The sequence below is a fragment of the Piliocolobus tephrosceles genome, chromosome 21, assembly GCF_002776525.5.
Source record: "Piliocolobus tephrosceles isolate RC106 chromosome 21, ASM277652v3, whole genome shotgun sequence".
NCBI lineage: Eukaryota > Metazoa > Chordata > Mammalia > Primates > Cercopithecidae > Piliocolobus > Piliocolobus tephrosceles.
This window is the reverse complement of record NC_045454.1, coordinates 13,398,129-13,519,605: the sequence shown is the minus strand read 5'-3', so window position 1 is coordinate 13,519,605 and position 121,477 is coordinate 13,398,129. Positions and strand designations below refer to the sequence as shown.

The 121,477-nt window shown below is 41.7% G+C and overlaps 6 protein-coding genes across 7 annotated transcripts; 3 read left to right on the top strand and 3 right to left on the bottom strand.

Annotated features, from left to right (window-relative positions):
• Positions 1–2,773: 2,773 nt before the first annotated feature.
• On the bottom strand, positions 2,774–33,902 carry ZNF112 (zinc finger protein 112). The gene is made up of 5 exons (XM_023190469.1): positions 33,830–33,902; positions 19,699–19,747; positions 16,423–16,549; positions 12,801–12,896; positions 2,774–6,161 (listed from the first exon to the last, which is right to left on the bottom strand). The coding sequence occupies exons 2-5, from the start codon at positions 19,711–19,713 to the stop codon at positions 3,658–3,660; spliced, it is 2,742 nt and encodes a 913-aa protein (XP_023046237.1). The 5' UTR covers positions 19,714–19,747; positions 33,830–33,902; the 3' UTR covers positions 2,774–3,657.
• A 9,263-nt stretch (positions 33,903–43,165) lies between these two features.
• ZNF285 (zinc finger protein 285) lies at positions 43,166–58,033 on the bottom strand. Its single transcript, XM_023190470.1, has 4 exons — positions 57,990–58,033; positions 53,717–53,774; positions 50,082–50,208; positions 43,166–45,617 (listed from the first exon to the last, which is right to left on the bottom strand). The coding sequence occupies exons 1-4, from the start codon at positions 57,995–57,997 to the stop codon at positions 43,960–43,962; spliced, it is 1,851 nt and encodes a 616-aa protein (XP_023046238.1). The 5' UTR covers positions 57,998–58,033; the 3' UTR covers positions 43,166–43,959.
• A 6,015-nt stretch (positions 58,034–64,048) lies between these two features.
• LOC113219929 (DNA-directed RNA polymerase II subunit RPB1-like) lies at positions 64,049–65,311 on the top strand. Its single transcript, XM_026448291.1, has 2 exons — positions 64,049–65,089; positions 65,182–65,311. Exons 1-2 carry the CDS (start codon positions 64,344–64,346, stop codon positions 65,309–65,311), a joined length of 876 nt encoding a protein of 291 aa, XP_026304076.1. The 5' UTR covers positions 64,049–64,343.
• Positions 65,312–65,853: 542 nt separating this feature from the next.
• LOC113219928 (DNA-directed RNA polymerase II subunit RPB1-like) lies at positions 65,854–67,074 on the top strand. The gene has a single exon (XM_026448284.1). The coding sequence runs from the start codon at positions 66,024–66,026 to the stop codon at positions 66,978–66,980; it is 957 nt and encodes a 318-aa protein (XP_026304069.1). The 5' UTR covers positions 65,854–66,023; the 3' UTR covers positions 66,981–67,074.
• Positions 67,075–84,213: 17,139 nt separating this feature from the next.
• Positions 84,214–84,614, top strand: LOC111525218 (60S ribosomal protein L36a-like). Its single transcript, XM_023190472.3, has one exon. It carries the CDS (start codon positions 84,239–84,241, stop codon positions 84,557–84,559), a length of 321 nt encoding a protein of 106 aa, XP_023046240.1. The 5' UTR covers positions 84,214–84,238; the 3' UTR covers positions 84,560–84,614.
• A 194-nt stretch (positions 84,615–84,808) lies between these two features.
• On the bottom strand, positions 84,809–108,799 carry ZNF229 (zinc finger protein 229). Of its 2 annotated transcripts, XM_023190473.1 has the most exons (6): positions 108,631–108,799; positions 107,847–107,934; positions 102,106–102,316; positions 101,855–101,913; positions 89,430–89,556; positions 84,809–87,737 (listed from the first exon to the last, which is right to left on the bottom strand). In XM_023190473.1, the coding sequence occupies exons 3-6, from the start codon at positions 102,137–102,139 to the stop codon at positions 85,522–85,524; spliced, it is 2,436 nt and encodes an 811-aa protein (XP_023046241.1). In that variant the 5' UTR covers positions 102,140–102,316; positions 107,847–107,934; positions 108,631–108,799; the 3' UTR covers positions 84,809–85,521. The 2 variants fall into 2 exon arrangements, with proteins under 2 accessions (XP_023046241.1, XP_023046242.1); XM_023190474.1 differs by lacking the exons at positions 89,430–89,556; positions 101,855–101,913; positions 102,106–102,316; positions 107,847–107,934; positions 108,631–108,799 and adding an exon at positions 88,950–89,379.
• Positions 108,800–121,477: the final 12,678 nt, after the last annotated feature.

The following is a 121,477-nucleotide window of genomic DNA, read 5'->3' as shown; positions in this document are numbered from 1 at the left end:
GAAAATGTCTTTATTTTGCATACCTTCTGAAAGATTTTTTCCACCAGGCTTAAATATTTGATTGATCATATTTTTTGTTGTTGTTTCTAAATGTTAAAGATATAACTCCATTGTCTTTTGCTTGCATGGCTTGTGATAAGTCTGATGTTTTTCTCACTCTGCTTCTTACATATAATATAATGTATCCCTTTCCTCTGTCTGCCATTAATATTTTCTTTGCACTATCCATCCATTTTTAGCTACTTGGCAATAATCTAGTTTTGTTCTTTTTTAAAAAAATACTGCTTTGGTATTCTGAGCTTCTTGAATCTGGGTGAAGTCTTATTATTTTTGAAAAATTATCAGCCATTATCTCTTTAAATATCTTTTCTTCCCATTCTCTCCCCCTGCCCCTGGGTTTCCAAGTATGCAAATATCAGATTTGTATTGTTTTCTTCACACTTTTTCTTTTTGTGTTTTAGTTTGTGTGATTTCTATTGACCTATATTCAAGTTCTGACACTTTTCTCAACTATGTTGAGCCTACTCATAAGTCCTTCAAAAGCGTTCTGATAAAAGTAAAAGCAGTAGCATAAAATTTCTTTTCCTAGCATTTCCCATTTGACTATTAAATTTTACTGAAATCCCTATCAGCTCATGCATATTATCTGCCCTTTTCACTGGAATCTTTAGTACATCAATCAGTTGTGTAAAATTCCCCAATATTTCCAAAATATCGTTATCTATAAGTGTGGTTTTATTGATTGGTCTGCTATCTATTGGCAGAAGATTGTTCTTAACTTTTGATCTTGTATTTTTAAAATAAAATGCCAGAAAACATATACAGAACAGTAGAGACTGAAGAAAACATTATTTTTTGCCTAAAACTGGGCACACATGTTCTGTTAGGATGTCAGAGTGGAGTGCTGAATTAATCTTGTCAGGAATTAAGCTGGAATTGGGTTTTGTTGTTGCAATATATATCTTAGTTGTACCACTGGCTTCAAATTTCTCTAGTGTTATCTTGTGCTTAGGGTGAGAACTGGAGGGCTAAAGTTTTCTCAGTGTTCCCGTTGCCCCGTCCTCAGCTTTTGGCCATCCCTTTGCACCAGGGCCACAGAAGGATTCTCCATGTTCTTCCCTTTTCTCATGGTAGCCTGCTGTTGCTTCTCCCTAGGAGTAGGCTAGGGGACCAGCAGTGTCCTTGGTTGTCTTGGTTAGTCTCAGTTGTTAGTGGGAATTGGAGTGTGAGATTCTACGCATTTTTCATTTTAGGGAGCCAGAACCACACAGGACTAAAATGGTACAGAATATCTCTTCCTTCGGCTGTGAAATAAGAAAGCAGGTGATGCGGCTGTGAAATAAGAAAGCAGGTGATGCTGCTATATTGTGAATAATGTGACGACAAGAATTCACAAGAAAAGAGAGGTCAGAGAATTAAAGGAAAGCAATATAAAATCCCCCTACCTTACCCAGACCCTAGCCTTACACTATCTGTATCTTTTCATTTATATGAACTAAGAAACAGTTTTGGTTTAGGCAACTCTAAATTTTCTGTTACTTAGAACTAAAAGCATTCCAATTGATAAAACCACCATGAGCTCTCCCTTGTAAGTGATGATATCAAAGACATGCTTTAGAAGCCCTGGATTTCTGATGACACCGTGCAACTTGAACCAACACCTTGCAAATCAAGTTATGCCAGTGCTTTGGTCACCATATTCATCCAGCAAGGGGAAATCTGATGGAAAAGCTGTGAGCATCAATTTATAAAACTGGATTGTACTAGGACATCCTAGGCAACATGGATTTTGAGACCTAAGGAAATTTCACAGAAATATAAAGTTACTGGATACCTAATTTATCTGTATTCTCAAAAATCCAGGAAATTTAAAAAATTAACTTCAGGGGGTTTATTCTTTACTGTTGGTCATAATGTCATACAACAAAATCGAGCAATCATATCGTGAGTTCTTAAGTATAAGAGATAATATCAATAGCTGTTCACTGCTTTGGTATAATTGGTAAATGTCCATTACAAATATTTTTAAATAAAGCACAAAAAAAAAACTAAGCCAAAAATTTTGCTTTCCAGAGAAAACTACTGTATATATAATAATAAGTAATCTTTCACACATTATCTATAAGCATATATTTGAACATACATGTAAATAGACTTAAATTAGCTGGTTATTATGAACGTACAATCCAGGTTTTTACCAAATAATATGCATGACCCATTCTTGTCATTTTAGAGCTAAATCATACTTTCTGTAGATCTACAGTATAGAACATACAGAAACTTACCCAAATTCATATTGATGGACAATTACTTTCAGCTTAAAACATTACTATCATTGTAAAATCCTCCCTTACTGCTAAAATTGCTTAATTACAAATTACTGTTCTATGATTTCCAGATCGGTATGCACATTTCACATTTTGATACATATGGGCGGCTTGATAAATATTTTGATATATATTAAATGACAAGCTTATATTTTTCACTTTCACCAACAAAATGCATCATTCTTTAAGACAGATACTAGCAAGTAAATGGCAACTGTATCCTACTAGTCAATACATTGATAAATATGCTCAGAAAAATTCAAGATTTTTCCCCTTTTTTGTGTGTCAGTGGGAGAAGTATGGGAATGGAAAACTTGACAAAATTAAAATCCTTCAAACTTGACCCTGCTTAAGGAGGTGTGGATTGGAAAAGGCAACAACATTTAGAAATCAGTCAGATTGAATGGACTTTGAGAGAAATATGGAGAATAAAAAAAAAACAAGTATTGTGATTTTGACATTTATTAAAAAGTATTTGTCATCAGTAACCATTTTGGATACTTGCAAATATTACAGTAAAACTCTGCCTTAACTCACAGGGCAGGAGTAGAAAATCAATTATGTAAAATACAGTGTCCCATTTTTGCAATATTAACCAGAAACATTGTTTATCAGTTTGTACTGATATTTAAAGTGCACACATGTGTACATATACACACACACAAAGCTAAACTTCAACAGATGGTATAATGTATAGAGACCCAACGTTAAGAAATGCAGTACATCTCTGCTCAAGATGGAACAAAGGACAGGAACTAACCCCAATAGGGTTACAACCAAATTAATGTTATTTCAGATCATAATAATGCACATTGTTCTACATTTCAAATATTTACTTGAAATGATTTTATTAAGATTACTTGCAAGATTTCTCTTTCAAATAAATTTTAAGTGAAGTTTTAAAAAATGAGCTTAAAAATTCTCAAACATTTTACCTTTATATACTTTTACTTATTTAGCAAAAAGTACTGAGCACCTACATTGAGTTATGAAATGTCATAGTTTTGTAGACTAGCAATGAACAAAGTCCCGTCTCTCACCAAGCTTACATTCTAGAGAACATGGATTTAGGTATGCTCATCACTGTACTTTTATTAAATTCCTGACCATACTCATATTTTATAAGCCTTAGCTCCTGTGCAATGACTGATGTTAAAGTTCTAACAAAATCCCTCGTGAAACCCCTCTTATTAAATGTCTCTGTTGTGTGGTCTCCCGGCCATTATGAATGTTGAAGTTGGGCAGAAATATTACATTTTAATTTTTAAAAATTCTTTTTCTACTGAAAGAACTCTAGTGACTGGAAAATTTCAGCTCCCATTTGAGGACTTCAAAATAAAACAGAATCTTCATTTCTGTGTAGATTCTCTGATGAAGGGTAGTCCTTACCAAAGTCTTCGCTTCTATAGAATTTATCACTACTATGGACTCTTTGATGAATCAGAAGACCTGAGCTCCAACGGAAACCCTTACCACATGCATCACATTTGTATGGTTTCTCTCCTGTGTGGACTCTCTGATGAGCCTGAAGATTTGATCTCTGACTGAAGCCCTTTCCACATACCTCACATTTGTATGGTTTCTCCCCAGTGTGGACTCTGTGGTGGGCTTGAAGACTTGAATACCCACTGAAACCCTTACCACACTGTTCACATTTATAGGGTCTCCCTTCTGCATGAACCCTTTGGTGTGCTTGAAGGCGTGAACTCTCACTGAAACCCTTTGTACACACCTCACATTTGTATGGTTTCCCTCCTGTGTGAACCCTCCGATGTGCTTCAAGGCGCGAACTCTGACTAAAGCCCTTCCCACACATCTCACACTTATACGGTTTCACTCTAGTGTGGACTCTCTGATGACCTTGAAGATATGCTCTCTGACTGAAGCCCTTTCCACATACCTCACATATATATGGTCTTTCTCCAGAATGGACACTCTGATGACTTTGAAGGTATGATCTCTGACTGAAACTCTTACCACACTCATCACATTGGTATGGCTTCTCTCCCGTGTGGACCCTCTGATGGGCCAAAAGTGTTGAGGCCTTACTGAAGCCTTTACCACATTCTTCACATTTATAGGGTTTTTCCCCTGTGTGAACCCTCTGATGAATTTGAAGATTAAAGCTCCAACTGAACCCCTTCCCACACTCCTCACATTTGAATGGTTTTTCTCCAGTGTGGACTCTCTGATGGCCTTGAAGGTGTGAACTCCGACTGAAGCCCTTCCCACACTCCTCACACTTGTATGGTTTTTCTCCAGTGTGAACTCTCTGATGGCCTTGAAGGTATGAATTTCGACTGAACCCCTTCCCACATTCCTCACATTTATAAGGTTTTTCTCCAGTGTGTACTCTCTGATGGGCTTGAAGATATGAACTCCGACTGAATCCCTTATCACATTCCTCACATTTATAAGGTTTCTCTCCTGTGTGGACTCTCTGATGAACGTTTAGAACTGATCTATGATTGAAACCTTTGCCGCATATATTGCATTTGTATGGCTTCTGTCCAGTGTGGACTCTCTGATGATCTTTAAGTTTTGAGCTCCAGTTGAAGCCATTCCCACACTCCTTGTGCGGTTTCTCTCCAATGTGAATTTTTGGATGACCTTGAAGATACAAATTATGGCTGAAGCTGTTACCACACACATAGCGTTTATATGGTTGTTCCTCGGTGTGGACTATCTGAAGGTCTTGAAAATGTGAGGCCAGACTGAAGCCATTACCACACTCCTCAGAATTGTAGGACTTCTCTTCCATATGAACCCTATGCTGAATGTCAAGATTTGAACTACAAATGAAACTCTTTCCATACTCTATATCTGTGTATAGTTTCTCTTCAGTGTGGATTTTTTGATGGACTTGAAGACATGAACTCTGATTAAAGACATTCTCATTTTCCTCATATTCATGGGGTTCATCCCTAGTATGGACCCTAAAAATACTTTTAAGGTCTAAGCTATGACTGAAGGCTTTCTCATAAATGTTGCGCCTATAGGACATCTCACCTGTGTGGATAAGTTCATAGGTGTTAAGAGGGGAATAGTGATTGAAATTCCCACCATACTCACTACATTTGCATGGTTTCTCCCCTGTATGCACTCTCTGATAGGATTTCAGATGTGAATTCTCAATATCATCTTCTCTCTGAATATTTTGATGAATGTGAAGAAGTGAACTATAACTACAGCCCTTTCCACATGAACTGTATGTATAGGGCTTCCCTTCCAAGTGGAACTGCTGATGAACTTCAGAGCTGGAGTCATTATTGAAGGCTTTTCTATACCCAGTACATGGATAGGGCTTCTCCTCTGTTTGAATTGAATCCTGATTAAATAATGATACCTTCACGATGTCTTCTCCACAGTCATGGCAGCTGTAGTTTTCTTTTCTGTGTACTTCCAGTTTATCATTGTGATGTGAGATCCAACTGACGCTGTCACACTTACAGAAATTATTTTTCATAGAAATGTGCTGACATCTACACTGATAATTACATGACTCTTTCAGATACATTTTTCTCCAAGAATGATGTGCCCTCCAAGATGGATACTCTTGACTTTTTATATAATTGGAGCCATTCCCTATATGAGTCAATATATAGTTCTCATCTTTAGAAATCTGAACTGGTATTCCCGCCCAAACCTGGCAGAGGGAATCACCTTGTTCTTGCAACTGAGAATTCTTCCCTTGAAAAACTTTCAGGAAATCTTGACACCTGATTAACCCACCTGCACTTTGTTGCCAGGTCTGACAGGAGGAAAGCTCTCTGGGGGAAAGGTAGCTTACTGTTACTTCCTGAATACTCTCCATCTTTTGTTGATTCTTCCTTCCTATATGGATAAAGAGAATTCAGACGTGCATGAGTGAATGCTTTATTCAAGAGATTTGAAGATTTTACACTTAGGTCATAACATGAAACTTGAATGAACCAGAGGAAAATTCATGCCACCATTTCTAAGAATACTTACAAAATGCCTCTTCTTTGGTTATACCAGTTACAGGTTGAGTATTCTCAATCCAAAGATCTGGAATCTGAAATGCTCCAAAATCCAAAACTTTTTGAATGTTCTACATGATGTTCAAAGGAAATGCTCATTGAAACATTTCGGATTTCTGATTAGGGATGCTCAGATTTCTGATTAGGGATACTTGAAATACAAAACACTTCTGGTCCCAAGCATTTTGGAGAAGGAATATTCAACCTACATACAAATAGCATCTACATAATTCAGAATATCTGTATACCTCAAAATCAGGATGTTGTAGCACAACCTGGACAGCGAATATGATGGCTATGTTCAAAAGGCCTAGTAAAATCATAAACATGGCTGGGTACAGTGGCTCAAGCCTGTAATACCAGCACTTTGGGAGGCTGAGTCAGGTGGCTCACCTGAACTCAGGAGTTTGAGACCAGCCTGGCCAACATGGTGAAACCCCATCTCTACTAAAAATACAAAAATTAGCCAGGCATGGTGGTGCACACCTGTAGTCCCAGCTACTGGGGAGGCTGAGGCAGGAGAATCACTTGAACCCATGAGGCAGAGGTTGCAGTGAGCTGAGATCATGCCACTGCACTCCAGCCTGGGCAACAGAATAAGACCCTGTTTCAAAAACACAAAATGAAACAACACAACCATAAACATGTTATCATGGATTTATCATGGGTTTCCAGGAAATCTGAAGGGGAAAAGATGATGTTCTTAAATTCGAAAAAATATAGTTGCAAATGGACAAACGCCTTTTGTCCTAATAACTTTTTCTTTTTTGTCTGGTACGTGAACATGATAATGTTGTTCATTTGTAAGGGTATTGTATGCGTTAAATGATACGCTGAAGAAGGTAAACACAGACCTTTACTTTATGCTTGAGGCATCACATATCCTGTCACAAATGAGCTATTAATCCTCATGAGAATAATAAGCTCTTCTAAGTCCCTGTAGGCCATTATAAATTTTACCTCTTTTCAAAATATATTTCACAATTATCAACGGCCATGGCGTAGGTCAAAATGTGAAAGACTGTGACAGAATTCAACTAAAAAAATCAGAAAAAAATTATGGCACCTGTAGGTGTCCTCTGAGGTGCTCATGAGCCATGAACAAAAAAAACTCAATGAATACTGACTTTTGCTTGTGCCATTTTATTGGAAAATTATGTTAATGTTTAGGAAATTTGAGGCACCAGAAGGGGCTGAAGATAGGATATTTGAGTAGAAATATTTTATTATCGAGTTATTAAAGTCCAGATTATAAGCAGACAGCAGATCTTCATATACTAGCGACAAATATCCTCCCTAAGGACAACGGGTTAAACAGGGTTGAATTAATAACATGCACTCTTCTAACACTTAGAAGTAGATTAAGTCTCTATAATATCCAGAAGAAAAGCAGTAAAAGGAATGTTTTTTCATGAATATTACCCTCAAACATAACCCTGCCTTATTTCTTTGTGTTTGTCTGCCTCTCCACACTGGAATGTATTGTCCATGAAAACAAACACTGTTTTGTGCACTGCATTCCTTTCACTGCCAAGTGAACAGTAGTTGCTCAATAAACATTGATGAATAAATCATAGTTTGAGTTGCTCTCACTCATAGAATTAAAAGGGCATGTAATGTAGCTTTTTAAATGGGAAAGGAACTGGTGATGGTGACAACTTTGCTGGAAAGCTGAAAGGCTATAGGAGAGGTAGGGTGACAATTCAGAGTGATACTGCTGATGAGAAAAGCAAAGGTCACAAGAGTCTACTGTGGATGAAATAAAAATGTAAGATCAAAAATACCAACAGGCAGGGCCTGTGGATTGAGTCTTTCTCATTTTTAAAGTAACTTTTTAAATGGTATAACTTCGAACGAACCAGGCATGGTGGTGCAATCCTGTAGACCCAGCTACTCAGAAAGCTGAGGCAGGAGAAATGCTTGAGCCCAGGCATCTGAGGATGCAGTGACCTATTAATATAATCACACCTGTGAACAGCCACTGCACTCCAGCCTGGGCAGCATGGCAAGACTCTGTCTCAAAAAACCCAAAATGGTGTAATTTTTCTTGAACAAAATATTCCCTGTGAGCCCTACCCTATCCCAATTTTTAAAAAAGGAAAAAAGAAAAGGCCATACTGATGACTCTGTGTCACTAGGCTTTGGGGCAGCACACTGATTGTGGGACAACACTTCAAGGTATGTCCATAGGTATGCATCTTGGTACTTTAAAAGCACATTTACTGATGTCTTTGCCTTCTCAAAGGTGAAGCTTTCAGTTATTATAATGATATTTTATCATATAATGATGAAATGAAGGGAAATATTATAGGAGGAATATCAGAAAAAGTATATAGCTTATATGTGAGAAGTTTGAGCTTCCAGCTTGGGTTAATCATAATCCTTGTAGTTTTGTTTTACTATTATAAAAAACACTCAATATACATCCATAAAGATACAGTTTAGTATGTCCTGTCTTTTGGGACTGATATAGTGGCTTGAGAACATGAAAGCAGCTTGTTAGTCTAAACCCAATTTCTTACAAAGCAACTGCTTCCATGCAAATTAGTACATAATTCATGATATAAAAATCTCTCAAATATATAAGAGATTAAAGTTTCTCTCTGACCAGTGGGTTTTGCAACGTTAAGGACACAGAGGAAGAAAAAAAACAAAAGGTCATTTCACTTTGCTTCAAATTCTTCTAAAAAGGACCACACACGTAACAACAACAGTTTCCTTTAGTCAATGGTACAGACTGAAACACCTTGTTACTTTATTTAAATATCTCAACATTTAAGTTATATTTCAATATCAATGGTAGAGTGGTAATAAGAAATTATGTTAAGTTTATAAATGAACTTTATTTGATGGAGAAAATAAGCATGACAAAAGATGACAAAGACCTCATTTGAGGTAAGAAGGTTGAGAATTTATTATGTCTTCATAGCAATCCTGCTTTAGCACTTAGAGGTTGAGAAAGTCAATCATTCAAGCATCCCAGATCGATCAATTCAATAAGAAAGGTGCTATATTTGTCATAAAAACAAATAATTCCTTTGAATTTAATACTTAGCTATAAGGAACTCAGAGAAAAAAAATCTTTATGTCTTCTTCTTTTTCTTCTCCTTTAACAAAAGCTAAGTGAGAACATCAGCTCAGGTAACCCAGCTGAGATCACCTTCCATTCTTACTTTGTTTTAGATAGAGAAACTAAGGCATTTTTGTGGGCACTACAAGGTATAGTGATGACAATGTTTAGATCACAAATATTTAAGCTGCAAAAATATTTTGACTCCTTTCTTAACCACTGATATGGTTTTGCTCTGCATCCCCACCCAAATCTCATGTTGAATTGTAATTCCCAATGTTGGAGTTGAGGCCTGTGGGAGGTGATTGGATCATGAGGGTGCTTTCTAATGGTTTAGCACCATCCCCTAAGTGCTGTCTCATGAGATCTGGTTGTTTGAAAGTGTGTAGCACTCCCCACCCTCTTTCTCTTCCTCTTTCTCTGCCATGTAAAACATGCCTCCTTCCCCTTCACCATCCACTATAATTGTAAGTTTCCTGAGGCCTCCCCAGCCATGCTTCTTGTATAGCCTATGGAACCGTGAGTCAAGTAAACTTCTTTTCTTTATAAATGACCCAGTCTCAGGTAGTTCTTTACAGCAATGGGAGAACGGATGAATACAGAAAATTGGTACTAGAAAAGTGGGGCATTGCTATAAAGATACCTGAAAATGTGGAAGTCAATTTGGAAATAGGTAATGGGTAGAGGTTGTAATAATTTGGAGGGTTCAGAAGAAGACAGGAAGATGAGGGAAAGTTTGGAACCTCCTAGAGAACTGTTACATGGTTTTAAACAAAATACTGATAATGATATGGACAGTGAAGTCCAGGCTGAGGTGGTCTCAGATGGAGATGAGAAAGTTATTGGGAACTGGTACTGGTGATATATTTAGATATATTTAGGTTTGTAAATGTATTTATACATTTTCCCAACACTGGTGCTATGCTTTAGCAAAGAGACTGGCAGCATTATGCTCCTGATCCAAAGATCTGTGGAACTTTCAACTTGATAGAGATGATTTAGGCTATCTGGTGGAAGAAATTTCTAAGCAGCAAAGCATTCAAGATGTGGTCTGGCTGCTTCTAACAGCATATGTTCATATTCATGGGCAAAAAGATTATCTGACACTGGAACTTATATTTTAAAAAGAAGCAGAGCATAAAAGTCTGGAAAATTTGCAGCCTGACCCTGTGATAGAAAAGAAAAATACATTTTCTGGGGAGAAATTCAAGGCTTCAGAAATTTGCCTAAGTAAAGAGGAGCTGAATGTTAACAGCCAAGACAATGGGGAAAATGCCTCCAGGGCATTTCAGAGCCGGTCACGGCAGTCCCTCCCATCACAGGCCTGAAGGCCCAGGAGGGAAAAATAGTTCTATGGGCTAGACCCAGGGCCCTGCTGTTTCCTACAGCTTAAGGACATGGCACCCTGCATTGTAGCTGCTCTAGTTCCAGCCATGGCTAAAAGGGGCCAAGGTATTGCTCAGGCTATTGCTTCAGAAGTTGCAAACCCCAAGCCTTGGCAGCTTCCACGTGCTGTTGGGCCTATGGGTATGCAGAGAGCAAGAGCTGAGGCTTGGGAACCTCTGCCTAGATTTCAGAGAATTTATAGAAACACCTGGATGTCCAGGCAGAAGTCTGCTGCAGGGGTGGAGCCCTCATGGAGACCCTCTACTAGGTCAATGGAGAGGGAAAATGTGGGGTTGGAGCCCCCAGAATCCCCACTGAGGCACTGCTTAGTAGAGCTGTGAGAAGAGGGCCACTGTCCTCCAGACCCTAGACCCACCAATAGCTTGCACCATGTGCCTGGAAAAGATACAGGCACTTAACGCCAGCTCATGAAAATAGCCAAGTGGGCTATACGCTGCAGAGCCACAGGGGCAAGGCCTTGGGAGTTCATCCCTTGCATCAGCCTTGATGCAAGGCTTGATCCAAGCCTTGCATCAGCATGGCTTGGATGTGAGACATGGAGTCAAAGGAGATTATTTTGGAGCTTTGAGATTTAATGACTGCCCTGCTGGGTTTCAGACTGGCATGGGGCCTGTAGCCCCTTTGTTTTGGCTGATTTCTCCCTTTTGGAATGGGGGCATTTACCCAGAGGCTGTACCCCCATTGTATCTTGGAAGTAACTAGCTTTTTTATTAGAATATTATGCATCCATTACAAAAACAAGTTATAACCTTAGACTGGGAGGGATTTCCCCGAGGTAATGGCAAAGAAAAAAAATTAGTATATTAAAAATAAGAATATACATATCAAATTTTTACATTACTATGAGGTATATGATCATATTAGTATAGGTAAAAAAAAATTGAGGTATTTTAAAAGGTGACGTTATGTTCCAGCTGACAGTATCAGGAAGGTAGATTGGCGCGGCGTGGCCTCAGCCTGTTTTTGTACAACCCAGGAGCCAAGAGTGCTTTCCACATTTTCAAAGTGGTGTAAGAAAAACAAAGACTATGTGACAAAGAGCACATGTAGCCAGGAAAACCTAAAGTATTTAATACTGGGACCTTTAGAGAAAAAGTTTAACTCCTACTCTCAAGGGTCATGTAGGACCCTGAATCTTGACCAAGATGGAAACAAACAATTATAGAAGTAAGTTAATTTCTTTTGCATTTTTTGTTGACTCTTAACCAGCAGCATTCTTAGCTACACAGTTGTGACAGTGGCTGTTGATGTCAGTCTTGAGGACTCAAGAAACTATCAAAATGTTTCAATTCACAAAAATGTCCAACTTGAAAATTCTACTTTAAGACTGTGGCTATGTCAAGAGACTGTTTGGGGCAAGAGTATGGGACAGAATGGGAGGATAGGAAGCTGGACATATGAATACAAGGGTGTCTCACTTGAAAATGCTGCATGAGGAAGACCAGTTATAATGTTGGCACTGGTCATTTTTGTTACTTACTTTAGCTGATTGGCTCTTCTTATCTTTTAGGTTTAATGGCTACCCATCTATGAATACCCAAGGACAGCTAAGCAGTTAGAACAGGCATCCATCAGATGAGAAACAGTATTCTAGAATATCCTTCAGTTACACAGATTTATTCTACACCTATTAGCTGCCTCAAGGTGAATAGAAGAGAGCAAAGATCATGCATCTATTACCCAGTTCATTCAGAGAGAAAAGTAAGTCAAGGAAACTGACACAGAAGCATAATTGAGAGGTCTGAGGGGCAATCATGGGGCAGTGCCTCTGAAACAGACTGAATGAGCAAAAACAAACAATAGTAGGTGAATATGGAAAGTGAGAGGAGGTTGAGGGGACAAAGACCTTAGGACCTAATAGGCCACTTTAAGTACTTTAAACTTACTCTGTGTGAAATGGGGAACCACAGGAAAGTTTAAACAGAGAAGTGATGTGTTCTGACTCGTTCTAGAAGGTGCTCCATGGCTGCTGTGTTCCTGCAGCACAGTTCTTACCTGAACACCCATCTTTTGGGGTTTCCATCTCCACCATCAAAAGCTTTTCTTCTCTCTCCAACTGGGATATTAGGTCTGGCTTGAAGGGCTGATGTGCTGTAAAGAAGGCAAGGAGAGCAAAAGTTTTTAAGTTTGATGACATTCAGTTGGTCAAAACTAGACAAAAAGGTATACACAGACAAGTGTGACTCTCCCACATCCCTTCCACCCTGTTACCTTCCACTCACTCTAAGAAACTAACTTCATGATTTTCTATTTTTGAAACAGGCTCTTACTCTTCTGCCCATGCCAGCATGCAGTGGCATGATCATGGCTCACTACAACTGCAGCCTCAACCTCCTGAGCTCAAGCTATCATCCCACCTAAGCCTCCAGAGGAGCTGGGACCATGGGTGTGCATCATTATGCCCAGCTAAATTTTTTGTACAGACAGAGTCTCCCTAAGTTGCCCAGGCTGGTTTTGAACTCCTGGGTTCAAGCAATCCTCTTGCCTCAGCCTCCCAAAGTGCTGAGATTACAGGTGTGAGCCACTGTGCCCAGCCATTATTTTGGTTAAACCTTCCTTCTTGTGTTTCTTCTTATAAAAATAAGTATATATATATATATATATATATATATATATATATATATATATGTCTGTACCCACACACTGTCTATTTACTTATTTTACCTTCTTTTTTAAATGAATTGTAGTATACTATTAATATTCTTTTGGACATGGCTATTTTTAGGGAAAATTGCTAGAAATGAGTTGCTGGGGAAGGGGAAATACCTAGCTTTGTTAGATACTGTCAACTTGCCCTCCCTAAGGGTTGTATCATTTTGCATTCTTCCTTTCAATGCATAAGAGTTCCTCATTCCCCACAGCTTTGCCAAAAAATGTCTATTGTTACGTTTTTGAATTTTTGCCAATTTCATGGGTGAGAAATGGCATTTCAGTATAACTGTAATGAACATTTCTTCTGCAATAAACTGAACATCTATTCATATGTATACATATTTATATGTGTGTATATTTGTATGTGTGTATATATATACACACACACACACACATACACACACCCTAGCTCTATGTTCTGAGACAAAGAAACATAGATACTACAATGACCATATCTAGCATCCAGACTTTGGCATTAAATACCATTCCCCAGCAAAAAAACAAAAACAAAATATGCATAATTACAGAGCCAAGGCAAAGTATAGATGAGCACAAAATATTGTGCTCTGCCAATAAAGTAAGAAAGTGCTCAAAAAAAAAATTGTGGACATGTTACAAGGTCACAGGAGCCAGCTTAAAGAGGCCAAACTTGGGACAATTTTAACATCTAAAAAATTACAGTAATAAACTATAAATCTTTTAAAAAATTCACAAATCCCTACAAATAACAAATGAATTGATGCTTGAGAATTGGGGGGCTCTTGTTGACTGCAAGTTTATGCCAGGTGCTGGCTGCTAAATGTGAAGGAGGTGAAGTTAGAAAAATCGTCATTTTGTAACTGTCATGGTAAGGACCAGATAAGGCAAGATCATCACCGGGTGCTAAATCTACAGGAAAATACTTGTGTTACCCTATAGTTACAAATGGGGGAAAAAAGCAGTAATTATATAGTGGGGAAACTGCATAACATCGTGACTGGGTAATCAAAGTTAACACCACCTTTGAGGGACAGATGACTTCATGTGCCTCCAGATGTGATTCCCTCAAAAGTGCACACTCTACCTATGTAGAGTTCCTGCTGCATGGATCAACTGAATCTAATTTTGTGGAATCATTAGGAATGTTCTATTAAAAATAAGGGAAGAGGTGATAATGTTCTTCAAAAATGTTACTGTCATGAAAGACAAAGAAATGCTGTAGAAATGTTCTAAATTAAAGAAGGCTAAAGAGACAGAACAACTATACTGGACTCTAGACTAGATCCTGTTCTGGAGGGAGAAAAACAAGCTTTAAAGAATAAAATTAGGCTGGGTGTGGTGGCTCATGCCTGTAATCCCAGCACTTTGGGAGGCCGAGGTGGGCGGATCACCTGAGGCCAGGAGTTTGAGAGCAGTGTGGCCAACATGGTGAAACCTCATTTCTACTAAAAATATAAAAATTAGCTGGGCGTGGTAGTAGATGCCTGTAATCTCAGCTATAGTGGCTGAGGCACAAGAATCACTTGAACCTGGGAGGCAGAGGTTTCAGTGAGCTGAGATTGCACTACTGCACTTCAGCCTGGGCAACAGAGTGAGACTCTGTCTCAAAAGAAAAAAAAATTGATATATATATATATAATATATATATATATATATATAATTGGCTTTATGGATAACATTACAGCATAAATGATAAGATAAAAGCATTATATCTGTCCTGAGAATAGGTAAGAGAATATTCCTCTTTTTCTAAAACAGACTGTGCAGTAAAGGAAAGAATTAATCTTGTCGAAAGAGAGATTTGGATTTAGCCTTTGGCTTCTGGAAGGTAATCTCTAAGTCCCTGGAATATTCTGCCCAATTAGAGTGTCTTTTGTTTACCCAGAAGCCTTGGGCCACACACCAGATAATTAAACAACTGATTTATAGTAGGGGCTTTGAGCCACGTGGTATTAGCTTAATCTCTGGAGAAACTGGAATCTAAGAGCAGCCACCCAAGTGGTCAATCATATCTAGGCAACTAAGCTCCAACAAAAACTGTGGACACCAAGGCTCGAATGAGCCTCTCTGGCTGCCAATGCTCCTTGTGTTATTGTCACACATTGCTGCTGGGAAGAGTCAGTGCTGTCCACAACTCCACTGAAGATGACAAGTGGAAGCCGACACCTGGAACACTCATGGACTCTGCTCCCTGGGCCTCTTCCCTAGGCTGACTTTAATCTGATTCCTTTCCCTGTAATGAATCATTTACCGTGAGGACAACTGCTTTCAGTGAGTTCTGTGAGTCCTTCTAGCGAATTACTGAGCCTGAGTGTGGGGCTCAATACTCTTGGGTCTTGGGGACTCCTAATCTTGCAATTGGTATCAGAGGTAAGAGGGAACTTGGGGACTCCTGAACTCTGCATATACACTGAAGTATTTAGAGAAAAACAGCCATGGTATATTCACTACCCTCAAGTGGTTCAGAAAAAGATATTAATGACTATATATATTTTTTCATATACATACATAAGTATGTATGGAGAGAGAAAGAACATGAACATAAATGATAGAGCAAATAAGGTAAAATGTTATTAGAGGTGAATCTAGGTAGAATCTCGGTGAATCTATATGGGTATTCTTGTCCTTTTGTAAGTTTTTGGTGAGTTTAAAGTTATTTACAAATACATTGTTTTTTTAGAAAAACCCTCTAAAAAGTCAAGTTCATCAACAGTTACTGGTGCCCTGAAAAATAAACTTACTAACCTGAAACAACTTACTAAACTGTTAGATGGCAAATCAATGAAGCAGGACCATATTTACTATTCCAAGGATAGACTGGAGAGAACCGTCAGAAACATCTTGTCTGTGTTGCACAGGGATTATTAGGACTCCCAGGCACCCAATCTCAGAGAATAATTTCAGGGACTTCAGAGTTTCTAACAATTGAGCACACAAAGACATCCCAGGAGACTGCCGTTGAGTTACCAAGAGCACCTATCCTCACCTACTAAGAGCAGGTTCCTGAAGTTCTCCAGCATCACATCTCGGTACAGCTTCCTCTGGACAGAGTCCAGCAGCCCCAGCTCCTCCTCGGTGAAGACCACAGCAACGTCCTTGAATGTCACCATCTCCTACCATACCAAAGACACTAAGTTTACAGAAGAAGGGCAGTGCTGAGAAGGTATAAATGAGGGGAAGCTGTTCTGGAGTCTGGGCAACTTGAATCAAATTTGCAGCTCTCTTCTGTTTGCCTTCTTTAATGCTAATACCATTCACCAAAAGGGCTGCAAGAAAAGAAATCCTTACACTTTAAAATTACTTTCTTTTGTTAGCACTTATAAGTAAGCCTCTGGAACTCTGTTGCACCCTAGGTTACCAATATTTTAAATTGTATTAATAATGTCATTTGCTCCACAAAAGCTTTAGTTCTAACAGTGACTGATGCTGTTTCTCCTCATTTACACACACACATCACTTACTTAATTTGCCAAATTTACAGGGTATCAGTCATCCTTACTGCTCAAATACGTAGCTCATCCTCTGTGCTCATCTGGAGACTGTTGCAGTGATGGGCACAGCTCTGGAGCCTGACTGCCTGTGTCTGGATCTGGGCGCTCTGTCCAATGCTAGCTCTATGATCTTGGACAAGTTTCCTTCCTTCTCATTTGTATGGTGAAACTTATACCATAGAGTCCTAGTAATAAAATGAGTGACCACACGTAAAGCATTGAAAAGCAGTGCCTGGCACACAGTAAGTACCCAACAAATGTTAGCTACATTATTAATATTTCATCGTATCTTCTATCCCATTTCTGGGCTGCAAAGTAATTCAGAAAACGAATGGTCTAGAATATAATGATTTGATCCAACTAATGCACGCTTAGTTTGAGGTTACTTATATGAACAATGTTGCAAAAACAGTTCTTTGCATTGACGTTAGCCTTTGGAATTCTGTTGATTATCTCCTCAAAATAAATAGCAAAAAGTAAAAATGGCAATGCTGAAGAATAATGACCTTTAAAGTTCTGAAACCATAATGGCAGGTGTTTTCCCAAGACAGATTTTTGCCTTCCATCTTAGCCTTCTTCCAAGAAAGTATAAATCCTAGTCAACACTGGATATGAAAGCTTTTTAAAAAAATCTTTCATAATCTCACAAGTAAATTTGGGAAATAAAAACCAGTTATTAAAAAAATTCTCGGCCGGGCGCGGTGGCTCAAGCCTGTAATCCCAGCACTTTGGGAGGCCGAGACGGGCGGATCACGAGGTCAGGAGATCGAGACCATCCTGGCTAACACTGTGAAACCCCGTCTCTACTAAAAAATACAAAAAACTAGCTGGGCGAGGTGGCAGGCGCCTGTAGTCCCAGCTACTCGGGAGGCTGAGGCAGGAGAATGGCGTAAACCCGGGAGGCGGAGCTTGCAGTGAGCTGAGATCCGGCCACTGCACTCCAGCCCGGGCGACAGAGCAAGACTCCGTCTCAAAAAAAAAATAAAAATAAAAATAAAAAAAATAAAAAAATTCTCACAAACGTATTAGTAATAAAGTTCATTCTCTTTGCACATATTTGCTGTTCATCTCTATTTCTTGTTTTGTAATAATAATTCATTTGGGGGACAATGAGGTCTTTTCTTCCATGGACATTGTAAATATTTTTCATTCCACTTTCCTCTCTTGTAACTTTTTGCTGTAGGATAATTTTAAATTTTTAAATGAACAACTGTTCATTCCCATATTTCTTCTGGCTGCGGTTCTGAGCATAACAACTTCAGCTCTGAATGCAGAACTCTGCTTTGGTTTGCTTTGCTTTTCTGTCAGTCTTTCCACCCCAGTGATATGCCTGAAACTCTTGACCCAGAAGGCAAAGGCTTTAGAGTTGGCCAGATGCTTATCTTCCTGTATGAACATGAACCTCTTATCTTCAAGGTAGCAGTGCAAATTACTCTACAGTCCCCCTCTAACAGTCATCTGGGGCCATGAATAGTGTGACAGATGCAAAGTGCCTATACATCCTATAGTAAGACTAAAAACTTTAAGTACCTATATTACTCTAATAAAATTAATAATGGAACACACACAGACATACAAACATACATAGACAAACACATAGCTACAGGTACTAAAAAGAATCCAGCTCTTCTTGTACAAAAACATTTATTTTTTCCCCCAACTTTAGCTTCAACATAATTTTGTTAGACAAAACCATATTTTATGTATTCCACCTGAGACATCACTTCGAGAAAATATTTTTAGTTTTGAGTCCCTAGAACATTATGGACAAATAATATCAAAATTCTCTCAGACTACTTTTTGAGTCAAGATTATTTGTAGGAAAACTGATAACTGCAAAGTAAAACTGCAAGAATCCTCAGAAACTTAAAAGCTTGTGAGTTGGAAATAATTTAAAGAAAAGAGCCGGGCATGGTGGCTCATGCCTGTAATCCCAGCACTTTGGGAGGCCGAGGTGTGTGGATCACGAGGTCAGGAGTTCAAGACCAGCCTGGCCAAGAAGGTGAAACGGCGGGCGCCTGTAGTCCCAGCTACTCGGGAGGCTGAGGCAGGAGAATGGCGGGAACCCGGGAGGAGCTTGCAGTGAGCTGAGATCCGGCCACTGCACTCCAGCCTGGGCGATAGAGCGAAACTCTGTCTCAACAAAAAAGAAAAAAAAAATTACAAAAAATTAGCTGGGTGTGGTGGTGGGCACCTGTAATCCCAGCTACTTGGGAGGCTGAGGCAGGGAACTGCTTGAATCCAGGAGATGGAGGTTGTAGTGAGCCAAGATCACGCTACTGCATTCCAGCCTGGGCGACAGAGCGAGACTCCATCTCAACTAAAAAAAAAAAAGAAAAAGAAAAAGAAAAGGGGGGGAGAGGGATAACAACAGTTTACTTCAATAATATTAGATGATAAAAATTAACTGCTATTATTTTATGCTGATAAAAAGCCTAATTCAAAATTGTTATGTATTACTGCCAGAACAGTTACATTTTTAAAAAATGACCATGGACACAAACAGATTTGCAAGCAGGGTAATAAGGTGTAGGATTTTAAAATTTCTATTTTTTCTTTGTATTATTATTTACGAAATAAAAAATAAAACACATTTACAACTAAAAGGAAATTTTAGAAAAGGACAAAAGCAAAAGCAAGAGCCTGATACATAAATGATACTTGATGCCTGCTGTCATTCTTTACCCTTGGCAAAGAAGGGGGAAAAAGATGCGTCCACTCACTGCAAAATGAGGTCACATGTAAAATGGCAGAAATGAAAACCAGCTCACCTGGAATTTGGTCATTTTTCTCTTTCTTTTTCTAGAGAAAGGCAGAGACCTGAGAAGGGAGAACAGGGTAATACGAAAGAAGCCATGATTAAAAGGGAAACGTATCTTTGTGCAAATTAGAAAAAGGTGTCCCTTCCCCCAGCAGATGTGGCCACACACCTGCGTTAAGGAGCAGGTAGCATGGGCTGGATTCCAGCTACCACTTGGCCCTCCTGGCAGGGTGCCCTCATGCATGGAGCAACCTGCACAGCTGTACCCAGTAGCCTCCCACGCCTTACAGCTCCCAGCATGCTCATTCTGATCCTGGGAGAGGTGGGAAAGGAGAGGCAGTGGCATGTCATGTACTGGTTAAAAGTGGACTCTGGGGACAAAATGTCTATGTTGAAACCCGGTGCTACTCTATACTTTCTGAGTAATGGTTAAATTCATGAACCTTTCTAAGGTTTCAGTTCTGTCATCTGCAAAATCCAGACCATATGGTGCCAACAATATATGATTGTTATTAGGATTATCTGTGTGCATAGAGGAAACCTATTATAACTACACCAGGAATCTCTATTTCCTTGCAACTACAGAGATGCAGATAGTATTCTGTATCACAAAATCGCCCTGGCAAATGTATTTTGTAAGACATTTGGACAGCAGAGATTACTGCTCTGTTCCTGGAAAGTCACCCCTAATTTCTGGAATGTCTGTAGCTCTGGCTTCTTACTTGTATTTGTTGCCACGGTATATACTATATACATCGAGACCACCCTTATGAAAAATACAGTGGCTAGTAAATATTCCTCCTGAGCTCAGGGGAAGTTCGGTGGTACATCCCTCTTCCCACAGGGTACAACAAAAATGTGATCCTCTGTCTAGCTATGACAAAATCTCATTGGTGATGAGAACACCTAGCCTGCAGTGTTATTTGCGGGGCTGTGTGTGCTCCTCTGTGAAAAGCAGCTCAGTGCTTGACCCTGAGGAGGACTGGACACCAGGAGTTTAATTTCATGGTTCTTCCTCAAGGTTTGTTACTTTACTTACTGTTCTCGGGCAACTTTAAGGCTATCTGTAGAAGAGAAAGAACTGAAAAAAAATAAAAAAGGAACTGAACATGAACTGGCTCATGCTAGAACATGAGCCTTCTAGCACCACCTCAAAGAGAGGTCCACTACTCCAGTAGGCACCTGCTCCCTCCTCCTCCACCTGGCCTCTGCTATAGAATCCATAGGATGTAAGCACAACTACCAAGGATAAGTATGAACTTGGCTACGTAATCAGCAGTAAAAGAGCTGAGGTTTCTTTCACTTATCCAGTATTTATGGATCGCCTTCTAAAAGGGATACAATGCCCAGATAGATGCCAGGGTAGACGGTGCATGGAGTCCTTTAAGGGAGCATGGAAGGGCCCTCAAACCCATACATGATGAGGGAGGATGGATGAGGATGGAGAAAATGAGGGTTGCTTTTAGTGTTGGAAGGTGACTGACCTATACTTGCTGCTCAAAGAGAAAGGAGTCATCAGACTATTGAAACAGAATGAGAGTTAGTGGGTATCTAGGGCAGGAGAGGAGGCAGAAAATGTGGTGAGAAGACCAACTCATATGCTTTAGAGGAACTCCCTCAGTTAATCCCACAACCACCCAAGAAGTTGGGACAATTTGTAACTCCTTTGACAGTTGAGAATACTGAGGCATCAATATTTTAAGCGGCTTTGTCATTTTAGCTAGCAGAACAGCCAGGACTATTAGCCCAGGGTCTGTGTTCTCAATTACTAGGACAGTGGCTCTTAAGCTGCCAGCTAACCGGCATCAATGGGGAGCTTTAAAAAAGAATACCGACGCCCAGACCCAAGTCCAAGATCCATAAATGAGGATCTGTGGAAGAAGAGTTTTTATGAAATTCCCCAGATGACTACAGCGTGCAGAGAGGATTGCAAACCACAGACCAGGACACAAATAGAGGCAGTCTGCAGGATAAGCCCATGCAATTAACCACTAGGCCATTTGGCCTCTCAAGAAAATTGTCAGAGAACACTCAAGCCAGGAACAGAGAAGGGCCTGGGAGCCAGGCCTCTTGATTCCCAGATCCCCATTTCTCTCTTTTAAAAGATACTCTTGGAGCTGTCACTAAGAGGAAGGAGCAGTAACATGTGCTGTAGATGTCTGCAGGCACGCACTCCATGTGAAGATAGCCTTCCAGTTTAGACCTCTCTGATCACCTTTATCAAGCAAGAGGTCACTAATCAGTCAAGGGACTTTGAGAATTCAAAAGAAAAGGGAATTCTTGTTAAATATGAAGTCACACAGTGGCCATCCTATAGACTATTGTTGCTTCTTCATGTTTGATAGAATTAAAGCCTGATTATGTTCCTTTCTTGGTTAAAACATGTGCATAGCTGCCTTTGGGATAAAGTCTAGATTCTTAGCAAGCCACACAGGAATCTTTCATGTCTGTCTGCTCACGTTCTCTTCAAATCTTCTCTCCCCTTTGATCCCCAGTCACGTAAATCACTTGATCTCATAAAAACGTCTCCAGGCCCTTGCATGTGCCATCCCTCCTGTACTCCTTCTCTTTTCACTTAGAGCAGGGGTTGGAAAGCTTTCGTAAAATGGACAGATAGTGAATATTTCAGGCTTTGTGGGTCACATGCTGTCTCTATGCAATATTGTTCCTTCTTTTCACAACCCTTCGAATGTAAAAACCGTTCTTAGCTGAAGAGGAGACATACAAAAACAAGTCACAGGCAATTTGCCCACCTGTATCACAGATCCCCTTAGCTTTTAACACTGAGCTTGTATGTGCTCTGCTCTATGATACCTTTAAGAAGATTTTGCTGCAGGCTTATTAGCTCCTAAAGCCCATTTTGCCAGCCTAATGAAAGCAGAATGCTTTGGCCAAGAGCCCAGGCTACAGAATCAAGCTGCTAAGCTTCAATCCTGACTCTACCACTTACTGGCAGCATAAACTGACACACATTAATTAACCTCTCAATGCCTCTGTTCTTCATCTGTAAAATGGAGATAAAAGTTGGGTTGTTATGTGAGATAAATGAGTTTAATACATCATAATATTAGAAAGTCAGTGTGAGTGGTAATAAAATCTGATCAACGTTAGCCATTGTTACTACCATCCTCATTGTTATCACTATGAAATAAATCTACAAGTTGCTCATTAGCTCTGGGTTGTTTCAAAGCATGTTTATTTTAGGTCAGTAATTAACAATAGGTGTACATCACCCTTTGACATTCTGAAAAATCTATTGGCTTCAGCATCCCACCAAAACTGATCAGAGATAAGGGACAGGGAATATTCACATCTTTTATTTCTCCTACATCTATTTTCAGAAAATTTGAATACACGCTGAGTTGAAGGTCCCTATTTCCTGTTGCCTGCTGGAAAGCTGCACCAACCACAGACAGGTACCAAATAATTCCTCTCTGCCAATCCCTATGTTTGGTTATAAGCAAATGGAGAATTTGACACAGTTCCCACTACACAGAAATCTGTAGCCAAGCGGGAAAGACAGATCAGAAATAAGCAGCAGAAGCATCAGCGAGCTCAAAGACAGGTCAGCAGAAACAATCAAACCTGAAGCACATGAAAACAGTGTGCATTCTGTTGGTGATAGAGTGCTCTACAAATGTCAATGAGGTCAAGATGTTAATAGCATTATTCAGGTCTTTTGAATCCTTCCTGGTTTTCAGTCTTCTTGTTCCGATCATTGGTAAAAGAGTGTCGAGATTTCTACATAGAACTGTGGGTTTCTCTATTTTTTCTTTTAATTCTGTCAGTTTTTCTTCATGTAACTGTTGTTTTGGGGGTACATATTTAGGATTGTTATGTCTACTTGGGGAACTGACCCTTTGGCATAGTGTCCCTCGGCATCCCTGGCCTTGGCCTGAAGTCTACTTTGATATTAATATAGCCACTCCACAGTATAGCTCCTTTTCTCGTTTTGAGTTTCAAACTATTTATGCCCTTGTATTTAAATGGAGTTCTTCCGGACCGCATATACTTGGTTCTTGCTTTTTATCCAATCTTACAATCTCTTTTAATTGATGTATTCAGGCCATTAGCATTTCCTATAATTACTGATACAGCTGGATTTCTGTATACCATTTTATTATCTTTTTTCCTATTTGTCTTCCCTGATTTTGTCCCTCTATTACCCCTTTTTCTGCCTTGTTTTGGGTTTTTTGATTTTTTTTTCTTTTTTTTTTTTACTATTCCGTTCATTTTATCTATTAGCTTTTGGCTACATGTCCTTTTTTTTTTTTCCAGTGGTTGCTCTAGGGTTCTAATATACATATCTAATCTTTCACAGTGTATTTAGCATTACTGTTTTACTACTTTTTGTAAAATGCAGATGCCTTACCAACAAATAGTTCCCTTTACCTCCCCACTTTGTTTCATTTGTATATACTACTCTATATACACAAAAACCTCTAGCCAAGAAAGTTACAATTTTTATTTAAACAGTCATGCATATTTTAAAGAGTAGAAAAACAGTATTTTATATTTGCCAAAAAACTTACTATTTCTGGTGCTCTTTCATCATTTCTGAAGTTCCTACTTTCCATTTAGTATCATTTCTATTCAGCCTAAAGAACTTCCTTTAGTGCTCCTTTTAGCACAGGTGTGGCATTTTTTCCCTTCATTCCTGAAGGACATTTTCATTGGATATAGAATTTTGTACCGACAACTCCTTTAAGAATCTTAAAGATGTTGTTCCAATGTTTTCTGGCCTCCATGGCTTCCCATGAGAAATCTACATATATCTGAATCATCGTTCTACCAGATATATAATGTGTCATTTTCTCTAGCTGTATTCAATAATTTTTGTTTATTTTTAATTTTCAGAAGCTTGATTATGATGTATCCAGAAGTGATTTTCTCTGAGTTTATCGTATTTGGTATTCAATGAGTTTCTGGAATCTGTAAATTTATGTCTCTCACCAAATTTAGGCAATTTTCAGCTAGTACTTCCAAATAAACATTTCTCTCCTCTCCTCCTGAGACTCCAAAGACAGGAGTATTAGGCTTCTGATATCGTCCCACAGGTTCCAAAGGCTCTGCTCGTTTTTTTTTTTTTTTCAATGTTTTTTTCTCTCTGTTGCTTAAATCACATTTTTACACTAATCTATCTTCAAGTTCACTGATTCTTTCTTCTGTCATCTCCAGTCTGCTACTGAGCCCACTGAATAATTTTTTTACCTCAGATGTTATCTTTTTCATAAAACAAATCTTAATTTCCTAAGAATTCAAATCAAAGTGTTTTCTCTAACTATATTAGATTTAAAGTAGAAATGAACAAGAAAAAGATATCTGGACAATCTCCAAATGTTTGGAAATTAAGCAGCATACTTCTAAGCAACCAATGACATTAGTTACAAAAGAAATTAGATGCAGTGAAGTGGAAATACTTTTTAGAAAATAAATTAGAGCATATTTTAAATGGAATCAAGACTTAAATGCAACATATCAAAATGTAAGAGATGCAGCTAAAGCAGATATTATAAAGAAATATATAGCAATGATGCATATATTAGAAAAGAGGTCTTAAAGGCAAACAGAAAAAAGAACATAATAAACCTAAGACAGAAATCAATGAAATTGAAAACACAAAAACACTAGACAAAATTAAGCCTAGCAAAATATGGCTGGGCCAAATCCAGCCCATGGCTTGTTTTTGTACAGGATGTAAGCTAAGAATGATTTTTACTTTTTAACGGTTGAAAAAAATCCTAAAAAGATTATTTTGTGATGTGACAATTACATGAAACTCAAATTTCAGTGTCCATAAAGTTTTACTGTAACACAGCCATGCTCATTTGTTTACGTACGGCCTACCACTGTTTTTGCATTACAGCAGCAGGGCTATGTAGTTATAACAGAGACCATAGGTGGCACTCTCATTTCTTCATATTGTTGCTAAGCATAATTTAAACCACAGTGACTCAGCATTAGGTTAACTCAATTGGGTTAAATGCCGTTAATTGAACAGCATTTCAAGTACCATATGTATTGCTGTACCACTACATTTTAATTTTTGTATTACTAGGACACACTTATCAAGCCAAACACAAGAAGAAAAAAAAAAAAACAGAAAAACAGACTTTGTTACACTTTGAAGGCACAACAGAGGTGAAATATTTTGTTAATGAATTAGATGACAAAGCTTATCATGCTTGTTGTGCTTCCTATGCAGTGACAACATATCTATGCTAAAATAATCAAACATATGTCAACACTCACACTAAACACTCATCACAATGTCTCAATTCACAATAAATGGTCAGAAAAACTAGAAAATTTTAAATAAAATGTCTCATCAGAGCAGAATTTTTTCACAAAAAAATGAAATTGAGGTAGCAACTACAGTACACTTTGATATTCAGATATTCAGCTTCTTTTTTTTCTTTTTTCCTGTTTTAATTCACCACAATCCCAAACTATGTAAGATATTTTCCAATGAGCCAGTACAGAAAATGGTATCAAGAGTGCAACACATTTAAGGCAGATTTGAAAGTCTTTCCACTTCTAATGCAGATCTGCTCAATATGTTTCACATGTAAGTAAACCGAGTGGATTTTATTTTCATTTTAATTGCTAGCACTGGCCATTTTAAAAGACAAACTATTTTTGAATAAAACCAAGTTTTTAGACACTAAAATAAATTACACTGAAGCATGCAACCTTTTGAAATCTATTTTTTCATTGTCAATATAGCGCATCCCATTATTTCAGATCTTAACCATAATTAAATGTCAGAAAATGTCAGTGAGTTATCTTTTAGTAATGATTTGCTAATTATTCCACTTGGGTACTTTAAAAATCTTTAGATACTACAGTCTTTTGTTTCAAGATCTTCAAGTTTGGTAAGTTTAATCGATATTCAGCTTCTGTTTCTGCCTCAAGCAAGGAAAGTACTTTACCAGTGATGAGTTAATTAAATCATGTTCGATTGTAGAAGGAAAAGAAATGTGTCCAGATAAAATAAATTTGTTTACGATTATTAGACTTTGGGCAAGACCAACGGCTCTAAGAGTTGAGGACAATGGGAACAACATTATGGACCATTAAAATACAAGGGAAATGATTTTGATAAATTTTATTTGGCTCTTGATGATTTCACGGATGTTACTAATGTTGCTCAGATGTTGTGTATTTAAGGAATCAATGCCAAGTTTGAGGAGTTGAATAATTAGCCTCTAGGAACAGTCGATATGGAACAACCACAGGTGAAAATATTACCGAAGAAGGTGCAAACATTAATTCAGTAAACCTGAGGCAGTTTTAAATGCTGTGTTAAAATTGAAAGTGGTAAAAGATATGCTGGAGCAGAAAAAGGCAGAGGTTGGATTTATAAAAACGTGTATTTAAAGCCTATGGTTACTCATTGTATTATTCATCAGCAGGTACTCTGCAGAGAATATTTTAATCTATCATGTGCTATTGAACCAGTAATGGCAACAGTGAACTTCATTCAAACTCAAAGATTTAACCATCTTTCATGAATTTCATGAGAAGTAGTTTCATGAATTTCATGAGAAGTAGAAAAATCCTGACTTGCCCTACCACATGAGAGTTCAATGTCTGAGCAGCAATAAAGTTTTACTGTGATTTTTTTAAAATCTCAAGGCTGAGACTGAAATATTTCTGAGTAAGAACTTCCCTCAAGCGTGAATGACATTGGAAATTAGCTTTAGCTGCAGACTTGATAATGTTTCTTAATGAATTCAACCTAAAATTAGAAGGCAAAACAGTACTTATTTGTGAAGCTTATAGTGTAGGAGAATTATTTCAAAGACAATTAATGTCTGAATCACAGGTAATGCTAAGCTACTTTACAAATTTCCAGTGCTGTCAAAAGTTGTTATCTCAATTCTCACATAAATTTGTAGCATATATATTATCTGAGCCCAAACTTCAGAATTGTAACAGTGTTTTCAGACCTTGATGCAAGTGCAAAGGACTTTTCCACATTTCAAAGTCCATTTCATTGTACACTGCATAATTCTCCTAACCTTCCATTGGAAGTGATTATTCTGAAACGCAGTGACATACTAAAAGGTAAATATCAAGAGTCTACAAGAATTCTTTAAATGTCTTCCGTATTAGTTTCTATTGCTGCTATAATAAATTACAACAAACTTGGTGACTTAAAATAATGCAATTTATTCTTTATTAGTTATGGAGATCAGAAGTCTAAAATCAGTTTCCTTGTGTTAAAGTCAAGGTGTCAGCAGGACTGATTGCTTCTCACCGGAATCCATTTCCTTGCCTTTTCTAATTTCTAGAGGCTGCTGGAATTCCTTGGCTTATGGCTGCAGCACTCCAATTTCTGCTTCTGTTAATCATGTCACCTTCTTCTAACTGTGATCCTTCTGCTTTTCTCTTATACGAATCCTTGTAATTACACTGGGCCCAATCAGATAATCCAGGATAACCTACGCATCTTAAAATCCGTAAATTTAATCACACCAGTAAATCTCTCATACCATGTGAAGTAACATTCACAAGCTCTGGAAATTAGGATATGAATATATTTAGGGAGTCATTATTCAGTTTACCACATCTTTCAACTCATTAATATTCACAATTAAAATCATTTGCTTGTGGATTAGTATCAGTATCTGGTAGAACCTATTTGTTTAAAAAAGTTCTTTTCAAAGATAAAATACATAAAATCTCATTACAAATCAGCATTAACAGATGAACATTTACAGTCAATTTTGATGACAGGGAATAGCAACCTTGAACTTCAATTAAGTTGTACTCAATCATTATATCTTACATTTTATCAATTAAAGTTTCCTCTCATTATATAAATACCTAAATAATAGTACTGATATTTCTAGTTAACTGGAAAAACTGAAATATTTACAGTCTGGGCCTAAAAAAACAGGTTTGCCGGCTCCTGGACAAAATTAATTAAACCCACAGGGGGTTCTTTGCAAAGATTAGTAAAAATTAAATTCCAGATGAAGAACAAAAAAGACACAAATTACCAAAATCGAGAATGAAAGAAGAGGTATCACTACAGACTTAACAGGCATTAGAAATATAAATGAATTCACATTAATGAATTCAAAGTGATAGATGAAATGGTTTAATTCCTTGAAAGACACAAACACAAAATACTGATGGGAGAAATCAAAGAGAAAAATGAAAAAAAATCACTCAAAATTCTACATACTGCATTGATTCGTTCATGTGATGTTATGGAAAAGGCAATGGGGTTGGGGAATAAACCAGGGGTTTCCTGGGATTAAGAGCTGGGGAAGAGTTTGACTACAAAAAGCTACCACAAGGGCATGTTTCTGGGCAATGGAACTCTAGTGAATCTTGATTGTGGTGGTGAAGTCTACATGACAATGCAATTGTCAAAACTCAGAAATGTACACCAAAAAGAATAAATTCTACCATAAGTAGATAAGTTAAACAATAAATGTTAAAAAATTGAATAAGGCTGTTCTACAGGTACTTGTCAAACTTTTAAGTGCACAACAATCACCAGCTCCAGTAAAAGTGAAGCAGAAAAAGCATTTGACAAAATACAACATTTACTCATGACAGAACTTTCGCAGACTAAAAATATAATGGAACTTATAAAAATGCTATCCCCTATGATCAGGAACAAGGCAGAGATGTGTACTCTTGACATACCTATTCAACACTGTACTGAAAATCAGCCAGTGTAGTGAGGCAAGGAAAAGATTAGATTAGAAAGGAATACAGATTAGAAAGGAAGAAGTAAAACCGACCCTATTAATAATACACAACATGTGTCTCCATGGAAAATCCCAAGGAATCTACCAAAAAACAAAAATTTCTAGTGAGTATGGCAACACCAGAGAACACAAGGTCAATGCACAAAAATCAGGTGTATTTCTATACACTAACAATGTACAACTGGAAACCAAAATTTTTATTTTTTTATTGTTATTTTTTTTGAGACGGAGTCTTGCTCTGTTGCCCAGGCTGGAGTGCAGTGGCCCGATCTCAGCTCATTACAAGCTCCGCCTCCTGGGTTCACGCCATTCTCTTGCCTCAGCCTCCCGAGTAACTGGGACTACAGGCGACCGTCACCACTACCAGCTAATTTTTTTGTATTTTTTAGTGGAGACGGGGTTTCACCATGTTAGCCAGGATGGTCGCGATCTCCTGACCTCGTGATCCACCTGCCTCAGCCTCCCAAAGTGCTGGGATTACAGGCGTGAGCCACTGTGCCTGGCCGGAAACCAAAATTTTAAAACAATATGATTTAAAATAGCTCTAGAAGAATAAATTATATATTATATAATGTAACATATGTCTAAACAAAACATGTCTAGATCTGTATTCAGAAAATCATGAAACATTAATGCAAGAAATTAAAGAACACTTAAATGAAGGGACATGTTATATTCATGAACTGGAAAACTCAATGTGATACAGACAGACCTACTGATTTAACACAATGTCAATGAAAATCCCAGCTAAATATTTGGTAGATGTAAATAAGCGAATTCTAAAATGCATATGGAAAGGCAAAGGAACCAGAATAACTAAAAACAATTTTGGAAAAAAAGAATAAATTGGGAGGAATCAAACTATCCAGTCTTAAGATTTACTATCAAGCTACAGTAAATATGATTATCTTGGTACTGGTGAAGAGATATACACATAGATCAATTTAGCAGAACACGGTACAGAAATAAACCCAAACAAGTGGTGTTGGGATGGCTGGTCATTCATATGTAAAGAAATATACCCCAACTTAACCATCACATATTATTAAAACGTTAACTCAAAATGGATCACAGATTTAAGTGTAAAACCATAAAACTTCTAGAACAAGAGAAAATCTTCATGACCTGGGGCTAGGCAGACTTCTTAGAGATGACATCAAAAGCACAATCCAAAAAAGATAACATTGATAAATCAGATGTCATTAAAATTAGAAACTTTTGTAAAGCGCTATTAAGAGAATAAAAAGACAAGCTACAGGCTGAGAAGAAATATTTGCAAATCACACATCCAACAAAGTACTTATATCCAGAATATATAAATAGCTCTCAAAAATCAACAATAGGAAAAATATAACCCAATGTAAAACTGGGCAAAGCATGCATACAGACACTACAGCAAAGAAGATATAAGGATGGCAAAGAAACAACAACAACAAAAAGAAATATCTGCTGAACACCATTAGCCATTAGGGAAAAGTAAATTAAAGTCACAATGCTTAGAATGGCTAAAATAAAAAAAAAAAAATAAGAAAAATACTAAGTGCTGATGAAGATGTAAATAAACTGGAATTTCTACATCATTAGTGGGAATGCAAAATGGTACAGATACTACAGTTTGGCAGTTTCTTAAACATACATTTCCCATATGACTCAGTAACCCCACTCCTGGTTTCATACCCTACAGAAATAAGCACAAAAAACTGTACATGAATGTTTACATCAGCTCTCTTCATAAATGCCAAAAAGTGGGGGAAAAAGTCTATCAACCAGTGAATAGATAAACTGTGATATATGCATAAAGTGGATACTTCTGTTAAACAGAAGTAAACAGAAATGAAGTATTGATACATACAACAACTTGGATGAATGTCAAGCACAATTTGCTAAGTAAAAGAATCCGGTCTCAAATTTTACATACAGCATCAGTTCATTTACATGACATTCTCAAAAAGACAAAACTATAGAGTTTTAGTGGTGATGGTAGTTGCCAGTGGTTACAGGTATGGTGAGGGGTGATTATGAGGGAAGACATGAGGGGAGTTTTTGGGGTGATGGAACTGTTCTTTTTCTGACTATGGTAGTTGTTATACAAACTATACCTGTGTTGTAATAGAATTGTACACCAAAAATAACAAAATTGTCAATTTTACTGTAGAAACATTTTTTAAAAACCCTGTTTTAAAAACCTGGAAACACGACCTCAGTTATAAGGCATGGTCTATAAATGTTATCATTTCTAACAATTGGTTTCCTAGGAATTTTATTTTAGATTATCAAAACATAACCAACCATTGTTCTTCAACTCTTCATTACTCTGAAATAGTTGGTGGATTCTATAACCTACCAATATTCAGTGAGATTAAGGAATATCTCCAGGGATTATTCCTATTCTATTTTGATACCTAATTCCAATTCTACACTGCAAATCCTTGATGCCAGCTGTCTATTGAGTAGCTACTCTAACCATAAACCTTTAACAACCTTGTACGGTGTGCTGGGCACACAGAGAAAAATATGACATGGTCCTAGAAATAGAAGAACTTTCAGTGCATGGATATAGATACAGAGAAATAACAAACAAAGAGCTACAAGACTTAGGCAAGGCAAACTCTATACTTGAACACAAAATTCATCACCATCCTTCTCCAAGGTACAACTCCCTTGCATCCCCTAGCTTTCCCAAGTAAGGACCATTCTGTAAGCTGCAACGAATGAAAACCTTAGAGTAGCTGCTGGCATTTCCCTTTCACGGTCTTGGATATAAGCAATTTGTGATCATCAAGGTTTGACAATTATGACAATCAATCAAACAATATTATACTAAGTCGATATTAGAGATTTGCTTTAAAATACTTAAACAAAAAAATAGGGGCGGGGAGTTGATACAAGACTGGCAAATGTTAACAAAGGCTGAAGCTGGGTGATGCTTCCACAGAATTATTTTAGTCATATTACATTTGGCTATGCTTATAAATTTCCGTAGCAAAAACTTAAGGGAAAATTAAACCTATGAAGCCTATTTGGTTAAACATGGGTAAAAATTCAAAAAGAAGTCTACCGAAGAGGAAAATATTGAAATATTAATATTGTTATTGTTATAGCCTGTAGTTAGCATAATTAGTTTTTTCTTTTACACTTTCTATACTTTCTTAATCTTTTACAATATGCAATCATTTATAGAATTAGAATGTGAACCATAAATATTTCAAGTAAAATTAAATTACAGATAACTAAAACAACATGAAAAATTCAAAGCTTATTAACCTCGCTTTCAGGGTCCTCTAGAAAAATCCAAACATGTCTTCTGAAGCTGATAATAAACACATCAACAACTAAAGCAATGGATAGAAACTATTTGAATTAAAATCCCAGCTCAGGCTCTTACCACCTGGGTGACCTAAACCAGCCTATGCTCTGTGTCTGTTTGCTTATCTTTGAGATGAAAATGGTACCCAACCCAGCCTCAAAGGGCTCTTGTGAGGATTAAATACGTTAATTCATATCAAACTCTTAGAATAATCAGCACTAAATGTTTAAATACTATCTTTATTACTCATACCCAAGTACTCCCTCATCCGTTTCTGCATTTATTGAACAAATATCTGGGCATCTTCGAGCAGAATTTCCCAAGGAATGAAGGAAATATCGTCTCCCCTGGAAAGAAAGGATGATAAGTACTACTCAGGTGAGACTCCACTGCCAAGTGCCAAAGGGTCATTCCCTCCTTCTCCCTGCAGCCTTTTTCAAGAAGTCAAGGCTAAAGAAGGAAAGCAGGATGGGAGAAATCAGAACTCCTGCATGAATTACAGCGCACTACCCAGACAGCCGGGAGTGATCCTCTCCTAAAGAAAAATCTCTCAGTGATCAGAAAAGGGCCAGAGATACTCTGCAGCTGGAGCTCTGACCCCATCCTGGGTTCACAGACGCTTTCAGAGAACTGAGTGCTTCTCAGAAAATGAAAAAGTGCTAATAACAAGAGACCCATCTTTTATCATCTGTCAGGCTCTGTTCTAACTCTTTTTATTTAACTCTCAAAAGAACTCCATCAGATAGATACTAGTACCATTTTTAAGAAAAAGAAACAGAGGCAGAGAGATTAAGATACGCGCCTGTTATTACACTGCTATTAAGTGGCAGAGCTGGCTGATGGTCAGGGGAAAGGGCTGGGGGAGTACAGAACCCTGGAGATCCCCAGTCCCTGCGATGTAGGATCCTGGACTCCCAGCGCTAAGTGGGGATGCGCCAGCCGCCCCACACTGGAGAAGGCTCATTCAAAGAAAACACAAATCCCGCCCTTCGCCGCAAGTGGATTCTCCTCGCCTAGAGCGACTGCCCGGTTGCTACGGGCCCCCAGCAAAAGGAACATCAGTATGGACAGAAGGAGCAGGACGCAGGGCGGGGAGGGCTCACCTTTCTGGGAGGAACGAAGGCCGCGGCCTAGCGTACCTGGGGCGGAAGTGGCTCTGCCTGCAGAGACCGCCTGGACTACGCTTCCCAGAATTCCCGACGGGATCCGGGAGCCGGCCTCAGCCTCCTAGAGCGGAAGTTACCCGACTACACGGGGCTCCCAAACTACACTTCCCAGAATTCCTAGAATAACGCTCTGCCTCTCTGCTTGCCTAGGACGCAAGTGCAGGCTGCCAAGCTGACAGCCTGGATCGTATGTCACATGTGCGGGTCCCAAAGGAATTCCTTAACGCCCCCTTCCCGGAACCGAAATGCTGCCAAAGACAGAGAGCTCGTATATATGTTTCTCTATTTTCCCCAGCGGACCGTGCATGAAAGGCGCCTTTCCTGGCGCGTGTGTCTCTGACCCTGTGGATCTTATGGACAATTCCCGGAATTTCTTGCGGGGCAGCACTTCCCCTTAAGTCATCTCTTTCTCGTTTGGATAGTCAGTATTTCTATAGTCACTATTCTCTTTTGGTTAGCTGTTTAATTTTCTACTGCTAGTCCAGCTCTACTGCCTTCCCCCTAGAGTCTGAATTTATTTTTTCTTCAAACGCGACACAAACCCAAATAAACTCAACCAAATCGGACTTTATCTAGCTACCTATCTACCAACCAAGAAAATATCCCATAAAGGAGAGAACGGAGAAGCTTGCAATACAGGAAGAAAAAAAAAAAAAAAAGAATTACAGAATGGAAGCGATGTGTGCGCTAAAAATGCAGGTACTGAAAGGAAATTGGGCTGACTTGTACTGGACACCGAATTTAAGGAATACAGGATCTCAACCTTTCTTTGGATTACTTTTTTATTCCATTTTGGTGTGGACGCTTCTGAAACTGATAGTGCTGTTGCTACCTACCATAATGCGTTTGTTGATCCACAAGAACGTGGATGCCAAGAATCCACAAAAAACAGATGCAGCCGTTGATGAGGCCGTAAGCAGAAACAGCAAATGGTTCCCACGTTTCCTCTGCTTTAACTACTGATGATGAAATGCGAGTCATAAGGCAAATGGAAAGGCTGTAGTGATACAGATAAAATGTTATTATTATGGGAAGGGATAAGTCCCTTGCAAAATCTTGAAATTTTTTTCTTCTTTGAGAAAAATCTATCACCTATTTTCACCCTGCTCTTGATATAGCAAATACTGTAAGTTGTCTCATGGAGGACAGGATGATTTAGGGAGGACCGTAAAGGGGTTGACTCAATCAAGAAAAGGAAGGCGAAAATAAAAAGACGTAATGACCAATCTCTGAAAATGCTAAGTGGCTTAAAAGACACTATTAAGAGATGAGACTATTTGATTCTTAACAACTCCTTTCCAAGGAAATGTTTTTGAAAATACATATGGTTTACCTATTAAAGAGGATCAATCTGATAATAGGTGAGGTTTTTTTTTTTTTTTTGATAAAATGAAAGGAAAATTTAAAAATACAAGGGACAGAAAAATACTTTGTGTACTTCCACTTCCAGTGATAATAAAACTAGTGATTTGGAACAAACATCTGGCAGATGAAAAGTTAGCAAACTTTTTAAATGTCAAAAGGCATCAAAAGACAAGATAATGGAGAAATGGTGGGTCAAAATTCAGAAAGAGTTGGGACAATCATGCATTTGGGGCTACTTTTCTCCTGGGGATGATGGGCTAGTCTAGGATCTGAAACGCCTAGAAGCTCTGCAGCACTGTTGACACCTATATGAAGCTGGTGGAACAAAAGATTCTAGCAAAAACTAAAATGCACATCTTTTCTTTTTTGTTGTTGTTTTTTTTTTTTTTTTTTTTTTTTTGAGACGGAGTCTTGCTCTGTCGCCCAGGCTGGAGTGCAGTGGCCGGATCTCAGCTCACTGCAAGCTCTGCCTCCCGGGTTCCCGCCATTCTCCTGCCTCAGCCTCCCGAGTAGCTGGGACTACAGGCGCCTGCCACCTCGCCCAGCTAGTTTTTTGTATTTTTTAGTAGAGACGGGGCTTCACCGTGTTAGCCAGGATGGTCTTGATCTCCTGACCTCGTGATCCGCCCATCTCGGCCTCCCAAAGTGCTGGGATTACAGGCTTGAGCCACCGCGCCCGGCCTAAAATGCACATCTTTTCAAGCGCACATAAGATTTGTACAAATGAGTAAAATGATAAGGGATTTCAAAATACTGAAATACTAAATACGTTTTTGAATACAATGAAATTTGGCTAGAAATCAATAAAAATACAACTAAATGATTCATGTGTGCATTTAATATTGTCTCATCTCCAAACCCACCATTTTTCACTCTGCTTTATGGGGATGGAATGGCGGAATCTGCAGCCAATCTTTCCCGACCTCTACACCCCCAATCTGGTTCTGTGTTCCGCAACTATTAGCAGAAGAGTATAGGGGTGGTGGGGGCAGGGAGATACACTATATCCTGTGCCTGCCAGTCAACAGTACTTTTTCTTGTAGCAGCTGCCTAATTTGCAGTTTTTCTAACACTTGAATAACCAATTTCATCATGGCTCCTTGTAAACATTACTAAACAACTTCCCAAAGACTGATCCTTAGTTGTCTAAGTCCTGAAACCGCAGGGCCCTGCTTCTGAGCTCAGAGACAGCAGAACCGCCGAACACTGGCCTCTCTTCAGAGGTCTGAGTTTCAGAAGAGCATGACCTTCCTCGAGACGTCTAAGTTTTAGTAATTCCTGTCTCTTCACTTTGTTTCCGCAGACCTCAGGTGGTTGATGCTTGCTGCAGGCGCTACTTCCAGCAGTTGCTACTTCTATCATATATTAGAGTTCTTTTTCCGCTCTTTCAGAAATCTAGCTACCAACTCTGTAACATGTGAATTTTTCTTTTCAAATAATTGGTAAGGTTTCTATCTCCTCAGTGGACCCTAAATTATAAACTGTGTTTGGAAATTAATTAAAGCACTTTTAAGTAAGCCACAGATAAAAGAGTATGGCATTGAAATCTGGTGTCATCAGTGAATTCTACCAAATATTTAAAGAAGAAATCATGTTCATCTTAAAATTATTCCTGAGAATAACAAAATAGGAAACACTTTCCAACTAACTTTATGAGGCCACTATAGTAACACTGACACAATTTATGAGAGGCTTCATTAGAATAGAAAATGACAGGTCTGGCTGTGCGCGGTGACTCATGCCTATAACCCCAGCACTTTGGGAGACTGAGGCAGGCAGATCACGAGATCAGATCAAGACCATCCTGGCTAATACAGTGAAACTGCGTCTCTACTAAAAATGCAAAAAAGAAAAAAAAAAAAAAAAGCCGGGCGTGGTGGCACGCACCTGTAGTCCCAGCTACTCAGGAGGCTGAGGCAGGAGAATCACTTGAACCCGGGAGGCGGAGATTGCTGTGAGCTGAAATGGTGCCACTGCACTCTAGCACTCTAGCCTGGGTGACAGAGCGAGACTCCATCTCAAAAAAAAAAAAAAAAAAAAAAAAAGAAAGAGATAAAAAGAAAATGACAGGTCTATCTCATCATAAATACTAACTTGCAAAAATCCTGAACAAGATGTCGCCAACAATATATAAAGGGGTAACACATCATGACCTAAGTATCAAAAACTGAAAAAAAGAGTTTGATTAAATTCATCACCCATTCATCATGAGAAAATTTAGGCAACTAAGCAATAGTAAAGATCTACAAAAATGGCAACAAATATCAAAAGGAACGGTGAAATATTGAAAACATTTCCTCTACGACAGGGAACAAAATAATGATGCTCACCCCAACCATTTCTACTAAATACCACATTTGCTTCTTTATCCTTCAATCTTGTCAACTAATCTAATTAATTTTAATAATTTATGTGTAGATCTTTTGAATTTTACATGCACTGTCATGTTGACTTCAGAACTGCAACAAATGTGGCACTGCAGCGCCATGGGAACAGGGCAAATATTCAATACATGTTGCTGTTAAATTGAGTATTGTGAAATAAAACTGAAATTGACCTATACCTCCGACTATATGCAACAATCTAAGGCTGGTGGATTGTAGAGCCCGATTTGAAAAGCATTTCTTATGACACTTTAAATCTACTCAGTGTATAAACTCATAAGAAATGTGTACCAAAATACACATATAAGAATGTTCATACAGCATCATTCATCACAATGACTTGCTGAGAATACTCCAGATGTCTACCGATCATAGTATGGATAAATATTTTTGTTATTTACACAAGGTAAGAGCAAGGACACTGAACAAACTTTAGCTGTGCATGCAACACCATGATTACTCCCATAAATATGTTGAGCAACATAACTAGACAAACCCAGTAGATGCAGTGTGATTCCATTGGTACAAAGTTCATTAGACATGAAAAATTCATCTGTAGGATGATTTTGGACATTTAAATCGTAAAAATATAAAGAAAAGCAAGGGAATCTTAAAACTTAGTGTAGTGGTTTCTTTTCATGGGGAAGAAAGCATCATGATGCTGTGAGAGTGGGGTTTTTGCAATTCTACCATGCTTCATTTTTTGTTGTGGGTGGTGATTATACAGCTTTGTTCATTTTATGTTCATGCTTTCACATGTATATTTATGATTTTAGACACTTTTCTGAATGTGAGTGATATTTAAATCTGTTAAAAAAAATGATATATGACCAACAAACTGTGGTACATCAATACAATCAAGTATTATTCAGCCATAAAAAGAAATCAGATATGAAGTTATAAAAACACATGGAATAACCTTAAATGCATATTGTTAGTGGAAAGAAGCTAGTCTGTGAAAGCTACATACTATAATTCAATTATATGATAATCTGGAAAAGGCAAAACTAAAGGTCAGTAAAGTTATCAGTGGTTGTTAGAGGTTCAGGGGTGGGAGATTAATTGGTAGAGCACAAGGTATTTTTAAGCAGTGACACTATTCTGTATGATATGGTATGCTGGATAAAGGACATTATGCTTTGTCAAAACCCATGGAATGTACAACACAAAGAGTAAGCCCTAATGTAAACCACAGACTTTAGTTAGTAATAATGTATTGATATTGGTTCATTAGTTGTAACAAATATGTCACACACATGCAAGATGCAAATAATAGAAGAAACTGGGCAGGGGAAAGGAGAGTATATGGGAAATATTAATACTTTCTCTGCAATTTCTCTGTAAACCTAAAACTGTTCTTAAAGTCTATTTCAAAAAATCAATGATATGCTTCAAAGGAAACTGAATACATGGCATAGAACTTTTTTCAGAACTTAGAGGGAAGGGCTAAAAATAATGAGAAACTCTATAATGAATATGAACATATTGATCAAGGTGTATCTTATAAGCTAATGAGAAAAAATGAGGATTAGAGAAGGAAGCAGATGGTAACAAATAAATCATTAAGAAAGAATAAACAATTTATCCTCATGGGCAATATCACATATTGGAAGGAGGAGAAGAAGCTGGAGGAGAAGGGGGAGGAAGGCGAGGGTGTGTAAGAGGAGGAGAAGTAGGAGGAGGAAGAGTAAGAGTAAAAAGAGGAAGAGACTTGTAGAGATGCACTTGTAGACATTGACAAATTTTTTAATGGCAAGGCTGAAGAATAAAGAATTGAGTCAATTTCAAAGGAATGAAAAAATAAGCTTTGCATTTTAATTATTGTCTGCAACATTAAAAGTAGTAATAAAATATAAAAATAATCTATGGAATTTTGAGATGAAAAGATTGATCCACGGTCAGAGAATGTTTTGTTCATGTGCTGTATTCTTGGCATACAAGATTCAATTGTGAATCACTTCTAAATTATTTCTGGAAAATATTCTTCAAAAAATATTACAAGCCTTTGGCAACAACACAGATAAAGCTTCCACAGACTGTCTTCCTAGTTTGTTTACATAGAACTGCTGAATAAAATGTGAACATAAAAATATTTATTTGAATAGGAGAATGTTTGAGGGCATACATATTAAAAATAAAGGCCGGACACGGTGGCTCACGCCTGTAATCCCAGCACTGTGGGAGGCCGAGGTGGGCTGATCACGAGTTCAGGAGATCGAGACCATCCTGTCTAACATGGTGAAACCCGGTCTTTACTAAAAATACAAAAAAATTAGCCGGGCGTTGTGGCGGGCGCCTGTAGTCCCAGCTACTCAGGAGGCTGAGGCAGGAGAATGGCGTAAACCCGGGACTCAGAGTTTGCAGTGAGCTGAGATGGCACCACTGCACTCCAGCCTGGGCGATAGAGCAAGACTCCGTCTCAAAATAAATAAATAAATAATACATAAAAGAAAAAGAAAACAAAAACCATATCATTTATTTATTCCATTATATCCCCCACTACCCACTCTCATTTTCTCCCCTGCTGCATCCATCAGTAGCCAGGCGGATCTGTTTAACGTGTGTCTGTTGCTGGTATGTCCTTTTGGCAAAATGTGTGGAATTTTGGAGATATATATATAGTGTTATAAAACTCTTTTAAAATTTTTCACTCAAAATTATGTTTTTCTCAATAGTTTACTACAAAACAAATTTTTTTGAGACAGGGTCTCAGCTTGTCACCTGGGCTAGAGTGCAGTGGCATGATCACAGTTCACTGCAGCCTTGACCACCTGGGCTCAAGCCATCTTCCCATCTCAGCTTCCAAAGTAGCTGGGAGTATAGGTGTGCCCAACCACACCTGGCTAATTTTTTTTTTTTTGCAAAGATGGGGTCCCACTATGTTGCCCAGGCTGGTCTCAAGCTCCTGGCCTCAAGTGATCCTCCCACCTTAGCCTCCCAAAGTGCTGGCATTACAGGCAGAAGCCACTGTGCCTAGCCCTGAAATTGTATAATGTAAAAAAGAGTTGGAAGGATTATACAGTAGTCACCCATATATTCTCAGCTTAGATTCTAAAATTGGCAACATTTATGTCTTAACCATCCATCTAGCTATTTTACTTATCACTTATCCATCAGAGCATTAACATTACCGCACAAATTCCCTCATGACACTTCCCAGTCGGTCTCTAACCCCTTCCCCCAGTGGCAACCACCGTTCTACTTTTCCACCATAAATTTTACTAATTTTAGAATATGAAATATATGGAACCATATGGTAAGTACTCTTCTGCATTACAATTCTTTGAGCATAGTGTTTTTCAGATCCATCCATGTTGATGCACGTATCAGTCATCTGATCCTTTTTATTACTGAGTGATGTTCTATTGCATGAATATATGTCTTTGGAAACTTACTTACATTTTAATTGTTTAAATATTTTTATGAATAAAGATCCTGCAGCATACTTATAAAAGTCTTTTTGCGGGCATATGCTTTCTTTTCTCTGGAATAAATATCTATGATTAGAATTGCTTGATGTGTTTAACTGCTTAAGAAACCACCAGATCATCTCCCAAAAGATTACTTTTACACTCCCTCCCAAAATATATGCACTTTCTGATTGTTTTGAATCCTAACAAGCATTTGCTGTTATCTGTAAATTTTTTTTTTTTTTTTTTTTTTTTTTTTTTTGAGACGGAGTTTCACTCTTGTCATGCAGGCTGGAGTGCAGTGGCATGATCTTGGCTCACTGCAACCTCTGCCTCCTGGGTTCAAGTGATGCCTCAGCCTCCCGAGTAGCTGGGATTGCAGGCATCTGCCACCATGCCTAGCTAATTTTTGTATTTTTAGTAGAGACGGGGTTTCTCCATGTTGGCCAGGCTGGTCTTGAACTCCTGACCTTGGATGCTCTGCCCACCTCGGCCTCCCAACGTGCTGTGATTACAGGTGTGAGCCCCTGCACCTGGCCTGTTATCAGTATTTTTAATATCTGCCATTCTGGTGGTTATGTAGTTGTATCTCTCTGCAGTTTTCATTTGCTTTTTCCTGATGATCAATAATGTCACACTTCTTCACAGGCTATATTAACAATCTGTATGTCTTCCTTTGTAAAGTAATTGTTCAAGCCCATTATAATTGAGATGTTGGGCTCTTTAATATTGTATTGTACAAGTCTTTATATATTCTGGGTATCAGTCAGTCTGAAATTTGGGCCGAGTTTAATGTAGAATAAGGGGCAGTTCTTTGCTTGACATCTTTTTCCCTGGATTTCTTCCCTCACTTTCCAGGTCCTGTGGTCACCTCAATCTCTGTCATCAAGATCTTCAAGCCAGTGGAGACTACAGAATCATCCACAGATTCAATGAAACAGGGATCAAAAATATTAAGAAAAAAAACAATAAAAATTAGCAACACAACAATAAAAATAACACAAATAAAAAACCCAATATAGTATAACAACTATTTACACGGCATTTTTATTGTATAGGGATAGAAATAATTTGAAGTATGCAGGATGATATGAAAAGGTTACATGAGAATACTATGGCCATTTTACATAACAGACTTGAGAATCCATGGATTTTGATATCCATAACGGTCCCTGAACCAATTCCCCACAGATACAAAGGGACTACTGTATTCAGGATTTTTCACCTAGTTCATGAAGGATATTCATCTGCAGTTTTCTTTCCTTATAATTTCTTTGTCTGGTTTGGTATTGTCAGATTAATGCTGGCCTCATGAAACAAGCTGGGGGTGGGTGGGTGTTCCCTTCTCTTTTCATTTCTGGGTTTATTTAAAATTCACATCTTTACTGTTTACTAGAATCCACCAATGAATTAATCTCAATATTGGTTTTTCTTTTTTTTTTTTTTGAGACGGAGTCTCGCTCTGTTGCCCAGGCTGGAGTGCAGTGGTGCGATCTCCGCTCACTGCAAGCTCTGCCTCCCAGGTTCACACCATTCTCCTGCCTCAGCCTCCCAAGTAGCTGGGACTACAGGCGCCTGCCGCCACGCCCGGCTAATTTTTTGCATTTTTAGTAGAGACGGGGTTTTTCCGTGTTAGCCAGGATGGTCTCGATCTCCTGACCTCATGATCCACCCGCCTCAGCCTCCCAAAGTGCTGGGATTACAGGCGTGAGCCACCGCGCCCGGCCTTCTAGTTAATTTTTAATCGCATTTAAAGTGTGAGCTGACAAACTTATTCAGCATCCCACATTATAGAGTTTCTCTATTGTATGAGATTTCTTACGACTGTGGGTTGTACTTTTCTGTAAAGTTTTACCACAGCTATATCATCTGGAACATTTCTCTTTGGTGTACATACCAATGAATGAAGTTATCACTGAAGAAGTCGCATCCATACCATTTTAGATGGTTGCACTGCCACATCAAGCCTTAAAGATTTAAAAGTTTTGAACTCTGAATTATATTGTTACTTCTGTATACGGACTCCAATGACAATGAAACATATGGCTATAAAATCCCTCCATGCTAATCAAGATAGCCTAGGAAATGCTGCAGTAACAAAATACCACCAAAAATCTCAGTGGTGAGACACAATGAATTTTTATTTCTTACTCTAAAAAGAAATCCAACACAGATCAGATAACAACCTTCTATCACCCCAGTCTGGAATAAGCAGCCTCCAAGGTCACCTTGGCAGGGATAGAGAACCCTGAGAATGTGTATAAAGGCTAGACCAGAAAGTGGCTTCTATCACTTTTGCTCACACTCCATTGGCTAGAACTCAATCACATGGGCACATTCTTAACTGCAAGGGTTACTGGGAAACAGAGCCTTATTTGCAAGGAAATGATAAACACAGCACTGCCACTGCCATATCCTTCAAATACCACTTCTTTAGAGCTTCTCACCTGTGTACAGAATCTCATGGAAAACCTGAGTACTAATGTTCTTTCATAGTAAAAGCATAGGTTTCATTTCTGAGCACACTTTTGAATGTTCTTCATACAGAGAGTATTTTTCTAGTGGGGACTAAAAAAAATCTAAAGACTTTGGCTGAATTGAAGACCTTATCATAATCATCCAATTAGAATTTCCTTCCTGGATACACCCTTTAAAGGAAATTTGACCTTTAACTACAACCACTACCAAAAACCACCCATTTGTCGAGAGTCACCTACTTTGCCATTGCAGCATACAGCAGTCGATGGGAACTTCACAGAAGTTCTTGAAATCCACAGTCTTTGCCTGGCACACTCCAGTGCTCCAGGCTGACATCATCGATGGCAGTGCTGCTGTCTTTTGCTCCCCCAGCCCTCCCACAGGCTGAGGAAGCCTCTATCATCTGGAATACAGTGTGGCTTCTGTTTTCCTAATTTAACCCTGACTTACTACATTTATAATATGTTTCTCTCTGCTCACGTAGTCTTTGATGAGTCAGAAGGTCCTCGCCACGCTCACAATGTGTGTACTGTGTCTCATCTATATGCACTCTCTGATGGGCAAGGAGGTACGAATTACGACTGAAGCCCTTACCACATGCCTTACACTTATAGGGCCTCTCTCCTGTGTGGACTCTGAGATGAACGTGAAGATCTGAATTCCGACTGAAGCCTTTACCACACTCATCACATTTATATGGTTTCTCTCTGTTGTGATCTCTTTGATGTAAGTGAAAATATGAGCTGTAACTAAAGCACTTTCCACACACTTCGCATTTATATGGTTTTTCTCCAGTGTGAACTCTCTGATGAGTGTGAAGAACAGAGCTATATGCAAAATCCTTTCCACACACATTGCATTTGTATGGTTTCTCCCCTGTGTGGACTCTCTGGTGAATGTGAAGGTGTGTACTTTGGCTGAAGCCCTTTCCACACTCACCACACCTATATGGTTTCTCCCCCGTGTGAAACCTCCAGTGGACTTGAAGAACTGAGCTTGAACTAAAGCACTTGCCACACTCAGTGCATTTGTAGGGCTTCTCTCCAGTGTGGACTCGCTGATGGACAAGAAGGTTCGAGCTCTGATCAAAGCCCTTCCCACACTCATCACATTTATAGGGCTTTTTCCCTGTGTGTACTCCCTGATGAATACAAAGAAGTGACCTAAAGCCAAACCCTTTCCCACATACGTCGCATTTGTAGGGCATGTCTCCTGTGTGGACTCGATGATGGTTGTGAAGGGAGGAGTTGCGCCTGAAGCCCTTGCCACATTCTTTACATTTGTAGGGTTTGTCTCCCGGGGGGACTTTCTGATATCTGGGAAGGTCTGAGCTCTGTTTGCAGCCCGTAGGCCATTCGTGGAACTCATAGGGAGTCTCGCTTGAGTGGGTTTTACAATGAACGATAAGATCTTGGCTCTGAATAAAGTTCTTTCCATACTGGTCACATTTATAAGATTTTTCTTCTAGGTGAGCGCTGTGATGGACACGAGGATCTGTATCATCTGCAAAGGCCACCCCACAGTTATTACATGTGAAAGACTGTGGTAATACATGGGCCGCATTACGTTGCTCAGCTGTTGATTTTATACCCAAGTTTTTCCCACAGTCGGGGTGTCTACCAGGGTCCTCTCCTTTACATTCTTGGGACTCATGATGATCACGTGCGGTCCAGTTGAGGCTGCCATCATGCCGAGTACGTCTGTACAATTTCTCTTCTGTGTAAATTCCCTTATACCTTCCCTGAGAGTTCTGGGGCTCGGTCATTATGTCAGCTTTCCTCCACGATTCTGGGGTAAGAACCTGTGTCAGGCCTTGCCATGCTATGATATCTTGATTTTTGATAATGGCATTTACTACATAGTTTTCATTTTTAGAAATCTGAAGAGACACGCCTGCCCACTCTTCACAGAGGGAAACATCTTCTAAATGTGGGGAACACTCTTCTTGAAGGTTCATGACATAATCCTGACTCACAGTTAAATCCCGGATCCTTTGTTTCCAAATCTGCCAGCAATGAAGCACTTCTTGCAAAAGGAAACTTAACCCCTTTTCCTGAAGATTCAAAATGTTGTTTTTAATCCCATCTCCTATGAGAAGAAAGAGAATGTGGCTGAGAGAGCAAGTCAATCATCTGTCCAGAGGTTTTGAGAAAATGAAACATGATGGGGTGGGAACTTGTCCCTGGCTTCTATGACATGTGAAACAATTAGAGCCATGGTAATTCTAACCTGTGAGCTGCCAATTCGAAATCAAGTGTTGTAGGGAAATTAAGAGAAATCTTGGCCAGGTGCAGTGGCTCATGCCTGTAATAGCAACACTTTGAGAGGCTGAGGTGGGAGAATCACTCAAGCCCAGGAGATCAAGACCAGGCTGGGCAATATGGTGAGATCCCATCTCTACAAAAAAATTAAAAATTGGGTCAGTTTTGCCTATGATCCCAGCCACTTGGAAATCTGAGGTTGGAGGACTGTTTAATCCTGGGAGGCAGAGGCTGCAGTGAGCCAAGATTGTGCCGCTGCACTCCAGCCTGGGTGACAGAGCAAGACCTTTCCACCCCCATGCCGCAGAAAAAGAAAAAAAGGAAGTCTTAGCAAAAACTTATGAAAGAAGAAATTCACCTCCCTGCTACAAGAGTAGTCGATAAAAAGCTTTTAATAATCTTGCTACAAAAGGTATGGGAAAGGCTCCCATTTTATGTAGTGTATGTGTGTATATAAATAATACTTATTGATAGAGTGTTTTCTATATGTTGGGCAGAGTGAGGGACATAAAGGCTCACAAGAGGTTTCAGAAACAAGCAATAAGTCCTGTCTCCTGATAGCTTCCCTTCCTTCACATCACTGTCATATGGAGGACTATCATGTATGTTTGTGTACAACCTGCACAACTGTACACGGTGAGCCTAAAGGGGATGGGGATGAAAAGGCAATGGGGATTGAAATGGGGATAAACATTGTGAAATATGGTCCTGGCATTGTGCAGGGATGCATACATAAACCTCTGAGACGAGCTTTAAGAGACATCCCTTTTATTTTCCCCAAGGTTCTTTGTCTTCATGAAAAGATAAAGACCACTTAGATCCTACAATCCATTTCCTTAAGTTCTACCCTTTTAAGTTACTGCAGAATCTCAAACAGCCATGACTATGAGAATGGGGAACAGATACTGTGGCACTGTCAATGGCCTGGCACCCAGGGAAGCAAGACTGTGGTATATAACAAACAGGGGCCTGAGGCAGAAGACTATGATCATATTCTTGGGACCCTAAGATGGGTTTCAAAATGGCATGAATATCATAGTCAAGTCCCACTGGATACCGCTTCTGGTTCAAGCTCCTTTCTGGGTTAACTGAAAGTGACTTTAAGTTTATAAGATAGTATCAGGGAAAAGGAGACCATGAGCTGCCCCGAATGGGCTTAAGCAGTGGTTTCCCAATTGTTTTGATTGTAACCCACAGTAAAATTGGCATTGTGACTCAGTAGGAATAGGCACAAGCATCAACACAGATTGGTCACTAAAACAGAAGTTTTATCAGCTGATGCTTACATACTATGTGCAATGCACTTTGATAAATTCTTTTGTTTTCTGTTCTATTAATCTACTTTGCTTTTTAAAAATTGCTAGTTATGACACAGTAATTTGATTTGATTTCAGGACTCACCAAGAGGGTTTTATCCTGCAGTTTGAGAAACAACTGCAAGGATATGCAGATTTATGCGAAAAGCCCTGTGTCTACAGTTTACACTTTGGTTTCATGAGGTTATTTATTAAAAACATAGGACCTAGGGCCAGATTAGGAGGGCTCAAATCCTAGTTCTTCTTACAAGCAGTTGTGATCGTGGGCAAGTTATTAATTCTGTGACTCAGTTGTTTCATTCATTGATATGGTTTGGCTGTGTCCCCACCCAAATCTCTTCTTGAATTGTAACTCCCATAATTCTCACGTGTCGTGTCCCATAATTCCCACATGTCAGAGCCCCCACACAGAGTCCTTACCAGGGCACTGCCTAGTGCAGCTGTGAGAAGAGGGCCACTGTCCTTCAGACCCCAGAATGCTAGATGCACTGACAGCTTGCACCGTGTGCCTGGAAAAGCCACAAACACACAACACTAGCCCATGAAAGCAGCCAGAAGGGAGACTATACTCTGCAGAGCCACAGGAGCAGAGCTGCCCAAGACCATGGAAAACCACCTTTTACATCAGTGTGACCAGGATGCAAGACTGAGAGTCAAAGGAGATCACATTTGAGCTTTAAGATTTGACAGCCCTGTTGGATTTCAGACGTGCATGGGGCCTGTAGCCCCTTTGATTTGGCCCCAATTTCTCCCATTTGGAACAGCTGTATTTACACAATACCTGTACCTGCACTGTACCTAGGAAGTAAATAACTTGGTTTTTTTTTTTTTTTTTTTTTTTTGAGATGGAGTCTTGCTCTGTCGCCCGGGCTGGAGTGCAGTGGCCGGATCTCAGCTCACTGCAAGCTCCGCCTCCCGGGTTGACGCCATTCTCCTGCCTCAGCCTCCGGAGTAGCTGGGACTACAGGCGCCCGCCACCTCACCCGGCTAGTTTTTTGTATTTTTAGTAGAGACGGGGTTTCACCGTGTTAGCCAGGATGGTCTCGATCTCCTGACCTCGTGATCCGCCCATCTCGGCCTCCCAAAGTGCTGGGATTACAGGCTTGAGCCACCGCGCCCGGCCAATAACTTGTTTTTGATTTTACAGGCTCATAGATGGAATAGACTTGGCTTGTCTCAGATGAGACACTGGACTGTGGACTTTTGAGTTAATGCTGAAATGAGTTAAGACTTTGGGGGACTGTTGGGAGGCATGATTGGTTTTCAAATGTAAGGACATAAGATTTGGGAGAGGCCAGGGGTGGGATAATATGGTTCAGCTGTGTCCCCACCCAAATCTCATCTTGAATTGTAACTCCCACAATTCCCATGTGTCATGGGAGGAACCCAGTGGGAGGTGACTGAATTATGGGGGCGGGTTTTTCCTGTGTTGTTCTCATGATAGTGAATGAGTCTCATGAGATCTGATGACTTTAAAGAGGGGAGTTTCCAGCTGGATGCAGTGCCTCATGCCTGTAATCCCAGCACTTTGGGACGCCAAGGCAGGCGGATCTCGAGGTCAAGAGATTGAGACCATCCTGGCCAACATGGTGAAACTCCGTCTCTACTAAAAATACAAAAATTAGCTGGGCATGGTGGCACATGCCTGTAGTCCCAGCTACCCAGGAGACTGAGGCAGGAGAATTGCTTGAACCTGGGAGGTGGAGGTTGCAGTGAGCCAAGATAGCACCACTGCACTCCAGCCTGGCTACAGAGCCAGACTCTGTCAAAAAAAAAAAAAAAAAAAAAAAAAAAAAAAGGGCAGGGGGCAGTTCCCTGAAGAAGCTCTCTTCTCTTGTCTGCCACCATGTGAGATGTGCCTTTCACCTTCCACCATGATCGTGAGGCCTCCCTAGGCACGTGGAACTGTAAGTCCAATACACCTCTATATTTTGTAAATTGCCCAGTCTCGGGTATGTCTTTATCAGCAGTGTGAAAACAGAGTAATACATCATAAAAGGGGGATAATAATGTAACTATCTGTATTAGTCCATTCTCACGTTGTTAATAAAGACATACCCCAAACTGGGAAAGGAAAGAGGTTTAATGGACTCATAGTTCCATATGGCTGGGGTGGCCTCACAATCATGGCAGAAGTGAAGGAAGAGCAAACGGACGTCCTATATGGCGGCAGGCAAAGAGAAAGCCTGTGCAGGAGAACACCCATTTATAAAACCATCAGCTCTCATGAGACTTAGTCACTCTCATGAGAACAGCATGAGAAAGACCCCTGCCCCATGATTCGGTTACCTCCTACCAGGTCCCTCCCACAACATGTGGGAATTATGGGAGCTACAATTCAAGATGAGACTTGGGTAGGGACATAGCCAAACCATATCTCTATCTCATAAGCTAAACTTAGGTAACACATAACTGTATATGAACCTCTGAGAAATAAAAATGAGGTTAGATATTTATCAAAAAGTAATCAAATAAACCAACACTCAGATTACACTTACTACATACCAGTAAGTGTTGGCTATTGTAACTGCCAACCAAACCAAAGTTCTCCCTTGGTTCCTTTAACACTGGTTTATCCAAAACATTAGATAAACATTGATTTTTCTCTAGAAGCAACCAATAGATCAAGGCCCTTGGTGATGTGTGAATTTTATCAGTCCCATTCTGAGAAATATGAGGAAAGAATGAGAGCCTAAATGTGTGAGTAGGGAGGGAGGGGTTACTACCTGCACTGAATGCCCACAGGCCAGGGGTATGAGATTTGGGGAGAGCTCCCTCATATCACAAGGGGCCACATCCTCACATTGATCTGTAAAAGCTCATTAACTGCAGGGTTCTAACCTGCACATGCATCTCTTAGGATTTTTCTTTCCAGTGGCCAACGCTTCTCTTTGTGATCTAACTAGAATATTCTATCTGGTTTGAAATGATGATTTGAGGAAGCAGGTTCAGTGGTCTGATGCTCAGTTACTCACCCACTGAGATAAGGTTCCTGAAGTTTTCCAGCATCACATCTTGGTACAGGTTTATCTGGGCTTTATCCAATAGTGCCAGCTCTTCCTTGGTGAAGACAACAGCCACATCCTTGAATGTCACCCTTTCCTAAAATATCAACCACACGCCACATCAATCATCCACACAAATGACTGGTTTTAGTCTGTTTGGGCTGCTTTAATAAAATACCACAGTCTGATTAGATTAAACAAAATAAACTTATTTCTTCCTGTTCTGGAGGTTGGAAAGTCTAAGATCAAGTACCACCAAGATAGGTTTCATTCAGGTTTCTTCTCTTGGCTTGTAGACAGCTGTCCTCTCACTGTGTCCTTACGTGGCATAGGGAGAATGAGAGCAAGCTGTGTTGAGTCTCTCTCATAAGGACACTAATCCTGTTGGATCAGGGATTCCCAAAGGACAATATTAATCAAATTATAAAATATGGCCCAGGAAACAGGCGCAGATAAATCTACACTAAGGTGGTGTGCCAATACACAAGTCTAGTAGTGTTCCATGAGTTCATTTCTCATCACACACCAAGATTTGGTATTTTCACTTTTTCATGGCAGATTAATCTATTTTTATCATGTTAAAAGGAACTAAGAAGACAGGGTAACTAAAAGCATTGGCCCCTAGATTCAAAAAACACAAAAGAGAAAAGGGAGATTAGGATAAATAAGAACACTTCTATATCAACTAGGTATTAAAAAATAGTGGTATCAATGTTAAATTTCTTGACTATGTTAGCAGTAATGTGGAAATGTAGGAGAATGCTCTTATTCTTAGGAGCTATAAGCTGAAATATTTAGGGATGAATCATAATGATGCCTGCAATTGATCCCCAAGTGGGTCATCAAAATAAAATATAGATATGTGTGTGTAGTTTGTGGGTGATTCTGAACAATTGGTGAATCTAGGTGAAGATTACACGTTATGCTATTCTTTCATTTTCCTGATAAATTGAAATTTCTCAAAATAAAAGGATATGGGGAATAAGCTGATATTAATAACCATCTCCTAATCAAGAAACCAATTTTTACATAAAATATTCCTATCGCTGCATACATCACACTGCGCAGTTAAGTATTTACAGATATGTTCTCTCAATAGACTTTGCATCTCTAAATAAAGCAGAGCTTTCAAACAAAAGTTGTAAGCAGTTACAAAGGACTTCACAAGGAATATGTTACTAACAATTGTCCAATTACCAAAATCTGACGATTAAAACCAAAATCTAGGGGAGTCAGCACTGTTGTCCTAACAGCACCACTCTCTCAGTAGCACTACTGTTAGAGGCAACAAAATTGAATTGGAGTTAATCATTCAGGAAATACAGATACCCTGAAGCCTGCTTGGGGTGTTCCAACGTAGGGAGAAGGGGTTAGGAATAGAGGTTCACTCGGCATACTCCCCATTCTCCATTTTCTGCCTCAACTATAGAGCCTGGGAAAATAAAACACTCATTTCTCCACCACCCTTGTAGCTGGATGGATCCCTTGTAGGAATCCTAGGCAGCGATTGTCACAGGATACAGGTACAAGGACAACCCCAGAATATTAAGAAATCAAATTTATAGACTAATAAACACATGCAAAAATCCTTAAATCTTTTCCTCTATGAAGTATTCTTGTAAAACCATCTATGAAGTATTCTTGTAAAACCTTGAACCTGAGTCTATTCAAGCATCTGGTGCTTCCACTTACAAGAAATACTGTGGATAGAATAACACATTGAAAGACACCAAAAGGAAGCAAACAAATGCATTCCAAACGTAGGAAAGAACACAGGACAACTTGGTTTCTACAACAAGTCAATAGCAGGAGAGAATAAAGTAGAGGGGCAGATTTCTCTGGATTAAAAGAGATTATGAGATGTAACAACCAACTATATGATAGTATAGACCTTGTTAAGATCCCATTTGAACAAACCAACTGTTAAAAAAATTTTTTTTAGATAATCAGGGAAATTTGATTATTGTCTGGGTATTAGATAATACCAAATAATTATTGATTATCTCATTAGTCCATTTTTAAGGAAATACATACTGAAATACACAGGATGTGGTAAATTAGATTGCCGTTTAGAAATATCCTCTTCTATGCTCTCCAGTCCCACTAAAGGACCAGAGTGTGTTTCCTTACCCCTTTAGTTTGGACTTGGCAATGTAACTTGCTCTGGCTACCAAAATGAAGCAGAAGTGATAATGTGCCAGTTCTAAACCTGGGTCTTGAGAGATCTCACGTGTCCACTTGCTCTCTTACCCCTCTGTCTTCACTATGAGGACACACCCAAGGTAACCAAAACCAGCAGAGTGCTACCAAATATTCATGGCATTGGCTTTAGGTCCAGGAGATAACCATTGAGGACACTGTTATAGGAGGCTGGAAAAATGGTGACCTGGGTGATGTAGTGGTGAACATCTGGTAAACTGTAAGTTAGAAGATAGAAAATGGACATAATGAATCTTGGACTTGGGCAAGATGGTTTCTAGGCAGAAGGATAAAAGTGTGAGCTCATTCATTTTAGTTGCATATATAATAAGGTACTATACAAAAGTGAGGTACTCAGAGAAAAACCAATACAGTGTGAAATAACATGCCTCTTTAAAATACTTTGGGAAAGAAAAAACTGAAAAAGAGATTAAGCAAATCTCTTTGGCAAAAAGTTAATTGTTGAAACTGCATGATGGGTACTGCAAATGGAGGATCATAATACCATTTGCTCTTTTTGTGTATTTTCATAATTAAATTTTTTCATGATTAAAAGAAAATCCTTCCTCCACACTGTGATGGTCTTTTTCATGTGTCAACTTGGCTAAGCTACAGTCCTCAGTTATTGAATCAAACACTAATCCAGGTATTGCTGTGAAGATAATTTGTAGATGTGATTAAAGTCCATAATCAGTTGACTTTAAGGGAGATTATTCTAACTAATCTGAGTATGTCTGATTCAATAAACTGAAAGGTCTTATGAGCAGAACTGAGGCTTCCCTGTGAGGGGGAGAAATTCCCCTCACAGACAGTAGCTTCAGTCTGTCCAACAGTTCTGGCCTACCCTTCCTGATGGGCTGCCCTGTAGATTTTGGACTTGCCTAGTTAGCCCCCATAACCATATAAGTCAATTCCTTACAATAAATCTCTTAATATATATCTCTTACTGGTTCTGCCTTGCTGGTTGAACTCTGACCAATACATACCCATTCAAATCTTGCTACTTTTTGAACTAGACCAGTGACACTTAAGAGTATGGTCATGTATATGCTGCCCATGCACTCGGATGCTGTGGCAACACCAAATTGCTATAAAAGTTTCTGAACTTACTCTTGATTCTTTTTCCCTCATGGGGCAGTGACAAGCAGTTCATGGACTGGTACTGGTACCAGTACATGAACCACACTTAGAGTAGCACCAAAGTAGACATCTTGAAATCTGTGAGTTTGTTTCTTCACTTCTATAAAGGGAGTCAAACCACGTGCCTCACAAAGTCATTATGAGCAAGATACAGTACCTAATACATAGTAGTCACTCAAAAAATGCTGACCTCCTTTCAGAAAACAGAAGTGTCTGGTTCCTCAGAATGAACAGTATATTTAAAGAGAAAGAAACCCTTAACTTACCCGGAACTTAATCATATCGTCTTCCTTTTGGAAAGGGCAGGATTCTGGAAAAGCAGAACTGCAAAGAAGAAAGAATCCATGAGATCATGGATTCAACAAGTTGTTAATGAACATTGGTTCCTTTCTTATCTGTAAAAGTTTCTCACAATCTCTCCACTCCCTAGATATCATCTCTTCTCACTCTGAACAGACTGAACTCCCACCTCCTCAAGACTTCCCTCGATTTGGCCCCAGTCCCTCAATCTCAAACCACTGTGTAACTCCTATCTCTCTCCTCAAGGTTTTGGGTCAAAACCTGCACATTTTTTTCCTTTGCTCAGACTTGTGAACGAACTGACATAATCTACATCTGAATTTCGCAGGAAAAGAGGCCCCAGAATGGCTGATTAAGGGAGCAATCTCAGGGCTGGGCACAGTGGCTCACGCCTGAAATCCCAGCGCTTTAGGAACCCAAGATGGGTGGATCGTTTGAGGCCAGGAGTTCGAGACCAGCCTGGCTAACATGGTGAAACCCTGTCTCTACTAAAAACACAAAATTAGCTGCGCGTGGTGGCGGGCGCCTATAATCCCAGCTACTCAGGAGGCTGAGGCAGGACAATCACTTGAACCTGTGAGGTGGAGGCTTCAGTAAGCCGTGATTGCACCACTGTACTCCAGCCTGGGCAACAGAGACAGACTTGTCTCAAAAAAAGAAGAGAGAGAGGGAGCAATCTCAGGATGACAGGAACCTTCTGCTTTTTCCACTTTCACATGCAAGACTTGATCTTGTATGGCTAGGCCTGTGGTCTAAAAAACTTGAGGTTAGCCAAGATATACAAATTAAATCCCAATTTTTATTATTATATTAATCAATAACACAAATTTTTAAACATCTACACCTTGACTCTTGGCTTCCTAAACTATCTCTCCAGCATCCATTCTATCCCCTGCTTTTGCAAATATTGATGACACACATATGACATATAAGACACATCCTCTGCACTGGAAATGCTCACAGTATACTGAACTATAAATGTTCTTAGACTGCAGGTAGACCAAAGTAGGTAGACAGAGACCTTCTAAGCTTGCCACTTCATATACACTAAAGCCCCTTCCTGTTCTGCTTTTATCAGTGGATTCCCTTGCCAATTAGCTTCCAGTTGGGTTCAGCCAATGGGGAAAGCCAGCAAGAGATCCAGGGAAAGGACAAGAGTGAAATCGGGATATTTATCCCCCCAGGTAAGCTGTGGAATGGCTATGTTCCATATCAATTTACCAAAGGTCGTGGCCTCCATCAGGCAGCTGTCATCCCATAAATCTTTCTTCCGGTTTTAGGACTGCCTCCTCACTTAGCCCTTCAGTCCTGAAGGCAGTAAGTTATCCTGCCTCAGAGCTATCACTAGCTCTGAAACATTGCAATATCCTTTGTTGATTACCACAGCCTGCCTTCAACTTTATAGATTGTCCCTTTATTAAGCTCTTCTCAAATTACCCAATTTGAGTGTTCTGTTTATTTTTTATTGGGATTCCATCTGATAAACCCTGTAAACACAATTGTCTCTGGCCTTTGTGGAGAAACTTACTGTATAAAGTTGCCACTTTAGGCACTGTGGAAACTGCAAAGATTAAAAAATAAAAGCCCAAAACCATGTTTCTGCCTTCTCACATAGTGCTTTTCAGACTATCTGTGATAAAGAATGAGTTTTAAAATTATTATTACTGTTACTTTCAGTCTGTCACAGACTGATATTTTGGTAAGATGCAGTAAAAAGAAATTACTGGAAAAAGGAAATTAAGAAGGTATGCAATTTAAAGCCCAGTTGTTATGATTATGTTAATCGATAAGACAAAATTTTAAACACCTACACTCAAGTTCTCAAATTATCTGGTCACAGACCAACATCATTTATTGGCACTGGTCTGCTGGCTACCCTTTGAATTGCAGCTCACAGGGTTATAGAATCAGGTTAAAAGACTATGAAATGTCTTTTTGGTAAATTCTTGGACTCCTTTTCTCTCCTTTCCTACCTTTAAGAGACATCATTAATCACATCTTATTTTGGGTTCCAACAAAGGGCAAAATAAGGAGTATTCAACTCATTAGTATGGCATGAATTACATCGTTTTACAATAATTAAAACCTACCAAGAAAACACTCCTCCTTTCCCCTGTCAAAAAACTACAAATCCTAAAAACAAAAATAACCAAGCTGTAGTCTTTTATCCACTGTACTTGGTAAGGATCTTATCATTTAACAAGCACTCACTCAATGTTTCTCGATATTAACAAATGCAGAAATAGAATTGACTTGGATATTATACATTAGATGCATGTGCAAAGACATAAACTCACCCTCTACCTCCAGTACCCGTTCTCACTTAAGAGCCAAAAATGGGACAGGTTTATTTTCAAGCACACATCTACACACATGCACTCACACATATATGGTTGGGGGTTTGGTTTCCTGAATTTCTGGCTTCAGACACTACCTGCCTGTATCAAGTCAGGGCCATGGCAGGAACCAGAATGGCATATTCAAATTTGAAGGGAATTTAATAAACAGACGGCTTACAATGGTGTTGGCTGGGGGTAAGGAAATCACAGTGGATAAGACTCTATCCTGGGAAGTGACAGGGAGGTGCCATTATAATACCTGGGCCTTAAGAGGTAAGGGGAGGGAGCAGTCCCTGGAGCCAGGAACTGAGAGGACTGTGTGGCCAGGGCCACCCAAACCATGATCTGTTGTTAGAAGAGCAGCTAATCTGTGACAATCCTGCAGAGAGAGAACTGGGGGACAAGATATCCCAAATCACAATTCTTCCTCTCTCCAAACTTTTCTGTTGAGACTTCCCATTGGCCAAAGACAAGCAAGGCCAGAAGGCAATTGTGGCCTTTCAGGGCAGACAGCAGGGGAAAAGGTAGGGAAGCCAAAGACATGGGGCACATGTCACCTCAAGACTCTTGTTTTTTCCCTACCTGCCAAAGTCCACACAGCTCTCGCACACAAATGCCTTTCTCATCCTTCAACCTGACAACTACTCTGATCTGAGGAATGCATCAGGAATGAGACCAGAAGCCCATATCAACCTCTTCAGGGAATGAGGACCTAGAAGAAAAGTGCAGCTGAATCTGGAGCTACAATTGCCCAGAAACACAATCAGAAATGTAATAAATGCTGCTATTACACCTAAAATAATTAACACAAATTCTCTAACTTGTTATATCAAATATACAGAGAGCGTTCAAACTTCAAATTTGTTGAGTGCAGTTTAACAACTTACATTTGCTCACCTGCTTTATAATCCTCAAAGTCCCTACTCCCTGGCTCACAGCATGTGAGGTGAGAATGGAGTTAATAATTTGGGGCAGTTCTTTTCTTTTGGCGCGATCTCCGCTAACTGCGAGCTCCGCCTTCCGGGTTCACGCCATTCTCCTGCCTCAGCCTCCCGAGTAGCTGGGACTACAGGCGCCTGCCACCACGCCCAGCTAATTTTTTGTATCTTTTTTAGTAGAGACTGGGCTTCACCGTGTTAGCCAAGATGGTCTCGATCTCCTGACCTCGTGATCCGCCCACCTGGGCCTCCCAAAGTGCTGGGATTACAGGCGTGAGCCACCGCACCCGGCCTGGGGCAGTTCTTTTCAAAATAAATTCGGTGACATTAAACTTCAGAGTTATTACAGTCTGAGTTGTTTCTTTATTGCCAGAAGCCAGAACCTCTGCCCTGAAGTTAGAAATGCCCCGCTGGAGTCAGAGTTGCCAAAATCCAGAGTTCAGACCCAAGACAACTCCCCCCGCCAAGAACCTAGGGGTGCTGAGCCAGAATCGCCCCCACCAAACTGAGCGAGAACAGCCCAAGCCATCCTCTATACCCAGAGACACGCTGATTAGGCAAATCCCTCATCCCATTCAGGGACGCACAGCCCCAGCCATTACTCCTAAACCCTGAGCCAGCGCCCCGCTGCCCTCATTTAGAGATGCACATCCCAAGACTGACACTAAGCTTCGACCCGAGGACGCACAGCGCGAGTCGCTGTCACGAAACGTGAAGATGCACTGTTTTCTCAAACCCAGGGCTGCTCCCCAAACCGAGCCCAAGCTCTCCCCATTCCATCCCACGTAGGTCGCGCCGCTGAACTTCCCCAGCCTACCCCACCCACGAGGCCTTATCATTGGTCACCAGTCCCCTCTTCCACTTCTCCTACTTCAGTCCACAGGGACGGGTCGCAGCTGCGCATCCTACACCCCTACTCCTGGCTACGCCTCCAAGAGGGGCGCGGTCCAGGCGGGACTCACCCCAGCATTCCAAACAATGTCGCCTGCAGCGTGCGTCCGGTACCATGGCGCATGCGCCAGGAGGCCTATGGACTACAATCCCCAGAAAGCCCCGCGCGCCGCAGTGACCATTCGCAAGGCTACCCAGGTAAAGTCAGGGGTTGGCCGGAAGTCCTTTAACTTCCGTGCATTCGTCTAAAATAATGACAATCATAATAACGATAAAATAATGAAATGTTAAATAAATCACTAATGAAATGTTGAATAAATCACTATCAACGATGAAAAGAAAAAGTTTCAATATTTTACTACTTGGAAATGAGCACTTTACCATTTTAGTGAAGACTTTCATAGGTTCTTATTTTATAGGCATGTCCTTCAATATTATAACCATGAAACTTTTCAATTAAAATTCATTTCAATATTTTCCCTCCCCGCCCCTCACCATGTTTTGTTTCTGTTGATGAAGACTCTGGATAATCTACACTTGCGATATAACATAGCCCTGTAATTTGTTTCCTAGACTCAGGAGAAGCAGAAAGAATTAACAACCACTGTCTGAATCCTTAACAGCGGAATTGCAGGAATACTGAGATCCTCCTAGAAGAGACACAACACAGCATAACAAGAAAACAGGAAGTTTTTAGATTCTTTTTTGAAAATTTCCCCTTGTTTGGCCTTAGGCTTTATTTTGCTATATGTTATTGCATTTAAGATTTAAGATTTCTATTAAAGAAAAATTTGGGTACCCTAATGGGGTAAGAAAATTGAATAAGAATTCCATTAGAGGCCCACAGTTTTAGCCTGGAGGAAAGCCCTAATAATGGGTGAGAACAATCTCTCCTAGGAATGGTTGCCTGGTCCTGCTGGCAGAGGCTCTGTTTGGAATATCTGGCTGGCATTCTCTTTTCCATGCACCCTCAAGCTGTAGGGGTTGTGAGGCAGTTCCAGTCCGGGACTAGACAGGTAAGTGAAGACCCCCACCTCTAGGCAATGGGAGGAAATGGTTGAATAATATCCAGCTATAGCTTGACATTGCAACTTAGGGCACATAAAGGGACAGTGAAATTCTTTTGGCTTATCTCTGTCTTTTGATGTTTACATGTTTGATGTTCTTATACATTGCTCTAAGTTGAAGGATTACTTGATTTAATTTGACATACTTGAATTTTAACGAGTTCAGGAATATTTTTATTTTTGGCCTAATACAAGGTTAATTTTTGTGACATCTGTGTCTATTGGAAGACCATGTGTGTCCTCTATCAGATGGATATGCATACATTTATGTTTTCACCAAACTTGCTAACTGTGCTATTTAAATTTCCTACGTGCTTATTTGTGTGCTTACTTAGATTTTTTCATTCGCATCTGTCAATTATTGAAAAGTGCATGTCAAAAAGGCTCCCAGGCTGGGGGTGGTGGTTCACGCCTGTAATCCCAGCACTTTGGGAGTCTTCTTAACTTACTACATTAGTAGCACAAATCCTAGTATAATCTTGATAACCAAATTATTCCATAAGAGAACAACAACAACAAAAGCCAGAAAACTAAAGGAAAATGTCTCAATGAATAGAACTGCAAAATTTTATGAAAAGCAGCAAACAAAATTCATCAATATATTAAAATTATTACAGTACAACAGTAATACATGGAAATCCATCATTATAACTTTTAGCAATATAATTCATTTTATTAAGAAATATTACTTTCTAAAACATATCACCATGAAAATAAATGTCAATCAACAGGTTGAAAGTAATTTTCTTGTTAATACATATAACAGAAGATAAAACATCAAAACCTATAAAAATACACAAAAAGAGTTCATAAATAAGAGGAATACCTAAACAGAAAGAAACAAGGAGTAATAGCAAGGGAAATACAAAAGAATAAGCTTATAAGAGGATGAAGAGGCAGGGAGAGGTGGCTCATACCTGTAATCCCAGCACTTTGGAAGGCCAAGGCAGGAGGATCACTTGAGACTAGGAGTTTGAGACAAGCCTGGGCAACATAGTGAGACCTCGACTGTACAAAAAAATTTAAAAGGAAATTAACCAGGTGCAGTGGTGCACACCTATAGTTCCAGCTACTCAAGAGGCTGAGGATCACTTGAGGCTCTGGTTCCACCATTGCACTAAAGCCTGGGTGACAGGGTGAGATCCTGTCTCAAAAAAAAGCCAGGATGGCCAATATCTTCTACCTGGAAAAATTCACAGTAATATAATGCCATAATTGTTCACCTGATGGAAAAAAATTAAAAATTAAAAGGGTTAATAAGAGCCAGTTTTTGTTGTTTTTTGTTTTTTTTTTCGAGCTGGAGTCTTGCTCTGTCACAAAGTCTGGAGTACAGTGGCATGTGATCTTGGCTCACTGCAACCTCCGCCTCCCAGGTTCAGGTGATTATCCTGCCTCAGTCTCCCAAGTAGCTGGGATTACAGGCATTTGCCACCATGCCCCACTAATTGTTGTATTTTTAGTAGAGACAGGGTTTCACCATGTTGGCCAGGCTGGTCTTGAACTCCTGACCTCAAGTGATCTTCCTGCCTTGGCCTCCCAAAGTAACAGCCAGTTTTATTGTGTGCTTGAGGAGATGAACATCTCATCTATTCTGGTTAAAGTTGGTTCAGCCTTTTACAAGAAAATTCCTAGACCAGGGACAGTGGCTCATGCCTGTAATCCCAGCTTTTGGGAGGCCGAGGCAGGTGAATCACCCAAGGTCAGGAGTTCGAGACCACCCTAACCAACATGGAGAAACCCCATCTCTACTAAAAATACAAAATTAGCCAGGTGTGGTGGCGCATGCCTGTAATCCCAGCTACTCAGGAGGCTGAGGCAGGAGAATTGCTTGAACCTGGGAGGCGGAGGTTGCAGTGAGCCAAGATCGTGCCACTGCACACCAGCTGGGGCAACAAGAGTAAAACTCTGTCTCAAATAATAATAATAATAATAATAATAATAATAATAATAATAATAATAAATAATAAATAATAATAAATAAATTGTAAAAAGTAAAAATAAAAAATAAAATTCCTTTTTAATTATTAAATTTGCGATTTCTAGGGAACAATCCTACATAAATACACATTTATAGGAATATGTAAAAAAGCAGTTCACTGCAGAATTATTAAGAGAAAAAAGTAGATGTTCACCAATAGCAGTTTATTAACCTAAGATATCCATTGTATGAAATGTTATGCACAGTGAAAAATATTAAGGTAATTTACATATATGAACATGGAAAGATCTCCGAGGCAATGTAAAAAACCAAACCAAAACAAGATGCAGAATAGATAGTCAATGTGACAGCACTTAAGTAAAAACAAACACACAAACCCCAAACTCTGTTCCTAACTATACACAAATATGGGTATAAATATTTAGAAACCGATCTGAAAAAACTAAGGTGAAATCGTTAATAATGGTAATCTGGGGAGACAAACGAAAGTAACGAGAGAGGAGGTTGATATAGCAATGGGACTTTCATTTTAACTTAAAAAAATTAAAACATAAGGAAACATCTTAAACATACATGTAATTTGCAATAGCAAAAAGAGAAATGAAGTCCTAGAAATATGCAGACATTTAAAAAAACACTAGTGATGTGAAGTCATTATCCTCAGCAGACTAACCCAAGAACAGAAAACCAAACACCACACATTCTCACTCATAGTGGGAGCTGAAAAATGAGAACACATGGACACAGGAAGGGGAACAACAAACACTGGGGCCTGTCATGAGGTGGGGTTGGGGGAGGGATAGCATTAAGAAAAATAGCTAATGCATCCTGGGCTTAATACCTAGGTGATGGGTTGATAGGTGCAGCAAACCTCCATGGCACACGTTTACCTATGTAACAAATCTGCACATATACCCTAGAACTTAAAAACAAAACAAACAACAAAAAAACCCAAAAACGAAACACTAGTGGCAAAATAAACAAAGTCTCAAACTGAAAAAGTGACAGACCAATTTCTGGTTCAAATTCTGGTTCTCAACCCAGGTGCCATAAAGTAAAGACAAAGAATTTGATTACATATTGCAATTAAGACATACAGCAAATAACTAGAAAAATTATTCTCAACACAAATGACGGTTAGTAGCTAATTTCGTGAAGAGGAAGTGGTCACAATACAATGAAGGGGGGGAAATGAACACTTGAAAAATGGGTGAACAGCTAAGCCTGGTGCTGTGTGCCTGTGGTCCCAGCTACTCAAGAGGCTGATGTGGGGGAATTGTTTGAGCCCAGGGATTGGAGATTGCAGTGAGCTATGATTGGGCCACTACAGTTCAGCCTGGGTGACACTGCAAGACCTTGTCTCTACACTTTTTTTTTTTTTTTTTGAGATGGAGTATAGCTCTGCTATCAGGCTGGAGTGCAATGGCGCCATCACGGCTCACTGCAACCTCTGCCTTCCGGCTTCAAGCAATTCTTCTGCCTCAGTCTCCTGAGTTGCTAGGATTATGAGGCACGTGCCACCACGCCTGGCTAACTTTTATATTTTTAGTAGAAACAGGGTTTCACCATGTTGGCCAGGATGGTCTCAATCTCCTGACCTCATGATCTGCCTGCTTCGGCCTCCCAAAGTGCTGTGATTACAGGCGTGAGCCACTGCGCTCGGCCTAAAATTTTTTTTTAATTCAAAATTAAATAATTAAAAAGGGGTGAAAGGCTTGACAAGTCAGTGAAATGAAAAATGACAAAAAGACATCAACTATGACCACCTTGATTGTTAGCAATGAAATGAAAACCAACATCCTTTTTATATATCAAGTTGACAAAGATTAAACATGTTTATTATAAATCACGTGAACCTCAATAGTGTGAGAAAATAGACACTTTTACATTTTAGGTTCAGTGAAAAAAGAAAAACGGTTTTTCCACCGCTCTCACATCACAAGAATTAACACAGAAGATTTCTGTGATGACGTGTATGGGGATTTCTCCCTGTCAGTCATGCACACAATCCATTCTGCTGTGGACCCCAGCTGGGTGTCTTCTAATTCAGTTATGATACTATCTACCTGGACATAGCATTAGATTACACAGGGCTCAGTTCCGCAAGACCGGCCTCCCACTCTAATAACAATGGCAAACCCTATGTTGTTTACCTGTGCTTCTGACCGACTGGCTACCAATCAGGTTTCCACCACTCCCTGTTTTAGTTGCATTAATTTGCTAGAACAGCTAACAGCACGCAGGGAAACACTTACATTTACCATTTTACTATAAAGGATATTGCAAAAAATTCAGAAAAATGATTCATGGGGCCCCGCATAGGTGGAGGGGCACAGTACGTTCCAGGAAGTTTTATCCAGAAGGTCTCTAAACCCAGTCCGTCTGGGTTTTTATGGAGGCTTCATTACATAGGCACGATGGCTTAAACCATAGGCTATTGGTGATCAGCTCAACCTCAGGCTCTCAACCCTCCCTGGAAACTCTCAGCCCTCCCTGGAAATGGCAATGGATGGGGCATTGCCATTCTCAGTCTGAGTGATAGGATTTACACAAACGTAATTTTAAAACGGATTAGCGTAACTGAAAACTTAATTAGATGATTGAATTATCTGGAACCACACCTTGATATTCCTAACTCAATCACCTTCATCCAATGAATGCTCCACCCAACTGGCCCCGAAGTCTCTAGATGGTTCCAGAGCAGAAGAATGTTTATACAACGCATATCTCCACTTTTTCTTAAAAGTCTTTTCGCTTACACGGGTAATTCTTAAATTGCCATGCATCACGGTCGGGGAGAGGGCTTGTTACAACACAGATCTGCGGATCTCCGGGGTTTGAGGGTTGCAAGGATGCTGCTGGTCTCAAAACCACAGTGTCAGAACCACAGCACTAGATGGTTTTCAGTGTTTAAGTGCATTTAATTCATAGTATATTTGGCCAATAAAACTTGAAGTTCTTAGATGGTCTCAAATACGTGACATGACATCAAATCAGGAGAAGAATTTCCTACGAGGTGGAGCCTGGGAAAGTTGGAGGAGACTCATGGAAAGGAGGAGTGAAGCTCCGCCCTTTCCGCTGACAGGCTGCGCCCAAGGCTATTTAAACCCGCCCTGGAGGCCTCTGCTCAGATCTTCCTTCGCAGAGGAGAGCAGCGGCCGGAGTGTTTTGCGGTCTCTGCGTGGACCTGGTGCTTACAGCGTCTTGCGACTTGGAAGCGGATTCAGACGACAGGACAGAACACTTGGGTAAGTGAATCTCTGTCTGTCTGTCTCATTGGTTTGTTTATTTCCATTTTCTTAAGGAGCACATACCTCATACCACACACACACACACACACACACACACACACACACACTCCTTTATTCTGGGGGTCAGAACATTGGTAGGGGGCCCTGGGAGCTGCAGGTTTCCTAATCATGTCTGCGTCTAAGAACAGTGGCGTCTTTTCTGGCTCTTCCTATGAGCGGTCCCCCAGCCCGGACTCCCCAAGATCCATGCTAGCCTCACCCAGCTTGTCCCTCTCCCCTCCCAGAAACTCAGACCTAAGAGAAAGCTCCTCACCAGGGATCAGGAGCTACCATTCACCATCCTCTAGGGCTTCACCACACTCACCTACGTCATCACCAGAAACCCACAAGCTCCCATTTCCCTTTCCTAACGGTGATGGGCAATCAGTGAAGGAATTGGGCTCGCCCGTGTCCTCCTCTGGGGATTCTTTAGCTTCACCACGTTCATCAGTAATATACCACATGTTCTTACTGCCATCACCCAGCAGCTCACCCCCAGCTCTAGGGGAGGCTCCTGTGTCTCCCAGCTACTCTCCAAACAACCCCAGATTTCAGCTGGAGTCAGCCCCCCACACCCAGGAATCACCTACAAACTCACAAGCCTCACAGCGCTCCTCCCCTATGTCTTTCATCTCTCCATCCCCAGCCCTCAGGGACTCTCCTGTGTCTCCCAGTTACTCTCCAACCATCCCCAGGTTTCTGCGGGAGTCAGCCCCATGCAGCCAGGAGTCCCCCAGAAACTCACAGGTCTCAGGAGATTATGAGCGGTCCCCCAGCCCTGACTCCTCAAGATTCATGCCTGCCTCTCCCAGCTTCTCCCTCTCCCCTCCCAGAAACTCAGAGCCAAGGGGCAGCTCCTCACCAGGGATGTGGAAGTACCCTTCATCATCCCTCAGGACTTCACCACGCGCACATCCATCATCAGCGGAATTTCACAACTTTCCATTTCCCCTGGCTAACCAAGCAGGACAATCACCGATGTCATTGTGCTCTCCCGTGTCCTCTTCTGGAGATTCTTCACAGTCACCCCGTTCCTCAATAATATACCATATGTTCTTACTGCCATCATCCAGCAGCTCACCCCCAGCCCTCAGTGACTCTCCTGTCTGTTCCAGCTCCTCTCCAACTACGCCCAGATTTCAGGGGGAGTCAGCCTCCCACACCCCAGAATCACCTACAAACTCACACAGCTCAGTGAGATCCTCTCAAGTCTCTCTCATGTCTTCACCCACATCGCTCAGGCACTCTCCTGTCTCTGTCAGCTACTCTCCAACCCTCTCTAGATTTCAGCTGGAGGCAGTTCCAGGCGCTCAGGCCTCACCACCAAATTCACCAGTTTCACTGAGTTACTCCACAGTCTCTCTCATGTCTTTATCCCCAGACCACAGGGACTCTCCTGTCTCTCTCACCTGCTCTCCAGCCACACCCAGATTTCAGCGGGAGTCAGTTCCAGGCAGCCAGGAATCACCTACAAACTCACCAGTTTCACTCAGTTATTCCACAATCTCTCTCACGTCTTTATCTCCAGGCCACAGGGACTCTCCTGTCTCTCTCAGGTACTCTCCAAGCACGCCCAGATTTCTGCTGGATTCAGTTCCAGGCAGCCAGGGATCACCTACAAACTCACACACCTCACTGAGATATTCCCCAGTCTCTCTCGTGTCTTCACCCCCAGGCCACAGGGACTCTCCCGTCTGTCCCAGCAGCTCTCCAACCACACCCAGATTTCAGCGGGAGTCAGTTCCAGGCACTCAGGAATCACCACCAAACTCACCAATTTCACTGAGTTACTACTCCCCAGTCTCTCTCATGTCTTCACCCCCAGGCCACAGGGACTCTCCCGTCTGTCCCAGCTACTCTCCAACCATACCCAGATTTCAGCAGGAGTCAGCCTCCTACCCCCAGGAAACACCTACAGACTCACAGACCTCACTGAGATCCTCCCCGGCCTCTCTCAGGTCCCACCGGGACTCTTCTATCAGTTTCAGCTACTCTCAAACCATCCCTAGATTCCAGCTGGAGTCCGTTCCAGGCACCCAGGACACACCACCAAACTCACCAATTTCACTGAGTTCCTCCCCAGTCTCTCTCATGTTTTCAGCCCCAGGCCTCAGGGACTCTCCTGTGTCTCTCAGCTACTCCCCAACTGTCTCCAGATTTCAGCTGGGGTCAGCTTCCCACACCCAGGAATCACCTACAAACTCACAGTCCTTACTGCAACCCTCCCCCATTTCTTTCACCTCTTCACCCCCAGGCTTCAGGGACTCTCCTGTGTCTCCCAGCTTCTCTCCCGCCTTCCCCAGATTTCTGCAGCAGTCAGCCCCAGGCACCCAGGAGAACCCGAGAAACTCACAGGCCTCACGAGATTATTTCCCTATGACCTGTGTCTATACAGGGATGGCTCCCACGTATCCCTCAGTGACCCCCAACCCATCTCCATTTACACTCAGACACTCCCAGGGCCTGACAGCTACTCCCCGTTATTGTCCTTCAGTTCGAAGCCCTGGCCAATCTGCTAGCCAACATGACGCAGTTTCCTGGCCATTTCTCCACATTTCTGGTGAGGGCCCCACACCCAGCCGCAGAAGAGCCCCTCCTGCATTCCGTCCTCACACACAGGCCTGTCCATCTACTTGCTACTGTCACACTCTTGCCAGCAGAAGAGGCTCCTCTAACGGCCGATATCACCACCCAGGCTATCATCGCCCCACAGCTGTGCAGCGGGACCCTCCTGCTTGCCGACGTGGCTGCCAGCGCCCATACTGACACCAACCTCTAGCATGTCAGCGTGCCTGCGGGAGACAATACCGCTAATACCGCTGACATGGCTAGCATGACCATCCTACATGGCAGTGACACTGTTGATGTAAGCCTCCCACATAGCTGGGACCACAGGTGCTTACCTCCACAACGGGCTATTTTTTTTTAATTTTATTTTAGAGTTGGGATTTTACCATGTCACCCAGGCTGGTCTAAATCTGCTGGGTTCAAGTGATCTTCCTTCCTCAACCTCCCAGGGTGCTGAGATTACTGGCATAAGCCTCCATATTTGGCCTATTATTCTTTTTGATGCTATTGTTAATAGAATTATTTGCTACATTTCATTTTCAAATTGTTCATTGTGAATGTATGGAAATTTAATGGATTTTTGAATATTAAGTTTGTATCCTGAAACCTTGCTGGACTCACGTATTAGTTCTAATAGATCATTTAATGCTTTCCTTAAGATTTTCTATATTCAGGATAATGTCTTTGAGAAACAGAATCTTTTTTTTTTTACTTAATCCTTTGTTATCTGGATGCTTTCTATTGCCTAGTTTTCCTGGTTAGAAATTCTGGTAAAATCTTGAATAAATGTGGCAAGAGTAGACATCCTTGTCTTTTTTAAAAACTGATTTTTCGTAATTGTCATTTATCGTAGAGATTGGCTCTCACTGTGTTGCCTTGGCTGGTCTCAACCTGCTCGGCTCAAGCGATGCTCCCAAGTAGTGGGATTATAAGCATGAGCTGCTGCACCTGGCCCTTTGTGTTGTTTGTGATGTCAGGTGGAAAGCATTTAATATTTTGCCAATAAACATGATGTTTGCTGTGGGTTTCTGGTGGATGTTCTTTACCAGTTTAAAGATGTTTTCTTAGTATCTAGAGTCTTTCTATCATGAAAGATGTTGGATTTTGTCAAATGCTCTTTTGTATCTACCGAAATCATCATGTGGTTTTTGTGTTTTAATAATCTAACATATGTATTTTACATTGAGGTCTCCAAAAACTCTCAGGATTCATATTTTTAGTCATGATGGAAATATTTGTGTTTTTACTGTTTACAGATATTCTTTTTATTTGACCTTGCAGTCCACACATAGTTGAAATATGCAAAAATTTAGTTTTCCCCTTCTATTTCATGTCTCTCTTGGGAACAGAATTGTATCCCAGAAAATATCTAATTATATAGAATAATGTAGTAAGTGATCAAAACAGTATTTCACTCTATAGGGAAATAATAAATTTTTTCAGGAAATAATGTTGACAAAACTCCACAAACATTTGGAGAATCAGAAGATAATATCTTCCTTTCATACCACACACAGGGTATGTAAACTTACGATGTAAGTTTTGAACAATAATGAGAATGGAGAAATAAGGAAATGTGTTATCACTCTTCTTGAAACCTCTTGTCATGGCACAGAAAAAGACATGTCTATCTTTAGACATGTCTGTTCTATCTTGGGAACAGAATTGTATCCCAGAATTTATCTAATTATGTAGAATAATGTAGTAAGTGATCAAAATAGTATTTCATTCTACAGGGAAAGAATACATTTTTCAAGAAATAATGTTGACAAAACTCGACAAACATTTGGAGAATTAGAAAACATGATCTTCCTTTCATACCACACACAGGGACTAAAAACAATAGAAGCATTAGAAGTGAATATAGACATGAGTTTATTGGGAGTCAGGGTAAGGAAAGTCTTTATGATCCTACAGAAAAATAAAGAATCCAGAATAAAAAGACAGATAAATTTGGACAAATCAAGGTGTTTTTAATTTAAACTTCTTTACTATATAACATTTCAGACTGGGAAATAATTAATCATTTATGGCAGAGTCAATACCATTAGTTTAGACAGAATTTAAAACAAATGAATGAAGAAAGTGGGCAAAGGATAGAAAAAGAAAATTCACCACCATTGATATATCAACGCCTGTTCAACATTTCCATGATCAAGGAAATGCAGTCAATAAGTCAGCATGTTTAGTCTATCAAATAGTGATAAATTTAAGAAAATGATTATTTCTAGTTCAGGTGCACTGAAATTGGAAGTATAAGTTTACTGGTGGACAAGGTAGTATGGGATCTAGAAACTAAACAATCCTAAGCAACCATTACAAATGATTTCATTATGTAGTGAAAAACTGTCTACAATATATGATCTGTTTGAAAAAAATGGTTACAAGTTATTATGGGCCATTTGGGAGAAGGGATTGAAAAAAAATGTATATAGACTCACAAACATCAGAAACTAAATAAGCCAAGATATTAATAGTGTGTTCACGTGTGCTAGGATTACAGAAGACTTTAAATTCGGTATAATTTTTTTCTTTCTTTATATTGAATATGCATACCTTTTGAAATAAACCTTTAAACATAATTTACGTCAAAACAACCAGTAATACTGCGTATCCAATGGTGATGGATATGGATTTTTTTGAGAATACTGTAAGGTTTTCTTCAACACGAATGTCAGTAGTGAGTGAAGATGTCCTAATAATACAAAAAAGTTAGCCGGGTGTGGTGGCGGGCGCCTCAGCTACTTGGGAGGTTAAGGCAGAAGAATCGCTTGAACCTGGGAGGCAGAGGTTGCAGTGAGCCGAGATCGTGCCACTCCACTCTAGCCTGGGCGACAGAGTGACACTGCGTGAAAGAAAGACGGAGAGAGAGAGAGAGAGAGAAAGAAAGAAGGGAGGGGGGGAGGCAGGCAGGGAAAGGAAGGAAGGAAGGAAGGGAGGGAGGGAGAGCGCGAAAGAGAAAGAAAGAAAGAAAAAAAAAGAAAAGAAAGGTGTAGTGGTGCCGAAACTCCACCATAGGACACCATGCAGGGCCACCTCTCTTTGCCGGGCAGTGGGCAGAACTCGAGGGGGCGCGCATTTATGGCCCTATCTTGACCCTAATTCAGAACCCCCGCTCCCCCCGCTGAGGGTTCTGGGAAATGGCCGACCGTCTGGAGTCACTCACTTCCGCTTCCATCATCAGGCACCCCACTGAGCTCCTCTCAGACGGTTAGGTGTATGAGGAAGTGGGTCTCAGTGGGGTTCTTCTCTCTGTCCTCAATTATGGTTGATTCTCTAGGACCTGCAGGAAGGGGCAGCCTGTGGTGCAGGATCAGAGCCAGGGAATTTCCAGAACCTTGGCCTGGCCAAGAAGGGATTTCAGGAGGCCAAGGCACTGAGCATCCTGGCCTGGGGCCTGGGGCATGGGGCGGGGCCAGGTCTGGCAGCTGTGGCTTTGAGATGCCATCTCTCAGCGTGGGAGACTCCAGTCATGGCAGTCTCAGATCCATGATCAATTCTCTCAGAGTAGTTGCCCACCCATATCTGTACTAATTTAAGAGTTTTGGGACCGTGAAGTCATTTTTGTAAAGAGTTGCAGAAATTGGTTCCTTGTGTTCTCTTTTTATTCTTTTGAAATTTAGTAAGAATTGTGTAAATCGTGAGAGACGGTTTTCTTTTCTTATTTTTTATTTTTGAAACAGTCTCACTCTGTCGCCCAGGCTGACAGTGCAGTGGTGCGAACTCGGATCACTGCAACCTTCTGCCTCCCAAGTTCAAGCCATTTTCCTGCCTCAGCCTCCTGAGTAGCTGGAATTACAGGCGCATGCCACCACACCCAGCTAATTTTTGTATATATATATTTTTTGTATATTTTGTATATTTAGTAGAGTTGGGTTTCACCATATTGGTCAGGCTGGTCTGGAACTCCTGACCTCGTGATCTACCAGCCTTGTCCTCCCAAAGTGCTGAGATTACAGACGTGAGCTACTGCCCCCGGCCAAGAGATGGTTTTCTGTATTGTTGCTGGCTCTGCTTTTGTAACCATCTAGGCACACACAGGCAAAATTCCACTCTTAAGTGTCACACAGCATAAGAGAATCATGGCTCTGAGTTCACATTTTGAGTTCATGTGTTAATTCTCATTGTCAGCTGAAGGGTGTAGTGGTTTGTGGACAGTCTGCATTGCGCTGCAACAATGGCATGGCCCTTTGTCCCTGAGTCCTGTAAGGAGGGAGCTCACTTTCCCAGAATCCCGAAGCCAGTAGGAGGGGTAGATTACCAGATCAGGTAGATTACATCCAGCTGGCACTGAGAGATGTCACCCTGTGGCGTGTTGGGAACTGTGATTAAATCATGTTGTCTCACTGCTGAGTTTTCTTTCACAGCCTTGCCTTACTGGGACTGTTTCTCTCTGAGAGACAGCTGTACAGAAATAATCCCTGGTTTCTTGGCACTGGACCTATAGCTGAGTGATCTTTGGTTTCTTGGTTTTTGTGGCAATGCCAGCTCTTGTCACGACCTCATTCTTTATCCCATAGTTTACAAATGTCCACCCAGTCTGCTTAGCCGCAGCTGCCTTCCCCTAGAAATGGGTTTCTTCTAAGGGTCGAGGAACTTCCCAGTTGCTTTATTTAGTGTATTCCCTCCCTGTCTCCTAGTAGTGGGTCACTGGGTCAGTAAATCACTCAGTTTACACCATTTCAGGGCCATGTCAGGATGAAACACAGTGTAGAAATAATTACAGTAACTGTGATGGTGTGTATAACTGAGTGCTTATTATATTCCAGGTATCGTGATTATCATGATGAGGCCTTCATTACTGTGTACCCGGTGCCTGGAACAATGCCTGTGAATAAATATTGGAATGAATAAATATCACGCTACAGTATTTTCTGAGCAATGCTGTTAGATTTTATTAGCCTCGTATCACAGATGAGAATGCTGAAGCTTAAAAGGGTAATGAAACTTAACAAATAAGATCTGTCTAGGATGTGTTATAAGTAGAAGTCAGGGCCTTTGCAATTGGACTTCCTTCTCAACTCTTTTCATCTCAGATGAGTGTATGTTTCACGTGTTACATTCTCCTTGAAAAACAGGAATCTGTCATGTTTCCATCATTTCCTTCATAGTCCTATTTTTAACGAAAGGTCACCTCATCTGTAGACTGCTTTACCCCCCAGAACACAAGGACCATAAGAAAAAGCCCTTGTGCTTATTTACTGCTGTATCCCTACTGTTTCTTGTAGTGTCTAAGATGTCGATAGACCCTGAATATGAATTTATTAAATGAATGAGTTTCTACATTCCTGGGTTAGTGCTGGGATAGATGAATGATTGTAATGATAGTAGTTTACTGGAAATGTTCTATGTTCCATGTAACGGGCCGTCAGCTTTATTCAAATAGCATCATGTCTGTGTGAAAGAAAGGTGGCTTATTTATTTCAGCTTTTGAAATCAGAATTATTATCTTTATTTAATACAAATACAGACTGTGGAAAATACTGTGGTCCAATCGAATGATGGGAAGCACTAGGGTAGGGACCAGAGCACAGAGATCACAGGGCAGAGTGGCCAAAATGATGCTGGAAACATCACTGTGGGCCCAATGCTGAAGATTCTTGCAGGTCATGCTAAACAGTTTGAAGACTGTGTTGTTGTTGTTGTTGTTGTTGTTATCCTCAGGTCTCTGGTTAGATAGTATTTTCTCCAGGAAGCCTTCTTTGATATCCCCCACTACATTAGGTCCTCACTGTGTCTGGCACCTCTCTTATCATTGCACTATACTGTGGTTTCTCATCTTCAGACCTGGCTACAAGCTTAGAGGACAGGGACTGCATTGCTTCTTCAACACGTATTTGTTAGGTGGCTACTGTGTATCAGCTAGTGATCTGGACACCGGAAATATGGCAGTTATATGTGCAATTAAGGGAAAAAAGGAGGCAGATAGAGATAGGGAATGCAATATGAAGTTTGCAAGTTCCCTCTGAGATGAAAGCTTGCATGATAGAGTGAGTGAGAGCTGTAGGAGATGAAGTCAGGTAAATGGGAGCCAGATGATATGCTATCTTGTAAACCATTGCAAGAATTCTGGATTTTACTCTTTTTTTGAAATTTATTTTACTTTAAATTTGGGGAGACATATGCAGAACGTGCAGCTTTGTTACATAGGTATACATGTGTCATGGTGATTCGCTGCACCCATCAACCTGTCATCTACATTAGGTATTTCTCCTAATGCTATCCCTCCCCTTGCCCTCCACCCACCAACCAGCCCTGGGGTGTGATGTTCCCTTCCCAGTGCCCGTATGTTCTCTTTGTTCAACTCCCACTTATGAGTGAGAAGATGTGGTGTTTGGTTTTCTGTTCCTGTGTTAGTTTGCTGAGATTGATGGTTTCCAGCTTCATCCATGTCCCTGCAAAGGACATGAACTCATTTTTTATGGCTGCATAGTATTCCATGCTGTATATGTGCCACATTTTCTTCATTTTCTTTATCTAGTCTATGATTGATGGGCATTTGGGTTGGTTCCAAGTCTTTGCTATTGTGAACAGTGCTGCAATAAACATACGTCTTTATAGAAGAATGATTTATAATCCTTTAGGTATGTACTCAGTAATGGGATTGCTGGGTCAAATGGTATTTCTGGTTCTAGATACCTGAGGAATTGCCACACTGTCTTCCACAATGGTTGAACAAATTGACACTCCCACCAACAGCATAAAAGCATTCCTATTTCTCCAAATTCTCTCCAGCATCTGTTTTTCCTGACTTTTTAATGATCACCATTCTAACTGGTATCAGATTGTATCTCATTGTGGTTTTGATTTGCATTTCTATAATGACCAGTGATGATGAGCTTTTTTTTATTTGTTTGTTGGCCGCATAAATGTTTTCTTTCGAGAAGTGTTTGTTCATATCCTTTGCCCACTTTTTGATGGGGTTGTTTTTTCCTGTAAGTTTGTTTAAGTTCCTTGTAGATTCTGGATATTAGACCTTTGTCAGATGGATAGCTAGCAAAAGTTTTCTCCCATTCTGTAGGTTGCCTAATCACTCTGCTGATAGTTTCTTCTGCTGTACAGAAGCTCTTTAATTTGATTAGATCCCATTTGCCAGTTTTGGCTTTTGTTGCAATTGCTATTTTTGTTTTAGTCATGAAGTCTTTGCCCATGCCTATGTCCTCAATGGTATTGCCAAGGGTTATTTCTAGGGTTTTTATGGTTTTGAGTTTTACATTTAAGTCTTTAAGCAATTTTGAATTAATTTTTGTATAAGGTGTAAGGAAGGAGTTCAGTTTATGTTTTCTGCCCATGGCTAGCCAGTTTTCCTGGCACCATTTATTAAACAGAGAATCTTTTCCCCATTGGTTTGTCAAAGATCAGATGTTTGTAGATGTGTGGTGTTATTTCTGAGGTCTCTGTTCTGTACCATTGTCTATATATCTGTTTTGGTACCAGTACCATGCTGTTTTGGTTACTGTAGCCTTGTAGTATACTTTGAAGTCAGGTAGCGTGATGCCTCCTTTAGCTTTGTGTTTTTTTTTGTTTGTTTGTTTGTTTGTTTTTGCTTAGGATTGTCTTGGCTCTACGGGCTCTTTTTTGGTTCCATATGAAATTTAAAGTAGTTTTTCTAATTCTGTGAAGAAAGTCACTGGTAGCTTGATGGGAATAGCATTGAATCTATAAATTACTTTGGGCAGTATGGTGGCCATTTTCATGATATTAATTCTTCCTATCCATGAGCATGGAGTGTTTTTCCATTTGTTTGTGTTCTCATTTCCTTGGGCAGCTGTTTGTAGTTCTCCTTGAAGAGGTCCTTCACATCCCTTGTGTTATTCCTAGGTATTTTATTCTCTTTGTACCAATTGTGAATGGGAGTTCATTCATGATTTGGCTCTCTGCTTGTCTATTGTTGGTGTATAAGAATGCTTGTGAATTTTGCACATTGATTTTGTATCCTGAGGAGACTTTGCTGAAGTTGCTTATCAGCTTAAGGAGTTTTTGGGCTGAGATGATGGGGTTTCCTAAAAAGACAATTATGTTGTATGCAAACGGGAACAATTTGACTTCCTCTCTTCCAATTTGAATATGCTTTATTTCTTTCTCTTGCCTGGTTGCCCCAGCCAGAACTTCCAATACTGTGTTGAATAGGAGTGGTGAGAGAGGGCATCCCTGTCTTGTTCTGGTTTTCAAAGGGAATGCTTCCAGCTTTTGCTCATTTCATATGATATTGGCTATGGGTTTGTCATAAATATCTCTTATTATTTTGACATATGTTCCATCAATACCTAGTTTATTGATAGTTTTTTTAGCATGAAGGGATACTGAATTTTATCAAGGGCCTTTTCTGCATCTATTGAGATAACCATGTGGTTTTTGTCATTGGTTCTGTTTATGTGATGGATGATGTTTATTGATTTGCATATGTTGAACCAGTCTTGCATCCCAGGGATGAAGCCAACTTGATCGTGGTTGATAAACTTTTTGATGTGCTGCTGATTTTGGTTTGCCAGTATTTTATTGAGGATTTCCGTATTGATGTTCATCAGGGATATTGGCCTGAAATGTTCTTTTCTTGTTGTATCTCTGCCAGGTTTTGGTATGAGGATGATGCTGGCCTCTTAACATGAGTTAGGAAAGAATCCCTCTTTTTCTATTGTTTGGAATAGTTTCAGAAGGAATGGTACTAGCTCTTCTTTGTAGAATTCAGTAGAATTCGGCTGTGAATACATCTGGTCCTGGGCTTTTTTGTTGGTAGACTATTAATTACTGCCTTAATTTCAGAAATTGTTATTGATCTACTCGGGGATTCAACTTCTTCCTGGTTTAGTCTTGGGAGGGTGTATGTGTCCAGGAATTTATCCATTTCTTCTAGATTTTCTAGTTTATTTGTGTAGAGGTATTTATAGGTATTTATAATATTCTCTGATGATAGTTTGTATTTCTGTGAGATCAGTGGTGATATCCTGTTTATAGCAGTTTATTAACTTGATAGACCCATAGTATGGAATGCTGTGCCCCCCAAAAATAAGGTAATATATATGAACATGGAAATAACTCTGAGACAATGTAAACAAAACTAAATAAGGTGCAGAATATCTGTCAATATGGCACCATCTAAGTGAAAGCAAACAAAAACTGTCAAACTCTATCTGTGCTCTATCTGAACTCTAACTGTACACAAATATGCATGTGACTACATAGAAGCTGATCTGAAACAACAGAGGTGAAATTGATGGTTATTTTGGGAGAGAAATGAAATTAAGGGAGAGGTGGTTGGTGTAGGAAGGGGGCTTGCATTTTAACATAAGCAAATATTATCTTAAACATATGTGTGGCCGGGCGCGGTGGCTCAAGCCTGTAATCCCAGCACTTTGGGAGGCCGAGACGGGCGGATCACGAGGTCAGGAGATTGGGACCATCCTGGCTAACACGGTGAAACCCCGTCTCTACTAAAAAATTCAAAAAATTAGCCGGGCGAGGTGGCGGGCGCCTGTAGTCCCAGCTACTCGGAGGCTGAGGCAGGAGAATGGCATAAACCCAGGAGGCGGAGCTTGCAGTGAGCTGAGATCCGGCCACTGCACTCCAGCCCAGGCGACAGAGCGAGACTCCGTCTCAAAAAAAAAAAAAAAAAAAAAAGTGTAATTTGCATTAGGGAAAAGAGAAATTAAGTCCTAGAAATATGCATACATTTACAAGACACTAGGAGTGAAATAAAGTCTCAAACCAAAGAAGTGACAGACCAAGTTTTGGTTCCAATAATGGTTCTCTCAACCCAGGTGCCATAAAGGAGAGACTATGAATTTCATCACATATTAAAATGAAAACATATAGCAAATGACTGGGGGAAATTATTCTCAACACATATGAGATATAGTAGCTAATCTATGAAAGAGGAAATGGTCACAAAAGGAGGAGGAGGGAGGAAAATGAACAATTGAAAAATGGGTGAACAGCTAGGCCTGGTGGTGTGCGCCTGTGGTCCCATCTACTTGGGAGGCTGAAATGGGAGCCCAGGAGTTGGAGACTGCAGTGAGCTTTGATTATGGCACTACACTTCAGCTGGGTGACACAGTAATTAATTTTTTTAATTAAAAATTTTTTTTTTTTTTTTTTTTTTTGAGGCGGAGTCTCGCTCTGTCGCCCGGACTGGAGTGCAGTGGCCGGATCTCAGCTCACTGCAAGCTCCGCCTCCCGGGTTTACGCCATTCTCCTGCCTCAGCCTCCCAAGTAGCTGGGACTACAGGCGCCCACCACCTCGCCCGGCTAGTTTTTGTATTTTTAGTAGAGACGGGGTTTCACCGTGTTAGCCAGGATGGTCTCGATCTCCTGACCTCGTGATCCGCCCGTCTCGGCCTCCCAAAAGGCTGGGATTACAGGCTTGAGCCACCGCGCCCGGCCTTTAATTAAAAATTTAGAAATGGGTGAACAGTTTGAAAAGGCAGTGAACAGAAAAGGGAGAAAAAGACATCGACTTCATTACATAGGTATGACATAGGCTTCATTACATAGGCATGATCGGTTAAACCATAGGCTATTGGTGATGAAACTGACCTGCAGTCAGCCTCTCTCCCCTTCCTGGAAATTGGGGTTGAGGCTGAAAATCACATCCCTCTAATCCTGCCTTGGCCTTTCTGGTGAACAGCCCTATCCTGAAGCTACCTAGCTTCAGCAAACTCATTAGCATATATCCAAAGGAAAAACACTTATCACTTTGAACATTCTTAAAATGTTAGGAGTTGTATGCCAGGAAACAAGGATGAAGACCAAATATATATGTTACATATACATACATTACATTGGTATAAAATCTTTTCAGAAAAGTCGGCAATACCGGCTACATTTAAAAATGTGCCTAACCTTGAAATGATTGCATATCTAGGAATTGATACAAAGAGTCTTCCAAATAAGCTTCCAAATAAAATGCATATAAGGGATATGCCATGAGATGTGATGGCTCACACCTGTAATCCCAGCACTTTGGGAGGCCATGGCGGGTGGATCACAAGGCCAAGAGATCGAGACCATCTGGGCCAACATGGTGAAACCCCATCTCTACTAAAAATACAAAAAAGTGGTTGGGCACAGTGGCGCCGGCCTATAATCCCAGCTACTCAGGAGACTCAGGCAGGAGAATTGCTTGAACCAGGCAGGCGGAGGTTGCAGTGAGCCAGGATTGCACAACTGCACTCCAGCCTGCTGACAGCGAGAGTCCATCAAAAAAAAAAACATAGTACAAGACGATCCATGAAGCACTCTTCTTCAGAGTAACCTCCACAAGAACTAGAATGCCATCAAAAGAAGACTGGTTACATGAAAAAAAAATAAAATTGGCAAAGCCACATCATAGCATACTCTGCAACCTCTTATGCATACACATATATGGTGACATATACATGTATACACATATACATATATGCATATACACATGTATACACAAATACATGTATATGGGTGCTGACGAGTTGATGGGTGCAGCACACCAACATGGCACATGTATACATATGTAACAAACCTGCACGTTATGCACATGTACCCTAGAACTTAAAGTATAATAAAAAAAAAATGAATCCAGTGGGGAAAAAAAAATACATGTATATATACATGTATACATGACATACATAAACATGTATGCAAGTGTGTACCTATACCTATAGCGTGCATATATGTATACATGCATGCATATACATCTATATACATACATATACACATATATGTATACATACATAAACATGTATGCACATTCATATATGCACATACATGTATATACATGTATGTGCACACATGTATACATGCATATATACACGTGTGTATGTATATACAAAATCCCTCAAAGAACATATTGAGAAACTGGTAACTGCAGTTGCCACAGAGGAGGGGTGATATTTTACATCACATTCTGATGTTATTTACAACTAATACTAATAACCTCATAAAGACTTAACATCAATGGGGAAAGAAGGCCTATCAAGGAACACTGAGAGTGACAGTTACTTGGAAGACTCGGAGACACGGCACTGACCAGAACACACACTGGAGCCAGGACGCCCCCTTTTAAATTTCAGCTCCACCACTTCCTAAATATTTAAATTCTTTGTCATTTGTTTTCCTCATGTTTCAGATGTGGATAATTATATTCCCTATTTTATACTGTCCTTCGGACTAAGTGAATTAAATTACTATGTTTGAAGTTCTTAGAACAGTGAAAGTAGTACGTGAAATATTATATGTCAGCCCTAACAAGGTGCTTGTTGAGTAATATCCAGTATTGCCTTTTACTCATCTCCTCCATTTCTAGAAATTAAGCCTTCAGAATTTAGTAGTTCAGATGGACTGTCAGTTTCAATCTACTTTGATCCTTTTTACATGTGACCCACAAATGTAGGGTCAAGGCAGAAACAAGTTTACTTATCAGGAAACTGAAGTATTTAAGCTCTGTCTTGCATAGCAGGAGCTTAACATACAACACAAGCTTCAAAATTGCAAACGGGGCACAGTTGGTAAACCATTGAAGTGGAAGGAATTAAGGACAAGACGACTTCAACAACCCATATGATAACGGTTAACCTCCTAGGGTTTCATGTTCAACATGGTAGCCAGTAATTATATGTGACTCCGATGGAGACTGTCTTATAAGCGTTCTATCCAGAAGGTTGGTCTGTAAACCCAGTCTTTTTGGAATTCAACGGAAGCCTCATTCAGTATTCCTGAAGGATTAAACCATAGGCTATTTGTGATCAACTCAACCTTCATCCTCTCTCCCATCCCAGGAAACTGGGTATGGGGCTGAAAACTCCACCCCTCTAGTGTTGGCTTGGTATTTCCGGTGAGGGGCCCTGGCCATTGCTCCACATTCCTACTCAGGGCTCCACACGCAGCGGCAGAAGAGCCCCTCCCACATTCCTGCCTCACACACAGACCTATCCTTCTACTTGCTACTGTCACACACTTGCTGGCAGGACAGGCCCCTCTGATGGCCAACATCACCGCGCGGGCTATCCTCACCCCTCACCTGTGCAGCGGGACCCTCCTGCCTGCCACGTGGCTGCCGGCGCCGGTGCCAGCGACAACCCCCCCGGCCTGTCTGCATTCCTGCGGGTGACCCCACTGGCAACATCGCTAGCTCGACCCCCTTCCTGGCAGTGACATTGTGGTCGGTGTGAACCCCTGTTCTCAGATCTCTGATGTATACCTATGACCGTTTTCCCTGTGCTCCGTGTCTTCCATTCACAGGCCTCCTCATTGTCTCTCTTTCCGCCTCCATTTCAGACATTTACTCATCCTCTTTCCCTGTGTCTGCCCCTGTCTCCACGTGGATGCCCTGGATAAGATTCACCCATTTAAGGTGATGAATTGTATGGCCTTTAGTGTATTCATAATTGTTCACAGTCCATTTTAAATCACAATAACAATTTACAACATTTTCATCAATGAAACCCCTGTAAACATTAGTCATTCCTCATTCTATCTCCAGGTCCCAACCCCAACTCCCAACCAACCACTCCCAACCACAACCACAGCCCTAGGTCACAGCTCCATAGAGAGGTCTACTCTATCCCCATAGATTTGCCCAGTCTGGATATCAAATTACTGGGGAAAATTATCCTGAACACTTATGACAGACAGTAGTTAATTGCGCTAAGAGGGTGTGGCCACAACACAAAATGGGTGAACAGCCAGGCATGGTGGTGTGCCCCTGTGGTCCTTGGCTACTCAGGGGGTCGATTCAGGACAATTGCTGGAGCCCAGAAATTGGAGGCTGCAGTGAGCTCTGATTGTGCAACTACACTTCAGCCCAGGTGACACAGAGACCCTGTGTCTAAAATCACTTTTATTTGACCTGTGCTTCTGACAGGCCGGCTAGAAATCAGAATTCCACCACCATTTCCTTTTTGAATTCCATTAATCTGCTTAGAGCAGCTGACAGACTCAGGGAAAGACTTATGTTTAGCAGTTGATTCTGAAGGAAATTGCAGAACGTACAGGTAAAGAGATGCAGGGAACCAAGTTTTGGGGGAGGGGTGCACTGCCTTCCCAAGTGTTCCATCCAGAAGGAACCCAGTCTTTTTGGGACTAGATGGAGGCTTCGTTCAACAGGCCTGAAGGAAGCAAACATACCTACCCCGTTGGTAAAAGGAAAAAGAGTGAAAAATGTATTGGGTGATATATCATATTTCTATGTGAAGCAGACAGTGTGATTCTGTTTTAGAGATGAAGAAAGGAATGGCGGATCTCAGACTTAAACCCAGGTCAGTACGACTTCATGATCTGCCTTTCTGCTCTGCATGCTGCCTGCCTGGGATAGCTTCATGCAGGGCCCCATGCCCAGATTATGCAGAGGGATGATTCTTAATGGTTGAACTCTTAGTGGTTAAAATTCGAGAGGCTGAATGTGATATGCAGTCACTCCTGATGGCCAAATTGCACAATCCCATGTTATGCTGACTCTAGGGTTCAGTGCAACAGGCTTAGGTGTTTTTGGTATTCTTAGCAACACATCTGGATGCAAGAGATCGCTCAAGTATAGCTAAGCTGAATTTAAGTTCTGACCTCCCGTCAAACTGTCTCATCCTAATGGTTGCTGGGAGATGCCCTCGCTAACTTGGCATGCTTCGTTTTGAAGGCATACTGTTACTTCACAACGCCCTTATTATACTTGAGATACGTGTATTCAGGCTGACAACTGTCCTGAAGTACAGTTGCAACTTGTTTAGATCCACAAATGCTTCTGGGATATTGGTGTCATTTGTATCTGAACCCACCTTACCAAACGGCCACATCATCTTGTTTGCAGAATACAATGTTACTATCAGCATGAACCTTAGATTCTGACCAGACCCATCTCTACCAACCCACTCCAGTTAGAGACAACTTGCTTAATATCTGTCTCTGTACTACCAGATTTTATTTCCGATGTCGTCCCCACAGACGGGCTGCTTTTACAACTCTGCAAATCCCCTTAAACTTGTATTAACCTATCTACCATAGAGCATTAAAAAAATGACACCAGAGAGTAACACCTCATTTTATCTCATAGAAAGCACTGAATTCCTACCCCCACAGCAACCCACTGCACAACAGTTGCAGCTTTCTCTCCTTAACTGTCTGTATACCTTACTGCCACTGAAATCCTAGCAGCTGTTTGGCACCTGAGTAAACTTTAGGTAACCCAGTGAGACCTCAAGGACTGTAGAAAAGAGGTATCACAAGTGCACAAGGCAGACCCACTGTTAGCATGACCATTCCATCCACATTAGTCTCCCATGATTACACAGGTGCTACGGTTTTAAGATGTGACCCCTCCCCTTAAGTGTAGCCTAGACTTAGTGACTCCTCATGAATATAGCAGAAGTGATGGTGACTTAAGAGATTGGGTCATAAAAGGAACCCTGGCTTCCAGCTTGTTCCCTCCTCTCTGGGGGATGTCATTTGCTGCATGATGAAGGCCTTTAGCCCTGGGAGGCCCACAAGGTGAGAAACAAGACTTCTGTTAACAGCCAGCAAGGACCTGAGAGGCTCCTGCCTGCAGTGATTTTGGGAGCATAACTTGCAGGCCCCAGTCCAGCATTCAGATGACTGCAGCCCCTGCCAACATTTGACAGCTGCCTCCAGAACATTGGGGGAGATACTGCCTAGAATTCGAGGAGTCTGCTGACAACCTCTGGGAATACAGAATGAGTTAAACTTTTCAGCCACAAACTTTGAGGTAGGAGGGTTGGGGATGGTGTCTGCATTTGTTCTATTGGCTGTGAAATCCTACATCTCAAGTGACCCTGCTGCAGTTCCATAAATTACTTTTTATCCCCGCCCCTTGCCCCCTTCTGAAACCTTATTTCCCATGGTAAATACTTTGGTTATGTTCTTTATTTAGATATAAAGTGCCTGTTCCCCACCTCCTGACATATCTTCTCTCTTTGGCAGCTCCAGGCAGCAGAGGGCTCAGACCAGAGCAGACCCAGGTTTCCTGAGTCACTAAGACAGAGAGGTTATCCTGGAGGAACACATGATGACGTGCTGCCCTCTACAAAACCAGGCTCGTGAGCTCACTAGTCCAAGAAAGCAGGACTGCAAAATGGATACACCGTGGCTCCTAATTATCTAGATGGCCTCATCTCCTACCAGTCAGCAAAAATGATGTACCCTCTGAAAGTATTCACATCACTCATTTGTATGCTTTATCTTTGGTACAGGGAGTTGGGTGAACAGGAGAAAAAGCCAAAAAAGTTGTAGAGGTTACAACATGAATCTTTAATCATAACAGACTGTTCCATCAGGATAATTTTTTAAAAATAGCTTTACTGTTATTATAAAACTGAAAGATACTTTGTTACAAAGTATAATACATGAAAGTACAATGTATGTATTATACATTCAGAATCCCACCACTAGAGATAAGTTATGATAGTGACCTCTCATATTTTTTTCTCTGTTGCTCTAAACATACAAATAGAAAAACATATTAACAAAATGGGGTCATGCTATAATTGTTCTAAAACTCTCCTGGTTCACTAAACAGTTCACGAGCAACCTTCGTCATTATCTGTGTGCCTAGAGATTTCTAATGGCTTCCCGTTGCATATATATGCCTGAACTTATTTTAAAAAATTTCCTACCAATGGAAACTGGGAATATTAACATTTGCTATTAAAAAAAAAAATCGCTTTAAAAAACTCCACCTACATATTTACTGCCACTTCAAAGGTTATAGAAAGTGAAATATGTTAACAAATTCTTTCCAAAACAGTGCACCAATTTTCTCTCTTACCAATAAGTACATAAGACTTATCATGTCCATTTTTGCAAAAACAAGTCCATTTTTGCGCTGCTATAAAGAACTACCTGAACCAACATGGCACATGTATACATATGTAACAAACCTGCACGTTATGCACATGTACCCTAGAACTTAAAGTATAATAAAAAAAAAAAAAAAAGAACTACCTGAGACTGGGTAATTTATAAAGGAAAGAGGTTCAATTGACTCACAGTTCCACATGGCTGGGAAGACCTCCAAAAACTTAGTCATGGCTGAACACAAAGGAGAAATAAGGACCTTCTTCACAAGGCGGGCAGGAAGGAGACAGCGAGGAAGGGCTTCACCTTAAAGCCATCGGTCTCATGAGAACTCACTATCATGAGAACAGCAAGGGAGATATCTGCCCTCGTGATCCAATCATCTCTGATCAAGGCCCTCCTCTGACATGTGGGAATTAAAATTTGAGATGAGATTTGGGTGGGCCACAGAGCCAAACCATATCAGACTGCACGTTTCTATAACCCCCCCAACTGATGGGGGATTTGAGGACTCTATTTTACTACTGCTAATTTTACTACTTTAGGGTGAAATGGCATTTGTGATTTTTAAGATAGCTAATATTTGATACATTAAACTATGAAATGAACTGGAGCAAAACCATTATATTCATGACAGCAATAAAACAAATTCCTCTTCCCGTGCCGATATCGCTCTTGCAAGCATGGTTAATGTCCCTAAAACCCGCCGGACTTTCTGTAAGAAGTATGGCAAGCACCAACCCCACAAAGTGACACAGTACAAGAAGGGCAAGGATTCTCTGTATGCCCAGGGAAAGCGGCGTTATGACAGGAAGCAGAGTGGCTATGGTGGGCAAACTAAGCCGATTTTCCGGAAAAAGGCTAAAACTACAAAGAAGATTGTGCTAAGGCTTGAGTGCGTTGAGCCCAACTGCAGATCTAAGAGAATGCTGGCTATTAAAAGATGCAAGCATTTTGAACTGGGAGGAGATAAGAAGAGAAAGGGCCAAGTGATCCAGTTCTAAGTGTCATCTTTTATTATGAAGACAATAAAATCTTGAGTTTATGTTCAAAAAAAAATAAAATAAAATAAAACAAATTCCTAGAAATATGCTTAAGATGACTCAACCTATTTTTAACCATCTCTAAGAAATATTACTAAGGGACCATATAAAATACTATCAGTGGGAAAAAGTCATTTTTTTAAGTGAAAAAAAAATCAGCATTTCAAAGATGCCACGTTCTTTCAAAATTAACCTATAAATTCAATGCAATGCCAATAAATAAATGTAATTAATAACTCAATGCAATGCCAATCAGATTTTGTTTTTTAAACCTAGAAAATAAACTATTTCTGCAGTTTACTACAACTCCTCTGAGAGCTGTAAAGCTTACCTACGAGATAAAATACAGTCACAAAAACAATAAAAATGTGAGACACACACATGACCCAGATCTACTAAGAGGACTCTTTTCCTGGTCTTCTCAGAGTGACTTGTTTCAATAAATGTTAATGTTACCTTTTTGTTTTTATAAAGTGATCTTCATAAGGTATGTACCATACTGGTTTTAGGAAGGTGAAAACTTGTTCCTACACTGTCCCATTGATAGCTACACAATCCACACAAAGAATCTGTCCATAATTGACACCTTGGATACATTCTCACCACTTGTACATTGTAAAAGCTCCCTCCCAGGCAGATTCTGATGAAAGTGAGGATTTTTACTGAAACCACTGCTGCATTGTTTCTTTAAAGCCTGCTCTGCTGCACGACAGACTCTTAAAGACTGAAGTTTGTAAGTGAAAGTGCTTACCTATTTATCACACTTCCAGGTCTTCCCTTCCTATGTAGACTACAAGATAAATGTAAAATCATCGGTTTCTCCTATAGCCCTCCTACATGTCACTTTCCTATGGTTTTTCTCCTGTGTTGGCTCCCAGATGGACAGAAAGCCCCAGGTCCCAGATGGAATCCTCTATGTACATCTACTTATAAGGGTTCTCACCTAAATGTACTCTCTGGTGGTTCTGCAGCCCTGAGCTGTAACCGAAGGCTTTCCCACACACACCACATATATAGGGCTTCTCTCTAGTGTGGACTCTCTGATGAACACGAAGACAGGAGCTGCGGCCAAAGCTCTTCCCACACTCCTCACATTTATAGGGTTTCTCACCAGTGTGGACCCTCTGATGACCTTTAAGATGTGAGCGCTGACTATAGGCCTTCCCACACACGTGACATCTGTACGGCTTTTCACCAGTGTGAACTCTCTTGTGACTAAAGAGACCTGAGCCGTATCTGAAACCCTTCCCACATTCATAGCAAGTGTAGGGTTTCTCTCCTGTGTGCAACCTCTGGTGAGTACGAAGACTAGAGCCATAACCGAATCCCTTGCCACACTGATCACACATATAGGGCTTTTTTCCCGTGTGGACTTGCTGATGTTTGTGAAGGCTTGACGTGCACCTAAAGCCCTTTCCACACTCTTGGCATCTGAAAGGTTTCTCACCAGTGTGGACTCTCTGGTGAATGAGAAGCCCTGCGCTGTAACTGAAGCCTTTGCCACACTCAGCACATCTATAGGGCTTCTCTCCAGTGTGGACCCTCTGATGGGTAAGGAGGTCAGTGCTGTGGATGAAACCCTTCCCACATACATCACATATGTAGGGCCTCTCTCCCGTGTGGACCCTCTGGTGGTTGTGAAGGTCGTAATTCCGCCGGAAGCCCTTCCCGCACTCATCGCATTTATAGGGTTTCTCTCCTGTGTGGACCCTCTGATGCATGCGGAGGTAGCAGCTCTGGCTAAAGCTCTTCCCGCATTCGCATTTGTAGGGTTTCTCTCCCGTGTGCAGTCTCTGATGCGTGAGAAGCCTTGAGCTGTAAATGAAACTCTTACCACACACATTGCATTCGTACAGATGCTGCCCCATGTGAACTCTCTGGTGAGCTACACAGTACGAGTTGTGACTGAAACTTTTGCCACACTTGTCACACTGGTAGGGCCGCTCACCAGTGTGCGTCTTCTGATGACTGCTGAGGCAGGAGCTGTAGCTGAATCCCTTTCCACACTTGACACAGGTGTAGGGCTTTTCTCCAGAGTGAACGTGCCGGTGACTGTGCAGTGCAGACTTGACGCAGAAGCCTTTGCCACACTCGCTGCAGATGTAGGGCTTCACCCCTGTGTGCAGCCTTTGATGGACCTGAAGCACTGAGCTGTAACTGAAGCCCTTCCCACACTCGCTGCATTTATACGGTTTCTCTCCAGTGTGGACCCTCTGATGGACAAGCAGGTTTGAACTTCGACCAAACGCCTTCCCACACTCCTCACATTTATAAGGTTTCCTTCCTGTGTGCACTCCTTGATGAGTAAGAAGAACCGATTCATACCTGAACCCCTTTCCACAGACATCACATCTATAGGGCATGTCTCCCACAGGGGCTCTGGTGTGGTTGTGTATGTGCGTGTTCTGTCTGACACCCCGACCACGCTCAAGACTCTCCACAGATTTCTCTCCTGTGGGAATTCTTTGATGTCTGTTAAGAAAGGCACTCTGCCTCAAGCCCTTACCTTTCTCTTTCAAAGGTACCCTTGGATGGGGGGGAAGGTCTGAATTGTCCCTGAAGCCATTTCCATATTCGTTACTTTTCAAGCCATTCTCTCCAAGGTTATTGTGATGAAGTACAGAGTTTTTAATGCAGTCTTTTCTACATTTATTGCAACCACATCGCTTGTCTATTTCAGGGAATCTGTGCTCAACATGACCAGATATCCAGCAAAAGCTGTAACCATCCCAATTACATTTATATACAGTGTCTTCTGTGTTGAGATTTTCATATCTTTCTTGAACCTCCCCTGACTGGTTCACAAATGCTTTTGCCCAAGATCCTTGAATGGGGATCGGCCTTATAGCTCTCCAGGCTGGAAACTGTTGATTTTCTAAACTGGTAAGCCCATACCCTTGTAGACCGTCTAGGAAATTCTCAATTGGAAAAAACTGCGTAGATGCTCCTTCCCACGCTTGATGGGAAGCAGCATCTCCCGAGAACTGGAAGTCTTTTCCTTGCAGATTTACTCTACAGTCTTGACTCCCAGGTAATTCACCCACCACCTCTTCCCAAATTTTGCAGAAGAGCTCTTTGTGTGAAAATAACCTTAATTCTTCATCTTGAATATACTCCATATCCCTTTCATTCTTGTCTCCTATGAGGTTAAAGACAATTCAGAGATGAGAACTAGTAAAAGACTGGCTCAGGGACATCAGACTTTCAGACTTAAACTAATAATAGCCTAGAGAAAAATTAGGCTTTATGTATCATAACTATTAGAGCACTTATGTTTATGACAGGAAGAGGTTCCGAACTATTAATAAGTTTTGAAGCGAAATGCTAGTATGATCCCATTAGTACCAAATTATGTCTCATTATAGAATTGCCAGGCAAAAAAAGAATTTCAGAACAGATTTTTATACAGAAAGTTCACTTCTACACTTAATAATGTTGCTATAGCTAGTAATAATATCTGACACTATTGGAACACTTCCTATCTGCCAATGATGTACACATATTAACTGACTTAAACCTCAGAACAATATCAAAGTAGAAATCATTATATTATCTTCATTTTCTAACGATGAAACCAAGTCAGAGAGAGGGTAGGTAACCTAGCACGTTATTCCACATTATTTCTGCATTTAAATGCAGGAAGCCCACACGGCCTTCTGAGACACTCTGTGTCTTAGAGTGACTGTACTCTGGATATGTGTAAGCCATACTTCAGGAGGGTGCCAAATTTTCCACAGTGTACCACCTGTGTCATCCTGTGTGAGCAGATTCAATAGGAATCCAGAAAATACTGTTAAGGCAGAAAGACACACACATATTTGACTTACGATCATTACTTATGCCTTGAGATCCTTTGGATCCCAAGCTGCAAAGGATCAAACTGGCATACTGACCATAGTTCTGGATGATTTAAAAATTGTGTCCATGTTTTCTGATATTCTTTATTGGCTATTTTTATCTTTTAGGGCTCAAGTAACAAGAATCTGTTTATAACCAGGGACTAGTACAATACTAGAAGAAAGTGAGAAATTCATCTGAGGAGTCTCAATATTCTGGGACAGTCTCTCTGCCACTGGCTTGCCTTCTACTGCCTGTTTCTATTAGAGGGATGGAAGTCCAGAGGTCCCTCACTCATTCTGGGTATGATATTCTGTAAAAGACACAGAGAAACCATGAAAAGGTAGGAACTGAACGGAAGAAATGAAGTGGCAGAACAATCATCTACGATGCTGCCAACAGTACCCACAGGCAAGGCAAGGGGTGAGGAATGGGACCTCTTGTGTGGCAAGCTCACTCCTCACTGCCCAGCCAGGCTCTTGTTTCCAAGACCTCTAGGTCCCATGGTTCTCACCTGGAGATACATCTCTTGGAGTTTCTCCATCTGTTACCCCAGTCTTCAAAAATTCCTATGTTGAAATCCTAAATCCCAACGTGATACCATTAGGAGGTGGTGGGTCTTTGGGAGGTAATTAAGTCAGGAAGGTGGAGCCCCCAGAACAGAAATTAGTGTCCTTAGAAAAGAGATCCCCAGAGAGCTCTTCTCTGCCATGTGAGGACACAAAAGGAAGTCAGCTATCTGCACCCTGGCAGAGGGCTCGCACCAGAACCCAACCATGCTGGCACCCTGATCTCGGCCGGGCCTTCCAGACTCTGAGAAATAAACTTCTGTTGTTTATATGCTACCCAGTCTGGCAATTTTTTATAGCAGCCGGAGCTAAGAGTTCTATAAAAATAGGATTTAACTTGTGTAAAAAAGTCAAAAATATCTTCTCTCCAGGAACAAGAACACTCCAAGAAGTTCAGTTCCAATTACCCGGAGGATTCCTCTCACCCACTGAGAGCAGGTTCCTGAAATTCTCCAGCATCACATCTCGGTACAGCTGTCTCTGGGAAGAGTCCAGCAGCCCCAGCTCCTCCTCAGTGAAGACCACAGCCACGTCCTTGAAGCTTAATGGCTCCTACAATGAAAAACCATTAACACAAACATCTACTAGATGAAGACAAATTGGTGTCCACAGAGGAGGTTTATAGAAACAAAATATTTAAAAATCTAAAGATAAACTGCACATCTCTAAAAAAAGAAGACAAGACAGCAGGAAGTTGTTCAGCCGGGTGTGTCAACTCCAGTTTATTAATGTTTAGTGCCAATAATTTCAATTCTACCCAACTGAACTACCCCAGACATGCAGCGTCAAGCAAGAAACGCATCGTATCCTGTGCTCACTTAGGGCACTTTTTTTTTTGGACACAGGGTCTCTTACTTTGTGGCTCAGGCTGGCGTGCACTGGTGCAATCATAGCTCACTGCAGCCTCAATCTCCAGGGTTCAAGCAATCCCCATGCCTCACTCAGCCTCCCCAAGTAGCTAGGACTACAGGCTTGCACCACCACATCCAGCTAATTTTTATTTTTTTGTAGAGATGGGACCTTGCTATGCTGCTCTGGCTGGTCTCGAACTCATGGTTTCTAGTGATTCTACCATCTTAGCCTCCGAAGTGTTGGGATTAACAGGGGTGAGCCACTGATATTTGGATATTTGTCCACTGATACAGTTTGGATATTTGTCCCTGACCAAATCTCATGTTGAACGGTAATCCCCAGTACTAGGAAGCGGGGGTGGGAGGTGTTTGGATCATGTGGGCAGAGCCCTCATGACTGGGTGCTGTCTTGATGATAGTGAGTTCTTGTGAGATCTAGTCATTTAAAATTGTATGGCACCTCCACTTCCCCTCCCCCAACCACACTTCCTGCTCTCCCTTTACCTTGCTACGACTATAAGCTTTCTGAGGCTTCCCTAGAAGCCCAGCAAATGCCAGCAGCATGCATCCTGTTTAGCCTGCAGAACTGTGAGCCAATTAAACCTCTTTTCTTTATAAATCACCCAGTCTTGGGTTTTTTTTTTGTTTGTTTGTTTTTGAGACAGAGTCTTGCTCTGTCACCTAGGCTGGAGTGCAGTGGTGCGCTCTCGGCTCACTGCAACCTCTGCTTCCCAGGTTCAAGTGATTCTCCTGTCTCAGCCTCCTGAGTAGCTGGGACTACAGGTGCATGCCACCATGCCCAGCTAATCTTTTTGTGTTTTTAATAGAGACAGGGTTTCACTGTGTTAGCCAGGATGGTCTCAATCTCCTGACCTCCTGACCCACCCGGGTATTTCTTTGTAGCAATGCCAGAATGGCCTAACACACCCTGCCTACTGTGAGCACTTCTTTGGGAAATTTCTCTGAACTAGATCAGGTGAATCACCTGTCTGCACATTTTATTATCTAACTGTGACTTGCAGATTGCCAATTTTTTCTCCAAGAAGGTTGTTACAATTTACAGTTCCAACAGTGCCTAATTTACTGTGCCCATACCTGCATGTACCCCGAAATCATTTTCTCTGCCAGAATGATGGTTCTTTCCCAATCATTCGCTATGCTTCCATCACCAGGTGGGCAAATCCTGCTCTTTGCGACCACAGCCCCTCTTCCATTCCACACCCTTTTTAAGGGACTTCCAATGTCAACCACTGACAGAAATCAGCTAATGTATGTCATGCAATCATCTCCTCAACCAGGTGAAACCTCAAAAGTAGCATTTTGAACCAAGGAATTTCAAACTATGCTGTGTCCTCTTCAGCTATGAATAGTGACCTGTGTTTTTAAAGCTAATCGTTCCAGTCCAGTGAGAATAAATGGCAGTCGCGTATTCTGCAATACAGTGATCATCAAAATATTACTGTAATATCATTGCTGTTTTCACTTGGACAGTGGCAAGCTTTCTTGAGAACTGCATACGGGAGCTCTCAGAATTATACTTTGCCTTGGCTGGGCATAGTGGCTCACGCCTGTAATCCCAGCTTTTTGGGAGGCTGAGGCGGGTGGATCACAAGGTCAGCAGATCAAGAGCATCCTGACTAACACGTGAAATCCCATCTCTACTAAAAATACAAAAAAAAAAAAAAAAAAAATTAGCTGGGAGTGGTGGCGGGTGCCTGTAGTCCCAGCGACTCGGGAGGCTGAGTCAGGAGAATGGCATGAACCCAGGAGGCGGAGCTTGCAGTGAGCCGAAATTGCGCCACTGCACTCCAGCCTGGGCGACAGAGCAAGACTCTGTCTCAAAACAGGAAAAAAAAAAAAAAAAAAAAGAATTACACTTTGCCTTCAGCATGTCCCTGGAGTACCTGCAACAAGGTATTACAAGTCAAGAATGAGATGACTACTTTTACTTGACTTTGTTGTTTAAGTCATGCATATATTTTTGATACGAAGGCATGGTAGCTATACAAAGTTTTAGTGCATGTTATATGGTTTGTCTCTGTCCCCAACCAAATCTCATCTTAAATTGTAGCTCCCATAATTCCCATGTGTTATGAAAGTGACCTCCTGATGGGAGATAACTGAATCATGGGGGTGGGTCTTTCCCATGCTGTTCTCATGATGGTGAATAAGTCTCACGAGATCTGATGGCTTTATAAATAGGAGTTCCCCTCCACAGCCTCTCTTGCCTGCCGCCATGTAAGACATCCTTTGCTCTTCCACCATGAGTGTGAGGCCTCCCCAGCCATGCAGAACTGTGACTGAAGCCTCTTTCCTTTATAAATTACTCAGTCTCAAGTATGTCTTTATTAGTAGCATGAGAACAGACTAATACAGAATGCATGCTATATTACTTTTTCAAGAAATATTCAGTACCTATAAAATAATGTTAGTCACCAGGAATTACAGAGATGAGCCAAAAAGCTAGAGCTTCATGGAGCTACTATTGGCAGTTCCTAAAACCAGATCCAGGTTGTATGATGGGCCATGAGGAGTCACAGGACCTGATATACAATGACACTCATGGCTAAGACTTACTACGGTGAAAGAAAATAAAATACAATTAGCAAGGGGAAAAGACATACGGGGTGAACTTGGAAAGAAACCAGGCACAAGCTTCCAAGAGTCCGTTCCTACTGGAGTCACACAGGTATGTTTAATTCCTCCAAAAATCAATTGCAACAAGGCCTGTGAAATGCTGTCTATCAGAGAAGCTCAGTGGAGACTTGGTGCCCAGGATTTTCACTGGGGGTTGGTCACATAGGTACCTCCTGACTTCCTGACTAGCACATACCAAAGTTTCAGACTTCCAGAAAAGCAAGTTTTCAGTAGAAACCATATTGTTTGCACAAACAGTCCAGGTACTGTATGCCATTCTTATCAGAAGCGATGTTTACAGAGGCAAACGCTTTGCTTGAGAAAGTAAAACTGGATCTCCATGCTGAAGCACAAGTAGAAATTAACTGAGGGAAAACAGAGGAGAGAAAATTCCAGACAGTGGGAACAGTTGGTGAGAACCCGGAAGTGGTAAAAAGCAGGGCACACGTATCTCAGCCTCAGGCAATGCCGCTGTGAAGTAGGCGGCGGCCAGATCACTCCGGGCCTCTTAGGCTACATTGATGATTTTGGTCTTTCCCAAAAGCAGGAAACAAACACTGAAGGGTGGTTTACAGTGGGTAGTGATAAAATTAGATGAGCTGTCTTAAAATTATGAATCCGACACAGCATGGAAAAACACAGGAATGGATCAAGTATAGACACAAGGAGACCACACAGGAGGCCACTGCAATAGTTACAGGGAGACATGTTAGCCCGGACTTGGACATGGCTTGGGAAATGGAAAGAACAAACGGATCGTATTATTAAGAGGGGCTGACTGCATGGAGGCATAAGAGAACTTTCTGAAGTGTTGCAAATGCTCTGTTATCTTGGATATGGTGGTGAATATGTCTTAAAATTTACCACTTTCAATAAGTATATTTTATTGTGCGTAAATTCTTTCTCAATAAAGTTGATTTTAAAAGTTCCTTGGGGTGGATAATACTTGTATCCTTTCTTTACAAAGGAAACTGAGGCACAGGGAGATGGGCAGAAAAGGGTTAACTTAGCAGGCCCAAGACTGGTATCTCCATAAAGGCTTCCAGGGTTGGATGGCCCTTGGCTGGGGTCTGAGAACTCGGCTTTTAAAATGTTCCCCTCACACACAGGGTTGGGGCACGGATCCCTGGTATATCAGCTCACAGCTGTTTGTGGTTTATGGAACAATGTGACTTATGATGAATGCCTACTTTTCTTCCAGGAGTCTGAATTTTGGTACGTGGAAGGTAGAGGGTGCCAAGGTGTCCAGTTCCCAACAAAAATCTGGTTGCTGAGCCTGTATTGGGATCCTCTCGGCAGAAACACTGTACACAAGTGGCCCCAATGTTACGCCGGGGGGTGTGTTGTGGCAGACCTTTCATGCGAGGGAGAGCACAGGAAGCCTGCATGTGAATTCCACAAGTCTCCGCCTGTGTCTATCTCCCTTCCTGATCCAGATGTGTACTCTTACTGTGCCACTATAATAAATTTTAGCCATAAGAAAAACTACACACTAGGCCCAGGAGTCCAGACAAAGCACCAAATATGAAGGTGACCCCGAGGACCCCTGAACCAGAAGATCAAGTAACTTGGCCAAAGTCACAGAGCTAGGAAGATACACAACTAGAACTTGAACACATAGAGCTTAGTTCCAGAGCCGCTATGCTTTAACAACTGTCCTATAAAAGCCAAGATGTGTGTTAGCAGGAGACCAGAAAATAAGATATAAAGCAGATAATATCAATCCCTTACACTTATATCAAACTTATTATAAGGTAGGTACTAGGCTAAGAATTTTTATAGGACCTATCTCATTTAATCCTCATGGAACTTGCAAGATAGTTACCATTGCTATCCTCATTTCACAGATGAGAAAAATGGGGTCTCAGAAAATTGAGTATTATTTGTCCAAAAATATACACCTAATAAATGTTGAGTGACGAGTGGACTAAGGCAGAAACACCAACAGAGCCCTCTTCCCAGCAGAATCCTGAACTAAACCATCAATCCCAAGACTAGAGGTGTTGTGGAAGGGAGAAAGCTCAAGCCAGAAGAGGTCAGTTAGGCAATTAATTAAACAGCTGTTGGAAGTCTCATTTTTTAATATCCAGCCCTGCCTTCTCCACTGAGTCCTGGAATATCCAGCTATCACTTGGGCATCTAAAGGAATCTTGAACCTAAAAGAGCCCAACCAGAATGGAGCTGTTACTCTCAAGTTATTGTCTACTAATCTCCCCTACATGGATAAACTGAGGTGCTCCCAACCCTGTTTTTCAGGCCAAAAACCTTGCAGCCACCCATTCACCCTGGCTATGTCCCTTAAAATACTCAAGGGTACTTGTCTACTTTTTAATTGATTTGCTACCCATCTCCCCCTTCTGGAATGTCAGCCCCATGAGGCAGGGATGTTATCCATTTTCTCCTCTAATATATTACCAGTGCTTAATGTTTGGCCCATAGTTGGGTATTCAACAAATATTTGCTGAATGAATAAGTGAAAGAAAATGTGAACAGACCAATGCCACAAAAGTAACTGAAAAAAAGTAGCTCGAGATCTACCATGGGCTTGGTGAGGTGGCTCCAAGTTATAGTCCCAGCACTCTGGGAGGCCAAGGTGGGAGAACGCCTTCAGCCTAGGAGTTTTAGACCAGCCTGGGCAACATGGCAAGACTCCATATCTACAAAAAATAGAAACATTAGTGGGACGTGATGGTGCGCACCTGTAGGCCCAGCTGTTCGGGAGGCTGAGGTGGAAGCCTGGGAGTTCAAGGCTGCATTGAACTGAGATCGTACCACTGCACTCCAGCCCGGGTGACAGACAGACCCTGTCTCAAACAACAACAACAAAAACAAAAACCAACACCACCAACCCAAAAACTACCATAAAACAAAGGGCACCATTACTAAGTTCTAGCCAAACTTTAATTCCAACATTTTTTTTTTCAAATTTCTAAATTTCAAAAGTAGGTGTTTAAGCCAGGCACAGAGGCTCCTGCCTGTCATCCCAGCACTCTGTGAGGCCGAGGTGGAAGGATCACTTGATTCCAGGAGTTTTAAACCAGCCTCAGCAACACAGGGAGACCTACATCTCTACAAAAAATAAAATAAGCTAATTGTGATGGCGCACCTTAGTCCCAGCTACTCGGGAGGCTAAGGTGGAAGTATCACTTGAGCCTGGGAGGTCAAGGCTGCAGTGAGCTGTGGCTGCACCACTGCACTCCAGCCTGGCTGACACAGAGAGACTGTGTCTTAAAAAAAAAAGAAGTTGGTATTCAATGCAGATAGATGTTCAAGTAACTCAGTGAACCAGAGTACAGAATGCAGAGCAGTCAGGTCCATGTGAAATATCAATCAATTGCTGTATTTCCTTCTGTCTTTGTATATGATATGTATACATACATACATATGTGTGTATATATTTATATGTACAAACTATATATATTTACACACACACAAATGAGTGTGGTATTTTGTTTGACTTGAAAAAGAATGATTGATGTAAAAATAACATTTTCATAACTGGGTATCCATCTTGAAGAAATGAACTTAAATGTCAACCTTATGTCATTTACAAAAATAAATTACAGTTATACTAGAGATAAAACATTTTTTCAGACCTTGCTGATGAGAAAAACATTTTTTTTTTTTTTTGAGACGGAGTCTCGCGCCCAGGCTGGAGTGCAGTGGCCGGATCTCAGCTCACTGCAAGCTCTGCCTCCTGGGTTTACGCCATTCTCCTGCCTCAGCCTCCCGAGTAGCTGGGACCACAGGCGCCGGCCAAATCGCCCGGCTAGTTTTTTTTTCTATTTTTTAGTAGAGACGGGGTTTCACCGTGTTAGCCAGGATGGCCTCGATCTCCTGACCTCGTGATCCGCCCGTCTCGGCCTCCCAAAGTGCTGGGATTACAGGCTTGAGCCACCAAGCCCGGCCCCGAGAAAAACATTTTTAATATAAATGTTAAACAGCCATTTAGATGACTTATCTGAGAATGGATTAGGTCTTTTGAAATTATATGAAATCAAATTTTCAAAAAGGAACTAATAAATCATTTAACTATATAAGAACCTTAAACTTCTTTACAGTCACCATTAAGAAAGTAAAATTTAAGAAGACATACATGCGGCCAACAAGCATATTTAAAAATGTTCAACATGACTACAGAAATGAACATCAAAACCACGAGATACCACCTCACCCCAGTCAGAATGGCCATTACTGAGAAGTCAATAACAAACACTGGCAAGGCTGTGGAGAAAAAAGAACACTTATACACTGCTGGTGGAAATATAAATTAGTTCAGACACTATACAAAGCAGTGTGGTGATTCATAAAAGAACTTAAAACAGAACTACCATTCAACCCAGCAATCCCATTATTGGGTATATACCCAAAGAAACATAAATTATTCTACCATAAAAACACATGCACATGCATGTTCACTGCAGCACAACTCACAATAGAAAAGACATGAAATCAAACTAAATGCCCATCAATAGTAGACTAGATAAATAAAACGTGGAACATATATACCATGGAATACTATACAGCCATAAAACAGAAAGAGATCACATCCTCTGCAGCAACATGGAAGGAGCTGGAGGCCATTATCTTAAGCAAAGTAATGCAGGAACCGAAAATCAAATACTGCATGTTCTAAGTGGGAGGTAAATGATGAGAACACTTGTACACACAGAGGGAACGACAGATACAGGGGCCTACTTGAGAGTGGACAGTGGGAGGAGGTAAAAGATCAGGAAAAATAACTAATGGACATTAGGCTTATTACCTGGGTGACAAAATAATCTGTACAACAAACCCTCATGACATGCAATTCACCTATATAACAAACCTGCCTATGTACCCTGAACCTGAAATTTTTAAAAAAGAAAAGATTGAGAGAAAATAATTATTGCACTTTTGATAAGTGTTCAGAAGGGCTTCTAAAAACATGGTAAAAAATGAATTAATGAGAAAATAGGCAAAAGTATTTTCTAAGCCATTTACTGATAAGAAAATAGAAATATAGCCAATATACATATGAAAAAGTGCTTATCATGTTTACAATGCAGGAAACTGCAAAACAAATTGGGGGCATCTTTGCCACATATCCTCCATCAGATGAGCAAAAGTATTTAGTACTAATCATTCTCGGAATTGCATGTATGCAGAACAGCAAAAATTGCTATGATTTCTTCTCAAATACTGTGGCAATAATATATTAACAGTTTACAATGAAGTGTGTGACACCGTGAAATGGGTATTTGGTCTCTGTGGCATACAATTTCAAATGCCCTTAGAAACTCCACTGTGCTGCACCCATTAACTCGTCATTTACATTAGGTATATCTCCTACTGCTATCCCTCCCCCTCTTTCCCCTCTCCACAATAGGCCCCAGTGTGTGATGTTCCCCTTCCTGTGTCCCAGTGATCTCTATTGTTCAATTCCCACCTATGAGTGAGAACATGTGGTGTTTGGTTTTCTGTTCTTGCCACAGTTTGCTGAGAATGATGGTTTCCAGCTGCATCCATGTCCCTACAAAGGACACGAACTCATCCTTTTTTATGGCTGCATAGTATTCCATGGTGTATATGTGACACATTTTCTTAATCCAGTCTGTCACTGATGGACATTTGGGTTGATTCCAAGTCTTCGCTATTGTGAATAGTGCCGCAATAAACATACGTAGGAATGTGTCTTCATAGCAGCATCATTTATAATCCTTTGTGTATGTACCCAGTAATGGGATGGCTGGGTCAAATGGTATTTCTAGTTCTAGATCCTTGCCCAACATGGCACATGTATACATATGTAACAAACCTGCACATTGTGCACATGTACCCTAGAACTTTAAAAAAAAAAAAAAAGACCCGTGATGTCTTTTTCTATGCTAATGAGTTGACTGGTAGCTGGCAGCTGGTAGGTAACTTCAGGATGGGGCTGTTTACTGGAAAGACCAAGGCAGGATTAGAGGATTAGACTTATAGTATCTCCCCCTCCCCCAACCTCCAGTGAGGGGAGAGGAGCTGAGGGTGAAGTTGATCACCACTGGCCAATGGTTTTAATCACTGGTGCCTACCTAATAAAACTTTCATAAAAACCTAAGAGGACCAGGTTCAGAGAACTTCTGGGAAGGTGGCATGCCCAGAGAGGGCATGGAAGCTCCATGCCTCTTCCCCCGTACCTTGCCCCATGCATCTCTTCATCTGTATCCTTTTGTAAAATCCTTTATAATAAACCAGTAAACGTAAGTGTTTCCCTGAGTTCTGTGAGCTGCTCTAGCAAATTAATCAAACCCAAAGAGTGGGTTGTGGGAACCCCAACTTGCAGCTGGTTGGTCACAAGTTCTGGAAGCCTAAACTTGCAACTGGTGGGAGGGAAGAGCAGGCTCTTGTGGGACCAAATCCTCAACCTGTGGGATCCGACACTGCCTCCAGGAAAACAGTGTCAGAACTGAACTGAAGGGCACCCAGCAAAACTGTCACAAAACTGATTGCTCACTTAGTGTTTGAGGAGAAACCCACACGTTTGGCCACAGAAGTCTTCTGCCTGTGATTATTGTTGCTGAGTGTCAGAATACAGAAAGCACTTAGAGTTTGAGTGGTTTTTTCCCCAAAGTATACCCCATTGGGCCAGCAATATTTAGACATCTAGATCATAGAATTTACAGATTAAAGCACAGGATGCGAAAATCACATGTGTTTGTACTGTCTGTAGCGCTAAAACTGGTAGTAATCAGAAATGAATTATCTTATAGTAGTAAAATACGTACTACATGGAAAGCATACATGTTTCCATTTCCTTTTTTGTGAGATGGAGTCTCACTCTATTGCCCAGGCTCGAGTGCCCTGGCATGATCTCAGCTCACTGCAGCCTCTGCCTCCCAGGTTCAACTGATTCTTCTGCCTTAGCCTCCCGAGTACCTGGGATTACAGGCATGCGCCACCATGCCTGGCTAATTTTTTTATTTTTGGTAGAGATGGGGTTTCAGCACGTTGGCCAGGATGGTCTTGAACTTCTGGCCTCAGGTGATCCGCCCGCCTAGGCCTCCCAAAGTCCTGGGATTAGAGGCGTAAGCCACCGTGCCCGGCCCCATTTCCTTTTTTTTTTTTTTTTTTGAGACGGAGTCTGGCTCTGTGGCCCAGGCTGGAGCGCAGTGGCCGGATCTCAGCTCACTGCAAGCTCCGCCTCCCGGGTTTACGCCATTCTCCTGCCTTGGCCTCCCGAGTAGCTGGGACTACAGGCGCCCGCTACCTCGCCCAGCTAGTTTTTTGTATTTTTTTAGTAGAGACGGGGTTTCACCGTGTTAGCCAGGATGGTCTCGATCTCCTGACCTCGTGATCCGCCCATCTCAGCCTCCCAAAATGCTGGGATTACAGGCTTGAGCCACCGTGCCTGGCCTCCCCCTATTTCCTTTTTAAAGAGGGTAATATATATTTCCACACGACAAAGATATTGATGGATGGACACCTCTTTGTTAATGCTGGGCACATCAGCGAGGCCAGAATTTCAATTAGGGGAAGTCTAATTTATTTCATTATAGACGCTGGTATGGTCTGTCTTCTACTAAATCTTTATTTTAAAAGTTATAATGAAATATATATAAACTGTATTATTAACATGGCTGAGCTACAGAGGTTTAATATTATGAGTGAGCTAATTTTTTAGTACTTTTGTAGAGATGAGATTTCACCATGTTGCCCAGGCTGGTCTCGAATTCCAGAGCTCAAGTGATCCGCATGCCTCAGCCTCCCAAAGTGCTAAGTTTACGAGCCACTTGACCTGGCCCACAACATTCTTAAAATTGGAAAAATGCAGAGGATACTGCAGGTAAGTCTTTGGCATGAGGGAACAAAGTCTTGTTCTGCATCCAAAAGTCTTTGTAGATGAAATTGAGGCAACCAACAAATAAATTCAAGTAAGAAAGTCATGGTAAAAGGAGAGGTGGGGAGCAATTACTTAAATACACAGAAGTGAGTCTCAACTGGGGGAACTGACGGTTATGAATCAGAAGGTAACAATGACAATAACAATATAATAACAATCAGAAGATGGTGGGAAGTAAAAACGTGCTAATTGCTTCAACTTTCACAGCAGGAAGTAACCCATAATATTTAAAATTAAGGCACACAGTAAAAGAAGTCAATCAAATCTTCAAAATTATTTCACAATCTCTTTTCATAAAAGAAAGGTTTAGAAAATAATGTTTCATGTGTTGAAAAAACATAATCTTAAAATTCTGCAATGGCTATGATTTTTTTCAATTTAAAAGAAAATTAAGAAATATGTATATACTAAAGGATAGCCTATTTCCATATCCCTATTTTTTTCTTTACTTTATCTCACTTGATAGCAGCTTAGAATCCAGACAAAAGAATGAATGAAACCACAATTCACTAATAGATGAACATGGAATCCTTCTATGTGTTTGTATGTATATATACAGATGTGTGTGTATGTGTATGTATATGTGTATATATATGTATGTGTGTATATATGTATGCATGTGTATATATACGTGTGTGTGTATATATATTTGGCTGTTATGCATGAGCCTGCAATTATCATTCTTTGCACATTTGTTCTGATTTAGAAAAAATTCTTAGAGTGGGAAATGCTGGACTAGAATAAGGAGAACTTCTAGAAAGGCTGAAATACTCCTGCAGCTGTGTGGATGTACCCATCTTTCCATATCTCAGCTAACAGTGAATGCTGACCTTTCAAATCTTTGGCTGTCTGCTGGAAGAATCATAAATCTTATTCCAAAGTGTATCCTTTTGGTTAATAAAGGCTCATCATCTTTTCATATGATTAGTGGGCATTAGTTTTTCTCTGCTCCCTTCCTGAACAAGAATGCTCAGGTCTTTATGCATAGCCCTCTTCTGAAAATAAGGATATTAAAATTTTGTCAAAGATGAAACTTTTCTCCCCTAATATGTTGTTGTTTTTTTTAAACTTTGTGCATGGTATACTTTTTGGTAGGGTCTACTACATGGAGAATATTACATCTATAAATGAATACATGTTCCACAGAAGAGAACAACCCAGGCAGAATGATTCAGTATTTGGAGAGTCATCTCTCTGCTAATCCAGGCTTGGGCCTCTGCATGAAGCTATTGTGGTGGCAGAAAAGCAGAGCAGAAAGGTAGATTATTGAATCCAGTTGGCCTGAGTTCAAATCCTGGATCCCCCATTCATTTCTTCATCTCTAAAACAGAATCATACTATCTGTCTCACATCACTATTTTGTGGATAAATGCAATGAGAAATGTAATGTATTCACCCAATACATTGTTCACTCTTTTTCCTTTTACCAAGAAGGGATGTATGTTTTCTCTCTGATGCCTAAGGTGGTATTTCGGGAGAGAAAAAGAAAACAACCCACCTGAAACATGGTCTTGTCCTCCCTATCTTGGGAAAGGGCTGAGGCTTGAGAATGAAGAGCTGTAGGAGGAGAAAGAGGCCATGAGGAGGAGTTGGTGCTGCCCGGAGCTCTAGGTCATCTATCTGGTAGGAAAGTGCCCAGCTTTACAGACTGGTTTCTTCTCACTTGAGGAAATTCCTCAACACTCAACTTTTTCTCCTCCACATTAAGTTCGGATTCTCTCTCTACCCACCCCCTCTATTAACTGTCACCTCTTTTCTCACGCCTTGAGGTCAAAGTCTCCATGGTCTTTTCTGCTAGGTTTTCTGAGAGCAGCAGCAATTGTGTTTATTCTCTGGTCTTCTTAAGCTGGAGACACAGAAGATCCAGGCCTTCTTCATTCTAGAGACTCTCCAAGCTCTGACAAGTTGCTGTCTTCACCTTTACTGTCCAGAGCGTGACTGCTTCCCATGGTCGGGGGACCTATAGGTTCAGGAGGGAATTTTACTTACTCCTTTCTTCTGGGCCCCAAGGCTGTGGTTCGTATCCTCTGGATACTATTCATTCAGTAGTTTATCAGACATCTACTCAGTACTTGTTAGGTTTAGTCCCCTACACTGAAGGGGCTCATAGTCCAGAAAGCCAAGAATGTTGCAGATGGGTAAGGACAGTCACAGAAGAGTCTGTGAGAAGGGCCCTGCAGCTAAATTCTCAGTGAGGCACAGGGCTCCTCAGAAGGGCAGGGAGACTCCACAAACATATGAGACCTGTGCCCTGTGAAGAAACACCTGGAGAGAAAAAGCTTTATTAATGCAATAATGTTGGACTTGCAAAAAATAAAATAAACTAAATCCCCATACTTCGGGATTACAGAAATCAGGATAAAGATTAGAGCCATCTCCTGGCTAACATGGTGAAACCCCGTCTCTACCGAAAATACAGAAAATTAGCCTGGCGTGGTGGCGGGCACCTGTAGTCCCAGCTACTCGGGAGGCTGAGGCAGAATGGCGTGAACCCGGAAGGCAGAGCTTGCAGTGAGTTGAGATCGCACCACTGCACTCCAGCCTGGGCAACAGAGCGAGACTTCGTCTCAAAAAAAAAAAAAAAAAAAGATTAGCGCCATCTTTAAGTCAGCGTTTTTAACTTTTTTTGTGCCATGGCCCCCCTTCACTAATCTGATGATACCTAAAGACCTCTACTCAGAATAAAGTTTTAAATGCATAGAAAGAAATGCAAAGAATTATACTGAAATACAAACTTCAAAACTATTAAAACTTTGCATGGCTCACTGTGCAAGTACAGTGTTACTTTATTAACACATTCAATATAAACAATGAATTTACTACAATTTCAAAAGAGTAATGAGCATAAATAATACTCTGAAATATCTGTGCAAACCAGAATATGACATAAAAATATCTATGATGTATATGGATGACAAAGTCACAACTACTGCTAATATTGCGGCTTAGCACCTATGTTCACAGTGAAACGCTACTTGTGACTTAGACTAGTATAAAATTTTTTCCCACTCAAATTCATGGAACTCCTGAGTTATGCTCACGGAACCCAGGGCAAGAATTCCTTTTCGAAATGAAGTCTCTTCTGCCTCGCCGCCCCCAGACTGAATTAATTACTCTGGGATCCAGCAACACATGGTGTAAATTGCTGGTTACCACCTTTCACACTGCCTCCATTGTCAGATCTCTAAGTCATCAAAATAATTGTGTCTTCTTTTTCTTTATTTACCTTTCATGGCTCTGGCACATGGGAAGCACTTAAGCAATTCTATCAGCAGGAAGCAATGCACAGAGATTGAACAAAACTCTTGCAATCTGCTCAGAGCTACTCAGGAAGTAGTGCAAAGACAGCAGGCATGAGTTCCCACCCATCCTAGTCTCTGATAAAACAGACTTTAAATCAACAAAGACCAAAAACGACAAAGAAGGGCATTACATAATGGTAACAGGATCAATGCAACAAGATCTAACTACCCTAAATATTTATGCACCCAGTAGAGGAGCATCCAGATTCATAAAACAAGTTCTTAGAGACCTACAAAGAGACTTAGACACCAACGCCATAATACTGGCAGACTTTAACACACCAGTGTCAATATTAAACCAACGAGACAGAAAATTAACAAGGATATTCACGACTTGAACTCAGCTCTGGACCAAGCAGACCTAATCGACATCTACAGGAAGGGGAAAACTCCTGGTGTTACTAAAACAAAAAAAAAATGGTTTCTCACATTTAAACATTTGAAATAGAAGGGGAAAACTAAATTTTTGCATATTTCAAATATGTGTTGACTGCAAGGTCAAATAAAAAGAATATCCCCACCTTGCCTGAACTCTTTCCTCTTGAAATTCAGGTCTCAATGGGGTCAAGTTCAGACCAACAGATACACATACTTGGGCTGTCTACTCTAGGACACTCACTGAATTTTACTGCTTCAGGAACTCAAATCTCCTTCTTTCCTCTAACCATCTGTACCAGCCCTCTGCATGGCCCACAGTGACAAGCATCTTTCTCTCTCCCTCCCTTCATGCACTGCCCTGAACTTGGGATGGCCCTTTGACCCAGGTGTGGACAACCAGGCAACACGTTACCCTCCTACACAAAGGACAAAGGGGAAGAGTAGAGGCCAGATCTGAAACTAGGCCTCCAACCCAAATGCCACTTAAACCCAAACTTCAGGATCCTCTAGGACTGCGCTTTGCAGACTTCAGTATGTTTAAAAATCACCAGGAGCAATGATAAAAACAGACTGCTAGATTCCAACTCCAAAGATTCTGATTCTGTATCTCTGCAGTAGAGCCCAGGAGTCTGTGTTTTAAACAAGTTTCCAGGGGATGCTGACAAAGTGGGTCCAGGGGCCACATTTGAAGCAAACTTGCTAAGTTACCCTCCCTTCCTCTGACTGGCTGATTTTCAGGGTTTCCAGAAACTTCCAGTGGGTACAAATTTTCCTTGTGCTTCCTCCTCCTGTCCCTGAACTCTTCTGGTCAGGAAGCCTCAAGAGTCAGCACACAAAGTTCTTCTCTATTCTCCTTCACTCCCTTGGTGAAGACACCCAGGTCTCAGGCCTATCAGTAGAATCTACACACTGATGACTCCACGGCAACCTGGCAACTCCACTCTTATGTCTAAAAAGCAACTTAAAAAACATGTCCAAAAGCAAACTCCAGATTTGCCCCAGAGGTACTTCTCTCCTCTGAAATGAAGAGGAAATATTCTAGAGTCATTCTTGATTTCTTCCTTGTAATCTACATCCAATCCCTCAGCAAATACCTACAAATCAGAACCAGAATCAGATCAAATATTCTTGCTGCCACCGTCCACACCACCATCATGTCTCACCTGAATCAATGTGACAGCTCCCTAAATCGCCTCTGTGTTCCTACTCCTGTTCACTTCAGTCTACTTCCTACATGGCAGCTGGAGTGATCTTTTATATAAACTCATACTCTTCTCTGGCCAAAACCATCACTTTGCTCAAAACCTTGCACCAAGGTCCCTTCAATGGCCCAAAGACCTTACACTATCTTCCTTCCCAATATTCAGTTTCTCAATTATCCCTCCCTCTTTCTCATTCTGCTCAGCTGAGAATGAGAAAACTGCTTTTCCTCAGATGCCTGCAGGCCCCTCACCTGCTTTAGGTCCCTATTCAAGCACCATTTTCTCAGTGAAATACATTCCTCATTATCCTTCTCAAATTGGCAAACCAGCACTTCCTACACCCTCCTCTGCTTCATTTTTCTCCATGAAACTGACACCTTACCTACAGTCTATTTTTCTTGTTGACCATCTTTCTCCACCCACAAGAATGTGAACTCTATGAGGGCTAGGATTTCAGTTGGCACCTGGCACACAGCAGGTACTCAACAAATATTTAAATGGGAGAATGGAAGTAATCTGAACTCAGCTTGCTGATATGGATCCTTGGGTCCTCTTGATGTCATCTTCAGAGCAGAAGTGATTTTGTTCTCCAGTTCATGGACTGTAATTTGGGTGCTAAGGACTATGCAGGCTGTGTTGGGATCCAAGAGTGAACAGCGAAGACAAGGACTCTGTGCTCATGCAGCTGCTAACATTCTAGGTGGAAATCAGCAGCCATAATGAACTTCTACTGTGTTCCAGGTGCTTAGGATACAGTAAAAGATACATTTTTGGACTGCATGGAGCTCACACTGGGAGAAGAGGAGGGTGACAGAAAGAGTTCGTACAAAGGCAGTGGGATAATGAAGTAGTGGGAATAAGAGATATTGCAGAGGTAGAAATAACAAAACTAAAAGAATAATTCCACGTAGGGATGAAGAGGAGAAATAAATATGATTCTGAGGTTGAAGTCTGAAGAAAAAACAGGTAAATTATGAAGTTATGATAAGATAGCAAAAGGAAGAGTCGGGTTTTGAAAATTGCAGTTCTAGTTTCTCAAAACTGGAGTTGTCAAAAGGTTTAGGTTCGAATTCTGGTTCAGCCACTTTGTAGTTACATTAACACCACAGGAATGACTTAACCTTTTGAATGAGTCTGTACTTCTGTCAAATAAAGATAATCCTTGCTTGCAAAACTAAAAGACTTCATAGCCCAGTACCTGGTACACAGAAAATCATCAATAAACTATTACCATGGACCCAACCCAGTATTAACCTAGGAATACGGGAACTCATGCATTTAGTAAATGTACATTTAGAGTCTAACAACATCTTAGAAGAATAAACACTAGAGATACACGTCAGGCCTCTGAGCCCAAGCCAAGCCATCGCATCCCCTGTGACTTGCACGTATACGGCCAGATGGCCTGAAGTAACTAAGAATCACAAAAGAAGTGCAAATGCCCTGCCTCCTCGCCTTAAGCGATGGCATTCCAACACAAAAGAAGTGAAAATGGCCAGTCCTTGCCTTAAGCGATGACATTATCTTGTGAAATTCCTTTTCCTGGCTCATCCTGGCTCAAAAAGCTCCCCCACTGAGCACCCTGTGACCCCCACTCCTGCCTGCCAAAAAACAACCCCCCTTTGACTGTAATTTTCCTTTACCTACCCAAATCCTATAACACGACCCCACCCTTATCTCCCTTTGCTCTCTTTTCCGACTCAGCCCGCCTGCACCCAGGCAAAATAAACAGCCATGTTGCTCACACAAAGCCTGTTTGGTGGTCTCTTCACAGGACGCGCATGACAATACAGCAGTAAATTAAGATGGAAAAAGTAATTGTTCCCATGGTGCCTACATTCGGGTGGGTTAATCTCTCTACAAATTAGGTGACTTTTGATTGCAAAAAAGGGCTATGAAGAAAGTAAAGCAAACATGATAGATTCCTGTTTTCCAACAAACGTAGGTTCTATCAGGTGAAACATACGTGGCAACTGTGGAAAGAACAACATTAAATCAAGTGATCAGGGACAGTCTCTAAGAGCTGCTTGAAAAATAAATCAGCTGTGAAAAAAGCTGGGATGAGACAAGCCCAGAAGGAAGCATGAGTGCAAAGACCTTGTTTCTGGTTAGAAGATCTCCTGGCCGGGTCTTACTTTTTAAGTTTTTTAAACTTTTTAAACCTCAGCAACTCATCTGTGACATGGGGATAATAGCTGACATACAAACTTGCTCAGAAAATTCAATAGAAATACATTCATTTATTCAAATATTTACTAGCAAGCCTGGCACTGTCCTAGACACCATGGATAGAGCGTAATACCTGGCATACGGTAAGCACTCAGTTCATATACACTATCACAGTTACTCCAATTATTTCTACCCCGCTTTCCTCCCTAGCACGGCGCTGAAACGGCGTAAGCCTTTACTGACTCAGCGGCCCACTACTAGGAGCCAAGATAATACACTAAATAAAGACACTGGGAAATTCCTCCACCCTTCCCCATTTCTAGGGGAAGGCAGTTGCGGCTAAGGGGCCTGGATGAACATTTGTGAAATCAATGGGATGAAGAATGAGGTCACCAAGACACCGGGCATTGCCACAAAAGAGAAACCCAAGTTCCCTCACCTGGAGCTCTAGTGTCAAGAGATGTGGGGTTATTTCTCCCTCTTTTATACAATTCTCTCCGAGAAAGGAACAATCCCAAGAAGGAAGCCTGTGAAAGAAAAATGAGCAGCGGGCTAACATGATTTAATCCCAATTCCCACTATGCCACAGGGGGAATCTCTCAGTGCCAGCTGAATGTAATCTACCCGTTTCTGTAATCTACCTCGCTACTTGCTTGAGGAGTCGAGGAACAGAACCTCTTTTCCTACAGGACTCAGAGTAAAAGGTCCACGCCATTCCTGATGCCCAAAGCAGCCGTCTACAAGCCTACTCTCACTGCCCCTTTCAGGAGACAATGAGAATCAAGACAAAACCTCAAGATTTGAATTCAGAGCTGACCGTCTGACACTGATAGTAAAATTCTGCCTGTGCGTGCTTAGGCGACTACGAAAAGCAGAGCCAGCAACGATACAGCAAACCAACTCTTAGCACTTGCACAGCGCTTGATATATTTCAAAGGATAAAACCAGAACACAGGGAATCAACTTCCTGTTTACAGAAATGACTTCGCAGAAAACTCTGAAATTACTCCACAAGTGGGTGGGCGGCTACCCTGAGAAAATTTATGTCATCGATCCGCCACTGCCCGCAGTGGACGCTCTCGCACTGCAGATCTCATCTCAAAGGCAGAGCTGGCCTCAAACTGCTTTTCCAAGCCTGGACTGCTAGGGCTGCCGACCCGGGCCCACCCCGCACAGGCGCTCAGAAAGTTCGATACATGCGCCTCCTCACACCCCTGCCTCACCAGGCCGAGCTCATGGAAATCCGTGGGCTTCGACCCTCCGCCGCACGATGTGCCTTCACGTTGGTCCTATAGAGCTAATCCTAAATCCCGTGGCCGGACAGTACACCCACAGGCAGACGCATGTCTCTAACACGCCTCACCACCGCCTAATAAGCAACCAAGATGGCGCGCCCAACGGAAACGGAAGTGGTCGACTCGACGTGTGGGACTACCTTTCCCAGAACCCTCCGCGGCGCAGTCCGATCCTAGGTGCGATGGTGACGTAAACGCGCCTCCACCTCGAGTCCCGCCCACTGCGAGGCGGCAGGAGGTGGCATGCAAGATGTTCCTGAGTTGAAGTTTCGGGCGCCGCAGAGCCTTTTGAAATGTTTATTTCAAAAGTAGTTCACATTACATGTAAAGAATGGTAAAATAATAATAATAATAATAATAATAAATTCTTAATCCCTGGTTTATGTGAGTAAATATGAATTCTTAAAAATCCCATTCTCCCAAATGGCATCATAATATTTCGTAATCATTTCTTGCCCACAGGTCATATATCATGGATAGTTCTCTATGTCACTACAGACGTAGAGATACGTAGAGATAATAATAAAAAAAAATTGCAAAGCTTGCCTAGGATTCTTTAGCTTTTAGGGAAGTTACCCCCTTGTCCTCCATTGAACTTACGCTTCCAATTTTAGCATATCAAAACTAGACACAATCACTTTCTTTAATATTTTCCCAGTTTGGTGGACTAACTATCCTGTCTCATTTTCCCAATTTGACAGACTAAATATGCTGTCTTATTGCCTATTGCATTTCATTGTCATCTTTTATTTAAGTACTCTCTGTGTATTAATGATATCGCTTCTGTTATAAGTGAACTGCTCCCCAGTTTCAACACTTATAAAGTAGTTTAGAAAAAAAAAATCTTCATCTGACAAGGTATATCAGTCTTTTCATTTGTGGCTTCTTTTTTTTTTTTTTTCTCCAGTATGACCAAAAAGACATTCCTTAGCCTGATTCCCAATAAGTGCATGTTTATATTCATTTCAGATACTTTCATTGTTCTTTTGAATCACCATGTGATTCATTTAAGTGTATGATATGAAAGGAAGATGGAGTTTCCTGTTTCACCAAAGGATTGCCTACTTTTCTTAACAAAATTTACATAAAAAGTAATTATTTCCTTTCTGATTTAAATGGCATCCTAATCACTTACATTGCTATATATATAATGAAATATTTTCTGGGATAGAAGTGTATTCCGAAGATAGAGATGTCTTTTTCTGTACCGTGATGAAAGGTTTCAGTTACAGTGATAACTCATTTCCTTATCTCTCCCTCCTTGTTGTGTTTCAAAAATTTCATCCTGGAAGTTCTAGAACTCTCCCTTATAAACAGAGTATCGAATTGTTTTGATAAATCCTAAAAAATTGTCAATTACTCCAAAGCGTCCAAGCCCGTCAGGCATTTGGTTCCAAACCGCCTCTCTTTGCTGGGGTAGACACAGTCCTAGTTCTCAGCCCGTGTCCTCCAGTTTTACAAATGTCTGAATTTGCTGCTATTGTTCTTCCTTCTGTAAGTCCATCCTCTCCTGTGCTATTGAAATCTTACTCAATATTTAAGACACAACTTGAATATCATTTCCTCTAGTGAGTGTTTTTGAACTCTATATCTATAATTCAATGAGCAGATCAGTCTGTGATTGGGAGAATTTCATGTGAGTGTGGTGGATATTAAATATCACTCTCAGAACTTTCTCATTTCCCCGAGAAATCAATAAATTATATTACTCTGGGATCCAGCAACACATGGTTTAAATCGCTGGTTACCATGTATCACACGTCCTCCATGGTCAGATCTCTAAGTCATCAAAATAATTGAGTCTTCTTTTTCTTTATTTATTTACTTCTCATGGCTCTGGCACATAGGAAACACTTAAGCAATTCTATCAAGTGTCTTGGCCGGGCATGGTGGCTCACACCTGTAATCCCAGCACTTTGGGAAGCTGAGGCGGGCAGATCACGAGGTCAGGAGATTGAGACCATCCTGGCTAACACGGTGAAACCCCTTCCCTACTTAAAAAAAAAAAAAAACAGGCCGGGTGCGGTGGCTCAAGCCTGTAATCCCAGCACTTTGGGAGGCCAAGACGGGCGGATCACGAGGTCAGGAGATCGAGACCATCCTGGCTAACACGGTGAAACCCCGTCTCTACTAAAAATACAAAAAAAACTAGCCGGGCGAGGTGGCGGGCGCCTGTAGTCCCAGCTACTCAGGAGGCTGAGGCAGGAGAATGGCGTAAACCCGGGAGGCGGAGCTTGCAGTGAGCTGAGATCCGGCCACTGCACTCCAGTCCGCGCCACAGAGCGAGACTCCGCCTCAAATAAATAAATAAATACATAAATAAATAAATAAATAAATAAATAAACATAGCCAGGTGTGGTGGCAGGTGCCTGTAGTCACAGCTGTAGTCACAGCTAGTTGGGAGGCTGAGGCAGGAGAATGGCGTGAACCTGGGAGGCAGAGCTTGCAGTGAGCCGAGATCAAACTGCTGCACTCCAGCCTGGGTGACAGAGCAAGACTCCGTCTCAAAAAAATAATAATAAAATAAAAATAAAAATAAATTTTTTAAAAAAGTGTCCGGACCTGGAAGCTGAGAGCCAACCTGGACAAGGTGTGGGTAGATGAACCATTCCAAGGCCCAAGATGAACATTCAGCCCTCATCCTACCTCATACAAGCTGCAAAAGACTGCAGAAACCGTGTGTCAACTGAATTTGAAGCTGCTGTAATTTCCCACTCCCTAACAGTTTTGTTATTGTTGAGAAAAAATGACCAAATTTGAAGTAGGCAAGGGATTTCAGTAGACATATCTTAAATGAAAATAAATAAATAAGCAAGAGACACATGAAATGACTCTCCACATCCTCAGTCATTAGAGAAATGGAAGTCAAAACAATGGTGCCGCTTCACACTCACTAGAATGGCAAGGATTGAAAAGCAGAAAATAGGCTGGGTGCAGTGGCTCACGCCTGTATCCCAGAACTTTGGGAGGCCAAGGTGGTCGGATCACTTGAGGTCAGGAGTTTGAGACCAGTGTGGCTAACATGGTGAAGCCCCGTTTCTCCTAAAAATACAAAAAATTAGCCAGGTGTGGTGGCATGCAGCCGCAATCCCAGGTATTTGGGAGGCGGAGGTTGCCGTGAGCCGCTATCACACCATTGCACACCAGCTTGGGCAACAAGAGAGAAATTCTATCTCAAAAAAGCAGAAAATAACAAATGCTGATGATTATGTAAAGAAGCTGTAACATTCCTGCACTGCTGGTAGGAATTTCAAAATCTACAGCCATACTGGAAAATAATCTGAAAGTTCCTATCATGTTAAACGTAATAGAAGTCTCCAAATGACCCAGAAATTCCACGCCTAGGTATGCACCAAGAGGAAACATTTGTCCAAACTGAATGTTGAGGAAGGAAGATCACTTGAATCCAGCAGATTTAGACCAGCCTGGGTGACATGGTAAAATCCCAACTCTAAAATAAAATTTAAAAAAAATAGCCCGTTGTGGAGGTAAGCACCTGTGGTCCCAGCTATGTGGGAGGCTTACATCAACGGTGTCACTGCCAGGTAGGAGGGTCATGCTAGCCATGTCACCAGTATTGCCACCCGCAGGCACGCTGACATGCTAGAGGTTGGTGTCAGTAGGGACGCTGGCAGCCACGTCGGCAAGCAGGAGGGTCCCGCTGCACAGCTGTGGGGCGATGATAGCCTGGGTGGTGATATCGGCCGTTAGAGGAGCCTCTTCTGCTGGCAAGAGTGTGACAGTAGCAAGTAGATGGACAGGCCTGTGTGTGAGGACAGAATGCAGGAGGGGCTCTTCTGCGGCTGGGTGTGGGGCCCTCACCAGAAATGTGGAGAAATGGCCAGGTAACTGCGTCATGTTGGCTAGCAGATTGGCCAGGGCTTCGAACTGAAGGACAATAACGGGGAGTAGCTGTCAGGCCCTGGGAGTGTCTGAGTGTAAATGGAGGTGGGTTGGGGGTCACTGAGGGATACGTGGGAGCCATCCCTGTATAGACACAGGTCATAGGGAAATAATCTCGTGAGGCCTGTGAGTTTCTCGGGTTCTCCTGGGTGCCTGGGGCTGACTGCTGCAGAAATCTGGGGAAGGCGGGAGAGAAGCTGGGAGACACAGGAGAGTCCCTGAACGCTGGAGTTGAAGAGGTGAAAGAAATGGGGGAGGGTTGCAGTAAGGACTGTGAGTTTGTAGGTGATTCCTGGGTGTGGGAAGCTGACCCCAGCTGAAATCTGGAGACAGTTGGGGAGTAGCTGAGAGAGATAGAAGAGTCCCTGAGGCCTGGGGCTGAAAACATGAGAGAGTCTGGGGAGGAACTCAGTGAAATTGGTGAGTTTGTTGGTGTGTCCCGGGTGCCTGGAACGGACTCCAGCTGGAATCTAGGGATGGTTTGAGAGTAGCTGAAAGAGACAGAAGATTCCCTGTAGGCTGAGGGCAAAGACCTGAGAGAGACTGGGGAGGATGTCACTGAGGTCTGTGAGTCTGTAGGTGATTCCTGGGTGCAGAAGGCTGACTCCTGCCGAAATCTGGGCGTGGTTGGAGAGTAGCTGGGACAGACGGGAGAGTCCCTGAGGGCTGGGTGTGAAGACATGAGAGAGACTGGGGAGGAACTCAGTGAAATTGGTGAGTTTGTACTTGATTCCTGGGTGTCTGGAACTGAGTCCCACTGAAATCTGGGCGTGGCTGGAGAGTAGCTGGGACAGACAGGAGAGTGCCTGAGGGCTGGGGGTGAAGACATGAGAGAGACTGGGGAGTAACTCAGTGAAATTGGTGAGTTTGGTGGTGATTCCTGGGTGTCTGGAACTGACTCCAGCTGAAATTTAGAAATGGTTGGAGAGCAGCTGAGAGAGACAAAAGAGTCCCTGTGGCCTGGGGATGAAGACGTGAGAGAGACTGTAGAGTAACTGAGTGAAATTGGTGAGTTTGTAGGTGATTCCTGGCTGCCTGGAACTGACTCCAGCTGAAACCTGGGTGTGGTTGGAGAGCAGGTGAGAGAGACAGAAGAGTCCCTGTGGCCTGGGGATAAAGACATGAGAGAGCCTGGGGAGTAACTCAATGAAACTGGTGAATTTGGTGGTGAGCCCTGGGTGCCTGGAACTGCCTCCAGCTGAAATCTAGAGAGGGTTGGAGAGTAGCTGACAGAGACAGAAGAGTGCTCGAGCGCTGTGGAGGAAGACATGAGAGAGACTTGAGAGGATCTCACTGAGCTCTTTGAGTTTGTAGGTGATTCTGGGGTGTAGGAGGCTGACTCCCCCTGAAATCTGGGCATAGCTGGAGAGTAACTGGGACAGTCAGAAGAGTGCCTGAGCGATGTGGGTGAAGACATGAGAGAAACTGAGGAGGATCTCACTGAGCTGTGTGAGTTTGTAGGTGATTCTGGGGTGTGGGAGGCTGACTCCCCCTGAAATCTGGGCGTAGTTGGAGAGGAGCTGGAACAGACAGGAGAGTCACTGAGGGCTGGGGGTGAGCTGCTGGATGATGGCAGTAAGAACATATGGTATATTATTGAGGAATGGGGTGACTGTGAAGAATCTCCAGAAGAGGACACGGGAGAGCACAATGACATCGGTGATTGTCCTGCTTGGTTAGCCAGGGGAAATGGAAAGTTGTGAAATTCCGCTGATGATAGATGTGCGCGTGGTGAAGTCCTGAGGGATGATGAAGGGTACTTCCACATCCCTGGTGAGGAGCTGCCCCTTGGCTCTGAGTTTCTGGGAGGGGAGAGGGAGAAGCTGGGAGAGGCAGGCATGAATCTTGAGGAGTCAGGGCTGGGGGACCGCTCATAATCTCCTGAGACCTGTGAGTTTCTGGGGGACTCCTGGCTGCATGGGGCTGACTCCCGCAGAAACCTGGGGATGGTTGGAGAGTAACTGGGAGACACAGGAGAGTCCCTGAGGGCTGGGGATGGAGAGATGAAAGACATAGGGGAGGAGCGCTGTGAGGCTTCTGAGTCTGCATGTGATTCCTGGGTGTGCGGGGCTGACTCCAGCTGAAATCTGGGGTTGTTTGGAGAGTAGCTGGGAGACACAGGAGCCTCCCCTAGAGCTGGGGGTGAGCTGCTGGGTGATGGCAGTAAGAACATGTGGTATATTACTGATGAACGTGGTGAAGCTAAAGAATCCCCAGAGGAGGACACGGGCGAGCCCAATTCCTTCACTGATTGCCCATCAAGGTTAGGAAAGGGAAATGGGAACTTGTGGGTTTCTGGTGATGACGGAGGTGAGTGTGGTGAAGCCCTAGAGGATGGTGAATGGTAGCTCCTGATCCCTGGTGAGGAGCTTTCTCTTAGGTCTGAGTTTCTGGGAGGGGAGAGGGACAAGCTGGGTGAGGCTAGCATGGATCTTAGGGAGTCCGGGCTGGGGGACCGCTCATAGGAAGAGCCAGTAAAGACGCCACTGTTCTTAGACGCAGACATGATTAGGAAACCTGTGGCTCCCAGGGCCCCCTACCAATTTTCTGACCCCCAGAATAAAGGAGTGTGAGTGTGTGTGTGTGTGTGTGTGTGTGTGTGTGTGGTGTGAAGTATGTGCTCCTTAAGAAAATGGAAATAAACAAACCAATGAGACAGACAGACAGAGATTCACTTACCCAAGTGTTCTGTCCTATCGTCTGAATCCGCTTCCAAGTCGCAAGACGCTGTAAGCGCCAAGTCCACGCAGAGACGGCAAAACGCTATGGCCGCTGGTCTCCTCTGCGAAGATCTGAGCACAGGCCCGCCAGGGCGGGTTTAAGTAGCCTTGGGCGCAGCCTGTCAGCGGAAAGGGCGGAGCTTCACTCTTCTTTTCCAGGAGTCTCCTCCAACTTTCCCAGGCTCCACCTGGTAGGAAACTGCTCTCCTGTTGTGATGTCATATCACGCGTTTGGGACAATCTAAGGACCTACACGTTTTATTGACCAAATATAGTAGGAATTAAATGCAGTTAAATCAAATGCATTCATTGGCTGAAGGTGATTGGGTTAGGAATAACAAGGTGTGGTTCCAGATAATTCATCATCTGATTAAGTTTTCAGTTAAGCTAATCTGTTTTAAAATTCCGTTTGTGTAAATCCTATCACTCAGACTGAGAATGGCAATGCCCCATCCCCAATTTCCAGGGAGGGTTGAGAGCCTGAGGTTGAGTTGATCATCAATAGCCTATGGTTTAACCCATCATGCCTATGAAATGAAGCCTCCACAAAACCCCAAAAGGACTGGGTTTGGAGAGCTTCTGGATAAAACTTCCTGGAAAGTAGGGTGCCCCTCCCCCTATGCCAGACCCCATGAATCTTTTTTTCTGAATTTTTTGCAATATCCTCTGTAATAAAATGGTAAATGTAAGTGTTTCCCTGCGCGCTGTGAGCTGTTGTAGCAAATTAATGCAACTAAAACAGGGAGTGGTGGAAACCTGATTTATAGCCAGTCGGTCAGAAGCACAGGTAAAACAACGCAGGGCTTGCCATTGTTATTAGAGTGGGAGGCTGGTCTTGCGAAACTGAGCCCTGTGGAATCTAATGCTATGTCCAGGTAGATAGTGTCATAATTGAATTAGAAGACACCCAGCTGCTCTCCACAGCAGAATGGGCTGTGTGCTTGACTGACCGGGAGAAATCCCCATACACGTCGTCACAGAAATCTTGTGTGTTGATTGTTGTGATGTGAGAGCGGAGGAAAAACAGTTTTTGTTTTTTTCACTCAGCCTAGAATGTAAACAGATCTATTTTCTCACATTATTGAGGATCGTGTGATTTATAATAACCATGTTTAATCCTTGTCAACTTGATATATAAAAAAGATGTTGGTTTTCATTTTATTGCTAACAATCAAGGTGGTCGTAGTTGATGTCTTTTTGCCATTTTTCTTTTCACTGCCTTGTCATGTCTTTCACCCACTTTTTAATTATTTAATTTTTAATTTAAAAAAATTTTGAGGCCGGGCTCAGTGGCTCACGCCTGTAATCCCAACACTCTGAGAGGCTGAGGTGGGGGTATCACGAGGTCTAGAGATGGAGACCACCCTGGCCAACACGGTGAAACTCCGTCTCTACTAAGAACACAAAAATTAACCGCGTGGTGGCGGGCGCCTGTAGTCCCAGCTACTCAGGAGGCTGAGGCGGAAGAATCGCTTGAACCCGGGAGGCACAGGCTGGAGGGAGCCTACATGGCGCCACTGCACTCCAGCCTGCCAACAGAGCTAGATTCCGTCTCAAAAAAAAAAAACGTAGACAAGGTCTTGCTGTGTTACCCAGGCTGAACTGTAGTGGCCCAATCATAGCTCACTGCAGCCTCCAATCCCTGGGCTCAAACAATTCCCCTGCATCAGCCCCTGGAGTGGCTGGGACCACAGGCACACACCACCAGGTCTAGCTGTTCACCCATTTTTCAAGTGTTCATTTTCCCCCCTTCATTGTTTTGTGACCATTTCCTCTTAAGGAAATTGGCTACTAACCGTCACATGTGTTGAGAATAATTTTTCTAGTCATTTGCTGTATGTCTTAATTGCAATATGGAATCAAATTCTTTGTCTTTACTTTATGGCACCTGGGTTGAGAACCATTATTTGAACCAAAAATTGGTCTGTCCCATTTTCAGTTTGAGACTTTATTTTGCCGCTAGTGTTTTGTTTTTGCTTTTTGTTTCGTTTATTTTTAAGTTCTGGGATATATGTCCAGGATGTGCAGGATGTGCAGATTTGTTACATAGGTAAACGTGTGCCATGGAGGTTTGCTGGGATCTCTGCTCCACTTGGTCTTTTTTTTTTTTTTTGAGACAGAGTCATGCTCTGTTAGGCTGAAATGCTGCCGCACGATTTCGGCTCACTGCAACCTGTGCCTCCTGGGTTCGAGTGATTCTCCAGTCTCAGCCTCCTGAGTGGTTGGGATTACAGGCATGCGCCAACATGCCCAGATAGTTTTTCTATTTTTAATAGAGACAGGGTTCCTCTATGTTGGCCCGGGTGGCCTCGAACTCCTGACATCAGGTGATCCACCTGCCTCGGCCTCCCAAAGTGCTGGGATTATAGGCGTGAGCCACCACACCCGGCCTCCACTTGCTTTTATACCCCAGCAGGTCACAGGCTTACAAGGTCATAGCAGTCACAATGGTCTGAGAAACTGAACAGAGGTGTGCATTCTGTCAGGTAAAACAAGTCTCAATTCCAGCATAGATTCAAGAAATGGGGAAATAGTCTTCAGTTCTTGAAGAAATAAGGGGCTACAACATCACATTGTCAAGAGTGAAGGATTTGGTCACTTCTGTCATCTCCCACAGAAAGTAATTCTTGAGCTGTTATATGTAGTCTATACTTTCTTCTTCATTTTAGTTTCTCAATGCTTTTTAATGTGTGATTGAAAACTGTATTAGTTTCCTTGGGCTGCTGTAACAAAGTACCAGAAACTGGGTGGCCTCAAACAACCAAGATTAATTCTCTCACAGTTCTGGAGAATAGAAATCTGAAATCAAGCTGTCAGCAGGGCCACGCTCTCTCTAAAAGCTCTAGAGAGGAACTCTTCCTTTCCTCTTCCTAGCCTTGGTTTCCAGCAATCTTTGGCATTCCCTGTCCCTGGCTTGTATCACTCCCGTTTTCATCTCCATCTTCACATGTCAGTCTTCCTTCTGGATGTGTCTGTGTCCAAATTTTCTCCTCCTTTTTAGGATATGAATCATTGCATTAAGGCCCACCTTAATCTAGTGTGGTCTCATCTTAACTTGATTATATCGGCAAAGATCCTGTTGGTCAATAAAGTCATGTTCATAGATACTGGGGGTGAGGACTTGAATATATTTTGGGGATGGGGGCACAAAATTCAACCCACAACAAAGCCATGCATTTTTTCTCGTCTTTGTGATGTAACAATTATGTATATATGTATATTTACAGCATTTTATATTTCATAACCTTTGTATCTTTTCATTTAATGTCACTGGCTCTGTCACTTTCAGAAGGCAAATGATGTTCTTCATCACAGTTGAGCCCTGATCTACGTGAGTGCATGTCCATTCTTAAAAATCCCATCCCCCCAATGGCATACTATTTGGTATCCGTTTCTTTCCCCACGGTCATATGTCAGGGATAGTTCTCCACATCATTAGATAACCAAATTCTTTGCAATGCCTGCCTGGGATCCTTCCATTTTTAGGGACGTTACCACCTTGTCCCCCAGTGAACTTAACACTTTCCATTTCAGCGTATCCAATGTAGACCTGCTGACGTTCTTTCATTTTTCTAAGTTTCATAGACTACATTTGCTCAGGCTCGCCTGTTATATTATTCTGCTTATAAAAACTATCCGGAGATGAGAGAGTATAGAAATAAAGACACAAGACAAAGAGATTAAAGAAAAGACCGCTGGGCCCAGGGGACCACTACCACCAAGACTCGGAGACCAGTAGTGGCCCCGAATGCCAGGCTGTGCTGATATTTATTGGATACAAGACAAAGGGGCAGGGTAAGGAGTGTGAGCCATCTCCAATGATAGGTAAGGTCACGTGGGTCACGTGTCCACTGGACAGGGGGCCCTTCCTTGCCTGGCAGTCGAAGCAGAGAGAGAGAGGAGAGAGAGACAGCTTATGCCATTATTTCTGCATATCAGAGACTTTTAGTACTTTCAATAATTTGCTACTGCTATCTAAAAGGCAGAGCCAGGTGTACAGGATGGAACATGAAGACAGACTAGGAGTGTGACCACTGAAGCGCAGTATCACAGGGAGATGGTTAGGCCTCCGGATAATTGCGGGTGGGCCTGACTGATGTCAGGTCTTCCAGAAGAGGTGGAGGAGTAGCGTCTTCTCTAAACTCCCCCGGGGAAAGGGAGACTCCCTTTCCAGGTCTGCTCAGTAGCGGGTGTGTTTCCTTGACACTGACGCTACCGCTAGACTGCGGTCCGCTTGGCAACGGGTGTCTTCCCAGACTCTGGCGTTACCGCTAGACCAAGGAGCCCTCTGGTGGCCCTGTCTGGGCATAACAGATGGCTCACACTCTTTTCTGGTCACTTCTCACTATGTCCCCTCAGTTCCTGTCTTTGTATGGCCTGGGTTTTCCTAGGTTATGATTGTAGAATGAGGTATTATATTAGAATAAAGAGTAATTACCATAAACTAATGATTAATTATATTCATATATAGTCATATCTATGATCTAAATCTAATATAACTATTCTTATTTTATATATTTTATTATACTGGAACAGCTCGTGCCCTCGGTCTTGAGGCAACTGGGTGGCTTGTAATCCACAATAACAAAATTTGCCCAAGCTCGCATGTTGCATTATTCTGTATATAAAAACTATCCAGACTGGGCAAATCTGTGGAGACAGAGCAGAGCTCTCTATGGAGCTGTGATCTAGGGCTGTGGTTGTGGTTGTAGGTTGGGGTTGGGGCCCAGAGATAGAATAAGGAATGACTAATGTTTACAGGGATTTCTTAGTGCTGGGGGCTGACTCTTGCAGAAAACTGGGGATGGTTGGAGAGTAGCTGGGAGACATGGAAGAGACGCTAAGGAATGGCGATACAAAGGTCAGAGAGTTGGGGGAGGAGCCCAGGGAGGTCTGTGAGTTTCCAGGTGACTCCTGTGTGTTAGGGGCTGGCCCGGGGAGAAATCTGGGGATGGTTGGAGAGGAGCGGGGGGACACTGGAGAGTCTCTGAAGGATGGGGTTACAGAGATGGGAGACATGGGCGAGGAGCACAGAGAGGTCTGGGGGTTTCTAGGTGATTCCTGGGCATGAGAGGCTGACTCCAAGAGAAATTTGCGGATGACTGGAGGGGAGCTGGGAGACACAGGAGAGTCCCTGCGGGCTGCAGGTGAGGAAATGGGAGACAGGATTGAGGAGGGCACTGAGATTTCTGAGTTTGTCAGTGACCCCCAGGTGTAGGGGGCTGAGTGTTGCAGAAATCTTGGGATGATTTCTGCATCCCAAGTAGCTGGGACACACACAAGAGTAGCTGAGGGCCTGGAGTAAAGAGTTGGAGGACATGGGGATGGAGCCGTGTGAGGACCCTGAGTTTCCAGGTGTTTCCTGGGTGTGGAAGGCTGACTGGCGGAGAAACGTGGGGAGTTCTGGAGAGTAACTGGGAGATGTGGGAGTGTCCCCGTGGGGAAGGGGGTGAGGAGATGGGACACATAGGGGAGGAGTGCAGTGAGGACTCTGAATTTCTGGGTGTTGCCTGGGTGTGGGAGTTTGACTGTTGTAGAAACCTGGGGCTGGTTGGAGTGGAGCTGGGAGAAACCAGAGAATCTCTGGGGAATGGGGATGAAGAGATGGGAGACATGTGGGAGGAGCACAGGGAGGTCTCTGACCTGAGGGGCTGACCCCGATAGAAATCTGGCGATGGCGGGAGAGGAGCTGAGAGACACAGGAGAGTCCCTGAGGGTTGCAGGTGAAGAGATGGGAGACATGACCTACAGACTCTGAGATGTGTGAGTCTGTAGGCGATTCCTAGATTTGGGGAGCTGAGGGTTGCAGTAAGTTTGGGATGATAGGAGCATACCCAAGGGCTGGGAGTAAAGAGTTGGGAGACATCGGGCCAGAGTCCTGTGAGGCCTCTGAGTTTCTGGTTGTTACAGTCTGGTCGGGGCCTGACTGTTGCAGGAATCTAGGGATGGTTGGAGAGTAACTGGGAGACATGAGAGAGTCCCTGGGGGCTGGGGGTGATGAGATGGGAGACACAGGGCAGGATCCCAGTGAGGTCTGTGAGTGTCTCTGTACTTCCTGGGTGTGGCAGGCTGACTGGGTCAGAAATCTGGGGCTGTCTGGGGAGTAGCTGGGAGGCACAGGAGACTCCCCATGAACTGGGGGTGAGCTGCTG

Excerpts from the sequence above, each read along its gene's own strand:
- LOC113219928 (XM_026448284.1), top strand. The coding sequence starts at position 66,024 with ATGTCTTCACCCCCAGGCCACAGGGACTCTCCCGTCTGTCCCAGCTAC.
- LOC113219929 (XM_026448291.1), top strand. The coding sequence starts at position 64,344 with ATGTCTGCGTCTAAGAACAGTGGCGTCTTTTCTGGCTCTTCCTATGAG. Across the intron at positions 65,090-65,181 it reads TCCTCACCAGGGATGTGGAA|GACAATCACCGATGTCATTG; the intron begins GTACCCTTCATC and ends CTAACCAAGCAG.
- ZNF112 (XM_023190469.1), bottom strand. Across the intron at positions 12,897-16,422 it reads CAGGAACCTGCTCTTAGTAG|CACATCAGCCCTTCAAGCCA; the intron begins GTGAGGATAGGT and ends CCTTCTTTACAG. Across the intron at positions 6,162-12,800 it reads CCCAAAAGATGGGTGTTCAG|GAAGGAAGAATCAACAAAAG; the intron begins GTAAGAACTGTG and ends TTATCCATATAG.
- LOC111525218 (XM_023190472.3), top strand. The coding sequence starts at position 84,239 with ATGGTTAATGTCCCTAAAACCCGCCGGACTTTCTGTAAGAAGTATGGC.
- ZNF229 (XM_023190473.1), bottom strand. The coding sequence starts at position 102,139 with ATGGAGACTTTGACCTCAAGGCGTGAGAAAAGAG. Across the intron at positions 101,914-102,105 it reads CTCAAGGCGTGAGAAAAGAG|CTCTTCATTCTCAAGCCTCA; the intron begins GTGACAGTTAAT and ends CTCCTCCTACAG. Across the intron at positions 87,738-89,429 it reads CAGGAACCTGCTCTCAGTGG|GAGACAAGAATGAAAGGGAT; the intron begins GTGAGAGGAATC and ends TTAACCTCATAG.
- ZNF285 (XM_023190470.1), bottom strand. Across the intron at positions 50,209-53,716 it reads ACGATATGATTAAGTTCCGG|GAAAGGGTGACATTCAAGGA; the intron begins GTAAGTTAAGGG and ends TTGATATTTTAG. Across the intron at positions 45,618-50,081 it reads CAGGAACCTTATCTCAGTGG|GAGATGGGATTAAAAACAAC; the intron begins GTGAGTAACTGA and ends TTCTTCTCATAG.